Source organism: Nicotiana tomentosiformis, chromosome 1, assembly GCF_000390325.3.
Source record: "Nicotiana tomentosiformis chromosome 1, ASM39032v3, whole genome shotgun sequence".
Taxonomy (NCBI): domain Eukaryota; kingdom Viridiplantae; phylum Streptophyta; class Magnoliopsida; order Solanales; family Solanaceae; genus Nicotiana; species Nicotiana tomentosiformis.
Window position 1 is genome coordinate 112,054,994 of NC_090812.1, and position 144,179 is coordinate 112,199,172.

General features: G+C 37.3%; 6 protein-coding genes and 1 pseudogene across 10 annotated transcripts in view; 3 read left to right on the forward strand and 4 right to left on the reverse strand.

The window, feature by feature from the left end:
- Window positions 1-7,234, reverse strand: part of LOC104119687 (WD repeat-containing protein WDS homolog) — a 10,038-nt gene extending 2,804 nt beyond the window's left edge. Inside the window, exons 1-3 of one of the 2 annotated variants that reach the window (XM_009631260.4) lie at window positions 6,636-7,234; window positions 5,381-6,114; window positions 4,352-4,453 (exon numbers count right to left, since the gene is read on the reverse strand). In XM_009631260.4, coding sequence (XP_009629555.1) covers window positions 4,352-4,453; window positions 5,381-6,028 — 750 coding nt within the window. In that variant the 5' untranslated portion in view covers window positions 6,029-6,114; window positions 6,636-7,234. The remainder of the gene's footprint in view (window positions 1-4,351; window positions 4,454-5,380; window positions 6,115-6,635) is intronic. The other variant, XM_009631259.4, reaches the window with a different exon arrangement.
- A 13,279-nt stretch (window positions 7,235-20,513) lies between these two features.
- On the forward strand, window positions 20,514-30,491 carry LOC104088492 (receptor-like serine/threonine-protein kinase ALE2). Its single transcript, XM_009593164.4, has 9 exons — window positions 20,514-20,934; window positions 21,938-22,021; window positions 22,190-22,303; window positions 22,379-22,480; window positions 26,294-26,662; window positions 26,745-27,017; window positions 27,290-27,679; window positions 28,526-28,766; window positions 29,523-30,491. Exons 1-9 carry the CDS (start codon window positions 20,871-20,873, stop codon window positions 30,241-30,243), a joined length of 2,358 nt encoding a protein of 785 aa, XP_009591459.1. The 5' UTR covers window positions 20,514-20,870; the 3' UTR covers window positions 30,244-30,491.
- Window positions 30,492-31,342: 851 nt separating this feature from the next.
- Window positions 31,343-38,297, forward strand: LOC104088493 (uncharacterized). Of its 4 annotated transcripts, none has more exons than XR_001967755.3 (13): window positions 31,343-31,585; window positions 31,676-31,745; window positions 31,839-31,928; window positions 32,034-32,111; window positions 33,238-33,312; window positions 33,537-33,589; window positions 34,498-34,648; window positions 34,762-34,872; window positions 36,399-36,525; window positions 36,625-36,780; window positions 37,225-37,363; window positions 37,639-37,691; window positions 37,968-38,297. XR_001967755.3 is itself a non-coding variant. In XM_009593166.4 (13 exons), exons 1-13 carry the CDS (start codon window positions 31,464-31,466, stop codon window positions 38,049-38,051), a joined length of 1,242 nt encoding a protein of 413 aa, XP_009591461.1. In that variant the 5' UTR covers window positions 31,349-31,463; the 3' UTR covers window positions 38,052-38,297. The 4 variants fall into 4 exon arrangements, 3 of the variants coding, with proteins under 3 accessions (XP_009591461.1, XP_009591464.1, XP_009591460.1); XM_009593166.4 differs by having other exon boundaries at window positions 31,349-31,585; window positions 31,685-31,745; window positions 36,625-36,722; XM_009593169.4 differs by having other exon boundaries at window positions 31,351-31,585; window positions 31,665-31,745; window positions 36,625-36,722.
- A 2,667-nt stretch (window positions 38,298-40,964) lies between these two features.
- LOC104088494 (multiple C2 domain and transmembrane region protein 10) lies at window positions 40,965-45,066 on the reverse strand. The gene is made up of 2 exons (XM_009593170.4): window positions 44,306-45,066; window positions 40,965-43,622 (listed from the first exon to the last, which is right to left on the reverse strand). Exons 1-2 carry the CDS (start codon window positions 44,861-44,863, stop codon window positions 41,142-41,144), a joined length of 3,039 nt encoding a protein of 1,012 aa, XP_009591465.1. The 5' UTR covers window positions 44,864-45,066; the 3' UTR covers window positions 40,965-41,141.
- A 16,098-nt stretch (window positions 45,067-61,164) lies between these two features.
- Window positions 61,165-64,915, forward strand: LOC138908821 (uncharacterized; annotated as a pseudogene).
- A 23,652-nt stretch (window positions 64,916-88,567) lies between these two features.
- On the reverse strand, window positions 88,568-88,990 carry LOC108946211 (uncharacterized mitochondrial protein AtMg00860-like). The gene has a single exon (XM_018772907.1). It carries the CDS (start codon window positions 88,988-88,990, stop codon window positions 88,568-88,570), a length of 423 nt encoding a protein of 140 aa, XP_018628423.1.
- A 32,420-nt stretch (window positions 88,991-121,410) lies between these two features.
- Window positions 121,411-122,736, reverse strand: LOC138908825 (uncharacterized). Its single transcript, XM_070199447.1, has 3 exons — window positions 122,444-122,736; window positions 121,641-121,671; window positions 121,411-121,545 (listed from the first exon to the last, which is right to left on the reverse strand). Exons 1-3 carry the CDS (start codon window positions 122,734-122,736, stop codon window positions 121,411-121,413), a joined length of 459 nt encoding a protein of 152 aa, XP_070055548.1.
- Window positions 122,737-144,179: the final 21,443 nt, after the last annotated feature.

The window sequence follows — 144,179 nt, forward strand, 5'->3', positions numbered from 1 at the left end:
AGAGAGGTTGTTTCCAATAGACCCTCGGCTCAGGAAGGGTAAGAAAAAGAAGAGGAAAGCAAGGAAGGAAGAAAGAAGGAAGAGAAAAGAAAAAGGGAGAGATAAAGGATAAGTAGAACTACCTCCGGTCCAGTTTATGCGAACCTATTTCCTTTTTGGTCCGTTCCAAAAAGAATGACCCCTTTCTAAATTTGGAAACAATTTTGCTTAAACTTACAATTCTATCCTTAATGAGAAGCTTTTATAACCACACAAATATTCTGGGCCCCTTTTTAAATTGTTTAGGACCACAAATTCCAAAAGTCTTCATTTTTTTCTTAAACTCCGTGCCCAGTCAAACAAGTTCACATAAATTGGAACGGAGGGAGTGCCAAATAATAGCAACAGGGAATACAATACCTGAGGCAAACAAAACCACATAACGTAATAAAAATCTAAGAATATGAAGGGACGTGCGTTTTTTAAGATTATCGGTGAACAACTAAAAACTGCTCACTAACCTTCTACCTTAATCCTCGACCTCCACACCCTCCTATCAAGGGTTATCAAGGGTCATGTCCTCAGTGAGCTGAAGCAACGCCATGTCCTGTCTAATCACCTCTCCCCAGTACTTCTTAGGCCTACCTCGACCTCTTCTCAAACTCTTCATGGCCAACCTCTCACACCTCCTAACAGGAGCATCAATGCTTCTTCTCTTAACATGTCCAAACCATCTCAGCCTCGACTCCCGCATCTTGTCCTCCACGGATGCTACTCCCACTCTAGCTTCATTCTTAATCTTATCTCTCCCGGTACACCCACACATCCATCTCAACATCCTCATCTCTGCTACTTTCATCTTCTGCACGTGGGAGTTCTTGACTGGCCAACATTCAGCCCCATACAGCATAGCCGATCGAACCACCACTCTATAAAACTTACTCTTAAGTATTGGCGGCACATTCTTATCACATAAAACACCGGAAGTGAGCCTTCACTTCATCCATCCCGCTCCGATGCGATGTGCGACATCTTCGTCAATCTCCCCGTTACCTTGGATAATAGACCCGAGATACTTAAAACTCGCTCTCTTGGGGATAACTTGAGCATCAAGCTTTACCTCTACGTCTGCTTCATGGGTCCCGTCACTGAATTTGCACTCCAAGTATTCTGTCTTGGTTCTACTCAGTTTGAAACCTTTAGACTCCAAGGTCCGTCTCCAAACCTCCAACCTGACGTTAACTCCGTTTCGCGTCTCGTCAATCAACACTATATCATCGGCAAATAGCATGCACCAAGGCACCTCCCCTTGGATGTGTCGCGACAGTACATCCATCGCCAAGGCAAATAAAAACGGGCTAAGAGTCGATCCCTGGTGCAACCCCATCACCACAGGGAAATGCTTTGAGTCACCACCCACAGTCTTTACCCGAGTCTTAGCATCATCATACATATCCTTAATCACCCTGATGTACGCTAACGGAACGCCGCTAACCTCCAAACACCTCCACAGGACCTCCCTCGGGACTTTATCGTACGCTTTCTCAAGGTCAATAAACACCATATGCAAATCCCTCTTCCTCTCCATGTACTGCTCCACTAATCTCCTTACCAGATGAATCGCTTCCGTAGTCGAACGCCCCGACATGAATCCAAACTGATTCTCGGAAATAGACACGCACCTCCTCACTCTGGCCTCCACCACCCTCTCCCAAACCTTCATAATGTGACTCAACAGCTTGATACCCCTATAATTGTTGCAATTTTGGATATCACCCTTGTTCTTCTAAAGCGGAACCATCGTACTCTACCTCCATTCTTCGGGCATCTTCTTCGTCTTAAAAATAACATTAAACAGCCCAGTGAGCCACTTCAAACTTGCTCGCCCCGCGCTCTTCCAGAATTCCAAAGAAATTTCGTCTGGCCCCGTCGCTCTGCCCCTGCACATCTTACGCATCGCCCCTTCCACCTCCTCTACCGTAATCCGTCTAAAGTACCCAAAATCTCGCCGACTCTTGGAGTGCTCCAACTCACCCAACACAATGCGTCTATCCCCCTCCTCGTTCAACAGTTTATGGGAAGTATGTCTCTCATCTTCTCCTAATAAGTGCCTCGTCCATCAATACTTTGCCATCCTCGTCTATGAGTGCACCAATGTAGCCCTATTTAGGCAACTTGAGAGCACGAATTTGCTGGAAAAGTTGCACTTTATTGCTTGACAAAATGTTAATTCTGCAACTTAGTTGTCGCAACCCCCCCCCCCCCCCAAAAAAAAAACACAAAAGAATCTTTATCGAAAGAAATAAGTTCTAAGGAGACATACAATTAAAAATTTATTGCCAAGTATCATTTACGTGTTCTCTAAAATATTTCTTCATGAGTATGCTAGCAAAATTTGAAGTCAGACTTTAACATTTAGCTAAGTGGGAAACTAAATTGTGGCAACTACCTTTAGATTGGATTACACTGAACCTATTATCCAACGCAGGATTGAGAACTTCCCCTCTCCCTCCTGAGATTTAGTTATAAAACTATGTGCACCCAAGATTGTGATCTAGCGGTCAATAATGTGGAATATAAACTATAGGGAACCAGGGTCCAAATCCTAGCAGAGGCAAAAAACGCTAGGTATAATATCATTGTTCAGGAGCTAACTCTTCTTTTTGGTGGTTCACCAACATGTAATGTTCAGCACCTACTGGATGCAATTTTAGTGGAATTCCATCTTACCTGATAAAAAAATGCTAGGTATGATTTCTTCTCATATACATAAACCTTGGTAAGTAGAGTACTAGGTACCTGTGTCGGTGGGAGATAGGAGGTAATAGGTGGAATTGTCAAATTATAAGCCTATGTTTGCTGATAACTACCAACTTTGGATTTTCATCCTACTTGATAGTTTTAAGGCTATATCGAAGATACATGATACTCTCATTTTCCGGTGATAACTGCCAAGTAAATGAGTACGTAATCTTTTTCTTTAGTTATACGTATTCAGTCTTCCAACTTCAGTCTCTTTAATTTTGTACTTGGCCATCATAAATCATCATTCAATTTGAAGCTGGGGTATGGAATAACCACTCCAACATATTCACATCCCCGGTCCATTAAGCTACTAAAGAAATAAGGCTTTATTTTCTTTATAAGAAAGTTATAGTTGCAAAATCCTAAATGAACCCCCCCCCCCCACACACACACACACAGAGAGAACTAACTTCTTTTTGATAGATGGTGTTCATTTAGGATTTTGCGGCTATAATTTTTTTTTAAAGAATTATAGCGGAGGACAGGTAAATTCTTCAGCCGAAGCATAAACCTGGAAACCAGTCCTATGTTGCTCGGACTCTCCAAAGATGTTGTCGGGTGCGTGTCGGATCCATCAAAAGTAGTGTATTTTTGGACGATCTGACACAGGTGCAACAGCATTTTGAAAAGTCCGCGCAACCTAGGAAACCACTTCCCTACCTTTCTCCTCAGAAAAAAAATCTTGACTAGATTATTTCCTGCTAGTAACAGTCAAGTGAACCCCCCCCCCCCACACACACACACACATAGAGAGAAAGAGAGAACTAACTTCTTTTTGATAGATGGTGTTCATTTAGGATTTTGCGGCTATAATTCTTTTAAAAAGAATTATAGCGGAGGACAGGTAAATTCTTCAGCCGAAGCATAAACCTGGAAACCAGTCCTATGTTGCTCGGACTCTCCAAAGATGGTGTCGGGTGCGTGTCGGATCCTTCAAAAGTAGTGTATTTTTGGACGATCTGACACGGGTGCGACAGCATCTTGAAAAGTCCGCGCAACCTAGGAAACCACTTCCCTACCTTTCTCCTCAGAAAAAGAATCTTGACTAGATTATTTCCTGCTAGTAACAGTCAAGTGAACAACCTAAATTCACTCAAGAGTACAATTTCTTGATAAAAGATTCAATTGACCAAAGAAAAAAAAGTTTCTTATATAGGCTTTTAAGAATGCATAAAGGACCTGCAACTAAGACATGGATTTCTTGGTAGCATTTATCTAGAAAGCAGAATAAGTAACTTTTTCTGTTTAATTTGGTTTCATTCAATCTTATTACTCTAATTCTAATTCATCTTGCAAAAAGACATGAATAAATTTCTCCTGCTTATTCCATGAAAGCACTTACTCAAACAACGTAAATAGGTTAACTCGACAAATTCCTAGCTTATGGAGTTTCAAAGCTGCAGGGGAGTGATCCTTAACAAGTATACCCTCTATCCATGATTTAGGTTTATTTTTTCAACAGCACAACTAAGCAATTTACAGGAATAACCCAAATTGGCAGTAGGAGTAAACTCCTGGAGTTTTAAGACTAGCATAGCAAACTTAATTGTGATATTATGAAACACACCTTCCATATGATGGCCGTGCAGTCACTTGATGATGATGCCAAGTAGTTTCCATTGTTCGAGAACTGCACATACCAGACTTCATTCCTGTGGTTAGTCAGAATCTGCAACAGTGATAAAGACATTAAACACGTCTCTCCTAGAGAGAAGCTAGACGAACAATGACAACAATTTAGTAATGAGAGAAACTACTCATGATCACGGTGTGATAAGTCCAATCTTCATTAACTCCACACAGATTAAGCGATTCTAGAATAGAAAACCATTCCTTATCAAATAAATTTTTAAAAAAAACTATAATAGAAAACCATTAATAGCATTCGCAATTTCATTGTGACTAGATAATTAGCAAGTCATAAAGCAATATTTGCCACAGAATTGCGAGGCTACTAACATTCTACAAATTTGCCTATATGTCGGAAGTTTATTTGAGACCATGATCCGACATTCACAACAAAAGATAGTAAATTTAATGAAATAAGTAAATGGCCTTTTCAGGATACACAGCACTGCTGGGAATGTGGCTTCTTTAGTCTTGGATCTTTCCAAACTTATCTAAAATAACAAATTATAGCACTGGAAAAAGAACTTCATTACGAGCTAAGTTACATCTTAGATACACTGTGTTAGCCCTCTGTCAAGCCCTTTCAGGTCAACAGAGAAAGGAGCCCAAAAGTAGGGCAAACTAGTTCAAATATCCTAGTGTATCACTTGGGACTTAATGAAATTATCCCATATAACCGTCCTACTTTCCTTTTCAATTTTGGTATTCTGCAAAACAATTTTTCCAAGATTAGCAATAAGGTAGCAGTAGAACCACTTTTGAACTATTGAAGGTTTACTTCCAGGGTTAAAATGGCAAGTAAAAATTAAGCTATTGAACTGTAAGTCAATAAGCATGACAATCTGATATCCTATTGAGCAAAAATATTAATGGATCAAAATGAAAGTAACTTAAGATAACATTATACTTTTAAGATCAGATGCAATCTTCAAAAACTATGGCAATACATGGTCCTCTCAGTGCTCACCTGAGTGGTTTTTGTTGGAAACTGACTTCCATCACAATGGTGATCTTCGTAGAGTGAAACTGCATCAACTGAATTATGATACACACAGTTATCTATCTTCGACCATACAGCCATTTCAACCAAGTACTCTAATCTTCGTTCGGGCAATGTAATGGGTGGCGGCAGTACTTTTTCAAGTTCCATCAGCAAACAATTTCGCAAATTAAAAATAACGTCAAGATCTACCTTACCCAACCCCAACTCCTTCAAGGAGAGAAATCCAAAAGCAAGCTTATGAACCTTCTCTTTCTCCACTTGTAAACCAGATATCTGTTTCTGTAAGATTTCCAAAGCTGAAGAGTCGTCCCCACGATTCAAATACTCTAACAAACACTGTTTGAGAACAAGAAACAAAGCCGACGCTCTTGTCTCATTGGTCAAGCCATTAAGTCTATTAAGGCAGTCAATACACGCATCCCAATTAGCATCAAGAATATGCGACTCGAGGGACTCAAGTTCATCAGATTTGTAGGCAATCCCAGATTCTGATTCCAAAGAAACAGCAGACTTTCTGTAGCCTAAAGAATAGAGACACTGAATAATGATCCTCACAAATTCATGCTTCTTTATTAGGTGTTTTGACCCAAGATTCTCCAATGGATTCTCCATGATTGGAACAGCCTCAACAACCAGTTACATTCTAAAAGACTACCCTATTTTCCACTTGTAACCCACTGAAAACTCGAGAAAATGTGCTGCCACCAATTTAGAAACCCAAATCAGAAATGAACCACTAAAGTTAGCCAGAGATAAATGGAATAAGGTAAACAAAGAATCTTCAACTAAGTATGCCATCAAATTGTTGAATAGCAACTGAGGTTAAGTTCATCCAAGAACAAGAATATATGATCCAGCAATACAAGAAACACTCAGAAGCACTACAAGAAGATGCAGAAAAGCGTAATAAGTAACGGAAAGAACAGAACAAGGTTGATTTACAATTAACTAACACCCAATTTCTAAAGCTACCCTTTTTTCACTTGTAGACCAGCTGCAAACCCATTATGAAAAGAACTTCCGCCCACCATTTTACGAAACCAATTAAAAAATAAAGTAAACGAAGACATTTCCAACTTAGTATGTCTAAGTTGTTGAAATCGAAGAAAATACTGATTTACAAATAATTAACACCGATGAAATGGGCATACTGAAGGGGGCAAAGATTACTTCATCAAAAAAAAAAAAATGAAGCGGGCAAAGAAAATAAAATATGTACCTGATGAAAATTCAAAAACTGCAACTGCTTAACTGGAATCAGTAATGACGTTATTAAGAATTACAGACTAAGAATGGGGAATCTAATCTAGTGAATGTAGAGAGAGGATCGAAAAGATTAAATCGTAATTGTGTTGAAGACAAAACAAGGCAAAGACAAAAGATCACTTAAGCAGGGGAACACGTGGATGGATGGTAGCTACTTCCAGAGTCTGTCAACGACGTCGTTATATACTTTTTGGTTTTACGGGACTCACTGGCCGTCCATTGGACCTCTCAGACATGGGGCCATGCTACTACTTCTTGGACCGACTTCAAGTGGGCCATAAACAAGAAGGTGGAGGGCGAATGCACAAGGGCAAACTTAATTTGTAACCATCCGAGAAAAATTAATGACAATAGGTAGCCACAAAATAAACCATACAATTAACAGCCCAAAACTAATTAAAGGGCTAGCCCAAGACCACTGTCACTCTTCCCCCTCTCTATGGCATCCTCCCCCGCTCTCTCCGTCGTTCCTCCGCCGCTGTCAAAATTCAAATCACACCATTCGTTCATCCTCACCCAACACCACAATCACCACCTCCTCAAAACCCTAACTTCCTTCTCCCTCGGCGATCATACATACTTTCCTCAGCCAAAGAAGCCCATGTCGAACGTCGTTGTCGCAAGCCGCCTCCATATTGAACCACCAATCAACGCCATCTGTCGTGATCCACTCCCGAGGGGACCGCCTTTACCTAACAACCCTCGTTCCCGCCTTTCCGACACCACGTCGGCACTGAGCGGACACCGGCTTAACCTTCACAATCGCCTTCAGTCTATCATTCGCATCGGGGATTTGGAATCCGCAACTGTCGTTGCTCGTCACGTCGTTTTCTCAAACACACGGTCGACTGTATTCACGTGTAATGCTATCATCGGTGCTATGTATAGTGCCGACCGATACAGTGATGCTAGGGCTTTGTTTCAGATTTATCCTAGAACTATGCAAAGTGATTTCAGATTTTGCTCTGGAAATTTAAAAATAGTAACGCACTTAAATTAAATTTGGAATAACAAGTCTATTGTATATAAATTGTATAGTAACAGTCTATTTTATATAATTTTTGTATATATTTTGTAAGTGTGACAGTGGATTTTTTAAGTGTCACTATACAAAATAGACTGTCACTATACATAAATATACTAAATAGACTGCCACTTACAATTTATATACAATAGACTATCACTATACAAAATATATACAAAATAGACTGTCGCTATACAAAATATATACTAAATAGACTGTCGCTATACAAAAATTATACAAAATAAACCGTCACTATACAAAATATATACTAAATAGACTGTCACTATACAAAATATATATTAAATAGATTGTCACTATACAAAAAATATACAAATAGACTGTGAATATATAAAAAATATACAATATATACTATCACTATACAAAAAATATACAAATTAGACTGTCATTATACAAAAAATATATAAAATAGACATTTCGGACTATTAGATATAATATGTTTGGGTCGGCTGGCCATTTCGTGTCAATGGGGGGAAAACATGGGCTATTAAAATTTTGAGGGGCTATAGATGATAGTTTTCTCAATGCACAAATAAACCTTTTTATGGCCCATATTTAAAGATTATAGCAAAAAACATAATTAGGCAAAATTATAGGAAATTTTTCGGTGATGTAGCAGCATTAGGTCTTTTACACACATGGCAGCTAAATATTTATATTCCTAGCCAAAATTCTTTTATCATTGTACCTTAAATCACGCATCAGTCAGAGCTTCAGTTACGCTACTTCTCCTTAATTAAGATAATTAACATCCTTAGTGTCAGACAATCTTCTTATTCGTAACGGTCGTATTCCATATATTTCATATGCCATATATTATTATAAAGAGGTAAAAAGCAACTAATAGGAAGCAAACAACTGAAATATCACGTATATTTCTTCTGCCATGGATGACAGAATCACAATTTTGGTTCAACATAGCGGTGAATGGGATGTTGATCGATATGGATTGGGATTTTAAATCGATTCGTTCGGAGATATCAAAGATACTTGGAGTTTACGCGAACATTTATATGATGGATATTGGATATTCCGTGAAAGAGTATTTTCCATCCATGAAAATATACGACGACTGGAGTTTGAGCTTGTACGTGGAATTGAAAAGGAAAAAAGTATCTTTCACTGATTATTCATTGTGTATAACATTTAAAGAGCAGGGTAACGACGGTACATGCTCAATTTGGTTGTAAACAAGTCAAACTCCAATATTCAGATTTTCCGGTGGTTAACAATATATTACTATCATTCAAGTAGAGCCATAGTTCATCTCTATTATCATGAACAACCTCCCTCAACAGTAGAGAGTGAATCAAACGGGGGTGCATAGCTACAATTGGCAAATCAATGAAGTACCCAAAACAAGTTTCTTTGAACATTGCAAATTGTCTCAAATTCAGATGTTTCATTAATGTTTGAACAATGCAAATATTGTTGTTAGCACCAGTCTTCAATTTAGAATGATCTTGTGGTTTGGAATAAAAATTCCAAACCTGCAATCAATAATAATATTAAAAAATTATTGATTTAATAGTCGTATAACTGTTTTACAACTTAAACAGACATATATTAGAAAAACTATTATACCGAATTAGAGGCAAAACAAACAGATATCCAATATGAAATTCACTAAGATATTTATATATGCTTGTATCCAATGTTTTGGTTTAAATTGGGTTTAGTATGAAGGTTTCCAATATCTGTAGTCATGTGAAATATATGTAACGTTGTTATACCATGTTATTGAGTGTATAATTTATCTCCAGTCATATAAAATGTAGGTAAAGCTGTTATACCATTAAAATAGTCTAATTATTGAGGGTATAATTTTTAGGAAAAAGGTCCAAAATTGCCCCTCTACTATGGTATATGGTTTAAATTTGTCTCCCGCTATACTTTTCGTCCAAATATATCTATACCGTTAACAAAGTTTGCATAATTACCCACAACCCTAACGTCCCTACACTGTGGCACCCAGCCCTTCTAATATTTTATCCATGCCATCGGCCAAGTCAGCAAGTCCCACAAATTAACCCACCCCTTTCTTATTAAAATATTCTCATCTTATTCCCCATCTCTTAAATCTTAACTCACAGACCTACTCACTCCAAAACCTCCAAGTCGAAGTTGGTCGTCGTTCAAGGTGGTTCCGAACACACTTTGCAAAATTATAATCATTTATCTCCATCCCTATGTCAAGAAACATGTGCATACGAAAATACATCTAAGAGAAATATATGTATTACAACCATCGATTTTCCAGCGAAATCGGCCTATGACGACTTCTGGCCAGAATGACCAATGCCAAAAAATGTGTCAAGAATCATAACCCCCTCCTATCAAAGTTTCTAATAATTTTGAATGCCACAATTGGTCGAATCAAGCTTTAAAGAATAAAGCACTGATCCGGCAGCACCACCAGCTCCACAAAGTGAACTACAAAGAAATTTAACAACATTTTGGTCGGCAACTTTAAATTTTAAACCAACAGATGTGAACTTTCGAACACCCAACAACGTAGGTTCCCAAAATTCACTATAGTTGACGAATCCAAATCTCATTTCAGTTAGAACACAAATCGATTCTCAAAAATCAATATGTAATATAGCCATTCAATTTTACCAACCATAATATAAAGTTTGGAACTAACGAACTGAAGTTGCAGGTGCAACTTTGTCGAATTGCTGAATTTTCAGCTCAGAAGTGGCCTAAATCTTCACGAATCAGCTCCAAAATATGGATATGAACTCTACAAAATGTTTTTGATTATTTGGAACAATATCCAATCGAAATAGCTTCAATTTGCGGAAATTCGATTATTGGATTCGGAGCTTCAAGGTTCGTTAATGGTTGTTATGGAGTTTTCGGATTTTAGGTTCTCCCTAAAGCTTCTCAACTTAGTGTGTTGCACAACTCACCAGACAACATTTTGATCCTACGGATGCAACTCAAACAATGATTCATTTAATCGTCAAGCCGGAATTTTTCTACGCCAAATGCGCAAGCATTTTCGGGGTTGCTCTCAATTGTGTTATTATAAGCCGATTGCCCAATTGCTCTAACTTCGATTTCTATAATTTTCTTGTTGATTGTGCCAACCAAAGTTATGTGGTTTGAGGTTTCACAAATTGGGCCTCGGATAATTCGAGATTTCATGAGATTAAGGATATTTATTAAGAGTTTTATGAGAGAATTTCTTATTTTTACATCTTGTCATACGAATGGTTTGGTTGGGGTTGGGGGGTTAATTTGGTGGGGTCGAGAGACTTGACAGCTGGCATGGAAAAAATTAAGGGGGTCAGCTGTCATGGTGTAGATCCATTACGGTTAGGGGCAATTTTTAAAAGTTGATTAACGGTATGGGCTAGATTGGACAAATAGTATAACAGGTGGTAGAAGTAAATAATATAGTATAGTATAGGGGCAATTTGGACCTTTTCCCCTAATTTATATACGTTATACATCACAAATAATTATACATGAAATAAATATATATTATCATACTTATTACTATGTTGGTAGACATAGTAATCACAATTTATCCAATACCATGTACCAGCATATATTTTAGTTGTCAATAAGTGATTACTCTCTATGGTTGGGAACAACATAGAAATACAGCCGATATACAAGCATGCCAAGTGCGAACCTACTAGAAATACATTCGATAAATATACCAAGTATAAATAATGTTTAATCAATTTGTAATACAAACATATAATACTTTCAGATTCGGTGTCTGTTCTTTAACCTCATCAACCTTTCTCCTTTTATTTGTGCCTCACAAACTCAGATTCTATATCCTCAAATTCATCTTCTATATCTTTTTCCCGTTTCTTCTTCTTAAACTTTCTTATCCTTTTATGCTTCCTTGTATCCAATGCAACAACATTCTCTTTTGCAACTTGATTATAATTTCTTAGAGTGAAATATGTAATTCTTTTAGAAAAATCTGTCACGCGCTCCTCCCGTCGCTCAATAATTTTCTCAAATGAACACTCTGTTCTCAGTTGCCTTTGGTTCGCATTCCTTGTAGAAGTTTCATGCAACAACTCAAAACTAGAATGAGTAAGAGGCATGATATCTCCATCATTGTCTGATATAGAATCGGAGTAGGTAACCCTAATAACCTTAACAGCTGGGACATCCAATTTTGAACTACTACCCAAATTGTTCTTCGAATTTGTCTTCGGTTCTTGTTTTAACTTTGCCATTATTGCAGATTCTATGAAAAAACACTTGGATAGCCTAATAGAAATAATTTAAAAACATATATATTTCTACGGATTGTGGATTTAATCATGGACGAAATCTCTGTGAATATTTTTCAAAATTAAGCGAAATCCCAAACAATTAAGCGAAAGGATAAGAAGAGGGGAGCGAAATCTCCGTGAATTTTCGGAATGATTGAGCAAAATCTTCGTGATTGTTTTGAATAATTGAGCGAATTCCAAAAATTCATATGATTTAATATTGTGAAATGACTGAGAGAAATATACATGCCTAATTGATTGCATATTGTGATAGATAGAGTGATTGGAGAAAATAAGATGAGAAAAGGAGACACTACGAAGAGAGGAGAGATCTGATTTCTTTTGACGATGAGAGAAGTGTAAAATGCCAAATATCCCATGATTTGTGCCTTTTTCCATGGTCATTAATTATTTGCTTATCTTTAAGATATGCTCTAAATGTAAATAAATCTTTCATTTATGTAATAAATAAAGATTGCTAATATTTTCTTAAATATTTTTAAAAAAGTGCTCATTCATGTATATTTCTCTTTAAAGAAGAAAGAATAACCGAAAATTTTAAAGTTTGGCTCTGAAGTTCCAATCGTTGGTCTAAATTTTCAAACTTCAGATCTCTGAATGTGAAGTCAGGCTTTGACAGATACTAACTTGCGACCTGAAGTTTGTAGTTTGAATGCAATTCACTTGAAAAAATATTACAGCTTTGCGAGAAAAAATAAATTTTTACTTTAAAAAATGGTAAAAACCACATTTTCAAATTTGAAACGCATCTTTAAAAAATTTTGAAACTCGTCTTAAAAAAATCATATTAAATATATAACCAAACACTAATTTGAAATATCTTTGGGCAGTGGGGACCCGAGTGGTATGTGGACCGCGACCGCAAATTGCATTAGGGAGGTTTGCTAGGGAGGTGTTTTGGGTCTCGAAGGGCCTTTCTGGTGGGTCGCAAAGGGACTGATGGTGGAGCACTAAGGTCCAAGGTAAAGTGGAATCAAGAAAATGGCTTATATGGAGCTTGTGGAAAGCTTAGGCGAGGAGGGGAGGAAGACGAACAAGGAGCGGTACAAGGTGGCTAAAAAGAAAGTAAAGTTAGGAGTTACTGCGGCCAAGACCGCTACATTTGAGCGCTTGTATAAAGAACTTAGAGACAGGGGGACAAAAAGTTGTACATGTTAACAAATGTGCGAGAGAAAAAGTATCGTGACTTGGACCAAGTAAAGTTCATCAAGGATGAGGAAGGTAGAGTGTTGTTGGACCGAGCTCTGATTCGACAGAGATGGCAAACATACTTCCATAAACTCATGAATGATGAGGGTGATAAGAACATTGTGCTGGGTGACTTAGAAAACTCTGAGAGCCATCAGGACTTTGGGTGTTGTAGGTGTATTAAAATTTCGGAAGTAGAGAAGGCTATGCATAAGATGAGTAGGGGGAGAGTGACCGGGTCTGACAAATTTTCGGTGGAATTCTGGAAGAACGTGGGTAGGGCGGGCATGGAATGGCTAACTGGGCTATTCAATGCCATTTTATAACAAAGAAGATGCATGAGAAATTGATATGGAGTATGATGATCCCGTTGTATAAAAACAAGGGGGATATATATTATGAAGGTATGGGAGAGGATGGTGGAGCTGAGAGCGAGGAAGATTGTATCTATATAAGAGAACCAATTCAGATTTATGCTGGAGAATTCGACTACATTAGCTATTCACCTTGTTAGGAGGTTGATAGAGTAGTATAGAGAGAGGAAGATGGATTTATATATGATGTTCATCGACTTATAGAATACTTGCGATAAAGTGTCGAGGGAGGTGCTGTAGAGATGTCTGGAGGCTAGAGGCGTTCCTGTTACATACATTAGGGCTATTAAGGACATATATGAAGGTGTTAAGACTCAGGTGAGGACAGTGGGTAGGTGATGGTGGTGGTGGGGGTGGGGGGGACTTGGAACACCTCCCGGTTGTGATGGGGTTGCATCAGGGGTCATCCCTCAGCCCATTCCTGTTTGCCCTGGCGACCGATGCACTAACTCGTTACATTAAATGGGAGGTGTCGTGGTACATGTTATTTGCAGATGATATTGTACTGATTAACGAGACGCGTTGTGGTGTTAACGAGAGGTTAGAGGTGTGGAGACATACTTTGGAGTCTAAAGGTTACAAGTTGAGCATGACCAAAACATAATACTTGGAGTGCAAGCTCACTCGGCGCGACTCAGGAAGAGGACCGAGACATGAGGCTTGATTCATAAGTCATCCCTAGGAGAGAGAGTTTTAAGTACCTTGGGTCTATTATACAAGGGAATGAGGAGATTGACGAGGATGTCACACACCGTATTGGGGCGGGATGGATAAAATTGAGGCTCGTTTCCTATGTTATATGTGATAAAAATGTGCCACCAAAACTTAAAGGTAAGTTTTATAGACCGCTAGTCAGACTGGCTATGCTGTATGGGACGGAGTGTTGGCCAGTCAAGACATCCTATGTCTAGAAGATGGATGTGGCATAGATGAGGATATTTAGATAGATGTGCGGTCATATGGGGTTAGATAAAATTAAAAATAAAGTTATCCGAGACAAGGTAGGTGTGGCCCTTGTGGATGACAAGATGCGGGATGTGAGACTTAGATGGTTCAGACATGTAAAGAGGAGAGGCACTGATGCTCCGGTGAGGAGGTGTGAGAGGCTGGCACGGGAGGGCCAACGGAGAGGTAGAGGCAGGCCGAAGAAATATTGAGGAAAGGTGATTATGCAAGATATGACGTTGCTCCAACTCATTGAGGACATGACCATGAATAGGAAGGTGGATGTTGAGAATAAAGGTAAATGGTTAGGTGGTCGAGTGTTGTCCTTGTTCGTAGCAGTAGCTTTGATATACCATTTGGTGCCTTCCGTGTTTGTAGTAGTAGTTTGTTTTTCTCTTCTCTTCGTACCCCTAATCTTCTGTTACTACTTGTTGTTGTCTTTTGTTTCGGTTTTTTAATTGCATTATCTATTGCTAGTTTTGAATTTTTGCTTTGGTTGTCAGATCGGTTTACTTGTTATTGCCCCCCTCTTCTCTCCTTTCTGAGCCGATGGTCTACTGAAAACAACCTTACTGCCTTTTCAAGATAGGAGTAAGATTTGTATACACTTTATTCTTCCATACCCTACTTATAGGACTACACTGAGTATGTTGTTGTTGATTTCTCTTAATTCGCCACTGAAAATAGGTCAACGGATAACGGATCCTTCCCAACAAAATAACCAAGCTGAATGAACATGACTGGGATTGGATATAAAGGCAAACACAAACAAGATTATTATTTTAGTCCGATGAAAACAAGCATTATTTGTTGGATGAAACTCTGTCAGGGATTCCCACTAAACTTCTATTGTAAAATGATATTTGCTATGAGGTGCCCTTTTGTATTTGTATGCTTAATTGAATAAAGTTTAAATATTACTTTTTCAATTTCTCAGCTATAATGAAAACAATAATTTTCAGGGTACGAGGAATACACCTCACTTTCAGTCTAAATGCGACACAAATTTATTATTTTAAGATTAAAATTTATACATTCTAACTATTTAAAGTTCTTGAAAATTTGGAAGAAAATAACCTTTTTTAACTCTCCATTAGTAATAGTATCATATTTTTTAAATATATGATATATATTTTTGAACAATGATACTCTACATGATAAAAGCTGTTACTGAGATTGAGATTTATAAATATGTGTATAGTGTAAAACTGTTAATTTTATAGTAAATGTGTGTGAATTACTTTCACGGTAGACATGTAAAATTAAAGCATATGAATATGTAAAAGTTATCCACCCATGCAAATATGAGTGGGATAATACTAGGCATGTTGTTGTATCCACCCATACAATATTTTTTGGCACATGTACACAAATAGTCAATTATGTGTGAAATTTGATAACTACAATAACAATAATAACATGTCACGCCCCAAACTAGGGGAGGCTTGACTGACACTCGATACTGTATTCGATCGAGTTAGCCACTAAACATACTAGCTAACTAGACTGGGGGCCCAACAGATCGGGCATCACAACATCTGAAATACTAAGCCTGGACCGTAAGGTTATGACATGAATAACAATAAGCCATATAAACATAGGTAGACAAGCCAAAATAAAAAATACTAGCTGGCTGACGAGGCCGCGATTGAAGACATACATGCCTACACACCTATATATACATGCCAAGCCTATGGGCTGGAGATTGAAAGCAGCAAAAAGAAACCCATAATATTGTGTCTACAATAGCCTCTAAGAGTGTCATAAGCATTGTCGGGATAAGACCCCAACTATACCCAAACTGTACAACAAAAGTAACCATCTTATGAAAGCTCCAAGAAGAGGTGGAGCTTATCAACTCACAGCTGAACCCCAAAATCCTAGCGGAGGAGTCGATCAGAGTCCCTACCTGGACCTGCACGCACGAAACAAAAATGCAGTGTCCCCGGGCAACGGGACATCAGTACGAATAAAAAAATGTACTGGTATGTAAGGCAGAAAGTATAATCATACATAACTTATGTAAAAAGGTAATAAAGATACCACCTGACACTGAAACTCTGATAGCCTCCATGGCCGACATCCGACCTCATAGTAATAAAATATGCATGGTATGCTCGTGTAATCGTATGTCGTGAATACATATATATTGATGTAAATGCATGACATACCCAACCAAATGCTAGCAATGGCGGTCTCTCCCGGTAGCTAACCGGTATCATATTGCCAACCTGTGGCCATCTGTACAATATATATAGTCTTTCGGGCAAATAGGCCCCTTACCTCCGATTATAGCTCGAAGTCCATGCATAATATGTCATGTATGATATGAACTTTGAATGCACATAATAGGCCATAACAAGAACTTAGCCAACCTTGGCTCATTGGTACTCTTATTCTCATAATCTCATAATCACCTTCGTATCGCATACAAATGTCTCGTGGAACCTCATATCTTTTTTAATAAGTTTGAAAACTTAACTCGACTTTTAGAAAGATAACTTTAACTCTGAATATGTTTATAAAAAGCTTAAGGTGCTTCACTTAGTCCTTATACCTGATTTCTTGATAATTAGTAAAAGACAGTATTTCAAAAAAATCAAATGTTTTAGTAGTTTAAACATAAAATTATATTTGAGAATTTTGAAATCGACGTATCACTTTAGAGATTTTAAAATATACTTTAACAAAGAAGAAGGACTGATCGCAAATACTAAATGCCTTTATTTTTAAGTCACACAACCCAAAGACGAATAAGAATTCATATATATGGACATATATTTAAGAAAGCCGACAAAATGACATATATAGATGTCGAATACCCTTTTTAACCGAACGAGTGGAATATCAACCTAATAGCATCATGAAAATACTTCAGCTACGATACCAATGCCTTTCACAGAAGGTCTTTCTAGCAACAGAATAGTAAAAAATCACATTTGACGTCTTAGGAATTTCCCAAAATTCGTGCTGAAAGGAAGGACAAAGCTTAGCCTTAACATACCTCTCCAACGAACGTCCGAATGCCTTTAGTTCCTTCACGAAAGTTGTTCCTTACGTCCTAAGATTCGAAACTACTATATATATACAGCTTATACGTACCTATAAATAGTTCATAAATGAGTTTAAATCGGCAGATTTGCCATATGACCCTAACTTGACGAAACGCCCGTAGAACTTTGTAAAAACGATCATAAAAGAGTCATAAGATGATTACCTTGGCAAACCAAGTATAAATCCTGAAGAACCAGCAAGAACAACAATTTCATACCTTCCAAAAGTAGCTCCAAACACAGCTAATAGAAGGGGGAAACGATTGCAAAGCATAGAGATTGCGCTTCTAGGCACGCAGACAAACTTTAACGATAGAAATCGTTAAAAACGCACCTTAATCACTCAAGAACGCCATAAAAGCCTCTCTTAAGCTTTCTCACTGTTTTGGGACGAAGATAAAATGTTTTGGGGTCTTAAAAGTCAGATTTTTCGACTTATACCACTTGTTTGACCCGACCCGGTTCGCGACCCGATTTCAGCCCGGACAGTGTGCGGTAAAACAGTCATAACCTTTTACTCCAATGTCAGTTTGATGTGAGATTTCTTTGGTTGCAAAATCTTTATATATCGGGAGAAATGATCTGATATATTTGACCCAAAGTTTAGAAAATTTATTAGAGAAATTTACGATAACTTTTGCCGACCTTTATTTCGCAACTTGCTTGACTCCAAAACTTAACATGTGACCAGTGTGATATTATAACACCTCATAACATATTATTCTTAGCATATTATACACTCTTAGTCTTATCCCACAGGTGCAAGTTAATTTAAACCTTCCGAACGCGCGGGGTGCTACCCGAGCCATTTCTTTAACCATGAACCTTTGTTTAAGGGATTCCTTTGACTTAAAGCTTTAGTTTAGTTCCTTGATATTACCACACATTTTCAGTCTTATTCTCCCAATGTGCTATACCCAATCATATATACCTAATATAACTACGCCACGTTACGTATATTACGTAAGACAAGAGAGAAACACCTGGGGTCTCACATAACATACCTTTGTAAAGGAATTTTGAGGGAATAATGGTTATGCAGATCTTACTCATATCTTTATAAATAAACTATTTCTGATGGACCTTAACTAAAAAAAAAAAAAATGTAATCCCATCAATCATAGAAAGAAAAAAGTTGTGAAACATATTAAATAATAGTATTTTGGAAGAAGTGATAGATTTTAGGGGTCGTTTGGTAGGGTGTATAAGAATAATGCTGAACATGGTGTATTAGTAATACTGATATTAGTTATGCTCACATATTTCTTATCAATTGTTTGGTTTGATGTATTAAAGCATTGCATAATTTTTAAAAGAATTGTTTGTTTACAAAAATACCCACATAACTAGTCCATCACTTTATTTTTTTAAAAAGAAACATATGTTGAGGAATATTTTTATATGAACAAGGTTTTAAAAAAATCATTTGATTTGTCTACCTATATTGTAGTATAGATATTTATTTAATAAAAATAAAATATGCTAAGTATTTATTTATTTACTAGGGATATAATTTTATTTCTCACTTTCTTGGATTAATTCAAACTTGCATTAATATAATAGCATATTTTAATAAAGCATAAATTTTGAAAAATAATTTTGTCTTTAACTAAACTAATGCATGCATTAAAACCCATTGCATTGTTAATACCATGATTTCTTATGCATTAGTTATGCATAAGATAATACCAAATATGGTGTATAACTAATGCATAAGTTCAAAAAATATACCAAATAAGGTATTATGAGTATACAAAATTAATGCATGCATTATTTTATCTAATACATTCTATCAAACGACCCCTTAGGCAATATAAATGGCCTACTATACACGTGTATCTTTTTTTTTCCTTCAAAAAAGTTGTTTGAATTTAATGAACACGGTAAATCTGACTATCAGTTGATTTGGTTGAATCCAAACCCTGCTTTTAATCCAAAATTTATAAATTTTATGTGAAATTGATTACGAAGGATCTTCCACGATTATTTATTAGAGTATTTAATGTCATTTTCCTTTGAACTTCGCATAAAGATTAAAAACTAAATATAATTTATTGGAACAAAATTGTATGACCGTGTGGAAAATATTTGCTGTGAACTAAGCCAATATCTTTTTAAAATAATTTTGAAAATGAATGAAAAGCCAGTTAGAGCTGAAAGAACACGATCACTACTACCCAACAAAATCTATGTAAAGATTTGAAAATTTGATTTGATTGTAATAATAAGTAATTATATGATTTGATTTGCTTGTTTGGCCAAAAAACCAATTAATCAACACCGAATCAATTGTAATTGCAAACTACTACTATTACGTTCTCAAATTCAAAATAATGTGATTTTTCAAATTTAATTATTATTTTTTAAGAACCTACTCTTATTTTGTTTCGACAGTTTTTTATCAGAATTTTATTTTTACGAGGATGATTTATTTGAAAATTTTACCGGTTTAGTTTTTATTTTTTTAAAAAATGGCATCAACATTACAAAAACCACAGATAATTGGTGAAGCGACAAATTATTGACCGAGTCATTCTCTTTGATCATTTAAAAAATAATTAATTTTTTCTTGATTTAATAAAACTACAAACTATTTTTGAGAAATATAAGGACTACATAAACTGAAACAAGTATTTTGACCGGAGTAGTGAGGTAATTACAAAGACGATAATGTTCAGACCAAAATGGACTTGAAAGGGAAAAAGACACATTTTCGCTCGTATTTCCTACGTCAGAGGGACGACAATATTTTGACTCGCCATGGAAATCCTAATTTCACGGTATTGCTTTTTACGCGGGAACATGTAATGTAAATAAAAAAGGAATTGGAAGTAAAAAAGTGTAGGACACGCGCAGAGGTGGGCCGTGGTAACAGACAATCATCAATTAGCGAAAGCAAGTGTGCTGGTGGCTACACCGGCAATAAAAGCCATCCCACTCACTCCCTCACCTTCCACTCTCTCTCTCTCTTTCTTCTCTCTCTATCAGCTGAATTCTTGCCGGAGATCCATTATTTGTCGTTTCTAAGCGCTTACTCCGCTGTACTCTGTGCATAACTGGTAGTACTTTTAGGAGCATTTCCGCATTTCCTGGATCTGTAAAGTACAAGCATTGATTGCAGGACCTGCATTGTCCAGTTTTGAGCTAGGGTTTTTTAGGGTTCTGAAGATATGCAATCTTCGGATTTGAGTAAAGGAAGTTCATGGAAGGTGTTTTCAGCTTGACTACTAGTAGAACCCTAGAGAAGTTAGGAGAATGCTGTTCCAGTTTGGATACTGAGGATGGTGTTTGGGAATTGCGCTTTAGAGAGAGAAGATGCCAGCTGCTCTGATGCTTCTCTTTCTTCTTTCTTTCCTCACTCTGCTTCCTACTCCTTTCGGTAATTTCATGCCCTTACTTCTTTATTTTTTATTTTTTAAAATTATTTCTTGAGATGCTGGTGGTGGCGTGAGATGAATTTAAACGGAGAATCATGGTTAGTGAGTTTTTCTCATATAGCCGACCCAAACTTGTTTGGCACTGAGGTATAGTTGTTGCTGTTGTTGCTTGTGGTGTTCGAGGTCAGTTTATGCATACATTGACTAATCCACTAGGTAGTCTGCTCACGACCACAGGTGTCGGCTACACATGCTCATTGGTGCTGGAAAAGGTGGGCTTACACTTAGGTTGTAGCTGAGATTCGATCATTTTTTCATAGAGTAGTTGGGGTTCAAACAATATGCTTACTTCTTTCTATTTTTCACTTTTTTTTATCAAACATAGGGGGAGGGGATTACAAACTGGGGAATCAAACCCCAGAAACAAGGTGAAAGTTCAGGTAGGAACCAACTGGACTACTATGAAAATTTAGCATAGCTTAGTAGGTGTGAAGGTTGGGATATAATCAAGAGAGAGCCATTGTGTGCAGTTTATTCACGATTCTGGACTGTTGGGTTGTGTAATTTCGTATTAAAATGCACACTTGTCATCGATCAGTAGAAGGCCCTACTTGCCTCCTTTTGCATTTCAAATAAAAGGAAGCCCCTTCTTGTTTGGAAAGAAATAAAATGACTCGGATTAGAGCAGAACAAATATAGAGAGCTCATATAGTTGACTCCAACTGTTATTAGGATTGCCGCATAGTTGATATATAAAGAAAGCCCTTTCCTGTTTGAAAGGAACGGGATAGACAGACATTAGTTAACTGATGCTTGCTGCTTGTAATGTAGGAGTGTTTCCTTTTCAGTTATCCTGTTTTAAGAATTTCTACTGTACGATTCCCCTTTCAGATGTAGACCTGCCATCGGTGAAAATTATGCATTCATGAATTTTTTGGATTGCCTAATTATTTTTCTGTACTTGAAGTTTGGTTACTTATTTGCTTCTATTACTTCTTACTTCAGGGATAACATTGCCGCATATTTACCTGTCTCCTACTCTACTGCCAAGCAAGGGTTACTTTCCAAGCAAACTTTCCTTAGAAGATGGTAAGACTAATACATCAGTCTCAGCTTCTTATGGCTCTATATTGATATCTGTTGACTGATCTGAGAAGCAATTTGTTTGAAGAAGATTAGAGAAGCAATTTGTTATGCCATTTTAGTGATAAATTTGGATTTGGAACATACTTAGTGGTTCTTAACATTGTTTTGCAGTAAGATTATTGTCCAGACGTGCCTCATTTGCACCAATGTCAGCACCCCATAGACACCATTTTAAGCAATATCCGAAACACTCTAGTGCACCTGCTCCTTCCCCTGCATCTCGAGGTACTACAAGTTACTTCTTTACACCATCTTTTAGGACTTCTTGGGATTTTATTGATGTGAACCTCTAATCTTTAGGTCTAGCCCCCAGTCCAATTGCCAGCCGAGTGGCAAGACATCACCGTCATAATAATCATCGGGCAAGAGCTCATGTTTCCCCATCTCCAACTGCGGGCTCAGGTAATGTTGCAGGCGTAATATAGAATATCCTGTTGATACTATGTGTTTTTCCCTCCTGTTCGATGCTTCAACTTTAGGAAAAAATGTGGACCAAAGGAAAAAATTGAAAATGAGAATAGGAAGAATGAAGGCCAAGGGTGCATTGGAGGGCACAAACTAACAGCTTACTATATGTTCACCTTTTTGCGTATTCAATGCATCACTGTATATTCCCTGTCGGTGATGTTGTATATATAGAGCATGTGTCTTGCATATAAATCTGGCATAATTGTCAGCTTATATGTTACAATGGGTATCTGTTAAACTTGTTTCATAAATGTTTAGAATTGGTGAGCCCCCCTCATAGTAACTGGCATTGCAGCTACATAGTTTCTCTACCATTTGTTGTCAAAGTGCAGAACCTCAACGGGTTGTTTGGTTCTCTGATACGTTACACAGGGATTTTAAGATAGAGAGATTGTAATATGGTGATTAATATACTTGAATTCTTGTACTTACTATTGGATGTTCGGTTCCGGTCATAGATATACTATGGATGGTCTAAAACGTATGTTTGGTTTTGAATTGGATAGAGATTTGTTTCCAATAATACTCTTGGCCAACAATAAAACTTTATCCATTCTAGTACTAGTTACTATCATATGTAATTGAGAAAAGCTATATTTGTGATTAAAAATATTTAACGTAATACAGTGAAAAGTCAAATAAAAGATATAATTACTGAGTTTCAATTACCTGAAATGAATAACAACTTTAAGAAGGAAGCGAATGGGCTATACTAAAATATTAGATAAATAAAGAAATAAAAAAAATCTTGAATTTCTCTTTTAGATGGGGAAATTCTTATAGACAAATTTCTTATATTTTAAAATCAATACTACAAGCAGTTTGGAAACATAAGAGAGAGATTAATAAGCGAGAGATGGTTAACTAAACAAGAAATAATTTAAAGTGTATTTTTGTCATTTACGTAATAAGTGTGGTACTCTAAGACTAACTGTGGTATTCTAACATTATATTGCTAATACATTTCATGTTAATTCAGAGATTAATGCATAAATTATGCATGCATTATCTCTACAAGAAACAAATATGGTAGCCAAGCGTCGTATTGACAGTGCATTGTTTTATGGTCAGGTTATTTCTCTTATACCTCGAACCAGATGTGCCGGTGATGTACTACTCTTGTTCCTAAATGTATTACTATCATTACTAAATCGATCTCCTACGATTCTCCTTCGAATAATCCTAAACTATTGTCCACCTTGTTAAAATAGGAAGTCAATGCACTGTGCTTAATACAAGAGTTACATGATATTCACTTTTATTCTCTTGATACCGTTTTATCTATTCCTAAAAAGTAAAAAGTTATATGGTCAATATATCCTCCCCATGTAGAAGTGAGCACCTCATGCTTTTTACTGCTTATAATGTGTTAAACTGTACTAAGACATTCAATATAAGATAGAGAATTTAGATGCTTTGTCGAATTTTTGAAACCAAATTCTTATATCATAACTTATAGGAGGCTGCAAATGGATCTTCTTTTGGCATTGTGATTTTTCTAATAACAAAAAATGGGGTTTTTCCTCTTTTGGGCCCTGATTTACCAGGATTAAGGAAGTAATGTCCCGCCCTATCCATTAGGATGTTGCACATAATATCCTAACTATTGTATATTCTCTCAAACATAGGCTCTTACAAGATTCTTTTTTTTGGGGTAATTCTTAAGCTCTAATAAGCTGAAGTTAGATTTGGATGGTAGGTATATGACCATCAATATTTATATTATCACGTCTTTACTTTCTCCTAGAAAATATAAAAAGATAGGACTCCCTTTTCTCCTAGAACAAAATCTAATTAGATAGTGAACATAATTGTTATCTGGCTTGAGGGTGCTATTCATTTCATGCATCTCTCACCAGGAGTTATTGAAGGGAAACTCATGGTAGTGATGAATTTGTCTAAGTGATGAGTGGATTTGTCAATTGTAAGTAGAAATGAGTCCATCAAATTTGCAGAAGATATAATTAAGTTGCTTAAGAAGTTGAAGTTTCCCACTCTCTATCTTGTGCTCATCCAATTGTACCCAGGTTCCTCTTCATCGAAAGTTAACTCGTATTCTTCTGAGCGAGCTACCAGTCCATTTTCCTTTTCCAACCACATACCAACTTTGGCACAAAATTGGTGACTTGTTCACCAAGATCTCTTATTAAATCAACTTGAGAAGTCTCGTTAAACAGAAGGTTGATCTTCTTGGTAAGTGAAGCTGGACGGAACTTTTTCTGTTCCCTCTAGTTGTCGGTTATCAATCTTCCAATTGGGCAGCTAACCATAGCCAAAATGAGCAAAAGAAAAGGAGAGACGTGGACGACTGATTCAGAGGGGTACTGAGGATGAATGAGAACCTTGTAGCTAGTAGAGAGACTAACATTATTCTTACAAGATCTGGTTAGAACATGAGCACATACACTAAGATACAAAAGATTGTGAGTATTAAAGGAAAACACTACAAGTGGGATATTCAAATTATATCTTGAATTATAGATTTATCAACCGAAGGAAGACAGTAAAATACAAGAAAGGACATGCTTCAATATTCATAACTTCTACCTTAAAGAATAATAACTTTGATCCCTCATAAGCTCTCATATTTCTCTCCCCCCCCACAAAACCCACTTGATGGCTAGAGGGGCAACATTCCACGCCCAACATCTTCTCTTCCTTCTTCTAAATACCCAGATATATATTGTATGCATCATGATATCATTCTATGCATGTCAAACCATCAAAATTTAGTGCTTCTTAATGAACTTGGAATCTTCTGTGGCTTGTTCGTTACAACTGAGAGATTCAAGCAAAACTTGGAACTATAGGATAAGATATGGGTATTAATTTTAAAACATTTGGAGGTGTTGGTTTCAAGTGCTAGAAAAAAGCTGCTGCAGAACCTATTCTGACACGAGTTACAGGAGTGCATATTGCTCCTTTTCTTACTTAAAAAGAAAATGATTCTTGGGTACCAAATGGTGTGGTTTAGGATCAATGAAGTGGGTGAAAACTGATGGGAGATCCGGGTTTAAATCCCAACAGAGATGTTTTCTCATTTGCCTAAGTCATGGGGGACAAAGTATCCTGTACCTGTGTTGGTGGGAGGTAACGAGTACTTGGTGAAATAATTGAGGTACGTGCAAGTAGCCCAGGCATCACCATATTAAAAAGACACAAAACAACAACAACCCAGTATAATCCCACTAGTGGGGTCGGGGAAGGGTAGTGTGTACGCAAACCTTACCCCTACTCTGGGGTAGAGAGGCTGTTTCCGATAGACCCTCGGCTCCTTCCCTCCAAGAACTCCCCACCTTGCTCTTGGGGTGACTCGAACTCACAACCTCTTGGTTGGAAGTGGAGGGTGCTTACCACTAGAGCAACCCAGAGTACCCCTCTTTCATCCTTAATATGCAACTAATGCTACCCCTCTTTCACCTGTTGTTGACCTAATTAATTTTGACAGTTTTCTACACCAAACTCGGAAAGATAATAAAGTATGCAGGAAAGCAGCAGCATTTTATTTTTTTCTTCCTAATCAAGAATTTGCATTTTCTTTGTGTCTTTTTAAGCACAATATAGCCCCTAGGACAGTACAACTTTATTTGGTTATAATTTCCCCCTTCCCTTCCCTTGTATGGGAAATTAATTCAAATTGTCATTGATATGCTTAACATGCTAATCTAAATCCTCTAGATCATTTCTCCTACAGTTAAGTTTCTCGTACACAATATTCTATGTTGAATATTCTTGACAAATTTGCAGGTTGTGGCCAGATCTGTGCTGAGCCATTTGCTTCTGTTCCTTTTGTTACACCCTGTGCTTGTGTGTTTCCAATGAAAGTCAGACTTCTCTTAGACAAGTCGCTTTATTCTATATTTCCTGTGGTTAGAGATCTGGGAATTGAGGTTGCAGAAGGCACCTATCTAGATCCAAGTCAAGTTGTTGTAGTTGGAGCTAGTGCCGATAATCAAAATCAAGAAAGAACAATTGTTGATATTAATTTGGTTCCCCTAGGGGAGAAGTTCGATAACACCACAGCTATGCTGACCTATGAAAGATTTTGGAAAAAGAAGGTGCCTCTCAATAGAACGATGTTTGGGGATTATGAAGTGATGCACATTATCTATCCAGGTATAATATGAAGTGTTTATTATTATTTTCCTTTTAGCTTAATGGAGTTATGGTGAAATATAACCTGAACAAGTTATTCCAGGGCTGCCTTCTTCTCCTCCATCTGGCATTGATTCTGGTAATGGTCCAACTGGAAGTGCTGTCAATCAACAATTCCCTATTACTGCTGATTTTGTAAACAAGAGTCAGAGAATGAGTCCCCGAGTCATTTTTCTCATTGCTTCATCAGCATTAGTACTGTTGGTGGTATGCTGTGGTGCACTAGTTATCCTCTTAAAATGCAGGAGGACTGGCCGACCATCAAATGCTGTTGGTCCAGTGTTTACACCATCTATGCACAAGAGATCTGGTAAAGGTAGGTACTTGTTTCCTTGTTTCAAATTACTCATCAGTGATCTTTGAAGGTGGGATTTACTGTGAAGAAGCAGAGATGTAAATTTTGAAATGTATGTTTAATTTAACCACAGTACTTTTTTTTTATGTTTGTGTAAAAGAAAAAACATGCGATTTTATCATCTTCTGCTATTAGTTATACACTGACCTGTACTATTAAAAACTTTTGACTTCTCTAAGCCTCTCAATTATTTACGTCATGAAGATCGAATGAACGCATATTTTGGTTTGCAGGAATTGGGTCGACAATATCAAGTAGCCCGACTAGTTCAACATCGATTTCCCTCATTTCTGCTATGCCTGCTTCTATCCTTTCTGTCAAAACATTTACGCTTGCGGAGCTTGAGAAGGCAACTGACAAGTTTAGTTTAAAAAGGGTTTTAGGTGAAGGAGGATTTGGACGTGTTTATCATGGTATCTTAGAAGACAGAACAGAAGTTGCCGTGAAAGTACTGACTAGGGATAACCAAAATGGAGATCGTGAATTCATTGCTGAAGTTGAGATGCTAAGCCGATTGCATCACCGTAACCTGGTGAAATTAATTGGTATATGCAGTGAAGAGCGGACTCGCAGCTTGGTATATGAACTTGTTCGGAACGGTAGTGTGGAGTCTCATTTGCATGGTATACTCTCTTTAAATCCTCTACCTTCGTTGTTCAGTTGTTCTCTTACTAGTTTTACTAGTTCTTTTCAGGCTCAAAGTTCCTTTAAATCACTTATATTAATCGTGTATTTCAGAGCACATAATAATCTTAGTCATCCTATGCACAAGAATTATGGAAGTCCATTAGTGCTTTTTGACTACACGTTTCCTTTCTATTGCTAATACCAGTGTCACGTTTCTTGAGACATTTTAGTCGATCTACTCAGCAAATCCTTCTCTATAGGAGGATTGCCGGGGACCACCTAACTTTACTCTTTGAACTACATTCTGCGCAAATTTTTTTGACTTCTGGAAAGGCATTGTATTCACCTTATCCTTGTTTTTCCTTCTTTTAGTTTTAAGCCAGCAGCTCCTTCCTCCTGCCCAGGACCAGTTTCCTTGGCTTTCTTTTCTTCTTTCTCTTGTTTCTTTTGTTTGTGGGGGAGGGGGAGGGGGAAGGGGGAAGGTGCACCTGCAGTTTCTGCTGTGGTCCTGGCTACCATTTTCTTTCCGTTTTTGCATTTCTGTTCTTTCTTTTTGTCTGCTTTGCTGCCCACCCAACAACAATGGCGAAGAACTCCTATCCAAGCTGGTGGGACTTCGTTTCCTCTCGTTCTTCCAGGTTGATTTTCCCTAAGAATAGGTACAGAGAGTAATTTGCCAACATGAACAAGTTAATTGGTCTTATTTTCAATCGAGTATAAAAAATTTCCAAGAAGCTTCACCATTTACCAGCTTGAAGCATAACAATGTCTTTGTGCCTTGGTGCAAGTAGAACCTATTATCATGTGATTCTCCTTAACAGAACTCTACTGCTATATTTCAGGAAGAGACGGGAGAAAAGAGCCACTTGATTGGGATGTGAGGTTGAAAATTGCTCTTGGCGCTGCGAGAGGACTAGCTTACCTTCATGAAGATTCTAATCCTCGTGTAATTCATCGTGATTTTAAAGCCAGCAATGTTTTGTTAGAAGATGACTTCACCCCCAAGGTTGCAGATTTTGGGTTAGCAAGGGAAGCAACCGAAGGAAGTCACCACATATCTACAAGAGTCATGGGAACTTTTGGGTATATATCTCTGAAACATAACTAATTTTGAAGAGGTTGCAATTCACTCAACTAAGAGTGTAATGAACTTGTGGTGTGATAGTGAAGCATACTCGTCAGGAAAAAAGAAGAAAAGAGTGAACGCAAGTATGATACCAAGAATAACTATTATAAGCTCCAATTGGTTCCAAAATGGATCATCTATAGGAAGTTTTTACTAGTACTAACAAAAAACTTTGTTAAATTCTCAGTCAAGTGATGCTTGGCTGTGTTTCTGGAGGTGTAATTCACGAAACTGATGTTGAAATTTGTGCTGTTATAACGTTGTTGGTGTTGGAGAAGGTGATTAGATAGTGTGACACTATTTCCTGTACATTGTCTGAATTGAGTTTTCACAACAAAAGGAAACAAGAAAACCCTCTCCTGAAGCTGCATATGCAGGGACATCTATCCACTGTACCACTTTTGTCATTAAATTCTATCACCCTACTAAGAGGATGGTCGTCTCAGCCCTAGCCAGTAGTTCTCTAGTGCATCAGGCTGTGGTCAATATTCCTAGATATTGTGAAATCATGCTGTTACATTTTTTTTATTAGTTTCTTGGGCGTCATTATTTGTTCGCCACTTATTGTCCTAACAGATATCATGTTTCTCTTTTTCTTTGATTTTTTATTTAAGTTCCTTTGTACAAATAGCCAATTTATACTTGCCCTTATTTGCAACTCTGATTTGTGCTATAAAGCAGTTGCTAACCTTCCCTATTTAATGGGTTTTCAGGTATGTTGCTCCTGAATATGCAATGACGGGACACCTACTTGTTAAAAGTGATGTGTATAGTTATGGAGTTGTATTATTGGAGCTTCTCTCCGGAAGAAAACCTGTGGACATGTCTCAACCTCCTGGAGAAGAAAACCTGGTAACTTGGGCGCGACCTCTTCTGACCACTAGAGAAGGTTTGGAGCAACTAGTGGATCCTTCTTTGGCTGGAAGCTATGACTTTGATGATATGGCAAAGGTGGCTGCCATTGCTTCAATGTGCGTGCACCCGGAGGTGACTCAAAGGCCATTTATGGGAGAAGTGGTGCAAGCTCTCAAACTAATCTATAATGACAATGATGAAACTTGTGCTGATGGATGTAGCCAGAAAGAGTCTTCTCTGCCGGATTCAGATTTCAAAGGTGTCCCTTCCGATAGCAGTTGGTGGAATGCTGGTGGGGTTACACCAAGATTAACATATGGACAAGCCTCCACTTTCATGACCATGGATTACAGTTCTGGTCCACTTGAAGAGTTCGAAAACAGACCTTTTTCAGCTTCAAGTTTTAATCTTGGTGGAGGGGCTGGCTTAACAATAAGCCATGGTAACAGATCTGGTCCTTTGAGGACTGTAAGGAGTAAACCTGCTCTCTATAGGTTAAGGGGCAGTATGAGTGAACATGGTGCACTTCTTCCAAGACATGGTTGGAAGGATGGCACCAATTATGATGCTTCTTTTTAGAGTGTTTTGTCAAATGTACAGTGCCGAAGGCCGTTTCTATTTGGGAAAAAAGATGGTTCTCTGGTGTAGATTAGGAGTTTGAAATTGCCGCTATATCTCTGTGGAGAGAGTGGACTAAGCCTTCTAATTTTGGTAATCTTACATTCATTTTAATACAGACAGGAAAGATAAACAGGGCACTCGTTGTATATGTTGTCAAATTAACTTTTTCGTTAGTCCAATATTGGATCGGACTACTAGTCTTTCTACGTTTTCTTTCATTTCTTTTTTGTTTCTTTTATAATTCATTGAACTTGTTTGGAATTGAGATGTACCCGAACTACATGCTGAGGGGTACTTGCTCACTAACTGGGTAAGTCTTGTTTAGCCTTTCTTTGTCTCTTCGGTTTTCAATAAAGGTTTCGGCCGATGAGCATAACATGGTTTCAAATTTTTGGTGGTGTTCCTTTAAGGCAATGGGTGCCATTCTTAGGTGAACCAAACTGTTAGTTTACTTGTCACAAAAGATGTTAGTAAACTTACACAGTTGTTAATTCTATTCAAATAAATTAGTGACAGAGTCAGAAGTGGAACTCCATGTGAAGAGAATATCGCCCTGAATATTTTGTTTGAACACATTTTGATGTCACGAAAACAGAGATTAATCGGAAGGTTTTGATTCACATTGACCTTGAGAAGTTCTGACTAAAGAAAGACGCTGAGGAGTAAAGAATGCTTAACCAAGCAGTTGTTAATCATGATTTATTCGGTATGAAAAAATATGTTTCGGATAGTGTTTTTCAAAGAATAAATAAATCATTCTGATGTTTGGTTGCTACAAAATATTTCTCAACGGAGGTGGGAAAATAACATTTCTGGAAGTTATTTTCTTAAACCTTTTCCAATTTTACTTCAACCAATATTATTATCCATCTTTAATATTAAAATTTTTGACAAGAAATTATCATATTTTCTAATCTTTAACAACTTTTTTCATAAAATATTTTTGACTTTGCAGTCAAACGTAAAAACATGTTTTTTAAGAATATAAATTATTTCTCAGAAATGCAAATGCTCCCGGGTCCAATCCAATAGATGACTAAAGTCCAAAACCAAGAAAATAGGCCTAAAAATAAGGCCACGCTCTCGCTTCTCATCTACATGACTACATCAGTGGATATGTTATTGGCCGTCATTAGAGACACGCGCGGTTGATCAACGCCACGCGCTTCCGCAGTTTAATGCTTAATATCAGGTCCTCAAAAATGGCGACTTTAGGACAGCTGCTTCCAACTGGCAGTGGCGCAGTGCTAAATTCTAGGACCCTTTTGCCGTCTCCCTTCCCTTCGCTAACTACAACTAGGTATACTGACTTAATTTAAAAATATATTTTTCCTAAAGATTATTTAAAAATACACTGTTTCACCAGAATAAGCTGACAGTTGTAGTGCAGAAATTTCAGAGTGAAAATGTCAATTCCGGCGACTCAAGCTTCGATAGTGCTCCCCGAAAATCGCATCATAGTGGGTCCCTTTTCCTCTGCTTCTTATGGACTTGTAGTTATTATTAGAGTGAGTATACTAACAGATGAATTTTGTTATGTAAATTGAGCACAGTTAGGTTGTGGGTCGGTGGGAGTGGACTTCTTGGCTGCTGTTGCTTCTTATCCTAATCCAGACGATAAGATTCGAAGCACTAGCTTTCAGGTTCTTTTTAAACATTTATACAAAGACTGTTACTGCTCAAGTTTGAGCTCAGTTTTTTTTTTAATTCTTTGCAATAATGAGAAATGATTATTCTGGTAATTACAGGTTCAGGGAGGTGGGAATACTGGGAATGCTTTGACTTGTGCAGCTCGCCTTGGCCTAACTCCTAGAGTTATTTCAAAGGTCTTTCTCTACTATGAAATTCAGCTCTTTATGCATCCTGGACTCGTTTGATTTTCTGTATAAGAAGAAAAAATGTATTTATATGGCGTAGTTTGACTAAATGTACCACAAAAGAAAAAAAAAAGAATCCCATCATAGAACTCTGCATTATTAATGCGACATGATTTCCTGCTTAAAACTAATACATTATTAAGATACCTCCACCAATACAATTTTTTATTTCTATTGGAAAACTATGTATAGTTAATACCTGCATAATTTTTTTATTTTTTTTGATAATATAATACCTTATATAACTTCTGTAACCAAGAAATCCCTTGGTTCGGAATTCTGGGGAGAATGGGCCTAGCCCTCTATAACTTGGGGCAACCCGGTAGGCCGGTACACAAGGCATCCCGCGTTCACACAGGGTCCGGGGAAGGACCACACCCCAATGGGTGTGATATAGACAACCTATTCTAATGCAAGCCCTCTAACTTGCTCCCACTTAAATACCAGCGTCGTGTCGGTGGCAGGGTTCGGAATCATGTCGTTCGCCCTATCCACTCATTCCATGTTATGTTTTTTTGGGTAGGTAATAAAAGATTTTATAATACTTGCACTAAGCGAGTGCGTTAGGCATAATTACAGGTTATGCAATCCCTATTATGTCTAGCATAGCATCTACATCATGTTCAATAACCAGATTGCACCAAAAAGCTAACAAAAAAAATACATCTCTGTTTAAGGCTATGGGTGTTTCTCTTTTTCCTTCAAAAATTCCATGTTCCTTTTTTACCGCTGAACCAAAGCCCTGGGGCCTGTAAGACTAAGACCTATATAACTTATGAGGAAATTGCTGTCTTATTTTATACAGGATGTACGTGTATTAGCATTTTCATGATAGGCTTTGGTAATAACAATCCATTTATTGTAGTCCTTGCATAACTAGTCTCTCAACCTACCAACCCAATGGTAATGCCTTTCATCATGTTGGATTGCTAGAAACAGTCTTCAAGCAGTAGCATCCATCAATCTTTCCTCTGGCTTTATTAATTTCCTTTTCAATTTGTAACTTCTATAACCTTTTGAATTAATGTCCTAAAAATCTTCACCTTTATCTCCTAATTCCTAGTTGTTTTCTTAGGTTTCTAATGACTCTCAAGGAAAGGGGATACTGGAGGAACTAGAAGCTGATGGTGTAGATTCGTCTTTTATCGTGGTGAGCCATCCAGACCTTCAGTGCTTCTAGCGCTAGAAAAATGATAACTAGAAGATCTTTCTGTGTTTTTGTAGTTTGTTTATATAATGGAAATGGTGGTTTTCCTGTACCTTTTTCAACAGTGAAATTGTGGTTCTTCCTTTTTCTGTCGTCAGGTTTATTGCCATATACTCACCTCTAAGAGAAGTATTTAATTACTTATACGATATGTTTTTTAATTCCAGGTGTCTGATGGGGGCAATTCACCATTTACCTACATCATTGTTGACAACCAAACGTGAGTGCCTTTTGTTCTGTTTTCAGCCATTTACAGACTGTTGACAGTGATTAGTTACGATTGCGAAGTAATTTTCCTGACATGAATTTGCAGCGCTGAAGTTTATGTCCAAATGTTAGTTGTGACTTGAGTCCTGTCTAATGTTTTCTTTTAATTTCTATGTCAAAAAAATTCTATGATATACTTTTTGCTGGGTGGCAGCTGCAAATTTTAGCGCTGTGCCATTGAAGAATCAAACTAAATTTCAAGTCTCTGAGTACTTATCAGAAGTCAAACAGCGCCCTAACATGCCCATCTCAACCATAATTCAATAGATAAATAATGAAATATGCTGTGCTCTAACTTGTTCTAACTGCGTTGACTCTGATGTTTAGTTCCCTTAGTCAGTTTCTGGTCAGTAAATCTTCTCTATTGAGAAACTGGGTTGAAATTACATCAAAAGTTTAACATGTTTAAAGATGGAGACTGGCGTGTATTGGATACTGCTTACTGCAGCATCTTTGCAGCTTGTATATCAACCAATCAATGAACTGTTCCTCAATCACGCTTATTGGGCTTGGTTATGAATTTTCCATTCTGCTTCTGCTCTATTTTGACAGATTTAACTTCATTATTGGTTAACAATTTGTTTTTAACGGCAAATTAGGGGTTTTCTAATATTAGATGCTCTCTATATCTCACATTTCCCTCCTATACCGCCATACAAGTCTCTACCCGAACCGAGAACTTCAGGCAAATCACAGACACAGCATCAATGAATCTTAATCCCAACTAGTTTGTATCGCATAGTTGATCATTTTTCTTGGCAGCTGGCATGCTGATTGAATTTTACTGGGGAGGTTCTAGCACTAATTGTAGGAAAACAGGTTGCCTTTCTATTGAAGAACTACTTGTGTTTGATGTTTCAGGAAGACTCGCACTTGCATTCACACCCCTGGATATCCACCCATGATACCTACTGATCTTTCCCAATCAAATTTGTTCTCATCATTGGATGGTGCTAAGCTTGTCTATTTCGACGGGAGATTGCATGAAACTGCTGCTGTTGTAGCAGAGGAGGTATTTTTCTCTCACTTCTCTCTCCATCAAGCTTTCTGAGTTCTCAATACTATTCCTGAATCCAATACATTTAAAATGGAAATGAACTGCATGCTTTTGGATTTCCAGTGCAGGCAAATAGAAGGGGTATACCCATTTTAATTGATGCTGAGAGGAAAAGAGAAGGATTAGATCACCTTTTGAGCTTCGCAAGCTATGTTGTTTGCTCAACCAAATTTCCTCAGGCAAGATATTCACTCTTATAAACTAAATCTGTCTAGTTTTTTGGCTGCAAGCATATGTATGGAAGTCTGTGAACATCTCTTGTCCTGCTTCTAGCCGGTTCCCTGCCTTTGAATGAGTTGGACAATCACTAATCTTCATAGAGAATAATTTTAGATTGGGATAGTTTCCTGTAGTTCCTCGTTACTCTAAGTAGTAGTAGCAATCTATGAATAAAAGGATATTATACTAACACTAATGCTAGCGAATTGAGTAAGACAAAGAGAAACAATCGACTACCTACTAGCCTTCTACCTTAATCTTCGACCTTCACACCCTCCTATCTAGGGCCATGTCCTCGGTCAGCTCTAGCTGCGCCATGTCCCTCCTAATCGCCTCTCCCCAAGACTTCTTAGGCCTACCTCTACCCCTCCTGATACCCACTAAGACTAACCTTTCGCACCTTCTAATTGGGGCTTCTCTGCGTCTCCTCTTAACATGCCCGAACCATCCCAACCTCGCCTCCCGCATCTTATCCTCCTCAAGGGGCCACTCCCACCTTATCCCAAATAGCTTCATTCCTAATCTTACCTAACCTGGTATGCCCACACATCCACCATAACATCCTCAATCTCAGCTACTTTCATCTTCTGGACATGTGAGTTCTTGATAGGCTAACACTCTGCTCCATACATCATAGTTGGTTTAACTACTACCTTGTAGAACTTACTTTTAAGTCTCAGCGGCCCATTCCACACGATTCTTATCACACAAGACTCTGGAAGCGAGCCTCCTTTATGTAGCTTGAGAATGGTCATGCTTTTGTGAAGCTCATATAGGCATAGTTTAAGAAAGTACACGGGAACTCTTAAAGAAAGTATGAAGGAGCTAGAGAAGAAATTCTTGAAAATTAACTGCAAAAACGGTAGGGAAAAGCTCCCTCAAAGGGAAGGGAATTATTCATGTTCTTTATGAAGAGAAGACTTTGATGAATATGGAGATGCCATGTGGGGAAGGGAGTAATTATTAGTGAGCACATTTATGCAAAACGAATGAAGCTGAAAAGGTCTTTGCTTTTTTATGGTAATAATTGCAGTAAGGCTGTGATGAGCTATCTAAGAGATTTCAGCTTGTGACACCTCACTCCATTAGATGCCTCTACTTCCTTTGTGGTTGGAACTTGGTCAAGCATGTCCTCTGTAGTCTGCTCTTGACCAGGGTTTTTAGGCCAGACTGCAGTTAGCCTTAGCTCAACTCTTTCAATATAAAGTCTTTCCAACTTCTGAATGAGATGAGAATTTGGTTCTATGTAGGTGACAAAAATTTAGACTACTGCAACTGCAAGTGTCTCACGGCAACAACCTTTATGTTGGGGGTAGTGTTCACACATTTGGTTTTATGATATAGAAAGGGCCATACTGGCTGAAAATTGTATGTCACACAGCATCTAAACCGTTCTCAATTACAAGCAAGTTTTGAGCTATTTTCATTCACATCAGTTCTTTTTGTGATGCTCTGATAAGGAAACTGTATATTGATTGACTTGCAGGAATGGACTGAGGCTTCTTCTATTCCAAGCGCCCTTCTTTCCATGCTCTTAAGATTGCCAAAAGTTAAATTTGTTATTGTGACATTGGGTGAAGATGGTTGCTTAATGCTACAAAGGACAGAAATGGGTATTTGTGTACTTTTTTTTCCTTCTCTTTTTTATCAACTAAAGACTGCAAATATTTTTATATTTTCTGCATCCTACAGAGACTTCAATGCTTTTGCAGACAATCTTGACCCGGAAGAAAGGGATGTCGACGATTTGTTCGAAAAGCTGAATCAGAAAAAAGACACTAATGCAACATCGCCAGCATGCATTTCCTCGGTATTTACCTGTTCATCGTTTTCTGTAAAACAAGCAGTTATGGAGGAATCATGCAAAAGTAGGCACATGGAACCTTATTTTACAGTTAACTTCTGGCCTCTTGGGCTCATTGATAACCTCTGTTATGATAGTCTTTATTCTAAACCATGGAATTATCTGTATTTCTTCTTGGCTAAAGAAAATATCAGCACTTCTATTTCCTTTTACTTACCTTTCAAACTAGCCTTTTTAACATGTATTAAAGATGCCCCCCTCCTACATTTCTTGTTTGGATTTCTCAAGTTTCAAATATATATAAAATTGTTTATACGCCCTTTAACCCTTAAGACTGTATGCTCTTTGACTTTTCAGTCAACGTTGAATGCAGTCAGGTGCTTCTTGTGCAAATGAAACTGCTAATTAGAATTTTGTTTATCTGCTGGTTTTGCTATTTAAGATTTCACTTGCATGTAGATATGATTATGGTGTATTAGCTTCAGATTATGTGTTTTTATGGCTGCAGAATGTGGCAAAGCTACATGCAAAAGGGATAGGGACAATCAGCGGTAAGTTACTTGTGGGGACAGCTGAAAGTATACCTCAGACAGAACTAGTTGATACAACTGGTGCTGGAGATGCATTCATTGGTGCAGTTCTTTATTGTATGTATTTATCCAACATAATCTATTTCGGTGTTGTCCCTTTTACTATGATCCCATGGCCTTCCTACACGCTGTCTGAAATATTATGAGGGGTTGGATGTCCCTCACTTCTATTGATCTCCTTTCTTCTTGAAGTTAGATTCAATGTGTTAGGGGTTCCTTTAGTGTCTTGTTAAAGATCTCACCATCTTGGTCTCTTTATGTTTGCGCGCATCCATTTCCATTTGCTCTCTTATTGAAGTCTCATCTCATGACTCCTATATTATATCTTGCAGCTATCTGTGCCAACATGCCACCAGAGAAAATGTTGCCATTTGCTGCTCAAGTGGTTAGAAATCTTGTTTCTCTGGACTAGTTTTCTTCCCCTTTTGGTTCCTTTCCTCCATTAGCCTAGGAAGTCACGACTTCAAGCCGTGGAAACAACCTTTTGCAGAAATGCAAGCAAAGGTTGCACACGATAGACCCAATGCGGTCCGGCTCTTCTCCAAACCCCATGGTTAGCCGGAGGCTTCTCTTTTCCTTCCCTTACCCCGAGAGTCTGGAGGTGTAACTGAGGCAGCAAATGTCAGGAAAGACTAACCTTTGATTTGTGGGTGGATTGCAGGCAGCTATTAAATGCAGAGCCTTGGGAGCTAGAGCTGGTCTTCCGCATTACACAGACCCTCGCTTGACACCTTTTTTAGTCTAGAGAGCCCAAGGGATGGCCGCCATGGTTCTACTGTTGTAGAAAATGGAAGCAAAACTGGTCATCGACTTGGGCTTTTTCTTATTGTGTTTTTAACAGGGTTTCTGTGGACTGACATTCTGCTTCTTTTCTTACAGCATCTACCCTGAAATTTTATGGCAAAGGCTAAAATGTCCTTTCTATGTGTATAATTCGATGTTACTAGCTGCTCTAGTTTCTTCAAATGTCTGATGGATTTGTTTGTTCTTGTGAGTCATAGTTCCTCATTTTATCCAATAAATTGCTAAAAGAAATTTCATAGGTGAAAGATCATAAATTGGAGACTAGTTATAAAAGTTTTCTTTATTCTTTAACATAATCGTAAGTTTTACAAATCAATGCACTAGGTAGAAGAATTGAAGGACCAAAAGTATAAAGAAGGTATGACAAAGGAATCCAAACTGTATTTCTAAAAAGTACTTAGAGTCAGAACTATTTTATAACATCTCTATATAACAATCATTTACTATAAAAGTAAATTTTTCTTAGAATCGATTTTTATATTATATTATAATATATCTCATCTATAATAGCATTTTCATTATAATAACAAAAAAATACTACTAGTACTACTATTCTCCATCAACTTTATTTTCAACTATTTAGTTTCTCTTTTCGATTAATGAAATAATATTATTTTTAAGCTTCGTACCCAAATTTACTTTTGATTAATGAATTAATAATACTTTTTTACTATTTCCATATGATGTACTAGTAATGATATGTTAACATTTTAAATTTAGTGTTCAGTCAATCATGTCATATTATCAACAAAAAAAATCGAATTGGTTGGTTTCTTATGAACACTACTTCATAGTTATGGCAAAGCCAGTCTACACATTTAATGAATCTGTAGACATTATCAGAGCAAAACCATAAGAATTGATGAAACACAGTAGCATTAGAGTAAGGAACTAAGGTATCCGAGAGGAGTTTAACTTCTGTGCATTAGCAGTACACATTTTTACTCTATCATGCTAAGATTACCTACAACTACAAGTAATTTTCTATATTGATCGTTAGCTTAGTAATATAAAAATGCAGCAAACGTCATAACCACTATTTTAACACTAGTCTATCTGTACGTGCGTTGCGCGTATTATCCCATAATATAATGTATATATCTTTTAAAAATATGTGTGAGTAAAAAAAATAATTAAAGAAAAAAGTATGTGATCTTGAAAATATTAAATGTTGATCACATTTAACTAAGTTAATAGAAGAATAAACCCATAAAACAAATATAGAAAAACAGCTCAACAAGAATAGAATATTGTATTGATTTATATTCACACTGATTACATTAGTATTTCACCCCTTCAGTATATGGTGTTTACACCTTTTTAGTGAATTTGAAAATGCTAGCTTAAATGTCGCAAGCCTTCATAGCTCTGAGAAGATAGCACAATATTTTTAATATACAAGGAATATCACAATTATGGCATCATGGTATGGTAAATCTAAAATTTCACCAGTTATAGCAACAATAACAAAAATTATATCTATTTCTAATGAATATAAAATATATTATTATTATCTTATGATCATGTATAAAATATATGATCAATTATTATTTATCATTATCTTATGATCAATACATCAAAAATAATACAGATGACCTAGGATCGATCCCCCTCTAGGGCGCCCTCTACCCGCATGTCCTTTCACCCCTAGCTGGATGTGCAGGCCCATTGTGTAATATCCTGCAAATCACACAGGGGATATAAACCGCACTGACAAGCCCTATGCGACAGGCTCGACCTAGAAGGCATTGAGGGAGGATCGATCCCAGGTTATCTGTATGGATGACTACCCACCAAACCAACTAGGCCATCCCCGGGGGGGGGGGGGAGAGATTACCCAATGCGCACAGAGTACTCACCACAGAGTGCTCACCCGAAAGGCAGAGGCTGTAGTGGTTGCGAGTTTTCCTGAGATTCCAAAAAAAATAAAAAAAAAAAAAAAAAAAATTTATATATATATATATATTTTACACTATGGAAAATATCACATATTTACTGATAAGAGCGCATAATTTTTAAGTATGCTTTATGAAGAACAAACTTGAGTTACCATATGATTATTATCTTATTTGGAATAGTATTGTGAGGTTAAAACAAATTTTTAACCACACTACTTTTCAGCAACACAATAATCTTGGTTACTTGTTAAAAATTTCATTGAATTAAATAATAGTTACCTTACCAAATAAACTAATAGTATGTTTATGAAAAGATAAAACAATTGACAATCGAACGGTAATTCATCTAGTTAAATAAACTCATAATGATTCGAAATATAGCTTGCTTTGCGCGAGTCTCTTCGACTGAAAAATAAGTCTCCTCAATTTAATCTTCAGTGTTGGTATTTTCTACCTAGCTTTAGCGTGGGCATGTTTTCCAAGTCCATCGACAAACACTGAGTGCATATAGCAAGATCGGTGACAACCCCATGTAATGCTATATTCGCCTGTCTTCTTAATACTTGAATTAACATCGGTTCATCATATAGTAGTTGGAACAGATATGATTGTTCCAAACTTATAAGTGCTGTAAACTTTTTGATCGTTTGAATTAAATTTTTCAAGTGCTGGAAATTGCATAATAATTTAATATTTATAGGGAATGAAAAAAAATAACTACCACATCTTTTAATGGAAGATGCGTCCTTTAGAAATAGATGACATCTTTTCCAATATTATTTAGTATTTTATTTAATTATTAATGTTATTAGATATAAAACTACATTACTAAAAGAATATCTTAGTCTTTCAACTTTCTAATTTAGAGCTTCCCACTTTTAAATTAGTATAGATAGATAGATATAAATATAGATATAGATATAGATCAGTGTATGTACTACAATGCAACAAAAAGAGAATAGAAAGTACCCCAGATATATTACAATGATAGAACAAACAAACTAGTACAGCAAAAGGTCAGGGCAAGTCTACATCTGAAATCCAAAATAGAAAACCCAAATCCTACTCTTGATAAAATTCTGATCCTACAGTTCATAAAATACATGTCTAACTCCCCACCAATGACTAAGATATTACAACATGCTATCTGCCCTGGTTGGCAGCCTCTTCAAGAAACAAACAGCACTAGATGGCAACCTGTTTCTGAACTTAGGTGGTCTCAAATAATACAAACCCCAAAGAGCCACCACCCATTTGACTGGCACCAAATAGAACCCAAATGCAGCAAAGAAGCAAAATATTACAAACAAGAATGTTGCTCTTGGATCCCTCCAGCTTAACAATGCCTGAAATCTCTCCCCTTGAGTTGCCATATCTCCAACCACAGTTTGAATCCTTCCGGCCACGCTTCTCAGTCTATCGTATCTCATTCGAACGATTTCTGCACTTCTACTTGTCGGGAACGAATCAAATTCCTCGTCTAGTTCATCAGGATAAACGCTCTCTGCATACGAGAGTCGAGTATCCATATGGGGAGGGTGGCGTGGGCGGGACCTATAACGCCATAGTCCTACCGCAGCCAAGGTGAATAAAATACAAGGGATAATGAGCTCGGGCACCAATACGAGAATGATAAACGCAATCAGTACTAATGCTGAGTACACTGGCTTATGCCAATTGCGCGCGGACTCAAGCAACCTGCTCATAATAACAAACCAAGAAACCACATTTGTCAGCCTAAAGAAATTTGCTTTGCTCTTTCTCATGCTCCACATATGAGAGTCATGATCAAGCATGTACTCCACCACTTCTCTCCCCAAAGGCGGCTCAGATCGACTAAGCCTAGCTGCCACCACATTCATAGCCTGGTGCCTCAAGGTGTCTAACTGAATTACAGACAAAGGTTGAACATAATGCATCTTCGGAAGCAATGGCATCGTGTACATATGAAGCACATTTACCATATTAGCACAAGAAAACCTTACAGCCAAATGAAGCTCCCCCATTTTTTTCACCCCAGAAGGATGCAGCATCAAGAGTGGATATGCATGAGTATAAACTTTATCTGATTCAAGAGTTGATAGCCTGATCCTAACCTTTCCAATTCGAGAGTCCCGGTTTCCTGCCATAGTGTTAGCCATATTCTTGTCTACACGAGAATTATCAAACACCCCAATAGTGATGACAGTGCAAGGGTCAAAGACTTCCCAAGTATATTGCTCATTCCACTTGGGAGATAAGCTGTCCACCACAGTCCTTGTTCGGACCCATTTCTGCCCATACTTTGCCACACAATACGCGTCCGTAGAGCCACCCTTGCCTTCTTTCATTTTCATTGGCACAAGATTGGTGGCTCCCAAAACCCCAACCTCAAGAACTCCAATGTGAGGCATCCACAGCTGCTTTGCTGTTGGCCTAACATCACTGCTATACATTGTGGCCTCATCGAGCACATGGTAACCCCCGTCAAGAGAGGCTCGGAGGTGAATCCGCGAGGCAAATCTAACCACAGCTTTGGGATCATTCGGGTTGCCCAAATGAGTGTCAAGATTGAACCACCTTGAAGTCACTGGCTTCTCGTTTAGTCGCCTTTCTAGGCTTGAAACAGGCAATAGAACTCTCCCCACGACTTCCTCTCTGTTGGGAGCAATTCTATCCTCGATCGAAACAAGCAAGAAGTCTTCAAATGGCTCTGCAACCACAAACATTAAGTCCTCATTCCAGAAAGGATTTGAAAGGCTTCTAGTAGCAGCAGGTGGAGAAACTCTAGTCCTCAAAACCTGGTTCCCAACTTGAACTTTGGCGAAAAGCTCAGGGTATCTCATCAATGATGACCCTTTCTCCCCCATAACAATATCTTGAGCCTCAATGACCCCAACTCGTAAATACCAAAGCTTAGGTGACAGATACACTTTGGACTTGATAGAACACAAACCATCAAAATGCACATTTGCTGCTTTAGAATGCCAAGCCTCAGCAAAGGCTTCATCAGCTTGAGTTCCAAACCAAATGGCAACCATAACTTCACCACCTTTAGACTTATCGCCTTTCTTGTCTTCCATTCTATACCACTGTGGAGCCAACTGACTATCCGGAGGAGCTCGTTTAGGGACCTCATTGAGATCAAACCAAACACGGCCCAAGTACTCGTCTTTGTTATTTTCCTTCACAAAAACTTCCACCACAGAGGACTGAACACAATCTTTGGAAAAGGCAAAAACTTGGTCCCATTCAGCATGATTTGAGGTGACCCTTTTAGTAATCCCTCTGTAATTTCCAAGTTTCACCTCTGATACAAGCTCACCACCACCAAAAACAGAAAAATCCCTAGCCTTTACAACTCTAACATACAAATACTGCATTTGTTCCACCAGGTCATATGTTGAGCTAGTCTTGTCCTTATTCAAACCACCACCAAGATGTGGACTTGTTTCTTTGAGAGAAAACTCACCTTGCCCAGAAGTGTACAAACCAACCCCACCACCGCCACCGGTGACATGGCCACCGGACATGGCGGGGATAATGGGGCCAGGGACAGTAGTAATAACAACAGGTTTAATGTCACCAGGCACTGGCTCCACTGGCTTTGAATGGTTCTGGTTTTGAAAATTTACCTGTTAAGACAAAACATAATTAAATAAAAGTTGATACAATAACATCATTAAATAATAAAAATGTGTTCCTTCTAATATATTAAGCTTTTAGATGAGATTTCATGCAAAATCAGCATTGTACCAGGACAGGCAAGAGGTTCTGGGTTGAAATCTCACCCCAATAAACAAAAAATGCAACCAAAAAAAAAGTATTTTCATATGTTTAGTCCAATGAAAGAAAATCAAGCCTATATATAAGGGGTACTTAAGTAAATAAAGTGTATACATAACATCATTAAATAAATAAAAATATTTTCTTTTTTTTATATTATACTTTCAGATGAGATTGCAAATTCCAATATTGTAATAGGATGTCCAAGATGTTTTAGGTTCAAATCTCACCCAATACGCAGAAAATGCAACAAAAAAGGTATTTTTATATGTTTGGTCCATATAAGGGAATCAAGTCCACACACAAGAGGGTAATTAAGTAAATAAATATTTTTCTACTAATAGCTTAAGCTTTTAGACAAATGATCAGAAAAAAATTGAAGATTACCTTATTTTCTTGACCCCAAATAAACAGAAAATGCAACCAAAAAAAAGGTATTTCATATGTTTAGTCCATGAAAGAAAGTCAAGCCTACACATAAGAGGGTAATTAAGTAAATAAAAGTGTACTAAGTACACAAATTCAATATTACCTTATTTTCTTGACCCATTTGGACCATCATGTTTGTAGCATTTGTTTGTTGCTGCAATTTCTTGTTCTTCTTAGAAGAGGAATTAACATTTTGGGTAGCAGAAGAAACCATACCCCCACCACCACCATTACCACTAATAACTTGTTTCACTTCTTCTGTTGTAGACAAATAAAGCTTCAAACTCAACTCACCACGTACATGAGAAAAAAGGCTTCTTTTATCAAGAGTATAAAGCTGTGCCATTTCTTCTCCTTCTCTTGCAATGCTGGAGCCCGAAATCCGAACCCGACCCAGAAAATTTCTGCTTGTGTTTGACCTTTTCTCGTTAAAAACATTAACTTCAATAGTCCGGTAAGGAAGGTCAGCCACGTCATTAACATGAAACACAAGCTTTTCGTTCCAAACAGGGTTTAAATCTCTCATTTTGACTTGAGTTCTTTGTCTTTGGTTCTCAAACTCAACTTCTACAAATGATGATGATGAACCTTCACCATCTTTTGGCATTAAGTTATGTGCTGCTACCACTTCTACTACCAACTTTTCTTTACCGTTGTTCATGGCTAATTTTTCAAGAAATGAAATGAAAACAGAGAGGGTGGCTAGTGAAGAAATGAGACTTGAGGGGGTTAATTATTTGTTTAATAAATACTAACAAGAAATACAGAACAAAGAGAGAAACAGAGAAGGAATGAGATTTTACAACAGTGAAACTGACTAGTTAGAGAGATATATGAGACAGAAGTACAGAATAGAAGAGAGAAGTGTTGGGGGGGGGGGAGGGGGGAGTTCTGTTTAGATTACAGAGAAAGAGACATGGATTTAGTTGCCTTAAATGCCAAAGATGCCTTCTTTGTTATTGGTTCCTTATGGTGGAGCATCAAAAACACTTCTTTTTCAGTCAAAACTATTTAAAATTTTGCTTCTTTTTCTTCTAAAATGTTAAATATGATAATGACTATCCTAATTAGAGGGATCAGACTTTACAACGTCAGAATTATGAAATTACCAAAGTCCTAGTGTCCTCAATATACCAGAACCATTTCCATATTTTGTGGAATTTGGTAATGTAGATGTTGGAAAAATATTTGAAGAAAATTATATATTCACCTGTATCAAAATCTTACGGTAAGGTTGAACTGAAAAGTCAGTTTTAATCTTATTTGGAAATTACATGAATTGAAAGACAAAAGTAAATGGTAACAACCATAGTATAAATCTTTTTGAATTATGTATACCAGTAAGTATATTTTATTAATTATAACAGATAAGTTTTGCCATCGTAGTGAATTAAAGGTACATTTTTCGTCTTCCACATTTTCTTTATCTCAAGTGGTTTTTAAAGACATATTTGGGGTGGTTTGGAACCGGCAAAGCGAGCCACAATTTAAAGCTTTATGAATTTAGAATTTTAATCTTTTTAAATCATTGGATTCTAAGTTAATAATATTATGCATATAATAAATTTTTATTGACAAAATATAAAGTTTAAATTAAAGCTATTGAGTTCGACTAACTTGCTTTATGAATTTATAATTTTAATCTTTTTAAATTATTGAATTCTAAGTTAATAATATTATGCATATAATAAATTTTTATTAACAAAATATAAAGTTTAAATTAAAGCTATTGAGTTCGATTAACTTTGTATTCCACGCGCTAGCTCGAATAGAGAAGGATATTTTATGGGTTGACGTGCTAGCTCGAATAGAGAAAAATATTTTATGGGTTGAAATATCCCATTGGATCAGCTATCCCATATTTTATAAAATAATTAAATCCTATTATTGTAGTACACTAAATGATTCTCCAGACTAATTAATATATATAATCAAATGTGGATAAATAGTTTCGTATTTTATTTCAAGATTGGTATCTCTTATCTTATCAACCAAACGACCCTATAAGGTTATACATTATATATACTGAAAAATTATAATAATTATGTTATTAATGAAATTTAAGCAAAAAATTAGGAGTACTATACAAAGTCAATACACAGCCCCTAAAACTCTTTAAGGAGTCGTCTGATTCGAAGAGAAGTTATAATGAGATTATTTATTTTGATATTATTTTTTATGAATTGTTTGGTATCTTGTATTAATTTTTGAATTGTCATTTTTACTGCTTTATTTTAAAATAACTTATTTGAGATTATTATTTCATTATTTGATAGATATAAATTATTACAGTATTATTTTTAATCCTGAAATAATTTATTTCAAAATTAATAACCAAATAAAAAATAAAATAATATTAAGTTTTTATCACAAAATTATTTTTACTTATCCGTTATACCAAACTAGGAGCTTAAGGGTGGAGGGGCAAAGCCAAAGGTGGCGTGGTGGAAGAAGAGAAGGGACGGGGTCAGCAGTCAGCAGCGTGTGACAAAACCTGCAGACAATTCGATAATTACTTTACTATCTACAACGCAAAAGAAATCTCGTGGTCCGAGGTTTTTTTCAGTGTTTTGTTACAGAGGAGTTTCGTTTTGTTGTTTTTGTCTTTTTTATACTACTCCTTTTTAGTCTTTTTCTCAAACATCTCGTTCACTACCTTAGCTCATACAGTACTATTTTATATTCTTTTCATGCTTTTCAAGAAAAATAATAGGATTCAAAATACAAAAATTTAAGCGCCTAGTTTTTAATATTCAAATATATTACTATTCTTTAAAACTATTTTATTAAAATTAATCAACTTCCGGATAATCGAAGTCATTTGTTTAACCAAATAGAGTACTTCCATGAGAATATTTGAAATTTCAATATCCATAAGCCGATTTCTTTTTATAATATTCAAATTATATCCCAATTCATATAATTTAAAATATTATTTTAATAATATAATTTTAGAAGCATTTTGCTCTTAAATAATAAGGTTGACCGGATAAGGAAAAATAATCATGGCACAAAATTTTGCATAACTAATTCAAGTAACTAATGTAGCATTTGCAGAACTAATACAATGCTTGGTTTTTTATATATATTAAACTCCACATTATTAATAACTTTATAATATTATGCAAAAGTTGTATTTATGTGAAATAAAAATTTTGACCTCAGCAATACACATATAAGGTCTTTAAAATAGACAATTCTTCCACAATCATATACTCCACTATTATTCTTCATATAATAACAATTGATATTACTTAATTTATTACACAACATTCTTAATATTAATAGTTCTTGCAAAATAATTTATGAAAAATACAATATATGTTGGGATATGATAAAATTACTATCATGAGATCATGAGTTCTCATGTTCGAATCGTGAAAATAATCATTCATAAAAATATAGAGTAAAATTTTGTAATCCGACCTTATCCGAACCCTTCGCATAGAGAAAACTTAGTGGACAGAGATGGTCTTTTGCAATATATATTGTGATGTGAATCAATCGGTATCACTATATATCTTTTGGAACAAAAACCTTATAAGTTGGTCAGAATGTTGGGAAATTTTCGCAGTTACGAGGCGCGTGAAATACGTTTCCACTGTGCTGACGGATTATAGCTGTTCAGGTGGGACCATTGGAATTGGAAACAACACTTGTAACTCGTGGGACGAGATAACTCTTTTAACGTTATTTTGCTCATTCTTTTAGGAGCGTGGTGTGGTGTTGGAATTTGGGGGTGAGAAATCCAAGCTTTTGAATCTACGGCCGTTGAATCTTATGCTCCTACTCGTGTACTGTAGGTTTGATATTTTTCCATATGAAGATTAAACCATGTGTTAGGTTATCTCTGACTCTTGCCTCCACTATCTCTTTTAAATTAGAATAAACATTAAAATACAGTAAAATTATTTCTACCATTATTTTATTTTTACTTTAAAAAAATATATTCTATTTTATATTCTTTTCTCACTACAATATTATATTATTATTATTCTTTATTTAAATTTTATTTTCTTATTTTTATTAAATAAATTCTATTTTTTTCTTTTTTACATATTCATCACATATAATTTATATACCTTTCTTATATAACCATTAAATATAAAATTATTTTATACCATATTTTAAATAATATAATTTATAATCAAATATTATAAATTATATATATTATAATTCAAATAAAAGTGAAATCATTGAGATACGAGATAATTAAATACATATTACATTATGGTAAAATTTAGATGAAACACTACATAAATATTCAACTTCCACCTCTAGTATGCTCCCATAAATAATCTATTAATACATTACAAAGTGCAAAATGAACATCTTTGTCCTTAATTCTTTTGTGTCGAGCTAAAAATTATTCAAATCAGTGATTTTCATCTACTACCATTTCCACCGTTGGAGGTGGACATTCCCAATCATCTTGAATTGGTGCATTAAGATCACGCACATCCTCGATTATCATGTTGTGCAGTATAATACATATAGTTATTAGATCATGTAGCACTTCTTTTCTCCAAACAACGTGATGGTCCTGCAATAATTGCAAAACGAGCTTGCATGCACGTTCAACATTTTTGACATAGTTCTTGTTTCATCGCAAAATATTTCTTCTGTGGCGAACGTGGGTCACGAATAGTTTACACAAGGGTTGACCATTTTGGATATATACCGCTAGCTAAATAATAACCCATATCGTATTCTTTTCCTTGCTTAGAATAATGGGCGGGAGGAATAATACCTGCAGCAAGATCGGAAAATAAAAGTATGACTCTAAAACATTAATGTCATTATTGGTGCCGAGCATACCAAAATATGCATGTTCATAATCAGCCACAACTACAAGAATTATTGATGGGGATCTACTACGACCTGCATAATGTCCAACCCATGTTATTGGATAATTTTTCCATCTCCAATGCATACAGTCTAGACTTCCTAACATTCCTGAAAAATCACGTTGTTCACAGATGTGCAGAAACCTTGCAACATCTCAAATACTTCTTGCCAAAAATCTCTACGATAGCTCAGCAAAATCTCTTCATGCTTTCAATTGCAGTCGATTCTTCAATTTTCACATATTCGACAGTGGCATCTGCTGGCACACCGCATGCCAACATTCTAAACACGGCTGTGATTTTTTGAGGCAGGGCCCCACCGTACCCAAAATGACTGAAACACATACTTCAATACCTATCGACTTCTAAACAGCTACTCCAGATCAATGGAGTGCAACCAGCAGCTGAAACGAACACCCTACTGTGGAGGAGCGTCATCGGGTCTATCTGTACCTGTGGACATGATCACAATGCCCAAAGAAAGGGGCAACAGTACGAAAACGATATCGAGTATGTAAGACTAAGAAGGCATGTAATTCAAGGACATCACATAAGAGATATAAAAGTATCATTTCGACCTGAATACCGAAGACAAGCGACCGAGGGCGTAACTGTAAAAACTATAAACTTAAAAGTATGCAGGCTTTATAAAAGGTTAAGCCGCTCAGGAAGACTATCTAGTAAATATAATATAATATTACTCATCCACTCTTTGTGGCATATCATTTCATGTCGTACCCGGCTTCGTAGAGGTCTTAGTAAAGTTTTATTCTTTCATCACATCGTACCCGGCCTGAGGAGATCTCGGTCGTACCCAGCCACACCAAGGATTTGGAGGTTACGTTCACCCCATCTTAAACAAACGTTCGTCCTCGAACGTGCCAAGGACCGTTTTGAGGTCATCAAATCACTGAGTGTACTTACCATACATATTCTCGTGGGTGATTCCATGTCATCCCAATTCACATAAGCCCGACATCACGATCTCGACTGAAGATTATTTCTTCTACCCACACTAATAAACCTTAGAACCAAATTTCTCACCATACGGTCATTACCAAATGACCCAATTCCCATATCAACACACGGTATCAGCCTCAACGAGTTGTAACAACTCATGCCTACACTCACACGGTATAACCACACATCATGCATATGCCCATAACAACGTCACTGATCACAACAACTGCCCATAATTAAATACATCACCGACAATTAGTCTCATCTTAGTTAAAACCTCGTTTCAAACCTTCACAACACTGGCAACAATGTAAGAGACATGGAGACCTCATAACTATTCTCCCGAATTAACAAGTTATGTTTAACGCCACCTGGGCACACACCTCGTAAGCTAAAACCCAATAAGCACAACGCGACTATGACTAAATATGCAAAGAGAAACACATAAGAGAAAACTATCAAACAAGCCCGACATGCACAACTCCCTATCAACAACATACTACGAATTAATTCCACAAGGGCGAATCAATTATATGAACAAATCACTAGAATTTCATCCTAATATAACTTCATCGCGTCCCGCAGCTCGGTTCAAATATATCAAATCATATAAAGGCGCGAGGATCCCATCCCCATCTCCGAATCACAAGTAGAATATATATCATACCATCCGGAGCCTCTCACTTATTCTATTTCCGCTAACAAAGTCACAACTCATCTTGAACTCCCACACCGGTAGAGCATCTAAATCACAAATCGCAACCAACCACCCAAAAATCACATCAAAATCTACCGTAATGGGTAACAAAAGTCATTTCTAGTCTCATAGCTCTCAATAATGAATAAAATAAAATGATAGACACATGCTACCACTATAGGATCTCCCAACAGGGGTAAACACATAAGTAGAGTACAAAATCTCGAGGCTCGCCCATATGTGAAGCATGATAGAAGGACTCACCTCGATAAGCAGTACCGAATCAAAATATGAATAGTGCTTCTTTATAACAAATCGAAACCATAACTGTAACGAAACTATATGGTGTAGCGACCTCGGCCATACTGTAGAAAGCACATCAACGGGCCGAGCCTCCCCCTCTTGGGCACCGTCTAACAGCCTGTCCTTTACCCCTAACTGGCTGTGCAGGTGGAGTAGCAACTGGAACAAAACTCATAGCCTGAATACTCTGCAGTGACATATCTGTCCAAGGTCTGGGATAATATCTCACCATGTGGCTGGTATCTCCATACTCAAAGCAACCTCTCTGCTGACGTGGATGTGGAAGCCGTCCGGTACGGGTACTCTGAGACCCATAGGTATCTGAAACACCGCGCGAAGCCTGAAATGCAAACTGGACTGGCTGACCCACAAAACATCTACCATGGCGTGCCCTACCCCCATAATAGGGACCAGTAGATTCTCCCGGTCTACAAGGCCTCTTAGCCTCATTGTCCTCTCTCCCCTGACACCACATGTCCTCTCTCTCTCCTAGTCCCGCATGCCCTCTATTCGATGAGCGATCTCTACCACCTACCGAAATGGAACGTCTGACACTAACTACCGAGCTATGCTGAACCGGATATCATGACTAAGCCCCTCAATGAACCTGCAGACTTGCTCTCTAACAGTAGAAACCAAAACAGGTGCATGTCTAGACAAATCACTGAATCTAACGGCATACTCTCACACTAACATAGTGCCCTGGTGCAGCTGCTCAAACTCCATGCTCCATGCATCCTGAAGAGCCTGGGGAACAAACTCTCTCAAGAACATCTCTAAGACTGAGTCCATGAAAGTGAAGCTGCATTGGCCGGGCTACCCAACTCTATGCTCGCCACCACTGATATATCGCTCCCTTAAGCTGGAACGTAGTAAATACAACCCCACTCGTCTCCACAATATCCATAGTGTGGAGAATACAGTGGCACTCCTCTAGAAAACCCTGGGAATCCTGTGAAGCCAAACAACTAAAAGTAGGAGGGTGATACTTCTTAAACCTCGCAAGTCGAAGCTGTTTCTCCTCAGATGTTGCTGCCCTAACCACAGGCTGAACTGGAACAACAGGTTGTGCTGGCATGACCCTTGGAACCTGATCGACGTGGACTCGCTGCTCTGGAGTACGAACGGCGGGAGTCTGAGCTCTTTCCCCGATCTCTGAAGTAGCTGGTGCAACCGAAATCAACCCGTCTGAGCCAATGTGTCAAACATGCTCAAGAACTGTGGTAAAGTCTCCTGAAGTCTCGGGGAAGCAACAGGTGCCTCTGGTACCTGTCCCCCAGCTAGAGCTACTGGCGGCTCCTCAACTGTTTCTCTGGCAGGTGCTCTTGCTACGGTACGTGATCCTCCTCGACCTCTGCCTCTGCCTCTGCCTTTGCCCCGGCCCCTAGCAACACCGGATCTGGGGCAGTATCTTCAGTGACTACAGCTCATGTTCTCACTATCTGTGAGAGAATAGAATGACAAAGGCTCAAACTCTAAATCAATAAACTCGCACGATATGAATGAAAGAAGTGAAGTCTTCCTAATAGTTCTGTAGCCTCTCGAAGATAAGTATATATTTCTCCGTACTGATCTACAAAAATTTACTAAACTCGCTTATGACTCATAACACCTATGAACCTAGAGCTCTGATACCAACTTATCACGATCCTAATTTCCCTTCGTAGGATGTCGTGGTGGCACCTAGCCTTAGGGACTAGGTAAGCCTAACACTTACTAAATTAATGAAAAACTCAACCAAAACCTATTAAACATGAACATAAATTTTCTATACAAAGCTTGCAATCCCAAAACCGGTAGTACAAGTCATAAGCTCTACTGAGTTTACTAGAAAGTCTTCTAAGTACATCTGTTTCGGAATAGAAATAAATAATACAAGTAAAATATCAGAAGGTGACTCCGAGGCCTGTGAACATGACGATAGGTATACCTTAAGTCTCCACAGCAAAGTCTGAACATCTAGCTAATGATCAACCAACTCCGTAGTACCTGGATCTGCACAAAAATATGCAGAAAGCGTAGCATGAGTACACCACAGTGGTACCCAGTAAGTATCAAGACTAACCTCGGTGAAGTAGTGACGAGGGACAATTAAGACATCTACTAGATCAAATAATCTGTACAAGTATGAATTTGAAACTAATAGGGAACAATATCAGAATAAAACTAAGCATGATAACAATACCAAACAGTTCTTATAATAGGAAAGTAAGAGCAACAATTAGCAGCAGGGAAACAAATAGGTAATAACGTCGCGGAGAAGCTGAATACAGTTAAAGTCCGGTGAAACCAAGTAGAGGGAGTAAGTAATAATTCAATAGGAGCAACCGCTTCCACATAAGATTTGTTCAAATATTTTCCCAAGGTACTTCACCTCATAGTCACATTTCACGAGTCTCAATTCGTGAACCCTAATCACTTGGCATCTTATGCCCACATTACAATTCATAACCGCAAGGACGACTCACGTGCCAAGAGAGTGACAATATCAAATAACCGCACAGACAACTCACGTGCCAACAATAATAATGATTCATGACCACACAGGCAACTCACGTGCCAATAGAATAACTCTGACACAGAAGGTAAGTAAACGGGATTACATGTAAATGGTTAAAAATATTATGATTCATCTTAAACCGATACGGGTGATTAAGTACGTGTATGCTTGTGCAAGTGTTCTATCTCAATTCAAGTCAACAAGTAAGACTAGAGACAATAAATGGCACATAAGAAACGATCACCACAAAATGTACAAGGTATAACTCACACAAGGTAGGTACACCACTACACAAATATCAACAATAACAATGCCCTCAGGCCATCACAAGTCATCATAAATAATTCCCCGATATAGCCCACCGTGTCTCGCCACGTACGCAATAATAAGGTAAATGCCTGCCTTGTCTCACTGCACGCGTACAATAATATTCCCACCTTGTCTCGCCATATGCGCAAACCCACATATATAGCCTGCCTTGTCACGCCGCATGTGCAAATATCAATAATAATAATAGTACGGACAACTCGCGTGCGAACATCCCGATAATCCTCTCAATAATACCACGTGTTCCAAAATATAACAACACAATAAAATGACTTTCACAACTTGTGCCTATATGCCATAACATTTTCTCAAAACAGTTTCAATACCACAACCACGCATAGCCCTCGGCTCAACAACATTGAGTACAACAACAACAACAACAACGATAACACAAGAGTACGACAAGTAAATCAAGACAAGAACTTCAGAACACAAAGAAATAGAAGAACGAGCTCACAAAGAAAAACAAAACATGGAATAACGGTCTCAACAGGAATAGCTAAACAAGGGAAAGATAATGTGTAACAATGATTCCAAAATAGTGCTATTCAGCGTTAATAGAGATAACATGAATCAATGACCCCAAATAAGAATATGTCAACAATGAAAGGGATAACAAAACTTCAATTAAGGCTAACAAATTATGGAAGAAATAATAATAACTTCAATTAAGGTTAAGCAATTACAGAAGAAATAATAATAACTTCAATTAAGGTTAAGAAATTACGGGAAAGACAACAAGGCAATAAAGAGGCAACAACTTCAATTTAAGGCACATAAGAGTTTAATTGGCAACAAGGGTAGAACATGAATCAATCAATTCCAAGTAAAACACATAAGGGTGAATTTAGTAAATGGAGGATTTAACATGATAAAACAACTTCACATCTAATGAACATAAGAACCTAAGAGCCCTAAACAGCCAAATTTCCGCAAATAAGTCCGAGTACGTACTCGTCACCTCGCGTACACGGCCTTCACTCGACACAATTAGCACAAATGACTCAAATCCTAGGGGTTAGTTCTCCCACACAAATATAGTCAAGATACTTAACTCAAAGATGCTAGACTGATACTCTAAAATGATCTTCTCGAGTGAAACAGAGTGGGGAACAAGTCAGAAAAATTCAGAGAAGTCTTTCCACAATTTGGCAACCCAAAGTCGTTGCACTGAAATGTTAGGATCTTGACAAAAATATCCTATAATGAACTTAGAGGTGATCTAATTGTGTTTGAGAAAGCACACTTAGACAGGCAAGTTCAACAAGAAAAGAAGAGGACAGTTGCATTCAAGGCAACTGTGGCTGAAGAAGAAGAAGAAGAAGAAGAAGAACAAGATGAAAACATAGCTATGCTCTCCAAAGTTGTAACAAGCATGATGAGGAAAAATAGAAATAGCAGAAGAGGTAAATCAAACTTTAGAAATGGAAAGATGAACAATGATAATGATAAAAATGATGGAAGATGCTACGAGTGTGAAAAATAGGGACACATTCAAGCTGAATGCCCTGAACTGAAAAAGAAAGGGTAAAGGGTCATTATTGCCCCTGTACTATTGTAAATAGTATACGTTTGTCCTCTGTTTCACTTTACGTACAAAACCCACCCTACCATTAACAAAGTTGATGTAATTGCCCATAATCCTAACAGATGGTCAGTGTGGCAGCTGACCCACTCCATTATTTCCATGTCAACTACCAAGTTAGCTGCCAAGTCAGCTTTCCATTAAGTTGAAAGCCCCAATTCGACTCCCAAATTAGATTTGACCCAATTTCACTCCCAAAAATTTGACCCGCAACCCAACAGTTTCTTCTTCTCCCCCAAAAGACACTCCATTGCTGAGAACTTAGGGTTCGACTGAAATCTTCCCAAAATTTCTCTTTTCTTCATTCTCATAGTATCTTTGGTTGATAAATGTTGCAAGGTAGCTGTTCATCATAGATTAGGTGTTGCTGTGTCATTATAGCCAACCCCTTCACTTCGTCTACTCCATATAACCCCGAAAGAAAATTCTACAAATGTCTGAGGCCTAAGGTTGTTTAATTTTAGTTTTCTGTTCTTCTTTTTTAAGTTTATTGTAATTATGAAATCTATAAGTTTAGTTTTTTTTAATGATTAGCTAAATGATATTTTTGAATTAAGTTTGACAGCCTAGTTCATGTATGTTTTGGGAATGGGAAGATGAAATCTTCCCGCAAAGTGATTGGACTAATATTAAAGATGTAACATCGTCGATGGATGAGGTTAAAATGGAAAGGGAAAAAATGAAGGAAGAAGTAATTGTCATGAAGGCTATACACCAATATGAAGTGAATAAAGTCATCAAGTTGGAAGATAAACTTGTAAAGACAAGGATGCTTCTTATGATTTCTTGGGGACTGTTTCTTGGTTTTTTTGCAGCCTCGATGATGAAGTGACTTTTTTGCAAAGACAATGTTGCTGAATTTGAGTTATATATGTGTAGCTGAATTTTAGGTCAATTAAGCCATGTTGTAGTAGTATTTGTTGCTATAGTAGTATTTGTTGTTTTCCAGCCATGTTCTGCAGATTTGATGATGTTGGTGTAGTAGTATTTGTTGGTCAGTTTTTTCCCTTAGTGTATGATAATATTGGTGTAGTAGTATTTGTTGGCCAGTTTTTTCCCTTAGTGTATGATGGTGTTAGTGTAGTAGTATTTGTTGTTTTCCCTTACTAGTATATGTTCTGCATATTTGATTGTTCTAAATGGCATGTTGAATAACTAAGTCATTTAATTGCTTTCAATCCAATTCATTTGACATAAAAGACAACAACAAGTGTAAAAATAAAAAACTTATATTCCAGTCGTAAAAATAGATAATTGGATAACGGAAATTGAAAAGGCAACAAAATGGACAACAATGAACTGAAAATTCATCAACAAATATTAACCTTGATTCATAACGTACCAACTATCAACATTCATAAAAGTGCGTTTAATAAGACAACTGGATACCATATTATAACCCCAAAAAGACGTCAACACCTAGTTATAACATGGCATCCAACTGTCACAACCAAAGAACCACAACCAAAATATAAAGTTTACTATCATGGTAGTAATTACAACACTTCAAAAAATTTACATCATAAAAGTTCACTAGAAGCAACTTTCCATCACTACTGCTCTTTACCACTATCCTTTCTTACTTGCAACTTGGTCAACCCTTGTTTGTTCAACTGATTTCCAGTGATGGCAGAATTTCCCATCCATATTATTCCTTTTGCTGAGAAAGTAAGCTTCGATGGCTGACTTACACCGCTTGAATCACCAACAAATCCAATTTGCATGGTTGTAGCTGGTACACTTTGTTGCCTCAGCTCGAGTCTTATCCTTGCTTCTGAGATACTCTTTGGTCTTATAGTTATCAGGCTCAGTTATAGATCTCAAAATATAGACATTCATTGCTAGTTGGAAGCTTCCTTTGAACTGCAGGGGTTGGCATAAACACAAAGTTGCTGGATTAACTAGCTTGACTGTTTTGACTTGGCTGGGGTGGTGATAAATGGAAGTCATCTTTAGTTGGGATATCTGCAGCAGTTGGGGATATAGGTTGTTCATCATCAGGTTCATCAACCAAAGTTCTTTGTTTTTGTTTCTGCTTTCTCCTTGTTTTGCCACCCATTGACTGTTTTCCTTTAGAGTGCTATTATCAATATACACAATTATATGTTAGAACAAGGCAGAATAAAATAGAAGCATAAATTTATTGTTCAAGAGATAGATTACCTTGGCACATCCCCTAGCATTATGTCCAGGTTCTCCACAGTTATTACATGTCATTACTCTCCCTTTCCTGGATTGAGACCATTGCCCTTGCCTATTAAGGGACTCATTTATCTTTCTTGTTCTTTTTACTTTTGGCCTGCCAGCCATTCTTACAAACTCAGGTGGTTCCATATTCTGTGAGGGGTCTATCTTCCAGAACTTTTCTCCTCTCACAGGTTGTAACTTATGAGAATAAGTTTGGATATATGCCTCTTTGGAAAGGTACCGGTGAATCTCACTTAAAGGGTCAACTTTCTTGTACAGCAGGGCACAAATTGCATGAGGACATGAGAGTCCACAAAGGTCCCATGTCCTGCAAGTGTATTATTTTGCCCCCAGATTCACAATGTGCCTATCATTACCTTCTGTCACTTTATAACCTTACTTAGCTTTGCCATTCACATGACACTTTTGTGCAATCGTCATGAATTGGTTATACAAATTTAGAGTCTTGGGACTGTATTCATTTTCCTGCCCCACCACTTCAGCTTCATTATCAGTCAACATGTTCATAACCTTGATTTTGATCTCCTCTAATATCTTTATAATTGGCTTGTGTCTGGCTTGCAATATCCATGCATTGAAGGACTCAGTCAGGTTATTATCAACTGACTGATTCTTGCAGGTAGTATCAAAGAATGCCCTACTCCAGCAAGTAGATGGATACTTTAACAGATCTTCAATAACAGCCTTAACATCATCATCCACTTGGATCACACTCTTTAAATATTATCTTGAAAGTCCTCTTCATAGGTACTCCAAGATGCCCACCAAATATATTTCTTGTATTCCCCTGACCCCCATCCCTTGCACCAGTTTGCTTCTATGTGTCTTACACAAAATCTGTGGTGGGACTCATGAAGAACTCCTAAGATTGAATCAATTAGCCCCTTAATATAAAGTAAAGAATAATTAAAATCTATATATACAGATTGATAAAATAATAAAATAATAAAGTAAAGTGTCCATACCTTCTGTATATCCAAGATAAAAGTGATTCCTTCACCCATCTTAAGGTCCAATGATGTCTGTAGATGACTTAAAAACCAATTTCACGTGACTTTTGTTTCTTTATCCACAATAGTCCGAGCTAATGGATAAAATGATTTACAGAGTCTTGACCAACTGCCACCAAAAGCTGACCCTTAACTTTTCCTTTCAAAAAAGTTCCATCCAACCCTATAAAGGGCGTCAACCAATTCTTAAACCACATCTTCATTGCTTGAAAATATATGTACATCCTTAAGAACCTTCTCTTGCCTTCAGCTAGAGCATCCTTTGATAAGTTAACTATCACATCAGTTCCAGGATTACTAAACTTCAATTCAATAACATATGCCATCAACTTATTATATTCATCAGTAAAACTCCCTTCAAGACTCTCCAAAATCAATCTCTTTGCCCTCTTACACTTTACCTCACTAACATTTACACTAAATGCAGCCTTCAAGCTTGCCCTTATCTCTCAAACCATAATATTTGGATCATCTTGCAACTCTCTCTTGAAGTATGCAGTAATGGTCTTGGAATTAACTCTATAATTCTCATATGCAGGTTCACAAGTGTGCTATGAATTTAAGGCCCTTAATTCAGTCCCACCCCCTGAAGAATTCCTAGATATGTGACATACAAAAGGGCAACCAACTTCACAAATGTACCTAAGCCTAGTTGGGTCACTTTTAAGTTGCTCTAACCCATAACCATTTGCAAGTACATACATATTTATCACTTTCCCACCTTCAGCAATATCTTTGAATGTCATGGACCTATACAACTCTTTATAATTAGTCAATTTATCATTAATGTCTCTCTTCTTTTGTGTAAAAAGTTTCTCTAGTCTATCAGAATCATAATATGAAGAAACAACATATTCATTATCATCACAATTATCACTTTCATCACAATCAGTGGCAACTGCAAGTTCATCAGGTTCATCATGCTCATTGTGATGGATTATATTAGGTACATTAATACTTGGCTCACATTCCTGTACAGAAAATATATTAATAATATTAAACTGGTTGTTAACAAAGTTCAATAAAGTCCTAATGCCATAATCACCTTTTATTTCATAGTATCTACTAGAAGGACCATTAACTATCAGTTGTTGGACTCCAATATACCCCAAGTTAGAAACATATTCATCCACTAATTCATTATAGGAAAGCAAGTCAGAGTCAAAACCTTGTTTGGTGTGCACAAATTTTCTTGAGTATGCCACGAGTGGTTTCTTGACCCACTCTCCACCATGATAAAAAACCAAATCCAGTAGGACTATTGTCAGTAAACTGCAGAATAAAGAATATACATATTTAAGACACACTAAAATCACTTAAGGTAAAAAATATAGAAACAATATAAAATACACACTAAAACCAGACAACATAAATAAACAAAGACTAATGGAAGTCAGAACAAAATAGAATAATAGAAGGTACAGAGATAAAGGCAGATAAAGGCAGAATAAAATAGAAGGTACCACACATTGAAGAAGTCAGTCAACTTTAAATAAAGTATCCCCTGCCCCACCCTCCAATAAATAACATAGAAAAGAACAAATGAAAGCCAATACAAAAAATCTAATTCACCTATTTTCTACCCAAAAAAATCAAAGGAAGTTGGGACCACAAAATATTAAAATTAAAACCCTAAACCACCAGAGGACTTTTTAATACCAAGAAAGCATAAACCAGATATGAGGCACATGCAAACAAAAAGAATAAAATTAGGGTTTAATAATAAAAAATCACATGCAACTTAATACAAACGCAAAACACATACCTACCAGTTTGAAATTATCGATAAAGAAAGGGAGAAGTGAAAATCCTAACCAACCAAGAATAATTCTGAAAACCCTAACTCTAATAAACAACAAATTTGAAACCCTATGACAACTACACTTCGGTTACACACACCTATCAACTTGAAATAATTGATAAAGAAAGGAGGAACTTAAAGCCCTAACCAACCAACAATAAATCTAAAAGGGATTCGAAATCCCAGTAAAACTTCACTTTACTTACATACAAGAAAGAGATAAAACTAACAGAAACATCAAGTTTTTTGGAATAACTTCTTACCTTTTCTTGAAATCAGCACTAGACGCAAGGATTCTACAGATGGGTTTGGTTCTCTCGTTTTCTTTCAAGTACTAGAAGGTTCGACCAAATGAAGGCCTCTACTCATTTTACACGGGTTATTTCTATTTATTTAGTGGGAAAATGGTTACAGGTTACAGGTTAAAATTTTGGGAGTGAAATTGGGTCAATCTAATTTGGGAGTCGAATTGGGGCTTTCAACTTAATGGAAAGCTGACTTGGTAGTTGACGTAGAAAAAATAGAGCGGGTCAACTACCACATTGACCATCCGTTAGGGTTAGGGGCAATTACATCAACTTTGTTAATGGTGGTGTGGGTTTTGGATGTAAAGTAAAATGGAGGACAAACGTGTACTATTTATAATAGTACATGGGCTATAATAGCCTTTTTCTTTGGAGCTTGGAGTGATGAAGAAGAATCTGATCACGAGGAAATTGCCAACATGTGTTTCATGGCTATGAAAGAAGATAGCGATGAGGACTCGGGTGAACTTGGTCTCATGGCAGACGAAGGAACAAGTGAGGTACGTCTTCCTACATCTCATAATTGTCATGAACTCCAAGAATTTATTGATATTTCTCTTGCAGATATTGAGAGAGTTCTAAATGAACTCAGAAAAATCAAAAGAGAAAAGAAAGACTGGGCTTTGAAGTTGGAAGTGTATGAAATTGAGAGAGATATGCTTCAAGATGAAGTTAATGAACTTCAACTTCAACTGAATGGATTAGGAAAATCCACCAGTCATAGTTCAGTTAGATCAAATCAGATTGCTCCTCATATATCTCCGACTAGAACTAGAAATATTTCTGCATATACTCATTATGGAAAAAATGGTCATAACACTAACCAATGCAGGATTAAAATCAGAGGAGAAAAAGGCTTTGAGAATCCCAATAACCCCTCCTGTTTTTATTGCAGAAAATTCGGTCACACCTCTAACCATTGCAGGTTCAAGAACAACAGGAGATGGGTCTGGCGACCCAAACCCTCTAGTCAAGCTAATACTCATAGCTCTAACCATTCAGAACCCAAGCAGGCTTGGGTACCTAAAAACAAGTAATCTCTTTTTTGCAGGAACACCGCAAGAAGAATCGAAAAGGGAAATGGTACCTTGATAGCGCGTGTTCCAGACATATGACTGGTGAAAAACAACTATTTAAAACGGTCACCAAACTAGATGGAGGAACAATCACCTTTGGAGATAAATCAAAATACAATGTAATTAGAGTTGGAAGAGTTCCCCCCAGCTCAACGTGATGTAGACGAAGTGTACCTGGTTGATGAACTTGGTTATAATCTTCTCAGTATCAGTCAACTATCTGACAATGACTATGAGGTTCGTTTCAAAAAATATGGTTGGTTCATTGAAGATGAATTAGGTAAAGTTATTCTTTCACGAAATAGGGACATGAATGTCTATACCATGAGTAACTTAGATAGCCTTAGTAATCAAATTTGTCTAGATTCTATGATTGATGATCCTTGGGTATGTCATAAAAAACTTGGTCATGCCAGCATGCATACTATTAATAAACTTTCCAAAAATGATCTTGTCATTGGTCTACCAAAACTAGATTTTTCAAAAGATCAAATTTGTGATGCATGTCAACTAGGAAAACAAACCAGGTCCTCTTTAAAAATTAAAAACATTGTTTCTACTACAAAGCCTCTTCAACTCCTGCATATGCACCTTTTTGGTCCAACTAGAACTGCTAGTATAGGTGGCAGAAAATATGCCTTTGTTATAGTAGATGATTTTTCTCAATTTACCTGGGTTATCTTTCTAAGTTATAAAGATGAGGCACTAAGGAATTTTGAAGTCTTTTGCAAGAAGGTGCAGGGGGAAAAAGGTTACTACATATCCTCCATAAGAAGTGATCATGGAGGAGAATTTGAAAGCAAAGCATTTGAGAACTTCTGTAATGATCAAGAGATCTCTCACAATGTTTCATCTCCAAGTTCACCACAACAAAATGGAGTGGTAGAACGTAAAAATAGAACCTTGAAAGATATGGCAAGAACTATGATTGTGAAAAATTCTCTTCCACACTACTTCTGGGTAGAAGCTGTAAGCACAACATGTCATATCATCAACAGATGCCTAATTCGAGCTATTCTCAAGAAGACTCCATATGAACTATGGTGAGGAAAAAGACCCAACATTAGTGGTTTTCATCCTTTTGGCTGCAAATGTTTCATACACAACAATGGAAAAGACAATCTTGATAAGTTTGATCCTAAAAGCTATGAAGGTATTTTTATCGGATACTCTCCCTCTAGTAAAGCATATATGGGTTTTAAGAAGCTAGAAGCGTACTCTTTATATTGAAGAATCTATACATGTTATTTTTATGGACATTAACCCTCGCTTAAGGAATGAACAACTTCCTGAAGATGAGAAAATTTTCATAGTTCCAAAGTTTATCAATACAGGTGAGAACACTCTTGGTGAAGTGACTGATCAACAAGATCTGTCGATTAACAGTCCTATAGAAAATCAGGGACCTTCTACAAGTGATCAAACAAATTTTGTTGAAAATGAGCCAATAACAGTTGTTCCAAATGAATGGAAAAGTGAGCCTGAATATCTACATAAGTACATCATTGGAGATCCTCAGGAAGGAATGAAAACTAGAAGATCACTAAACCAGACATCAAATATTGCTCTCATATCCTAGTTCAAGCCAAAAAAGGTGGATGAGGCACTTGGGGACAAAAGATGGATAACTGCAATGAAGGAAGAGCTTGATCAATTTGGAAAAATAAGGTATGTGAACTCATTCCTAAACCACCAAATGCATCCATTGTTGGAACAACATGGGTGTACAGAAATAAGTTGAATGAATCGGGACAAGTTATGCGAAATAAAGCTAGACTGGTCGCACAAGGTTATTCACAACAAGAGGGAATTGATTACGAGGAGACCTTCGCCCCTGTTGCCAGGTTAGAATCAATTCGCATTCTTTTAGCCTATGCTGGTCACAAATGTTTTAGACTATTTCAGATGGATGTGGAAAATGCTTTCTTAAATAGGTTCATCTCTGAGGAAGTATTTGTTAAGTAATCTCCAAGATTTGTAAATGAATCCTTTCCAAATCATGTCTACAAATTGTCCAAAACATTGTATGGTCTAAAGCAAGCTGCTAGAGCTTGGTATGAAAGGCTGAGCTCATTTTTAGTCGAACATGGGTTTGATAGAGATAATATTGGTACTACTCTTTTTATCAAATGATCACCTCTAGGTGATTTAATTGTACAAATCTACATAGATGATATTATTTTTGGCAGCACTAACTCTATTTTGTGCAAGGACCTTTCAAATATCATGAAAGGGGAAATTGAAGAGTATGATGGGGGAACTAATTTTCTTCCTTGGGCTTCAAATCAAGCAAGTACAGAAAGGGATTTTTATTAGTCAAACAAAATACACAAAAGAACTCATCAAAAAATTTGGCATGTCCAACGCAAAGGTCATAGGAATACCTATGAGTCCGTCAACCACCTTGGATGAAGATACAGACGGTAAGAGTTTTGATAAAATAATGTATCGAGGTATGATTGACTCCCTACTCTATCTTACTACTAGTCGACCAGATATTATGCCTAGCGTTTGTAAATGTGCAAGATATCAGTCAACTCCTAAAGAGTCCCACTTGATTAGTGTTAAACGTATTATCAGATATTTGATAAGGATAGTCGACTATGGATTATGCTACGAAAGTTTAGATATCTTTGATCTCAAAGGTTTTTCAGATGCAAATTTTGCAGGAGATAAAATTGACAAGAAAAGAACAAGTGAAATGTGCCAATTACTTGAAAAATCTCTTACATCCTGGCACAACAAGAAACAAAGTTATTTAGCACTATCCACTACTGAAGCGGAATATTCGGTAGTAGTCAATTGTTGCACACAAGTACTATGGATTATGCATCAACTATTAGATTATGATTTACGTCTTAAATGTGTTCCTATTATGTGTGATAATACTAGTATTATTTGTCTATCAAAAAATTCTGTGCATCATTCTAGAGCTAAGCATCATTTTATACGCGATTATATTGCTAAAAGTGATATTGTGTTAGAATTTGTAAATACTGAAAATCAGTTAGCGGATAGTTTTACAAAACCTTTACTTGAAGAAAGATTTTGTTTCCTTCGTAACAAAATTGATATTTGTACAATTCTCGTATAACTGTGCTTAATATTTTCTATAACTGTCTAAGTTTAATTTTTGTCCATATATTTTCTCATAATTTTTGCCCCAAAAATCTTTTAGCACTTGATTAGTTTGTACAAGCATTAATTGTAAACTGACGGTGGGCTTGCAGAAGACAACTTTTCAGTTGCCTTTCACACGTCTCTCAAAGAATCGAGGCATCCTCTCAAACCCTTTTTAACCCCTTCTCCCTCGATCATATCTTCCATTCTATCAAAGAAACTCAATCTCTTTCTCTCTCTCTCTCTCTCTGTTCTCTCCTACTCATGGCCAAAACCAAACCCTCTCCTTTCTCCTCCATACCCAAAAGAAGCCATCGCTTCAAGAAAATCAAAGATGATCATGTTGATGTAGAATCCTCAGAAAGCACATACCATCTACTGATCGAGGAAGATTCCAGTGATTCTCAAGAAGACATTATTATCTCCCAAAAGAGGGAGGGAAAACGTCCAATGGAGTCCATCCCCAAACAATTTTCTGAGAAAAGGGGGAAAACTGAAAGTGTAGAGTTTGGCCCTGAAGACAAGATGAACTTCTATGGCCCTGAAGAGAAGGCTAAGTTTGTTGTTTTCAAAGGAAAGTCGATTGCTTTTGCCTGCACTATAAGTTTAAAATCTATGCAAAACTCTCACTGTGATGTCATGTCTATTTTTTATACTCAGAAACTTATCTCTCTATTTACTATTGTTGGTGATACTGTCTATGAAGAGCATGTGCGTATGTTTTATGCAAATCTGTTTGTGAATGATAAAGATGATCTAGAATATATGGTTTTAGGAACTCGTATTATCCTTGACTAATATCAGTTTGAGAAAATCTTTGCAACAAAGTTTGTTGGGTACATTTTCTTTGTGCAACACTCTTGGCTAGATAATTCTGAAGTGTCGTTTGAGGAAGCCAAAAGTGTGTTGTCTGACAACCCCGTGATGTTGGTCCAAAAATTTGAAATTTGAACACCGTATTCTAGCCCACATTATCTCTACCACTTTGCTACCCCGTACTGGTTCACTTAGTACTCTGTCTCTCCGAGATGTGTTTGTTTTGTATTGTTTGGTAAATGAGAAAGCTATCAACTGGTTTGCCTGGGTACGTCAGTACATGCTTGAAAGCATCAGGGAAGTCTCATCTTCTCCGAACAGTTTGCCATATGGTTTACTAATCTCTCATATCTTGAAAGTTATGAAAGTGAATTTGTCTCTCTATGCTCCTAAAACTATCTCTAGTACCTATGACAAGACTGGCTTTGCCATGATAGGATATACCTTGATTGAGGGAACATGGCTTAAGAAAGACAAAGCACCATAGTTCATCCCTCATCAGAGCACTGGGGGGGATCAAATCTGAAGCCAGCAAATCCTCCTCCTCAGATCAGCTGCTGCTAATGCAGCAAAACATTGCAGGTATCAAGGAATTACTAACCTCTATACAGGAGCGGGTGGACAAAATCAAGCCAGCAACCAAGAAAACTGGAGCAGACGTGGCTAAGCTAAGGATCACTCTCCAAGCCACAAGGAGGCAAGGGATCAGGGCTATGCAGGATGTAACCGAGAAGCTGATCAAAGTCACCAAAGTTATTGATGCTTCTTATGACAGTTTCTGCACTAAACTGATCAATACCCCCAAAGTATTTCCTTGGAAGGAATTAAGTGTTCAGGATGCTTAGACTATCTTTTTATTTTATTTTATGTGGTAGGATAAAGAAGTAGGGGATATAAGGTATCCTTGCCTAATTCCCCTTAATGGGTAGAAAGAAACCGTTCGTCCTCTATTAACCACATAGATGTAGTTACAGCTAATGCAAGATAAAATAAGATTGATCAGCTTAAGAGGAATGTCAAAAAAGGTGAGAGTTTCCCTAATTAATGACCTATTCAGTTTGTCAAAAACTTTCACAAAGATCAATATTTGACATTCTTACCTCTTATTCTTTTAAAGTAGGACATATATGCCTGAACAATGATAGGAACATGAAAGGCTCTTTTATAAGAAAGAAAGTTGGCCTGATTGGGGCTAATGATTGTGGGGAGGATGAGCTTAATCCTATTTACAATGATTTTGGTGATGACTTTGTAAAGTGTGTTGCACCGGCAATGGGTTGCATCTTCTTGTTTGAGAATATTTATATTTTTGTAGTAAGTCATTTGGTTTGTGGAGCAGAAACTTTTATTCCGGATAATATTTTTGATATTTCTTGAATAGTTATATGCAGGTCATCAACGCATGTATACTATAGACATTTATTTGTAATTATATTGTAAATAACTTGCAATTGTTAAATTCGTTTACATAGTCAAAGTTTAAAAGTTAAACGATCTTCAAAGTTATCAGTTTATAGTTCATATTTCGGTTCTAGAAATTTGAATTTTAGTGAAGTTGTATTTTTTAGGAAATTAACATATACTCCATAGTTTAGTGATTTTAGTGATACAGAAAGTAATTTTATGACTGTATTAATACAATCAATAAATGATGATTTTAATGATACCAAAAAAAAATAATTATAACTTTATCTATACGTTGAACAAAATTAAACAACCATACGTGAAACTACCTCTACCGGATATCTTTAAATAATAGTATATCCATTAACATTGACATTTGAATAAACTTGAAGACGTAAGGAAAAAGAAAAGAGATCGGAAGAGGAGGCGAGAAGCTAAACAAAACGAAAGAATGGGGAAAAGAGACTAGTCAACGTGGAGTCTTTTCAATTTTCCATCTCGAACAAATGAGAGAGAAAGAAGGGGTGGGTGGGGTCACTCTCACAGATCATCACTTCAAAACTAAGCTAAAGAGCCTAATAAGGCCATTCTTCTGCGAGAATAAAACAAATGTTATAAATATATTATATTATGGATGTTCATTTAGTACTCCGTTGTAAATAAGTTTTCTGACAAAACTTATTCATATGAGACTCCACTGTAAATATGTTTATCTATTTAGTACTCCATTGGAAATAAGCCTCCTGAAAAAGCTTATCCTTTCGGTACTCCGTTATGGATAAATATTACTCATGATAGAAGATTATCTATATCTGGCACAACAGCTTAGAGTAGCAGCTTACACAGCAGCTTACAAGCAGCTTGCAGTAGCAGCTTACACAACAACTTCATTTCTTCTATAAATAGAGGAGAATTTAGTTCATTATGTGCATAAGTTTGAAGTTTGAATAATATATCAGTTTCTTTCTATACTTGTCTTTATTTTAATGTCTTTATTTTATAACACGTTATCAGCACGAGACTCTGCCATCTCGAGAAAATACTTTGAAAGTATCAGAGGTACGAACTTTCTTTTCCTAAATAATGTCAAATCTTTCTAAACTTGAGTTTGTATCCCTGGATATATCGGGCAAAAGCTACACGTCTTGGGTGCTTGATGCCGAAATTCATCTTGATGCGATGTGTCTGGAAGACACCATCAAAGATAAAAATAAGGCATCAAACCAAGACCGTGCCAAAGCAATGATATTCCTACGCCATCACCTTGATGAGGGCCTGAAAATGGAATATCTTACTGTTAAAGATCCAGTCATACCGTGGAATAATTTGAAAGATAGATATGACCACCTAAAGATGGTCGTTCTTCCACAGGCACGTTATGATTGGACTCATCTAAGGCTACAAGATTTTAAATCTATCATTGAGTATAATTCTGCTATGTTCAGAATTATTTTCCAATTGAAACTATGTGGTGATAATATTACTGATCATGATATGTTGGAGAAAACTTTTACCACTTTTCATGCTCGAATATGCTCATGTAGCAACAATATCGAGAGATGGGATTCAAAAAGTATTCTGAACTTATCTTACATCTTCTTGTAGCCGAGCAACATAATGTGCTATTAATGAAAAATCATGAAAGCCGACCTACTGGTTCTTGTCCATTCCCTGAAGTGAATGAGACGAACTTCCACCAAGCTAAGCGTGGAAGAGGACGTGGCCCCAGTCGTGGTCATGACCGTGGTCGGGGAGGAAACTCTAATCGTGGTAATAACAATGTACCAAAGAACCCTCCTCACTACCAGCAGTGAAAAAGGAAGGAACAAAAGCATGAAGCGGTGCAAGCAGCAAAGCCAGAAAATGCATGCTATAGATGTGGAGAAAAAGGGAACTGGTCACGTACATGTCGTACGCCAAAGCACCTGGTTGAGCTATATCAAGCCTCCCTGAAGAAGACAGAGAAAAATGCTGAAGCAAATTTTATTTCTGAAGATAATTTAGACTTCATGCATTTGGATGTAGCTGATTATTTTGCACTCCCAGAAGGAGAAACAAGTCATGTGATCGGTAGTGAATAAGTAGAAATGTAAATATTTTAATTTTTATTATTTGTAGTAGATAGTATGGTTATATAATTGTTGTACATAAATAAAAGTTATGCTTTGAAAATGATGTTTACTATCATATTTATTTTGTTTATGTCATTTTGAAGAATATGGATAATCCTCAAATTGTGTTTGGATCAAAGACCAATCATGAAAATATTTGTGTAATTAATAGTGGAACAACTCATGCCATATTCAAAGATCAGAAATACTTTTCTTATTTGCATAAGGAAAAAGCAAATGTTTCAACAATTTCTGGTAATATAAGTTTGATTGAAGGCTCCGGGAGAGCTACTGTATTTCTGTCTAAGGAAACAAAACTTGTTATCGACAATGCATTGTTCTCCTCCAAGTCCCGAAGAAACTTGTTGAGTTTTATAGATATCCGTCGAAATGGATATCATGTTGAGACAATGGATGAAATGAACGTGGAATATCTTTGTATTACAAAGAATATTTCTGGCCAGAAATGCATTGTAGAAAAGTTACCAACTTTATCTTCTGGCTTATACTATTCAAAGATTAGTACAGTTGAAGCACATTCTATCGTAAACCAGAAGTTTACTAATTCAAATACTTTTGTGCTTTGGCATGGCCGTTTGGGCCATCCTGGATCAATAATGATGAGACGAATTACTGAAAATTCGAGTGGGCATCCATTAAAGAACCTGAAGATTCTTACAAATGATGAATTTTCTTGTGATGCTTGTTATCAAGGCAAAATGATCACTAGACCATCACCAATGAAGGTTGGCATTGAGTCCCCTGCCTTTTTAGAACGTATACATGGGGATATATGTGGACCTATTCACCCACCAAGTGATTTGTTTTAGATATTTTATGGTCCTAATAGATGCATCTTCAAGATGGTCTCATGTGTGCCTACTATCATCTTGCAACCTGGCGTTTGCAAAGTTATTAGTCCAAATAATTCGATTAAGGGCACAATTCCCAGATTATCCTATAAAGGCTATTCGCCTTGATAATGCTAGAGAATTCTCATCTCAAGCTTTTGATGATTACTGTCTATCAATTGGGATAAAAGTTGAACATCTTGTAGCTTATGTTCATACTCAAAATGGCCTTGTAGAGTCATTTATTAAATGACTGCAATTGATAGCAAGACCACTACTTATGAAAATAAAATTGCCCACTACTGTTTGGGGCCATGTTATATTGCACGCAACATCACTTATCCGTCTCAGACCAACACATTATAATAAATATTTTCCGTCATAATTAGTTTTTGGTCATGAACCAAATATTGCCCATCTACGAATTTTTGGATGTGCTGTATATGTGCTAGTAGCACCACCACATCGCAGTAAGATGGGCCCCCAAAGAAGGTTAGGAATATATATTGGGTTTGAATCACCCTCTATTATTCGCTATCTTGAACCATTGACGGGAGATTTATTTACTGCTCGATTTGCAAATTGTCGATTTGATGAAACAAATTTCCCACAATTAGGGGGAGAGAAAAAGGAAATCAAAAGAAAAATTGTGTGGAAAGTTTCATCATTATCTCACTTTGATCCACGTGCCCCTATATGTAATTAGGAGGTCCAGAAGATTATCCATTTACAGAATATAGCAAGTCAAATGCCAGACGCATTTACTGATTTGAAAAGGATAACTAAGTCGCATATCCCTGCAGAGAATGTGCCTATCCGAATTGATGTCCCAGCAGGACCATCTACTAGCATGAGAGCTAGTGAACCTAAAGCATGCCTGAAGCGTGGTAGACCTGTGGGTTCTAAGGATCGAAATCATAGAAAAAGAAAATCGACAAATGATCAAAATGATATTATGAAGGGATCTCCTGAAGAGACCCAAGATCTAATTAGTTCTGAGATCCCTGAAGAAATCAATGAACCTGAGACTCAAGTGAGTGAGGAACTTTTAATAAGTTCTACTGGTGATGGGATTAATTTAAATCGATCTGAAATAGTGGTGGATAATATTTTCGTATATAATGTTGCACTTAACATTATGCAAGATAGTGAGAATCTTGAACTCCGATCTGTCGAAGAATGTCGATAAAGATCTGATTGGTCAAAATGGCAAGAGTTAATTCAATCGGAATTGAAGTCACTTGCTAAAAGAGAGGTCTTTGGACCAGTAGTCCAAACACTTGCTGGTATAAAGCCAGTTGGTCATAAATAGATTTTTGTGCGAAAAAGGAATGATAAAAATAAAGTTGAAAGATACAAGACTCGCCTTGTTGCACAAGGATTCTCACAACGACCTGGAGTCGATTATGAAGAAACATATTCACCAGTTATGGATGCCATAACATTTCGATATCTCATCAGTTTAGCCTTACGTGAAAGGCTTGAAATACATCTAATGGATGTGGTTACAACTTATCTGTACGGGTCACTTAATAATGAAATTTACATGAAAATCCCTGAAGGATTTAAAATTCCTGAAGCATATTCAAAATCTCAGAAAATATACTCAATCAGATTACAAAGATCTTTGTACGATTTAAAGCAATCTGGGCGCATGTGGTATAATTGTCTCAGTGAATATTTACTGAAAGAGGGTTACATAAATGATGTTATTTGTCCATGTATTTTTATAAAGAAAATGGCTTCAGAATTTGTTATACTTGTTGTTTATGTTGATGACATAAATCTTGTTGGAACTTCATAAGAGCCCCAAAAGGCAATTGAATATCTTAAGAAAGAATTTGAGATGAAAGATCTTGGAAAGACAAAACTTTGTCTTGGTCTGTAAATTGAACATTTAGCAGACGAGATATTTATCCATCAATCTGCCTATACAGAAAGGGTCTTAAAACGCTTTTACATGGACAAAGCGCACCCATTGAGTACACCAATGGTTGTTGGATCACTTAATGTGAATAGAGATTTGTTCCGACCTCCAGAAGAGGATGAGGAACTCCTTGGTCCCGAAGTACCCTATCTTAGTGCAATTGGTGCACTAATGTATCTTGCTAATGCTACAAGGCCTGGCATAACATTTTCTGTTAATTTACTAGCAAGATATAGTTCTTCTCCTACACGAAGACATTGGAACGGGATTAAGCATATATTGCGATATTTAAAGGGAACTCTTGATATGAATTTGTTTTATGCTAACAAAGATAGTACAGATCTTGTTGGTTATGCAGATGCATGTTATTTATCTGATCCCCATAAAAATAGATCTCAAACCGGGTACATTTTTACATGCGGAGGTACTATCATATCATGGCGCTCCACAAAGCAATCTATTGTTGCTACTTCTTCAAATCATGCTGAAATAATAGCTATTCATGAAGCAAGTAGGGAATGCGTATGGTTGAGATCAATAATTCATATTATTCGAGAAAAATGTGGTTTGGAATGTGAGAAAAGACCCACAATTTTATACGAAGACAATGCTGCATGCATAGCCCAATTGAATGGAGGATTTATAAAAGGAGATAGAACTAAGCACATTTCATCAAAATTATTCTATACACACGATCTTCAGAAAAATGGTAACATTGATGTGCAACAAATCCGTTCAAGTGACAATCCGACAGATTTATTCACTAAATCTTTACCAACTTCAACTTTTGAGAAGATGGTATACAAGATTGGAATGCAGAGATTTAAATATTTGAAACAAGGTTTTCATCAGGGGGAGTAAAATACATGATGTACTCTTTTTTCCTTACTAAGGTTTTTTTCCACAGGGTTTTTCTTATAAGGTTTTTAATGAGGCAGCTAGCAATGCGTATTACTAAATATGTGTACTCTTTTTTCTTCACTAGGATTTTTTCCCACAGGATTTTTTCCTAGTAAGGTTTTAATGAGGCACATTATCTTTTAATGAATATTCAAGGGAGAGTGTTATAAATATATTATATTATGTATGTTCATTTAGTACTCCGTTATAAATAAGCTTCCGGAAGAAGCTTATCCATATGAGACTCCGTCGTAAATATGTTTATCTATTTAGTACTCCATTGGAAATAAGCATCCTGAAAAAGCTTATCCTTTCGGTACTCCGTTATGGATAAATATTACCCATGGTAGAAGATTATCTATATCTGGCACAACAGCTTAGAGTAGCAGCTTACACAGCAGCTTGCAGCAGGAACTTACAAGCAGCTTACACAGCAACTTACAAGCAGATTACATAACAGCTTCCTTTCTTCTATAAATAGAGGAGACTTTAGTTCATTATGTACATAAGTTTGAAATTTGAATAATATATCAGTTTCTTTCTATACTTGTCTTTACTTTACTATCTTTATTTTATAACAAAAATATTTTTTTTAAAGTGCTCTTTATTTTAAAGTTGAAGTATTTGAATAGAAGTAGAAGTAATTTTGGAGATGCAGAAAAAAGTTGTTTCTTCCTAAAAGTATTTTAAAAAAAATATATTTAAAAGTACTTTTTAAAAGTTTGGTCAAATACTAATTACTGCTCAAAAATACTTTTCAAATTAATTAACGAAACACAAATCGATTTTCTCAAAAATTACTTTTTTGAAAAACACTTTTGAAAAAAATACTTCTCAAAATAAGCAGATTTTAAAAGTTTGGCCAAACATGCTATAAGCTAAAGAGCCTAATAGCCTAATAATTATAAGCTAAAGAGCCTAATAGCCTGTTTGGCCATTCTTCTTCAAGAATAAAAACTTTTTTTTTTAAAGTTGAAGTGAATGAAAAAAATCGCTTTCGAGTAGAAGTAGAAGTAATTTTTGAGAAACACAAAAAAATAGTTTCTTTCTAAAAATTCTTTAAAAAACGGCAAAGGGCCAAGTATACCCCTCTACTTTCAAAAACAGTCTAAGAATATCGCTCGTTATACTATTGGGTTATTTATACCCCTGCAGTCATACTTTGAGTTCAAATATACCCCTTATTTAAACGGAGGTACACGTGTCATCGTCCCGTTGGCCAATTCTAAATATCTCCTAATTAATTAAAAAAACCCATTACCCATACCCGAAAAATAATTTTTTTTTATAAAAACTGAAAAAACTAATTTCATTTTTTACTAAAAACTGAAAAAAATGAAAATATTTTTTTTTTCCAGTTTTTTTTTTTAAAAATGCTTTAATAAAACTGAAAAATATTTTCAAATATAATATTTTTTTAAAAAGTGAAAACAAAACTGTAAAATAATTTTCTAAAGCAATTTTTTTTGTAAAAACTGGAAAAAACTAAATTTGTTTTTACTAAAAACTGAAAAACAAAAATATATATTTTTTTCCAGATTTTACAAAATATCTGCTTTAAAAAAAGCTGAAAAATATTTTCTAAAAAAATATTTTTGTAAAACCTGAAAAAAAAAAAATTTTCTTCTTTTTTTTCTTTCATTTTTTAGTTAAAAATATTTTAGTTTTTTTCAGTTTTTAATTGCTTTAGAAAATTGCTTTTCGATTTTTTTTTTCTAGTTTTTACAAAAATATTATTTTAGAAAATACTTTTCAATTTTTTTAAAGCAGGTTTTTTTGTAAAAACTGGAAAAAAATATTTTTGTTTTTTTTCGGTTTTTAGTAAAAAAATAAAGCAGTTTTTTTCTAGTTTTTACAAAAAAAATAAAAATAAAAATTTCGGGTATAAGTAATGTGTCTTTTTAATTTATTACGAGATATTTAGAATTGACCAACATGACGATGACACGTGTTCCTCCGTTTAAATGAGGGGTATATTTAAACCCAAAGTATGACTGTAGGGGTATAGATGACCCAATAGTATAACCAGAGATATTCTTAGATCATTTTCGAAAGTAGAGAGGTATATTTGGTCCTTTGCCGTTTAAAAAAAATACATTGAAAAATATTTTTTAAAAATTTGATCAAACACTAATTACTGTTTAAAAATACTTTTCAAATTAATTAGCCAAATATAAACTATTTTTTTACCAAAAATCCTTTTGAAAAAGGCAATTTTAAAAAAAAGGCTATAAAAGGAGAGCAACCGGTGTTTTGTTGAGGGGTCCCTTCCCATTCTCTGAAACCATTCTCTTTCGCCTTTCACCCTTTCTGTCAGCTCTTTTTTCTAGCTTACACCCATTATTACCAAAAGCAGGTCTCTGCCTTATCTACTGTAGAATTATGGATTTAGCTTCCTCTTTCAAGTCACCTCTCTCACTCGCCTACTCCATAGCCCAATTTGTGTACTCTCTCTGCGGTATTTTATATTAATACGAAATTCAAAGTATTTAAAAATGATCATCCTTATATATAACAATTAAAGTCAAAGATTTAAGTGCTTGGAATTTAAATAGTCGCAAAAATAAAGGCCGAGGTGTTAAGATCTCTAATCAAGTGAAAAATGGGTGGGATGTAATTGAGAAATAATCGTTTTTATGTGGGAAGAAAATTAGGCACAAATACATCTAGCTAAAACATAAAAAATATGTTGGAGCTCGAACTAGTAAAAGTTCAATATCATGAAGTTTGAACTGCTTATAAATGTCTACTACAATAAATGTTCATGAAGTTTTTTCATATTTTACTTACTAGGAGTATTTTTATCAAAAATTTATCTGTTGTAAAGTGGCTAAGTATTAGAAACCCTGGCTATAACTTAATTAGATACTATTTAAATAGTGACTATTTGCTAAGTTTTTCAAAATTTTCTGATAGGATATATTTTCTCCTTTAATGGCTCTATATAATGAGAATCTAAATTAGCGTTACCAGTAGGAATGGAATATCCTATGGTTAAAAAATATTATGCTAAAAATAAAAGAATATTACTCCTAGTATATGTTAATATAGTATCTCTGTCCACGTCTTGCGTACGGAAAAAATAAAAGAAGGGCAGAGAGGAGTTGCTTTCATGTCCATGTGGTTGGAAGCTTTGTTTCAGCATAGCCAACTAAAGAAGTTTTTTATTTGTCCGACCCATTGGAGACATATACACCTGATCAGCTAAAAGGCAGCAGTAAGCATGCATGCTATTACCTTTCATAGGCGACACCTTCAGGAACACACAGTCTCTCTAAGCGAATTCCAAATCTTGGTGTCTGATGTCCGAGTAAAACTTTTGCCTGCTTTGAGCGATCAATAATCGATTTTGAATTGTTTTCACCTTTTCTACTGCCCGTTGCACCAGCTCAGGACCAATAACTTTGTTTCACTAACTTTGAACCAACCGATAGGGGATCCCCCTAATCAGCTAAAAGATAGCAGTAAGCATGCATGCTATTACCTTTCATAGGCGACACCTTCATTAACACTCAGTCTCCCTTAGCGAATTCCAAATCTCGATGCCGGTTGTTCGAGGAAAACTTTTGCCCGCTTTAGGCGGTCAATAATTGATTTTGAATTGTTTTCACTTTTTCAACTGCATGTTGCACTAACTCAGGACCCAATAACTTTACTTCACTAACTTCGAACCAACCGATAGGGGATCTGCACTTCCGTCCATATAGGGCTTCATATGGTGTCATTTGAATACTAGAATGGTAGTTGTTTTTGTAAGAAAATCCAATTAGTAGTAGATAGTGACGAACCCAGAATTTTGTGTAAGCAGGTTCAATCTTAGAAGTACATAACTTTACTCGTAAAATAGTAGTTATCAAGTGGCTTTAAATAAAATATTTATACAAAATTTACACAACTTTAATCCTAATTTATACATATACACAATATTATTTTTTGGTGAAGCGGGTTCAGTTGAACCCGCTAGCCACCATGTGGGTCCGCCACTGGTAGTAGATGATCCTCCCAATTTCCTTTGAGGTCTAAAACACAGGTTCGTAACATGTCTTCGAGCGATTGAATAGTGTGCTCGGTTTGGTCGTCTGTTTGGGGATGAAATATTGGGCTAAGGTTGATCCTTGTACCCAATCCTTTTAAAAATAACCTCCAAAAGTTAGCCATAAATTGGGCACCTCTGTCCGATATGATAGAAATCGGAACCCAATGAAATCGAACGATTTCCCTAATATATAACTCAGCATAATCTTCAGCCGAGAAGGTGGTCTTAACTAGTAGAAAGTGAGCTGACTTAGTGAATCGATCCACGATAACCCATATAGAGTCAAACCTTCGACGTGATCGTGGTAATCCAGTAACGAAATCCATGTTGATCACTTCCCATTTCCAAGTCGGAATGTCCATGTTTTGCATAAATCCTCCAGGTTTCAGAGGTTCAACATTAACTTGTTGGCAATTGGGACACCGAGCGATGTATTCAGCAACATCCCTCTTCATGTCATTTCACCAATATAGTTGTCGAAGATCGTGATACATCTTGGTTGACCCCGAATGAACAGAATATTGGGGCCTATGAATCTCTACCATGATCTGCTCTCAAAGTCTCCCAATATCGGATACACACAACCGGTCCTTGTATCTGAGGACTTCGTCCTCGGATAACCCGAACACCTGCTTCCTTTGAGAGGAAATGCTTTTTCTTATTTTCATTAAAGCTGGATCTTCAAATTATCGTGCCTTTACTTCAGTTACTAACGAGGATTCGGCAGCATTTCAGACTGTGACTCCTCCGGTATCGGTATCGATCAATTGTATTCTTAAGTTGGTCAATTGGTACAAGTCCTTGGCCATCTCTAATTTATGCTTTTCCATATACCGCAAACTGCCCATAGATTTCCAATTTAATGCATCGACCAGCGTTTTCCTTCCCGGAGTGGTATAGGATATCAACATCGTAATCCTTTAATAATTCTAACCACCTTCACTGCCTTAAATTCAACTCTTTTTGTTTGATGATTTACTGCAAGCTTTTGTGATTAGTGAATATATCAACATGGACTCCATACAGGTAGTGGCGTTATATCTTCAAGACAAATATGACAACTGCCAGTTCAGAGTCGTGAGTTGGGTAATTCTGCTCGTGTTTCCTTAGTTTTCTCGAGGCATACACAATAACTTTCCCATGTTGCATTAGCACACTTCCCAAGCATACTCTAGATGCATCACAATATATAACGTACCCCTCGGTTCCTTCAGGAAGGGTCAGAGCCGGTGTCGAGGTTAACATGTCCTTTAACTCTTGGAAGCTCTTCTCATAAACATCGGTCCATCAGAATTTTGCTTCCTTATGCGTCAACTTCGTTAATGGAGCAGCTATAAATGAGAAATTTTCCACAAATTTGCGATAGTAACCAGCTAAGACCAAGAAGATGCGTACTTCGATAGGATTTGTGGGCCTTGGCCAATTTTTATTTGCTTTGATCGTTTGACTATAAACTTTGATGCCTTTACCTGAAACTACTTGCCCAAGAAAAGCCATCAAGTTTAACCAGAACTCGCATTTGGAAAATTTGGCGTACAACTTGTGATTTCGGAGGGTGCGTAAAGTCATTTGCAAATGCTCTGCATGTTCTTCCTCTGATCGAGAATACATCAATATATCGTCAATGAACACAATTACAAAGACATCCAAAAAGGCATGAATACTCGATTCATCAGATCCATAAAGGGTGTTGGTGCGTTGGTTAAGGCCAAAGGACATAACAAGAAATTTATAATGGCCATATCTGGTCCGAAATGGTGTATTTGGAATATCTTTTTCCTTGATCCTCAACTAGTGGTATCTGGATCTTAGATCCATCTTTGAAAAATACCTAGCGCCTTACAATTGATCAAGCAAATCGTCGATCCTTGGTAGCAGGTACTTCTTCTTAATGGTTACCCTATTCATTTGTCGATAATCAATACACATCCTTAACGAACCATCTTTCTTTCAAAAAAATAGGACTGGGGATCCCCACGGGGAAGTACTAGTCGAATGAATCCTTTATCTAAAATGTCCTTCAATTGAGCTTTCAACTCAGCCGAAGCCATCCTGTACGGAGGAATAGATATCGGTTGTGTATCGGGTGGCCCGTTGATGGAAAAATTGATGTCTCCCTTGGGTGGGATACCCAGGAGCTCATCAGGAACACATCGAAAAATTCCCTAACAACCAGAACCGACTGAAGGGTGGGAGGATTCGCCTCCGCATCTTGCACCTGCACCAAATGGTAAAAACATCCTTTTGTGATCATCTTTCGAACCTTAAGGTAAGAAATAAACTTCCCTTTTGGTGTTGCGACATCGCCCTTCCATTCGTTAACGGGCTCTCCCGGAAAGTTAAAACGAACACCATTTTTCCAACAGTCCATTGTAGCATAACAAGAGGCCCAGCCAATCCATTCTCATAATAACATCAAACTCCATCTTTTCCAATTCATTCAAATCAGCAAAGGTATAATGATCATGAATTATCATGTCACAACTTCGATGTGCCCGCCTAACTACCACAGGTGTGGATACTTCAATCGGTTGTCGTAACAATTCAGGTACTTTACCACACTTACCAGCTACAAATAAAGTGATATATGACAGGGTAGAACTTGGATCTATCAAAGCATACGCGTTAATGGAAGTGTCACCAATGCCAGATACACGTATACGCGTTAGCCAAGAAGATATTAAGAGCAAAATATTTATGGATGACTATGAAAATGGACTGTATCACGTATGTTCATAAGTGTCACCAATACCAGATACATGCTGACATGATATGGGTACCACCAAACAAACTTAATGCAACAAGTTCGTGTTGGCCCTTCTCCGCTTGGGGTATGGATGTCATCGGACCAATCAAACACATTGCTTCAAACATACATAGGTTCATTATAGTGGCCATAGATTGCTTCATAAAATGGGTTGAAGTCGCATCTTATAAAGCCGTAACTAAGAATGTTGTAGCAGGTTTTGTTTGGGACCGCATCGTTTGTCGATTTAGAGTACTAGAGTCAATCATTACTGACAATACCGCTAATCTCAGTAGTGATTTGATGAAATCCATGTGTGAAACATTCAATATTAAGCATAGGAACTCTACAACATACATTCCACAAATGAACGGAGCCGTAGAAACCGCCAACAAAAATATCAAGAAGATATTGAGGAAAATGGTGGACAATTACAAACAATGGCACGTGAAGCTACTATTTGCTTTACTTGGGGTATCGTACCACAGTTCACACATCAATTGGGGCAACTCCCTACCTACTAGTTTATTGTACTGAAGCCGTTATTCCTGCCGAAGTGGAAATCCCTTCCTTAAGGATTATACAAGAAGCCGAGCTCAGTGATGCGGAATGGGTACGAAGCCGGTATGAACAACTAGCCCTTATTTATGAAAACAATAATGAACGTGGTATGTCACGGCCAACTCTACCAAAAAAGAATGGCAAGAGATTTCAACAAAAAGGTTAGGTTGAGGCAATTCACGTCGGGGAAATTGGTGTTGAAACGAATCTTCCCACATCAGGATGAAGTAAATGGAAAATTCTCACCCAATTGGCAGGGCGCTCACATGGTTCACCAAGTGTTAATAGGAGGAGCACTTATACTTGCAGAGATGGATTGAGAAATTTGGCCAAAACCTATCAATTCGGACACAATCAAGAGATACTATGTTTAAGATTATGTTTGCGCTTTCTATCTGATGTAACAGAACTACGCTTGACCCGATTCCTATTTAAGAGGGAATGCGTAAGAATACCTGTGGGTTCGGTCATATCATAATAAAATCTTCATTTTTCCTATGGTTAGAAACTAGGACAAGATATCGAGTTTTCCCGATCTCACCACGTTTGGAATTGCTAAGGAATGTGTTTCCAGAAGTATGCATTTAAACTGGGGAAGAATTTTGAGGAGGACCCTCAAAATTCCGAAGCAAGGATGTTGCCACGTCTCAAAATGTGTCACAGTCACCAGTTCATCTAAATTATTTGATCTTGCGCATTATCACATATTTCAAATAACTACATTTTAAAAAATAATTTGTCAAATACATGCATGTTTTTCGAAAATTATGTTTCTATGGCAGCCAAATTACCGAGGGTGACTCAAGTAGGCCTCAAGACAAGAGTAAAGGCGAGGAATCAAGAGCACTAACCAACCATCCCCCCCAAACTCATGATTTTTCTTTGGATGCAGGCACAATGAACGTAACAGGAACATCCACAAATACATATACATAACAGAATCGCTATTTTCATAATGACAAAAGTTGCCAAACGCAAGCACATCAAGCTAAGAAAATGTTTTACCCTCTCGCATTTAGTCATTACTTTCCCTGCATAGGGCAAAGCACTACCCTCACCTTGCATAAGGCTAAGCACTTCCTTCCTTTGCATGAGACTAAACATTGTGTTTACTCCTTGCATAGGGCTAAACACTACCCTCATTATTGCATAAGGCTAAGCAGTCCCTTCCTTTGCCTGAGACTAAACATTGTCTCTACTACTTGCATAGGTGAAGACGTCCAAATCCACTACTAAAAAGTAAATGGACACGGTCGCATGCAATATAATTTACCCAACTATGAGTCGGGGTCGAATCCCATAGAGAACAATATGTAGGCGATTAGGCGTGTAAGGGAATTATCACTTATTATGCTAAGCCAAACACTTAGAATGGTTTTGAGAAAATATTTTTAGCTAATTACGAAATGTAAACTAACCTAGAAAGCAAGTAAAATGATCAGTGACTACAAGTATGGATGCACGGGGAATTACACTCAAGTAACGATCCAATATATTTTACGATTTTACAAATATGAGCGAGGTTATGTTAATTAGCCTCGGGTAATAATTCTATATTAGCTTCTTCCAAAGACTAACAAGACTTCCTAATTGAATTATCCCTAAAATAATTAAGAGATTAAGCACACCGAATATGGCTACAAGTAGTTCAATCCTATCCCTAGATAGAATCTATAAGTGAGGGTTAAAGCCTTCAGTTCTTGTTAATTAATCTTTCCCAACCCCAAATTATCTTTTCCAAAATTAATTCGAAATAAATGGGCGAGTCCTAGGGTTAGATAATCCCTTTGGAAACATTAAAGAACAAGAATAATTAAAGAAACAATAGCTCACTTCAATATAACTAAAAATCGTTCAATACATAAGCACAACAAGATATTTAATCCATACTTTAAATATGAATATTCCCATAAACAAGATTCAAGTGTTGGAAAAAAAATACTACACACTTAAATATACAATATAAATTAAGGAAATGAAGAAATGAGCATAAATGAGTAAGAAATTCTCAACCAAAAGCTTCAAATCTTCAAGACCCAAGTGTGTGTGCAAGAACCCTAGCTTCCAAAACTTGTATTCTCTCTCAAGATATGTTCGAAGCTGCCCAAGATATGCCAAATATCTGTTTCCAATAAGCTAGGTCGTGATTTATGGGTTTGGAATTGAGAAAATGTAAAATGCCAAACCTGTCCATAGTTGAAGCCCGTTGACCGCACCTGTGGGAGCATCAACGCAAGTGCGGCTCCGCAAATGCGGATACACACTCGCAAAAGCATTTTTTTTGAACAATGTTTACTTCCGTAGAAGCGGACCTCCCTGCGCAGATGCGGACATAAAGTGCAGAAGCGCGACCGCTGATGTGGTATGCCAATCACAGATAGGATTTCTGCTAGCCAGGTCTTCTTCTGCAGATGCAAGTCTTATATCGCAGATGCGAGATCGCATAAGCGACATGTCTTCCGCATATGCAAAATAACTGAAGGATTTTGCATTGTTTCAAGTCTCTTTTGCTTAATTTCACTTCATTTGATTTCAATTCTCTTCAAGACTTCATTTCCCTGAAAATCTAGAAATACTCACCATAAACAACCTCATATTATAATTAACGAACGCAAAATCGAGTAAATGTTTGTAATGTGGTAGCCAAATAAAAGGTTGAAGGATCAACATGGGGTAACTAGGATAATATATGTACCAGGGAGGTCAATTTGGTTAAAAATTAGTTAGCAATCACAAAGAGAGCCTAAGATCATTTCAACACCCAATAATTAATATGAGAATTGCATTAAAAGACCAACCGGGCAAGTTCTAGACATCACAAGTTAAGCACATGCATTATTTATACAAATCTCACTCACTCACAATGCATGCACTATTTGACTCGGCATAATTTCAACCCTCAAGTGAATACAAGGCAACTCAAAGCTTCATCACATGATATTTGAGATTCTAAGAAAGCACAAAGTCAAAGAGCGAGCCTCAATTTCACAATATTGACTAACTGTTTATTTAAGAATTTAGAAAGGTGCAATTTATTCAATAAAAACTTATCACATGCTTGAAGCTAGAACAAAAATACCAAACAAGTCAAAACGTTTTGTGCTACCGCCATGGTTCTGCTATTACACCCTTGGAAAAGAACCCAATAAAAAAAACCAAGGGGAATTTATTGTTATATACAAATCTACACTATTAAGGTAAAGAGTTTATATACAAGTTTCAAACAAAAATATGAGTACCCCACCACCAACCAAAGAGCATTCATTGTCCCCAATGCATTGAGAAAGTAAGAACAAAGTTTATGGGCTTCCTAGGGCACACTAGGCGCTTGGAAGGGCTGGAACATCCGAGGCAGCTGTGGGGTCGGATGCTGACACTGTGGAGGCAGCGGGTAGAACATATGACTTGGGAACTACTAGCCTCACCTAGTGATGGTTGTGTGGTCATGGGAGTGGCTTTGGCGACCATGTATGCAATGGAATGTACAATGGATGTCTACACATTGGCTTCTTCCTCACCCGGTGTATCTGTAGAAACAACAATTTGTTTGCCTATGTTGTCCCACTGATCATCATCCTTATCAAGAAATCCCTCCTCATCAGTTTCCTCTTCATCAATTTTCCCCTCATAAGTATCCCCCTCAGAATATCCGAATTCCTCTTCTGAATGAGTATCAATGTTCACAATAGAGTCCGAAGCTTGTTAAGCTTTAGTACCATGGGCCACCGGAGCTGTCATGAGGTTTGTGAAATCAAGGTCAAGGCTCACAATGTGGGAGGTACCAGTGCCCTGCTCCCCTTCCTCCGGAAGAAGGGAGGTCAATTCAAACTCCAGATTCTACATCTTGTGCAGCTCTGACTCCATCTCAGCTACATCCTTTTGGAGTTAAGGCATGTCTCCAGCTTCACCCCGCTCGACCCTCTCAAGGTGCACTTCAAAGTTCTTGAGTTGATCTTCATGTGATTGATGCTGTTTTTGAAGAACACTCACTGAAATTTGGATAGGGTCCAATGCTTGCTGGATGAGAGCTGGAAGTTCTTTCGTCAATCTGTCTACTTTGGCATTAGCATGTTGTGCCAGAAGAACAAGGTTTGAGAGTGCAGGTGAGGAAGCAGGTGGTTGTGTAGTGGTTGGTCTGGAAGTAGATGTAGAGGTGGCTAGTGTGGAAGGAGTGTCAGGCACTGATGGAGCAACAGGTCATGCTGAGTCTGGAGGAGGAGTGAGTGAGGGCTTTGGTGTATTTTCTATCACTTTTTCTGCAACTTCATTGATCCGGGTGATGTCAATATCTTGAAAAGCTTTTTCGATACGGTCATGTTTGGGGATAAGAAGAACTTCCCCAGTTTTACACAAAGCATTGATCAAGCATGGGAAGGGGAGCGATGTTTCTTTATGATTTGCTCGGATCCCAAGCTCACAAAATATAATCTCTCCCATATCAACTTTGATACCCTTCATGATACATGCAATAAGGATTGCCTTCTCGATACTTATGTCAGTTTCATTTCTAGAAGGCATTAGACGAGAGCAGACCAAACTGAGCCAATACTGACCTTCTTGGGTGAGATCCCTCTTGAGAATCTTTTGGCGCGGAGCGATCCAGGATGGAGTTCCATTGGCTATGACGGAGGTAACCCAAGCACGCTCGGATTCCTTAATATCAATTTTTGCATCATATTTAGCCGTGCCTGGATCCCAATCCTCAAAATATATATCATTGATCGACGAGGTATCACAAAGTAATTGAACCCTTTGAACTCGGAAATATTGCAAGAATCTACGATTTCACATCTGCTCAGCGTTCCTGGAGGCAACATATGCAACATATAATTCCCTAACGAGCGTCTCGTTGTACTCCCCTGGAAACTGAGTGAATAACTCCCATTTCCTATCTTTAATATTTTCGAGCACATGAGGGTAATGTTCTTTTAAGCCGTCAAGTCTAGCTGCTTCTCTTCAAGGATTTTTCTCTTTGCTAAGCCATCTCTGTACATGTTCCAAGAGCCGGAAACCCCAAACCTGTGATGTTCACCTATTTTCCAGCGTGCTTTAACATGAAGGTCAACATATGGCATAAGATCAGTCTGTGCTTCCTCCTTTTCAGACTGGGAGGAATGCTCATATGCACTTCTGGTTGTGTCCGACCATGGGCGTTTGGATTGATGTTCTTGTTGGCTCAGAGCAGCAACCCGTTTCTTTCTTCGAGTGGGAGGTGGTTGCGATGCGAGGGATATCTTTGGTGCCATTCCTGTCAATTAATCAATGAGTTAGTATTTGATATAGCGAGGGAAACATATTGAGAGGAAATAAAAGAGTCATGTGGTATCTATGATCATGTATCCAATCGCATAACAACTCTACGAGCTGCAAACCTATTACATAATACACCCCTTGGAAGCAAAGTAGGATATGCGGTCCGCAGAAGTGGCCGCAAAACAACTTATGTGACCACAGATTGGTCGCATTTTGTTCTTCAAATTTGGCAAATTAACTGCCTCAGTGTGCGGCACTTTTGTGGTCCACGAAACATTAATGCGGTCGTGAATCCAACCACACAAGTCCCTTTTAGAAACCTACCTAGGGCAAAAAATGCGATGACTTTGCGGACCGCAAACCAGTTATGCGGACCGCAAAGATCATCGTGTTCAGTCAAGAAAAGTCTTCCTACCCAGTCTCAGATACAGAGTTCTCTAATAGCAACACTCAGTCATGGAACAAAATTTCCCAACCCCTATTCTTCTACTCCTACTCTGTAGTTTTAAATCCCTAAATTCCAATTCGCCCACATCATAAATTCTTCCCCTAAACAATGATTCTCAATTCAATCATGCACATATGAATACCCACATCAAGGGATTGAGAAGAAGGGGGAATGGGAATGAAAGCATATGTTATTCTTCAATTTGATCAAGCAAGAGTAAGGGTGGAATTTTACATACCAGATAGCAGATGATTTGAAGATTTTGTCCTGAAGCATGAAACATGTCACCCCTTCCTTTTCAATTCCTTTTTCTTTTTGTGATTTTGTGTTGTTGTTTCAATGTATTTGGTCTTTTTTTTCTTTTTAATTTTATCTTTGCTTTTGTGTTATGCAGTGCTTATGTGTGTGAGACTGTGAATGAGTGACTGAAATGCAGAGTGATTTAGGGTTTTAATACCTGGGAGGTCCGCGGTGAGAAACTGCATCGCATAGCACATTATGCGGTCGCATATGTGTTATGCGATGAGTTAGTGACTGCATGAGGCAAACCAGTTTTGCGATCGATTCTGTGGTCGCATAATCGTTATGCGAGCCGCAGAAAGAAAAATCTCATATAATTTTTAAGGCCCAAATTGCATCTTCTTATGAGTGTGTCTGCGACCACTATGCGGTCCACAAAGCCATTGTGCGACCGCATATGTTGCTGCAGACCACATGTCTTACTTTCCTTCATTTTCCTCTTCCCTTGCATCATGTTTCATTGTATTTTGGGTTACATGCATTCTAATACACACGCCAAACTACTCAACACTAACAACTAAACCTACAGAAATTAAAATCTAACCAAAAAGTGTTACCACGCATGGGTTGCCTCCCAAGAAGAGCTTGATTTAACATCGCGACATGACGATGTTGTCCCCATTTTGGCTAATCGGTGGTGAGGGTTGGTGTAGGACTATCCTTGAGTGTGTATTGTTTTACCAAGTGCCTTTCTTCTGTGGTTCCGATGTAATGCTTGACCCGTTGGCCATTTACTTTGAAAGTTCGAGTCCCGTCCTCAGACTCCAATTTAATAGCACCATAGGGAGACACATTCACAACTTTGAACGGGCCAGACCCTTTGGATTTGAATTTTCCCGGAAATAACTTGAGTCTTGAGTTGAAGAGTAATACCAAGTCACCAAATTTGAATTCCCACTTCAAAATCTTCTTGTCATGAAAAAACTTCATTCTCTCCTTATACATGGCTGCACTATCATAGGCATGAAGATGAAATTCTTCCATCTCGTTGAGTTTTGTCATTCGTAGATTAGCAACTTTGGCCCAGTCAAGATTCAACTTTTTCTGTGCCCACATAGCTTTGTGTTCAAGATCCACTAGCAAGTGACATGCCTTACCAAAAACCAACCGGTATGGCGAGGTGCCAATGAGAGTCTTAAATGATGTGCGATATGCCCACAATGCGTCATCTAGCTTCCTTGACCAGTCAGTCCTGTTTGCGTTAATAATTTTTGCTAGGATATTTTTGATTTCCCTGTTGGAAACTTCAACCTGGCCGCTCGACCGAGGATAATAAATGATGACCACCTTGTTCTTGACTCCATATTGTTCGAGCAGCCCGGTGAAAGTCTTGTTGCAAAAGTGAGAACCACCATCACTGAGGATGGCCCTTGGGGTTCCAAACCGCATAAATATGCTCTTCTTCAAATAAGCGGTTACACTCCTGGCCTCATTGTTGGGCAATGAGATTGCCTTGACCCATTTGGAGACATAATCTACTGCTACCAAGATATATGTCATGCCGTAAGAGCTTACAAAGGGACCCATGAAGTCTATTCCCCACACATCAAAGATCTCGACCTCCATCACAAAGTTCATAGGCATCTCATGTCTTCTAGAAATTGACTCTTATTTTTGACATTGATCATATGCCTTGACCATTTGATTTGTGTCTTGGTAGATCGATGGCCAATAATAGCCATATTCAAGCACTTTTGTCGCAGTACGGTTTCCACCATGATGGCCCCTAAGTAGGGAGTCATGACATGCTTTGAGAATTTTCATTACCTCATCTTTCGGAACACAACGCTGACTGATGTTGTCAGTGCAAACTTCGGAGCAGAAAAGGGTCCTCCCAATAGTATTGCCTACACTCCCGCATGAACATTTTCTTTTGATAAGCTTCCAATCCGTCGGGGATAAGGTCACTAACCAAGAAGTTAGCGTTGTCGGCATACCAAGGAGTGAAGGTTCTAGACAATGCCAATATGTGCTCATCTGGAAAGGCATCATTTATTTCAAGATCTTCTTTTTGTCTCCCTGCCTATTCAAGCCTAGATAAGTGGTCTGCAACTTGATTCTCTGTTCCTTTCTGATCTTTGACTTCGAAGTCAAACTTTTGTAACAAAAGAACCCACCTAATCAATCTTGGTTTAGCATCCTTCTTTGCCATAAGATAGCGGAGAGCAACATGATCGGGTAAACTATCACTTTGGACCGCATCAAATAGGCCCAGAATTTTTTGAAAGCATAGAAAATGGAAGCAGTTTTTGATCTGTCACCATGTAATTCATTTATGCGCCATTGAGTATCTTGCTTGCATAGTAGACATGATGAAGGATATTGTTATACCGTTGACCAAGTATCGCTCCTATATCTATACCACTAGCTTCACACATGGGTTCAAATGGAAGAGACCAATCAGGTGTGACAATAATAGGTGCCGTGGTGAGCCTCGCTTTCAATTCCTCAAAAGCTTTGAGACACTTATCATCGAATTCAAACTTTGCATCTTTTTCAAGGAGCTTGCACATGGGACTTGCAATTTTTGAGAATTCCTTGATAAAACGCCTATAAATACCGGCATGCCCCAAAAAGCTCCGAACACCATTTTTCGAAGTGGGAGGAGGAAGCTTGGAAATGATCTCGATCTTTGCCTGTTCAACATCTATGCCTTGCTTGGAAACTTTGTGGCCCAGAACAATACCCTCGTCCATCATGAAGTGGAACGTCTCCCAATTTAGCACAAGGTTGGTTTCCTCACATCTTTTGAGAACTTACCTAAGGTTGTCAAGGCAATGCTCAAAAGAGTCACCAACTACATAAAAGTCATCCATAAACACCTCTAAGAAATCCTCTACCATGTCCGAGAAGATTGACATCATGCACCGTTGAAAGGTAGCCGGGGCATTGGATAGCCCAAATGGCATACGGCTAAAGGCAAAGGCCCCATACAAGCATGTGAATGTTGTCTTCTCTTGATCTTCTAAGGTGATGTTGATTTGGTTATAGCCAGAATAACCATGCAAGAAGTAATAAAATGACCTTCCCGCTAGCCGATCAAGCATTTGATCAATAAAAGGCATAAGGAAATGGTCCTTCCAAGTAGCATTATCGAGCTTCCGGTAGTCCATGCAAACTCTCCACCCGGTCACCGTCCTCGTTGGGATGAGCTCATTCTTGGCATTTTGAATCATGGTCATGCCTCCTTTCTTTGGCACATATTACACCGGACTCACCCAAGGACTATCGGCAATGGGTTAGACACCCTCGACATCCAACCATTTTATGATTTATTTCTTCACCACCTCTTCCATGAAAGGATTTAACCTTTTCGATGCTCCATGCTAGGTTTGCTCTCTTGCACCAATTGTATTTGTGCTCACAAATTCCATCGGGAATTCCTCCAATATCTGCTATTGTCCACCTAATGGCATGTCTGTGCTCCCTCAAGGTATCCAACAAGTATTCAACCTACACATCATTCAACAAGGAAAAAACAATTACATGTCGAGTTTCATTACAGCCAAGAAATTTATACCTTAAGTGCGGTGGAAGTGGCTTGAGCTCAAGTTGTGGCGGATCGATAATTAAAGGCTTAGCGGGAGGAGTGACTCTATTCTCTAAGTAAAGAAAAAGTTTCTTTGGTGCATAAGTGTAGGACCCAAGCCCTTCTAATGCATTTAACGGTTCCATGTATCCTTCCATGTCTTCACAATCAAAATTTACCAAAATAGCCGCCAATGCCTCACCAAGGCATTATTCTTCCATCTTCAACTCGATTGCCTTCTCTACCTCATCAACAATATCAATGATGAGATGCTTTCGTATGCATGTGGAAATTTCATACCCTTACTCTTTTGAAAGGTAACCTCTTCGTCATTAACTCGGAACTTTATCTCATTTCGTTCTGAATCCATGAGTGCTCTTACGGTATCAAGGAATGGTCTCCACAAGATGATAGGGATTTCTTTATCAACAACACAGCCAAGGATAACAAAGTCGGCAGGGAGGAGGAACTTCCCCACTTTCACAAGAACATCATCAACAATTCCCACCGGTCTCTTTATTGAACGGTTGGCCGTTTGCAACCTCATACTTGTAGGCCTAGGCATACCTAAGACCTCTTTCTTGTAAATATCAAGAGGCATTAAGATGATGCTATCCCCATTATCACAAAGAGCTCGTGCAAAATTGTGCTACCCGATAGTGCATGGAATGGTAAAAGTTCACGGGTCCTCTTTCTTTTGAACGGTGGTTATTACAATGATAGAACTAAATCGGTGAGGCACATTCACAACTTCATTCTTGGTGGTTTTCTTCTTTGTGATCAAGTCCTTCAAGTACTTAGCAAAACCCTACATCTCTTGAAATGCTTCCACAAATGGAATGTTCACCGATAATTTCTTGAGAATATCATAGAAATTCTCAAGTTTGCTATCATCAACCCTCCTAGCATGTCTTTGAGGGAAAGGAGGAGGAGGTATATGAACTGGTTCTAGAACTTTTGGTGTCTCTTTTACCTTTTCCTTAACCTCTTCACGGTTCACTTCTTGAATTTTCACTTCCTTTGGGCTTAAACAACAATTGGCACCTCAACTTGTGTCTCAACCTCTTGTTCAGGATCTTCCACTTCGACTATTTATTCATTCTCTCCTTGAAGTATTTTCCCACTTCGAGTTGTGATTGCCATACAATGAGAAGCGGTACCACTCCCATTACCTTTTGGGTTTTCTATTCTGTCACTCGGGAGTGTGCCCTTCTGGTTCAGATTTTGCTCTCTTGATAGATCTCTCATTTGCATTTCTAACTTTTGTATGGATGCGGTGTGAGAACTCACAAGCTCGGTCATGTTCTTCATTGAAGTGTTAGATCTTTCTTGATTTTGTAATATTCTTTCAAACATGTTTTCCAATTTGTACTCACTTGAAGAACTTTCCTTCCAATGCGGAGAGTTAAAATATTTTCCCTTTGGTGGAACATAGGGGTTTGAACTCCGATTTGAATAGTTGTTGTTGTTGTTACTCCAATTACCTTTATTTGAACTACCTTTATCATTTCGCCACTGTTGATGGCCTTGCCCTTGCGGGTTAGGCCTCCATTAGTTTTGTTGTCTTGAACCTTGGTAGGGTTGTCTTTGGTAACCACCTTGGGAGTTGTTGACATAATTTGCTTCTTCGTAATCCTCATTTGGCAAGGGTTGCACATCTTCCACAACATTCACCCTTTTTGTTTGGCCTTTAGTGAACATCTTAGTCAACTCATTAATGTTGGTTGCAAACATGATAATTACTTGATCTCTTTCTTGGTTCTCCTTAATCATGTTAGTCAAGGATGGTGTACCATATGCAATTCCACTCGTGGTGTCTTCCGAGTGCCAAGCTTGGTTATGTTCTTCCATCTTGTCAAGGATTTGTGTGACCCTTGCAAATGTTTTATCCATAAAGGATCCATAAGCTGCATTTTTGGCTATGGATTGATTCATAGGATCCAAGCCCATATAAAACTTCTCCAACAAGATGTTGTCCGGAAAACCATGATTCGGTGACCTCACTAGATATAGCTTAAATTGATCCCATGCCTCATGCAGATGCTCTCCCGGTAGTTGCTTGAAGAAGAAAATTTTATCCCGAAGCTCGGACTTCTTGCTTTGCGGGAACCATTGAGCTAGGACAGCTCGGAAAAGTTGGGGCCAAGTATGAATGGAATTAGGTGGCATATTTTGGATCCATTCTCTTGCCTCTCCAAATAGAGAGTAATTGAACACCCTCAGCCTTATGGCATCATCTGAAATGTGATTTTGCTTGTGCATCGCACACACACCCAAGAAGTTTCTGAGATGTTGTGTAGGATCATCATGTATGGAATTTCTAACAAACCCCTATTCCTTGATCATTAGGATTAGACTGTATTCCACCTTGAAGGTGGCAGCATCAACTCTTAAAGGGACAATGGCATTTGTATCCTCAATATACTCATCTATATCCGCAAAAATGTTTTCTTCTTCTGACTCGCCCATGTTTTCCCAGTGACAGCAAGCAAAGCAATCAAAGTGTGATGGAATAGAAGAAGACGTAAAGTAAAGCACACACTAAATAGTAATTTTAAAACCGTATTCCCCGACAACGGCGAATAAATGAGTAAGACATTATCAACCAAAAGCTTCAAATCTTCAATACCAAAATATGTGTGAAATAACTCTAGCTTCCAAAACTTGTATTCTCTCTCAAGATATGTTCAAAGCTAGGTCGTGTATTTGTGGGTTTGGAATTTGAGAAAGTGTGAAATTCCAAGCCTGTCCATAGCTGATGCCCGTTGACCGCATACGCGGAAGCATCAACACAGGTGCGGCTCCGCAGATGCGGATACACTCTCGTAGAAGTGGCTTTTTTGAACAATGTTTACTTCCGCAGAAGCGAACCTCCATGTGTAGAAGCGCGTCCGAAAATGCAGACATAAAGCACAGAAGTGCGACCGGTGATGCGATATACCAATCACACATGCCATTTCTTCCATCCATGTCTTCTTCCGCAGAGGCGGGTCTTGTCTCGCAGAGATCGCATAAGCGAATTGTCTTCTACAGAGGCGAAATAACTGAAGCATTTTGCATTGTTTCAAATCTCTTTTACTTAATTTCACTTCATTTGATTTTAATTCTCTTCAAGACTGCATTTCCCTGAAAATCTATCAATACACACCATAAACAACCTCATATTATAATTAACGGACGCAAAATCTAAAGAAAAGAGACTAAAATAAATGGTAAAATCACCACTCATCAATAGGGCTAGACATTGCCCTCACCTAGCATGAGGCTAAGCATTGCCTCCATTATTGCATAAGGCTAAACATTGCCTTTCCTTGCATAAGGTTAAGCACTGCCTTCCATTACATGAGACTAAACATTATCTCTACTCCTTGCATAGGGATAAACACTGCCCTCATTATTGTATAACGCTAAGCACTGCCTTCCTTTGCATGAGACTAAACATTGTATTTACTCCTTGCATAGGGCTAGACACTGCCCTCACCTCGAATGGGGCTAAGTACTGCCTCCATCATTGCATAAGGTTAAGCATTGTCTTTCCTTGGATAAGGTTAAGCACTTCCTTTCTTTACATAAGACTAAACATTGTGTCTACTCCTTGCATAACACTAAGCATTGCCTCTAATCCTTGCATAAGGCTAAACACTGCCCCCACCATTGTATAGGGCCAAACATTGCCTCTCCTCACATTAGACTAAGCACTCTCCCCTTTCTTTGCATAGGGTTAAACACTGCCCTCATCTCATGCAAGACTAAGCCTTGTCTTGTCTTGTCCTCGCAAATAACTAATCATAATTTGTTTCATTTATCAAGCGATCGATATTACCACATACTTGCATTTCATGGGCTGAAACATCGCCATACTATCTGAAGGCGTTATAGTCCAAAGGCACCATCCTCATAGCATGTAAACACCATGCCATGGCCTGGGGATCTCTCGAAATTACATATCATTATTCGAAGGCATCATAGTCCAAAGGCATCATCCTTATAGACCAAATACACCATTCCATGGCCTATGAATCCCTTACCATACTCTTCATGGCCCAGGACATCATGGTCTAAGGGCATCATCCTCATCGTCCGAAGACAACCTTCATGGTCCAAAGGGAATCTGCATCATGTTAAATTTTTTACAATAACCCATATATATTCGCATGCACCGCATTTTAAGTTTTGCAGGTAACTCGGGAGGAAGCTGTCCTACAAACAGGAGTAATTTTCGCTCCGGTTTCTGTTCACAATGTTCACATCTCTCAATCACCTCAAAAGTAACCAATGATCATCAATTGATTTCCTTTTTTCTATAACCATTCAAATATCTACCTCGTACATCGATAACGTTCATTCACATTCATGACTCCATCTAAAATTATCCGTTACTTACAACACCATCCTTCCCAAAAGAACCTTTTTGAAACATACAATCGCCCTTATAACAACTCTGTCGGTTTCGTTAGTCATTGGATCTAGAACTACACACAACCTGATTTTCGTAACAGTAGGGATATGCAGGCAACTCAAGAACCAGGGTTCGACCCCCAGTTTTTCAAAATACATCATTCCTCACTCAATTCGGACAAAATTGATCATCATTTTCTTTACCCGACAACTCTTTCATCATTCTCGGGTAAAGAGGGGCAGTTGTTGATACCCAATTTTGCCCTCATATTTTTTCAAATAGTGTATATACTTTCAAAATATCATTTCTGCATCATTATTTAATTTACAACAGTTATACAAGTATTTCATGTAATATTCCATAATTTTTAGAGCTTTAAAATTGATTTCCTTGCATTTAAATTACTTTATTATTTATTAATTATCCTTTCAAATTATTTTGTGATGACTTAATTATATAAACTTATTATTTTTATCTACATATAGGTTTTATAATTATATAGAGTTATATCTGTATTTTTAGGCTATTTATATAATTTTGCAATAATAGCCTATATGCTATGCATAATTATATTTTTTCACATCATTTGCTCCAAATAACATCTTTATATTTTTATAACGTTAAACTATTACTTTAAATCATTTTATTACATAAATAATATTTTATTATTTTGTTAATTACTTCTTATAAATTATTTTGATAAATGTCATATATTTAAATTATGGTTTAGCTTTAATATGAATTTCAGGCCAAAAGCAGGCCCAAAACATTTGGCCCACTTTATTTTGCCTTCAGCAGCCCAAACCAAAGACCTTTTTACTCCAACACAGATGCGACCTGACTGACCCGACCCATCTCTCTCTTTAAAATCACATCCGTTGATCTCTCAAGATCAACGACTCACAACACCCTCCCCTTCTCTCCTTATAACCACACAACCCCAAACCCTAACCTATATTTTCAAAACCGGCTGCCCTTATACTGTCTCAAAGCCTCCCCTCACCTCACAAACCCTAGCCGCCACCCAAATTCTTCTCTAAATCCAACTCATCCATGGATATTTACCATGATTTACTTACCTTTTCCGGATTATACCGCTATTACCTGTGTATTTATGCTGTTACTTAGTTTTCCATTCTCAGTTTCTGAATCAAAGGAGATCGACTTTATTCTCCAATATTTGGACGATATTTCAACTGTATATGTTCATATCAAGGCTATGAGTATTTGATTCACCAAGATTTCTGGCCAATATCTGATCCTAGTTAAACAAGGGTTTACCCGGTTTCTTCTCCTAATCAGATTTTAAATTGATTTTTGCATGTTTTTCTTTCCTTGTTTATGCTCGATTGACTGTATTTCCTTATTTATGTATTGATTTTTATTACTATATAAACCCATATTTCCAACTCCTCCAGGATGGACTCTAATTGCTAAAAATTGTTGTTGTCCTCTTATTCTTTCTTGTCTTATACTATTCCAAGACTCAATCTTTTGGCCGGCTGAAAGTCAAGGCTACCAGAATTCATCTCTCAAACTTTTCTTAGTGTGAGCACTGCTCAGGGTTCATTCGAAACCCATAAAAACTCTTATGCACTGAGATTCCTAGGTTCCATTGTTCGTTTTCCTATTAACACTGAAGTGTTGCTGAAATTACTCCTCTTGATTACTTGTTCTTCTTTAACTGGTAATGTGTCTATAACTTTTGCAAATTCATTTCTTTCCATTTGTATTCATGCTCTGCATATCTATGTCTCTAAGGATTTGTATGAATCAATATGCCATTATATGTTTTGAAGCTTTTCTTGAGGCTTTAAGCCGTCTAGTAGTTCAACTTGCCTATTTGTTACCTCGATTCTGCCTTCTTAAGCTTGCCTGCTAATGTATGTGCTCGAATGCTTATTATTGTTGCTTATTCTGAGTTTGTTTTCTAACCTTGTGTTGCACTATTATGAGTAACCAACCCATACCTAAAATGTGTTCTAATCCATGTTGAGACATTCATGCCCAATCTGTTATCGTTTTGGAGTTCTAGTGTCAGCTATGACATGTTCCCATGCTATTTATATCTCTATTGCTTTTTTGACTTGCTTAATCCAGTGTTCCTCAGTATTAGTTGAGACCTTTAGAGTAAATATCATAACTAGAATTTTATACTATATGTGGACAACTAGGGTAATGTTTAATGTTTTTCTGTCCTGTTGATGTGAAGTTGATATGTTTTTGTTTACTATAAGTTTTTATGATATTGAAATTTATACTTAGCATGTTAAAGTTTTCCTCATTCTTAACTAGGTGATTGCTCGATCATGAATCCGTTCTGTTATGTTATCTTTACTAAGACTTCATGTTAAAACTTTCATGCGAAGGCTATACTCTATTTGTTCTTGTCTATGACTCTATTAGATTTTCATGTTTAAATCTTGTGTCTAAAGTTCTTTAGGCTAATTCTGAATCAGTTTGCTTTTGAAACTCTTTTGGAATAGTTCATTATCCTTTGATGCTCAATCCCATTACTTTAGCTTTGTTTATGAAAATACAAGCATGAATTTACCAAGTGAACTTATTTGTATTTCATGTATTCTTGTCTATGTATTTTGGCTAGAATTGTTTTTAGTTACAGCTTTAGGGGTTAAGTGTGAAAAGTTGCTAATCAATTCTATGAGTGGTTTGTCACCTGTTTGGTTAAGTTTGGCATCCGTTTAGCCAAGTAAGTTATTCGTTGGGCCTGATGTTGGGCTATATGTGTTGTTGGACCTAGGAAGATTCTGCTGCCATGGTGAGCCTGAGATTTGGGTTTGTTGGTTGATGAGGTTGCTGAAGGCCCAGAAATTCACTGGGTTATTTTGTAACGGGCCAATATAGTTTGATAGGGCATATATTTGTTTCAGTTTGTATTTATATCACCTTTGAGTTCGTATCACTTCATTTAGGTCCTGTAACTTGTAATAATGAATAACTGGGGTGCTAGTGAAATTGGTACATTCTAATATTTGCATAAAAGGGTAGAAAACATTCCTATATGATCTATGTGGTCTATTTGCTATTTGTTCAACATGCCTTATATACCATTTAGTTTCATGTGTAGAAGGCATTCCTATAGGAATCAAGCCTACTTAATTTGTATATTGTTCAAACATGTTAGCCTAAGTATCTGCCATGCCCACTTCTATGAGAAGTGGTGACTAGGGGTCGACATCGATACTTACTAGTGGTCCAAAAAATCAAATACAGTAGGAAGTAAACAGATGTGAGGCAGAGTAAATAAATGAAATAAACAAGTATAAATATGTGGTACAATCCTTCTCTCAACAATAAACTCAAGCTCTCAATTAGCAGTTACCTCCTCAACTGGAATAATTATATAAAGGACCTCACCAGATATGTCATAATTATTCAAATAAGGAAAAACTCACAAATACATTGGCTTCTTGCCAAATGTTACGCACGATTCCATAGAAGTATTTATAGAAATACCGAGGCGTATAACCCGATTCCATCATAATATATGTGCACTGTCGAGGGTCGAACGACACGAACCATAGATGCATCTATTATACTGACGAGGCTAACGGTCCACTCCAATGAGAGTGAGGTACATAATCCTGCTGAGGCGAACAACCCGATCTAGTCATAATGTGCGCACTGTTGAGGGTCGAACGGATGAACCATAGATGTATCTATATACTATCGAGGCTAACGACCAGATCCTATTAGAATAAGAAGCTTTAATGGGTCTTTGACCCCACTCATGAATAAACGTGTGAGTTATGATCTTTAAGGAAGCTTTTCGATGAAAACGAACAACGCAAGAAGAATTCGTAAGGGGAGCACAATTATTCCACGGATAAATCAAGTAGCGCGTCATATCTCTACAATAGTGAGTCTATAACTCTATGCAAGTCTATTCTCAGGTCGTAACATGTAATCAAGTAAATAAGCAAGCAATATTAACTAAATCCGTGCAAATAAAGCATGGTGTGAATCCTAATCTACTCGGACATACTCAAAAATTCTAGCATGCGCATGGACAATTGTTACCTCATACATGCGCAACTCCCACAACATGTAACATCTAACAAGAATAACACATACGTGGAAATTTCCCCCTCACAGGGTTAGACAGGAGACTTACTTCGCTCCGAAGTTCCATAACTGGCTCCAACACCACTCTAACACCTCAAATCGATGACCGTCACTCCAAAACTAGTCAAACAATGTGCAAACCAATAAAAATATACTCTAATACTCATAATAAATCAATTCATAAAATTCCCAACTCCGCTCAAAAAGTCAGTAAAGTCAACCCTCTAGTCCACGTGCCCGGATTTCGAAAATGTTCAAAGATAAACTTTACCCATAACACCACGAACTCAAATATATAATGTATTCCTAATTACATGTCCAATTTCGTGGTAAAAGTTTAAAAATATCAATTTCTAGGTTTCATTCAAAATCTCATATTTTCTACTAATTTCCGCGGTTATATCCGTGTAGAATACATGTAGTTATCTAATAATATGCGGGTATTACTTACCTTGCAATAGATGATGAAAATCTCCCCATGAAGCTCCACAAAAATCGCTCAAATCAAGAGAGAAATGAGTGAAATGAGCAAAATCCCGATTTAAAACAAGCTGCCTAGGTTCGCATTTGCGGACAAAAACTTAGCATTTGCGAATGAATAGTAAATGCCAATGAAAAGTGTTCGCAATTGCGAATGAACATGCCTCACCAGAAACCAGCAAACTCAAACTTCTCCAAAATGATCCGAAATCACCCCGAAACTCATCCGGAACCTCCCAGACACAAATCATATATGAATTTCAATCATAAAACACGCTACAGACCTGCTTGCCCACTCAAAACACTGAAAAGAGGTCGTCTTGACCCGATATTGACCATCGTCATAGTCCAAATTTCTTAACTTTACTAGTCTCTTAACCAATGATCCAAAATACACTCAAGCCCCTCGGGACCCCGTCAAATCATACCAACAAGTCCCAAAACATGATATGAACTTATTCGATGCCTCAAATCACATCAAACAACTCCTAAACAATGAATCACGCTTCGAATCGAATTATGAGTTATAAAATTGCCAAATTCTATAATTTGCGCCGAAGCGTATCAAATCAATCCGAAATGACTTCAATTTTACACACAAGTCATAAATGACATAATGGACATATTCCAATTTCCGGAATCAAAATCCGAGCTCGATATCAATCAAGTCAACTTCCGGTCAAATTTATGAATATTCCAAAACTTCAACTTTCTAACTTTTCGCCAAAATGCGCCGAATTGTCCTACGGACTTTCAAATCCAAATTCGGACATACGCCTAATTCTGAAATCGCCATATGAAGCTATTGAATTCATAAAAATTCCATTCCTGAGTCGTTTGCTCAAAAGTCAAACCTTGGTCAACTCTCCCAACTTAAGGCTTCCTAGTTGAGAATGTTCCTTCCGAAACAACTCCAAACTTCTTGAAATTCAATTCCGAATACACGTACAAGTTATAAAACATGAAGTGAAGCTACTCGAGGCCTCAAACCGCTGAACGGCGTGTTAGAGCTTAAAACGACCAGTCGGGTCGTTACATTCTTCCCCACTAAAATATATGTTCATCCTCGAACGTGCTAAGAACTACCTTGGTGTTGACCCAAAATCACTGTTGCACACCTTGTGCACCTACCCGTGCTACCACAACCCAGTTGAGCACATTAGTTTCACGACCCAAACCGATGGACCATGACAAGTGCCCGAGTCCTACCTGTTGAATACCCCTAAACGTGCGTGTAAGATATAAACATGAATTAAGGGTTGGTCATGAATAACATCTGTTAATAAACTGATGAATCATATGAATAACATATGTGAGGAAAACATGTCCAAAAGACATATAAACATATACATGCGGAATATGGCAGGGCGAGCCGACAAGGTTGCTATAGACAATTATATATCCAAAACTAGAATTCGACAAGGCCACATACTATCCAACTATACATGAATGTGTACTGACCTATAATAGAGTGTACAACTGTATAAAAGATAGGGCTGGGCCCCTTCGTACCAATATCTACATACAAAAATAGCGTACCAAAACTAATAACAGCTCCGGATCAAGTGGAGCACACCAAGTCTCGCTGAGCAAGTATCCTAAGATGGGGGACCGTCAGCCTGTCTACCTGCACCCGCAGGCATGAACCGCAGACCCCAAGAAATAGGGGTGTCAGTACGAATAATGTACCAAGTATGTAAGGCATGAAATGATGTACATAAAAGACATAAAAGAAACATGGAGTAAAGGAATTTGCATGTAAGTCTAAATAACTTTGTGAAACATGAAATATTTATAAAGTCATGCATGTGCATATAAATGTCATATCATGCATAGGTATATGTGTACATAACACCATCAAGACTCTAAGGGCATCCCTTCATATCATCTCGGTCTCTGTGGGCGAAATCATCAACGTATAACAACTGATCAGGTGGTGGTGCGTATATAATGCCATAACCTTTCCCCATGCCCCATATATATATAATATCCGCATATATAACGCCATCTGGTCATGGGTCAATGTACATGTATAAATAAATGTAATGCATAAGAAGTAAGTCAATAAGATCTCTCGGAATGTCGTAAGATCAATATGCCTTCGGATAAACTTTGTCAACTACGTATTTTTCTGAGACCCATGAACAGAAGATATAATAATAAGGCACATGGGGAATCAAGAACATAGGCAACCCTAGTGCTTCTATGAATAGAGGTATTTATGAAAGCTGTACGTTTGCTCGTTTCGTTGCATCGTATGAATCATGCAAAAAGGAAAGAAGGGATAGCCTTAACATACCTGAGCCGATTCGCTCCCTCTATCACATGTCATTCGTGACAAAACACGTAATGGCAAGATCGAAGTAGGGAAAAATCCGTATTATATTCTTGAGAAAGGTTATACCGGGCTCCCTTAGAATTGCAAATCCCGTTGCTATTACGTTATGTAATATCATATGGATTTTGTTGTAGCTTCATCCATTACTTTGTAGATATAAGCATATTCATTTTGTGAATTAGAGAGGTCTTTTATCAATGTGGTTGTGGGCCCCACTTGATAAGGATTACCTTGCCAACCTTCCCTAAATATGCCTGCTAGACATCTAAGCCAAGGAGTCATTGTTTGATCTTAACAAATAGAATCCTTGCTGCCACGTTGGGGGTGATGTTCCCACCCAATAATTATCCACCAATTTCTTAATTAACTTATTAATCTCTCACTAAACCAATAATTAACCAATTACCCACATAATTAAGAATTATCTCAAATTATTTAAAATACAAAGCACTTCTAACATACTTTATACACCTTACTATCATGGTCATGTGGTACCTTGTATGGAACTAGTCCATAAATACGGGGTATTATAGCTTGGACCGTATTTTATCCCAAATTTACAACCTTCAACGAAACTCATTTTTTTTGATATATTTACCCTTTAATCTTCAAGGTACTTACTTATCACATGTTATAAATAACATAAATACTTATAACCTCAAAAATAATTTCATCCTCGAGCCTACGTCGATTAACTTACGACGAAACTTTAACCTACGAAAATGTGAAATGTAACAATTAGCTCGAGCCAGACTGAAGATCCTCCCTTTTATTTAGTCAATAAGCCTTAGAACCAAATTCCAACCTTCGAATTTCTCTACAAGACCCGATTCTAACATACGAACACCGTATCAATCCCCCCCACGCTGAACCCACACAAGATCATGCACCCTTGTTGACCTCACACAATGCACCACATAACTCATTTGCCCATGGTAACCTCCTCCAAGCACTACAACTGCAAATTCACTGACCAGATGCCTGTAGTATACCTCATAACACATATAAGCCTGGTCTCAATCCTCACAATTCTGCAACAATGAAAGGGATGCGCAAAAACTCATAATCACCCATCAGATCAATAACTCACGGAGTCCTCCGCTCAACAAGAACTTTTGCCTCATTCTGAACTGAATAGTGACATTTTCCCTCTAATATACCTTATATAAATCTGATTGCACTGATTTCAGGTCCAATAATCACGTCTCACCCAGTACAAGCTTCTCGGGCAATAAGCTAACTTAAACACCACCGAAAATCTCATATGACGCCATCAATGCGCCAACAAGCTACAAACTCGAATGTGATACCTAAGGAAAATCGAACTCTGGAAAAAACCTACTCGACCCGCATAAAAAATAAAACGGTTGAACAAATGCTATGATACCGTTACGGCGTGCAACCCGATCTAAACATGACACCGTTGCGGCGTGCAACCCGATTCAAGCAACATACCTGTGGCGGCGTGCCACCCGATCTACATATAACCATAAATAAGGAAATACCCATCAACACATAATGCTTATACCTATGAAATACCTGAATATCAACTACAAGCCCACCAAGTACATAATACAACCCTGGGGAGACGGATAGCGCTATACCTTACAAAACCCAAGCACGACTAATGTGCAATAAATGACCTGCATATCGAGAGCCATCCTACTCTTATAACACCACAAGCTACAATGGACCATAACACATGTATGAATAATCAAGTCGTCTCACAACCCACATGGCACAATAGAGTATTACATGGAATAGCTGACGACGAGAATGACATCCAATGACCAACAACTCTCCCGTAAGCAGTGCTATGCCGAATGAACACATTCGACCTAACGTAGAGCACACATTCACATTAGACCCACCAACAGACCCCAAGCTGATTTCGATCATCCCATACTGGATCTACAACCTTTCAAAGATCCACAGTGGCCCTCTTTATGACACATATGGACACCCGTTCAATCCGTAACATACTCCCACAGTCCATAACCAACTGAATAGAGCGCCTTTCAGGCATAAACTCCCACATTAGAGACAATACCAAAATCTTTATACTTGGTTTCAATCCTTAATAATCAAGTGACTAACATGTCAAACTTATACAATCTTCCCGCTGGTTATACTCCCACAACCTTCCGCACCAGGTAGAAAAGTCTACACATCCACACCTCCAACTGTGCAAATTCTATAATAAAAATCAAGAATCCGCAAATCGATACACAATGCCACTTCCACAGAATACTATTCTTAGGCTACACTAGATAATGTCGGTTTGCTCTGAACATCTGAATTCTTCCCTACTCATCCGAGCTCATGACATTCTTATCAACACCGAGCCGCAACCTTGATTCTAAACTTCCAATTCCCATGCCGCCCACTGCTCCTATCACGCTGCAACACGAGAGTACAAGAATTCATCATAACCCCTGAACTACTAGTAGAATAGCACTTCATCGGCTAGAAACTTTTCACTTAACTCATTTAAGAAGAACCATTGCAACACGCAACTGAATTCCCAAAACCGCTGACAATACAAACCTCAAGTCATGATCTAAATCACCATAACTCTTACGAAATCCATTTACACAACAAGGCCATTTGAATCAAACACCTACTAATTCACATGCTGAAGGAACTGATCATTGCTAGAATCATGCTGATTCGACCATTACTAACCGAACCAACTTCTTCCAATTTACTCTTGACTTACCTTAGAAATATTAATAGCTCCATTAAAAAACATAACAAAATTAATCCACACTCATCCCGAGTGACCCGTATCACCAGACCACATCCTCTCAATACTCATGAACCATCTCATGCCCTCCTCAAACGCAGAATATCATCTTCAACTGGTACACCCATTATGCAAGACCTTTCACGAATACGAAGTTATTTCTCCCTTCCCTCCAGTACTGCACCGCAAACTCGATGATAACATAGAACACTCCAAGTCCCTTTCATAATCCACTATAAAAATCGGATCCTTAACCACATAACAGACCCGAAATCCTTAGGCATTGCACTTTAATTCTTGATCTCACTAAGACTGTTGTTGAGAGTCACATACTCTAACGTGGCCCCGAATATGACCAAACTTCAACACCCTGGTAGCATATGAATACCCCTTCAAAGAAGCAACCAAACTAACTCTTTTCCTTCTGCATCATATCCACAAGAAGTATAAACTCTGAGTCCTCCTGAAACCTGCACCTAAATCGATAACGCAAAATATAGCACACATTTATCGAGTCCTTTACTCGAATTACCCTTGATGTTTTCTTTTCTTAGCCACAAATAATCCACTAATGCACCAATAATCAGAACCCATACAAGTAAACCAGCACGCGACCCAATCATAGACGGTGGGCTCACAAAGATTCCTCCTTCTCAATTACCATGATCTCGCACCGTTAACCCGCCAGATTTCTCAAAATTTCTTGTTAAACTCTTCATGAACAATCAGAATTATCAATCACAATTGCATATCCGACCTCATGCCAGGTAGTAAGTAGAACTCTTCATAGAAACTTAATCAAAAGCACGCAACCGCTAACCTACTCACATGAGATAACCCACCGGTGGAATTCCATGCCGACATCTTCCAACGAGGTTGCACTAGGTACAACTACCACGAAATCAGTAAACTCTCCTGAGCCCTTTCTCGTCCACCATTGGTACAAGTCTATTCACTCCCCACTGACGTCGACTGAAAATCTGACAATACATTCCAAACTCGAAGTCACGTTGCATCCAAAATCGATAATCAATTCTTCACACCCCTCTTCATTTCAAGAAATGCTACTCAATATCCCTCAGTACAATATCCTCCATCCCAAATAAAATCCGTAGACCTAGTCACCATCCACCATGATTCCCCAAATTGATCTAAACATTTCTCAAGGCATGCGGCTATCCTATCACCGAATCCATATGGTACTTCCCCACTCCCACTTCGGTTAAACCATTTTCCTTAAGAAACTCCTCGACTTCTGCTTTTCATACTTGACCTGCTAGTAATTCAACCACCGTGAGACACCTCCCACATATACTTCTTCATCCTTCGCTGCTCAATTGCTGCCTCAAATCAAAGTCCATATGTGTAGCACTTGAACAAATAATTTGCTACCAACCCTAAACCTCCTCGAATTGCATCTTTCTCGAGCCATCAGCATTAGAAACACCGATTTGATTCTGTAACCGCTACATACAGCCATTGCAGACATCTATTTCTTAAACACTATTTCACAACACCCTGCCCCGAAGGCAAATCAAATAGGACCATAACACCGGCGAACCTTAATGCGTTCAAACAAGGACGACGACGACACCACATCACAAATGCAAATTCCACCACGCTCGAAAATTTCAAGTCTCGTTACTCCATCAGCCAAAGATTGGACATCCATAGTCTGATTGCTTTTCCTCCGTCGGAATTTAATGCCAAACCTCTAAACCATACACTGAAAAATTCTCTTTTCGAGTCATCCACTGCCCCGACACATAAACAAGAACCCTACCATCACACCAACACTATGCGATAATAACGCATGAATATCATAATAATCTATGCATAGCCTCGAAATCATAGGAAATGCAAATAATGAGCTGAAACGACAGAACACCGTTCCGCAAGGCGACGATAATAGCCTGCCTGAATATGCCGGGAGAGACATCCTGCGCCATATCTGATGTACCACTATAACTCCTCAATTCCCAATTAATAACAAGTGCTCCACGTCGCATAAGATTGAGTGGGAATGAAATGAAGGCATAAGCTCAAATGGAATCAAGCCGCACAGAGAGGAATCAAGAAGAGAAGTGCTCCTAACATCCCTGTAGCCTCTCGAAGATAAGTACAGACGTTTTCGTACCGATCCGCAAGACTCTACTAGATTTGCTCATGACTAGTGAGACCTAAGTGAACCTAACGCTCTGATACCAAGTTGTTACGACCCAAAATTCACTATAGGTCGTGATGGCGCCTAACGTTTCCGTCAGGCAAGCCAACGGTGAATTATCATATTAGTCATTCATTTTATTACTTTCGAAATTATGAATCTTATTAGATAAAGAAATCAATGCTTTAAAAATCGTGGAAACTTACAATTTAAATAGAATAAATAATTAAAGGGTGTAATAGCTAGGTAAAACCCCAAACAATTTACAGAATTTCCCGAAATCTGGTATCACAAGTGCATGAGTATCAACTAGAAAATATAATAAAATACGACATATGTCTGGAATACAAGTTAGACAAGAGAATATAAAAAACTCCGATGGAGACTCTCTATGCTGTGGATCGTAACATGAAATGTAGCTCATGGTAAAGTCCCTGCAATAGACGCGCCTTTGCGCCCAAAAGACCACCCGACATATATGTACCTGCATAATAAGTGCAGCAAGTATAACATGAGTACGTAAATCAACACATACCCAGTAAGTATCTAGCCTAACCCCGAAGAAGTAGTGACGAGGGGCTGACATCGACACTTACTAGTAGTCCAATAAATCAAATACAGTAGGAAGTAAACAGATGTGAGGTCGAGTAAATAAACGAAATAAACAAGTATAAATATGTGGTACAATCCTTCTCTCAACAATAAACTCAATCTCTCAATTAGCAGTTACCTCCTCAACCAGAGTAATTATATAAAGGACCTCACCAGATAGGTCATCATAATTCAAATCAGGAAAACATCACAGATATACTAGCTTCTTGCCCAATTTTACGCATGATTCCATAGAAGTATTTATAGAAATGTCGAGGCGTACGACTTGATCCCATCATAATATGTGTGCACTGCCGAGGGTCGAACGACACGAACCATAGATACATCTATTATACTGCCTAGGTGAATGACCCGCTCCCATGAGAGTGTGGTACATAATTTTGCCGAGGCGAATGATCCGATTTCATCATACTATGCGCACTGCCGAAGGTCGAACGACACGAACCATAGATGTATCTATATACTGCCGAGGTGAATGACCTGATCCCATTAGAATAAGAAGCTTTAATGGGTCTTTGAACCCACTCACGAATAAACGTATGAGTTATGAACTGTAAGGAAGATTTTCGATGAAAACACACAACGCGGGAGGAATTCGTAAGGGGAGCACAATTATTCCACGGCTAAATCAAGTAGCGCGTCACATCTCTACAATAACGAGTCTATAACTCTATGCAATTCTAGTCTCAAGTCGTAATATATAATCAAGTAACTAAGCAGGCAATATTAACTCAATCTGTACAAATAAAGCATGGTGTGAATCCTAATCTACCCAAACATACTTAGAAATTCTAGCATGCGCACGGACACTCGTCACCTCATACGTGCGTAACTCCCGCAACATATAGCATATAACAAGAATATTACCTACGGGGAAATTTCCCTCTCACAGGGTTAGACAAGAGACTTACCTCGCTCCGAAGTTTCATAACCGGCTCCAATGACACTCTAACACCTCAAATCAATGTTCGTCGCTCCAAAACTAGTCAAACACTATGCAAACCAATAAAAATATACTCTAATACTCATAAAATATCAATTTATAATAATTTCCAACTCCGCTTGAAAGGTCAGTAAAGTCAACCCTCAGGCCCACATGCCCGGATTCCAAATATTTTTAAAGATAAACTTTACCCATAATACCACGAACTCAAATATATAATGTATGCCTAATTCCATGTCCAATTTCGTGGTAACAGTCCAAAAATACCATTTTCTAGGTTTCTTTCAAAATCTCACAATTTCTACTAATTTCCGAGGTTAAATCCTTGTAGATCCATGTAGTTAGCTAATAATATGCGGAAATTACTTTCCTTGCAATATATGATAAAAATCTCCCCTTGAAGCTCTCCAAAAATCACCCAAACCAATAGAAAAATGAGTAAAATGAGCAAAATCCCAATTTAAAATAAGCAGCCCAGGTTCGCATTTGCGGACAAAAACTTTGAATTTGCGAATGAACAGTAAACTCCAATGAACAGTGTTCGCAATTGCGATGAACAATGTTCACAATTGTGAATGAACCGTATTCGCAATTGCGAAAGAATAGTGCCTCACCAGAAACCAACAAACTCAAACTTCTCCGAAATGGTCCGAAACCACTCCGAAACTCATCCAGAACCTCCCGGACACAAACCATATATGAATTTCAATCATAAAACATGCTATGAACCTGCTCGCGCACTCATACACTGAAAATAGTTCGTCTTGACCCGATATTGACCTTGGTCAAACTCCAAATTTCTTAACTTTACTAGTTTCTCAACCAATGATTCAAAATATACCCAAGCTCCTCGGGACCCCGTCAAATTATACCAACAAGTCTCAAAATATGATACGAACTTAGTAGAGGCCTCAAATCACATCAAACAACGCCAAAACTACGAATTACGCCTCGAATCGAATTATGAGTTATGAAATTTCCAAATTCTATAATTTGCGCTGAAGCGTATCAAATCAATTCGGAATGACTTCAAATTTTGCACACAAGTCATAATAACATAATGGACCCATTTCAATTTTCGTAATCGAAATTCATGCTCTATATCAACCAAGTCAACTTCCGGTCAAATTTATAAATATTTTAAAACTTCAACTTTCCAACTTTTCGCCAAAATACGCCGAATTGTCCTACGGACTTTCAAATCCAAATTCGGACATACGCCTAAGTCCGAAATTGCCATACGAAGCTATTGAAATCATAAAAATTCTATTTCAGAGTCGTTTGCTCAAAAGTCAAAACTTGGTAAACACTCCCAACTTAAGGTTTCCTAATTGAGAATTTTCCTTCCGAAACAACTCCGAACTTCCCGAAATTCAATTCCGATCACACGAACAAGTCATAAAATAAGAAGTGAAGCTACTCGAGGCCTCAAACCACCGAACGACGTTCTAGAGCTCAACACGACCGGTCGGGTCGTTACAGCACTTACAAGTCATAATACATGAAGTGGAGCTACTCAAGGCCTCAAATCGCCGAGCGAAGCGTTAGAGCTCAAAATGACAGGTCAGATCGTTACAATTGTGTTTTCCTTGCTTCTTTGACCATATACTCTGCGTTCCTGAACCTTTGAGTGTTGCTGCTCAATCCTGTGTAATCAACCAGTTGGATCGTGGTTACATTTCTCTTCGGCCTGTCCCTCCCCGTTGCTGGCCAACGTACATTAGCACATGCACTCTATCGTGCGCTGAGAGAGAAGAGAGAGAAGTTTGGTCGAGTTGATAGGAGTTATTTTTGCTTATAACTATATATAAAAATTTAGTTATTAATTTCAATAAGGACAAATAAGAAAATGGTATAAATCACTTCTAATACCGTATGAATCCTACCGAATGGTGTTCCAGGAATTAAGTGTGGTTTCAACTAAGGAAGGAATTATTAAGTAAAATTTAGTTGAATTCAAAATCTTAAATATTGAAAATATTAGGTTTCCTACATAATTTAAATAAAGAAAGAAAATTTTAATTTATTTCAATGTCCTAAAATTTAGGGAAATTATTTAATTATGATTTTATTCAATGTGGAACCTACATTTAAATGATAAAAAAGGCAAATGATATTTTGCTAAGGAATTTCGTGCTTTTAATAAAGTTCACTTAAAAATAAAATTATGTATTTACTTTATTAATCTCAAAATGGTGCACTAATAAATCTGACATTTTAATATATTTTTTTCACCATCAAAATTTGTCATTTTCTTTTTATTATTTTTCTTCTTCAATTGTCATCTATTCTACCAAAAATACCCTCATATTTTTCTTCCTTCATCACCCTTGCTTTTGATTTGTGAGATATTATCCATAGAAATATTTGTAATTCTCTTTTGGAAATTCTTAATATTTAGGCGATTTAATATTGAATTTAAAATATGAGTTATTTATTATATATTTTTATTTAGGTACTTCAAAGATTTATCAAATAACACAAATTGAAAGTTGAACCTCTCTAGAGATTTAGGAATGAAGAGGTTGGTTTTATTGGTCTAAATAAAAAAGGATTAAATAGATAAAGTATAAAATAATTAATGTTTGAGTCATTATGCTCCACCAAATAACTTAATATATATAAAAGAACTATAGGAAGTCATTTGTTGGAATGAATAGTAATTGAAAAAACAAATTGAAAGAAAAATATTAATGATAACTTATTTAGAATACACTCAGTTTTTTTCCATCCTTATTTCTTCAATTTTTATTTTAACCAATTTGACTTTAATTATTACACTAATAGATTTTGCTGTAATTTTTTTTATTTATTTCACTTCCAATGCTATGGAAATAAATCGTGTCCTAGAGTTTTGTCAACGTAAGATATGATAAGTTTGAAATTTAAATAGACTGGATTCTTTTGCTAATTAGTAAATTCAATTAAATTAATTAATCCATCGCAACATTAAAGGAATTGATATAGTGTTTGTTGACTCAAATTCTTAATATTAGCTCATCCTAGATTTTAAATATTTAATTGTAACTATAATTTATCTAATAAAAAAATTATTTTCAAAGGATAAGAAAACTATCAACTTTTCACGTTTAAATTTAAATTGATGATTAATTTAAGAGCCTGTTACCTTATTTTCCAACTATAGTGAGATGTATATTTATGTCTTTCATTATTTTGCCATCTTTTTTCTCTAGCATTTATTTTCGAATATTGGCTGTTAAAATTATTTATAGTACTCATAATTTTTAGATGGTCGGAATGGATTAGACTAATAGGTAGCCAAAACATGGACTATACTTTAGGATTAAACTATATTTTTCAGAAAAATAGTTATATAAATTTACGTGTATGCAATGGTTTAAATAATTAATTTGGGAGAAAAGCGTAATAAAACTTTGATGGGGTATTTATGCATTATCTTTTTGGAGGTGAGTTTTTTGGCGACATAATTATCCAAACAACTCTAATTAATTTGTTTGTAAACTTTGTGAGTTTATTAATTAGGAAAATTCAGTAGTAGCACATTCATAATTGAGTCGTACATCATCATTTACAATTAACCAAATATTTATTTGGTTGGAGTTCATTTTATTAAAATAATTAATAATATATATCACTAATAAATTTACCATCTTTGTACCTGTCAAAAGGCTCTTAATTAATAGGTAGAAATTAAATCCCTCGTATTTGTCATATATTGGCCTTTTTTTAACCTCAATTCTTCATCTAGCTTCACTTAGAAAATCAATAATAGTAGTAGTTCTTTTCGTCAAATAAAGAACAATAGTATAGTAGTTCTTCAATTTTTTCCTTTAATAGCTTTGAATCCAAATTTAATGGTTAGTGGCGAGATATGAAAGTATTTCAACGTCAAATTTAGTTCTTATTTTTTTTATTTTTGGTCCTAAATATTAGGACTTTAATTTATACAAGGATTTGTTTCTGGATAATTTAATGGCCAAAAGTTTAAGACTTCTTACATAATATTTCAATATGAATGTTTTAATAAATAAGATTTAGTTGATTTTAAATTCCTAAATATTAGAAAAAAATTAAATGATAATTTTGTCTAATGTGAAATATTTTATTTAAAGATCCTAAATGTTAGGAAAAAAGGCATAAAATTACGATTTTATCTAATATAAAATCTATTTTAAGGGGTAAAAAAGCCGAATGACATTTCGATAAGGGCATTCATTCGTTTAATATAATACTAGTTTAAGTCTATGCGCTTTGCGCGTGATTAAAACATGTACCTCATTTGACAACAAACATTACAAAAAAGATATGGACTTAGTTACGAACTTCGTCATTAATTTAATATCTAAGTAAATAACACATGAATTTTTTGTCGATTATGGAATCTTTTAATGAATCGAAAAAGTTCAATCAACATTTCTAGGACCTTATCATTTTTACTTTTTATATTATTTTATTGTGCATTGAATCTATAATATGCATTCTACAAAAAAAATATAATTTTTTTTATTGGATTGGTTTTATTTCTAAAACTTTTGCAAACGAATTGCATTAAACTTTATCACTGGCAACTTTATAGTAAAAACTCCTATTATTAATTATTTGTGTGATATTGTTTCGTATCTTCTTAATTAAAGATATTTTTGAATCGTGACACTAACAACTTGTTTGGATGGTCGTTATGTATCGTTTCATAATGTATATATAGTATTGTATTGCATTGTATTGTATCGTTTTGATGTATATAATATTTGGATATATTGTATTATTTATCGTCGTTTTATGATATCATGCACTAACAATATAAAGAATATATTTGTAATATTATAAAGAAAAAGTAAGGTTTGAGGTAGAATTATAATATAAAAAGGTTGGGTAAAGGATAAAATAGAATTATTTAATAATAAGGAAGGGAAAGATGAGAAAAAAAATAAGGTAACGACATGACCACACCATATCGGTCATTCCATAAAATGGCATTTTTCGTCGTTACATAAGTCGCTTTGATGATACGATTCAATAAAATTTTGAGTAACAATACAATACAATACAATAGGTAACAACCATCCAAAACAAGTTGTAAATGACATATTTATTTAGACTTCTATTTTTAGCATATTCTTACCAAAATAGCTTATATATTTTTGTATAAGTGTCACGACCCATTCCGTACTAGGTCGAGATTGTACCTAACGTCGCCGTTAGGCAAGCCCACAAGTGAAACTACTATTTATTTATCCCTTTTAACATATTTTTAGTTACACTAAATTTCATGCAACTATGATAAGTCTTTTTAAATAAAATATTAACATAATAAGTGCATACTATGCGGTGATGGAAATGACAAGTACAACAATACATAAGTATTACAAATCCCTAAAATTCGGCGTCACAAGTACATGAGCAATCTAGAGATTATACAAAACCACTAGAACTATAGTCCGAAAGTGATAGAGAGGAATAATAAACAAGATAGAAGGAGACTCCGGTGTTGCGGATCGTCGCAAGGCAAGAAGCTCACCACTAAGTCTCCGTAGATGATCGACTACGCGCCCGCGTAACCACTGGTGGAACTTGACTCAGTACCTGCACATCAGTCAGAAATGTAGCGTGAGTACGGAGAAAAATGCGTACCCAATAAGTATCTAGTCTAACATCGAAAAAGTAGCGACGATGGGTTGACTTGACACTTACTAGAGGTCAATAATAATAATAAAAGTGCTTAAAGTAGACATGGTGAGCATATAACATATATCAATGAGACAAATAAAAGCAACTACAATAAATACAACAGAAGTGCGTAAAACATCACCAACGTCTTATAACTGGCCGTGAAGGAAATAACTCAATAATAACCAAGCTGGAATTGTTTCTATTGTTAAGCTTGCCGAGGTGAACGACCGCCCCGATCTCATATGAATAGTGGTACTCAGTACTGCCGAGGCGAACAAACCGATCTCATAATAATAGTATTACCATCATACCGTCGAGGCGAACGGTCTAATCTCATAAGAGTGGTGTTATGATACTGCCAAGGCGAACAACTCGATCCTATTAGAGTAGAGAAGTTTACCTCGCTCGCGGAGTACTTGCGAGATGAGAAGACATGAATTTTTTTATAGTCATTAAGTATTCCTCAATTTTCGAAATAAGAAGGCTAAGTCGATAATTGTAACTTTAAATCACTAGTCTCAGCTCTATTCAAGACAACTAATACGCATGATAAGCACACTAGTACAATTAAAAGCCTGAAGTGGATCTAAGTCTACCCGGACATATCATGGAATATAGCTATGCACGGACTCTCGTCACCTCGTGCGCACGTAGCTCTCCACACAAGTAATACACAACAAGATACACCTAAGAGGATGAGTTCCCTCTTACAAGGTTAGACAAGAGACTTACCTCGTTCGCAAGCTCACCTCCGGTTCACTAATACACTCTAAAATCCCCAAGTTGATGCCTTCGAAACTAGTCAAATTATATAATTCAACCAATATACACTCAAAAGTTCATAATTTAGCTATTAGAGTAATTACCCAATCCAAATTGAAAGATTCCTAAAATTCACCCCAGGAATACATGCCCGGATTTTGGAAATTTTAGAAGATAAATATTACCCATAGCCTCACGAACTCAAATATATAATTTTTACTTAATTCAATAACCAATTTCGTAGTCAAATCTCATTTTTATCAAAACCTATAATTTTCAACTAAACCCATAATTTCTACAATTTGCATGTTAAGAATCTATCCAAAATTCGTGTATTAAACTCACATTAAGTAGTAATTACTTACCCCATAATGATGGGTGAAAAACCTCTCTCCAAGAGCTCCACGATCGACCATCCCAAATGCAAATGAGAGAAAAAGAACCTAAGTTTGATTTAAAAATACCCTCACAGCTCCCAGCGATTTCGCACATGCGGAAGCATCGCCCCTGCTGCATAAACCCCCCTGCAGTCGATTGTCAGCATCTGCGGAACACGCATGACCCAAGACTGATCGCACCTACGAGCGCACTTTTGCGGCTCGCCTCGCGCACCTACGACCCTGGCCATACTGATTCCCTATGCATCTGCGGTCCTTCCATTGCAGAAGCGAGTCCGCTTATGCGGGAAAAGCTTCTCTTCTGCAGACACTGGCCAGCCTACTCCCAGCCGCTTCTGCGATCATTGGATCACTTTTGCGAGCTCGCACTTGCGGCTAAATCTGAATCTTAGTGTAATTTCAATACATTGTGCATCCGGGCTCCGAGACCCCACCAAATTGCACTCACACATCTAACAACATAATATGAATTCGCTCGCGTGGTCGCATACCAAAATAACATCTCAAAATACGAATCGGACGCTAAAATGCATGAATTCGACCTGAAATTGAAAAACTTCTAAAATCACTCCGCCCATCTGATTCCTATCAAATCAACTTGGAATGACGCCAAATTTTGCATGCAAGTCTTAAACCACAATACTATTCCCAGGCTCGGAATCCTAAATGGACCTCGATAGCACAAAAGTCTACTCCGAACCAAACTTAAAGAACTTGAAAACCTTCATTGCGCCAACTTTCAATATTAAGCGTTGAAACGCTCCCGGGTCATCCGAAACTAAAGGTGCTTAACGAGTGGGCCGATCCGGTCCAGGTTGAGAAAAAATGTGACCGGCTGGTCACCAATCCGGGCCGGTTATCGGGGTTTTCAAACCAGGCTTAACGGGTCCTGACACATCCGTATAATATCTGAACCGGAACAGTTAAGAGTCCAAGGGGCCAGGCCGGGCCGGGTTTTGTTATTTTGTTTTTGTATTTTCTATAACTATTGTAATTTATATTAATGTAAAATAAAAATATAAAATAAAAAAATAATCTTATAAAAAGAGTGTTTGAATAAAGGATGCAAAGGCTTTAAAATCCTTATATTTAAATTTTTGAATATTTTATTAAGAATTTAAAATAATAGAATACAATGATGATGGAAAACAAAATTCACTTATAATTTTCAAGTGCTTTTTTTATTTCAAACTTACAAATTAAAGTTTACGTTTATTAACTAAATTAACGAAAAAGAGTAAATTCAAAGGTTTTGCATTGCCTTAGTAAGTTCTTTATAATCAATATGAACTCATTGGCCATCTTCTGGAGTGTTAAATTTAGATGGGTTACCATGTGTTAATATATCTTCAAGTTCCTCGTCTTTTGGTTTATCAACATCTCCGCGTCGCTGATTTCATCGTTCCGATCTAATCCAATCTCTGAAACATACTAAAACTTCCAAAGCATTGCTTCCCAATGAGTGACGGGTGTCTCCTGGTTGTTGTCTTGCTTGACTAAATGCACTCTCTGATGCAACAGTTGAAATTGCCACATTCAGTACGTCCCGAGCCATTGCGAAAGGAACAGGAAATTACTTTTCATTCTCATGCCACCATCCCAACGGTGAAAATTTCTTTGTGCGAGGCTCTTTTTGCTTTTGCAAGTAGAATTGAAGTTCATCAATGTTCCCGCTACTGATTTGAGTGGTAGAAAATGTAGGCTAAATATTAAAACCGCCAAGGCCTTCATCATCATCCATAGTAGTAGATGCAATAGAAGTGGTACACTGCATAGTGGGATTAACATTGCCTACATTAAGAGAAACATCATCAACTATATTCGCATAATAATTATATAATTATTGTAAATAATCATTTAGCTTGTTCATAGAACAATATATATCCAGGGTTTCAGTTGGTCCAATCTCCATATAAGTATATAAAATATTGATTAAGTGATGACAATCAGACATCTTAATAGAAGGATTTAAAACAGCACCAATTAAGTAAATCAGAGGAATTTGAAAGAAATATTTTTTGAATTTTGCTTGTATTTTTTTAACATCCTTATATTTTTGGTTTTTCTTAAATTCAGAGAGTAGAAAAGAAATTTCAGCAATATGTACTAAAGCCATAGTAATAGTAGGGTAATATGCTCCAGAAAACTCAACAGTAGCTGTATAAAATTTATGTAAAAATTTAACATCATTAATGGCCTCCCAAGTAGTAGTTGTTAACATACAATTTGGATCAGTACAATGCGCATTAGCAACTTCAGTTATTGGCAATATATATTTGTAGAAACATTTTAAAAGTAAGTATGTATAATTCCATATAGTAACAATTTCGCCTCACATAAATCTGGGGTTAAGGTTATGCTCGATACACTTATTCTTAAATTCCCTAATTCTAGATTGTCCATTATTTCCTTGAATAATACCAACTTCTCTTCTAACATGAGTAATCTCAGTTAAAAATAAATCAAGACCACTTTTAACAATTAAATTATAAACATGACATGCACACCTGACATAAAAAATTTCGTCAAGTTGTGGTTGCAAATGCAGTCTTAATATTGAAACTGCGACATTATTGTTAGAAGCATTATCAAAAGACATACACAATACTTTTTTCTTAAGATTATAAAATTCAACAACTTCACAAATAGTAGTACTTATAAACATAGCAGTATGACTTTGATCTTCCTCATATTTAAAAGCGATAATACGTTTTTGCATACAATAATTATTATCTATCCAATGACATGTAATTTTCAAATAATCATTTCCATTAACAACATGGCCAATACCAGAAGTTAGAGAAACTCTACAAGGAAGGTGGTCAAACAAATAACGTATGTATGTCTGATATTGTCCATGAAGTCTAAAGATATCAGATCTACAAGTACTTCTAGGGATACCTTTAAATAAATAATTTGAATATACATAATAAGATATGATGAAGAAGCAAAAGAAAAAGGTAGACAACCCAAAGCAATCATTTTTGCTAACTTCTCACGATCCTTCATTTTATCATATTTCATAAGTCCTCCAGTACTAGGGTTTAGAGTTCCTTGATTTTCATCTAAATCAGAGCCCCATTCTATAGGATGAGTAATTCTCATATGTCTGCTAAGTGTCCCAGCCCCCCTAAACTTCCTCCAGTCTTATGTTTAAAATCATCTTTACAAATTTTGTATCTAACTCTATCAGAATTCTCTATTTCGTTAAAAAAAATTCAAACCTTACTTCTTTTTCTTTGATTAGTAGTCGGGGCCACAGGTGGTCTACTACTACCGCCACGACCACCACCTCTTCTACCAACTCCAACACTAATAGGTGTAAGTGGTGTCTCATCTTCAATTTCTAATTTATTATCTTCTATACTGAAATCTTCATGTAATTATTTATAATCTATATTATTATCAGGTGATGTTTTAGAAATGTGTAGAATCATTTAAATTACTACCAGATGTTGAAGTAATACCTTTTTTTCTATTTTCCCGATTACCTCGATTATCAACCTTATTACAAACTCTTTTTGCAGCATTAAACATATTATGAAAATTTAACTACTGGCAAAAATTAAATATGCAAATAAAATAGTAAATAAGAGAAAGAGTTGGAGGGAGTGCATCGAATTTCGCAATAAATTGAACACTTGATGATTTTCGCAACTCCAATGTTACCACGAACAAATGTGAAGAATGAGATATGAGTGAAGAATGAGAGAATGATAATTGATAATTTTAGTTTGAAAAATGAGATATGAGTGAAGAAATGAAGGGGGGAGTATATTTATAGTTTTTTTTAAACGGCTAAATTAGTAATTATTAAAAGTGTTATTTTTTAAAATAAATTGCCCCAAAAGGGCTATTCTTGCAATAAACCCGTTGGGCAACATCCAAATTTGAAGCTGACCGTTGCCAACAGTCATATCCCTTTAAAAAGAAAAATTCAAAACATAGTCGTTGAACCGGTCCGGTCAAAGAATTCATATAGAAATAATAACATAGCACAATTTCTCTCTAGAGAGGCGATAAACAACATTAGTAACACCACTCACAAAATGGTCATTGCGCCATCGTCTGGTGGTGAAAAGCCACCGGACCATATCCAACAGTCGCATATCAACTCTGCGCACAAACCCCATGTGGGCGCTCTCACTGATTCTTCCCCATTTGCTGCAAGTGTCAACAATGGCGGATCTATAAACATGCCAAAAAAAAAACTGGAGACAACTGCAACGTAATGCACTGTTTTTGAACCAAATCAACTGATTCAAAACCAGGCAGATTACTCAACACCTCAATTACAATCGATACAAAAAGTTTCAGACAACAGCAACACACGAAACAACGACGCTACATAGATGTACAACAACAACAATCAACTGTTGATTGCACATAGGGTGACAAATATTCAAAATGGTCAAAACCAATGCCAATATAATCCATTTAATCTGGATACTGATCCCAACTCCTCAAACAACAACCACGATGAACAACTTGATCCAACATGGCAGAATACAATACACACAGAATCACACCTACCATATGTTCGACGAAATGCGAGGGTTAGTTTTAATGTTAATGTTGATGAATATATGAATGATTTTGCTTCACAAATTCATGTTGAGATTAGTCGTCAAGAGAAGTTGCAAGAAAACACAACAAATGAGGATGATAAAAGGCAGTCACCTACAACAACAAATTTGGCATCATTAGGTAATATTTCTGCAACTCATGTGTCTAACACAACAAATACTGATTTACCTAGGAATGTCAATGCTCAAACTAACCCCCAACTCAATCAAATATCAATGCCAACAATTTTTTCTAAGATCTCCACCAACTTTGACAAAGCACTTGCTTTCCAGAATAAAAATAATACTAAGACTAAGCATCATCACACTAATGCTCATATGTTAACACCAAAATAAAATACACAACATACCAAACACCATAGTCAAACAATCAGTACATCTGCTGCAAACACGCATCCAAGCATCTTAACCAACTTTTATATACCAAAGCACACACACTTGGTACAACCATATGCAAATGTCCACCAAAGTACCCAGTTTTAATCAACAAAATCAGCAACCTAACTAAACCAAACAGAAGCTACTGCCCAACCACCTAAACCAACTAGCTATCATGACCCATCACCTCCTACCATTAATCATTCACCTTCTACAAAATTAAGAGCAAGGCGGGCAGCATAAATAGCCCCAATAGAGTTCACACCCCCAAAAATAACTACCAAACAAGGCGGATCGACTGTCATATTTACTAGGAAGAACTACATGATCACACTTGCATCCAGATGACAATATACAATTGTAGGAAAATTCCTTAACACAATGCCTCGAATGTAGGTGATCGGGAGAAGCTTCATAGCACAAACAGAACTAAGAGGAGGAGTTAAAATAGCCCATTTCAATGCTCGCACAGTCTACATTGATTAGTCCTCAGCAGAACAATTACTGTTGTTCAGTGTCTGGTCTATCATTAACTGCCAGTTAGAGTTGCTATATGGGAATGACTTTAAGATAACTAACAAGAGGATCACAAGCCAGCACCAACAATAGCCTTTCCTCACCATTCGCCACTTAGTCATCTTCAAAATTCTCAACACACACAGAATCCTGGGAGCACAATACTACATCCTAACTTGATTAATTTATTTTGCAGGTTCAATATACAGGTTAAGATTGCTTTGGCAAGTATATAGAGGGGTGTAGACATTACAAATAATCAGTAGAACACTAGTTCTACACAACATATGTTAGTTGCTCATCTAAAGAGTCTTACTGCCTATTTGTGCTAGTATCAACTCCCAGAGGATAGCAAGATCAGAAAACTAAGGCAAAGACTAGTCTCATACAGATACCAAAGGATGCTATTTCTACTTGGTTATAGCTGCTCTCTCTCGTTCACTCTACTGGACTTACATATAGCAGACTTGAAGGGTGTAGATGCCTGAGTAATGGTGACTATAATATGCTTGGATGCAGCACCAGTTATGCTCTCAAAAATTATAAAAGGGCTATGTGGGAATGACTTGAAGATAACCAACAAGGGAATCACAATCTAGCACCAACAACAACCCTCGTCTCTCACCACCCAATCAACATCAAAGGTCTCAGTACACACAGAACCTGAGAGCATAACATTGCATCTTAACTTAGTTGCTTCATTTTGCAGGGATCAATAACAGGATTAGAAAACTGAAGCAAAGACTAGTTCCAGATGGATGCCAGAGGATTTTCCACCTCTACTCGGTTTACAGTATATGCTCAATCTGTATTCAATGTCTAGTCTATCATTAACTGCCTATTGGAGTTGCCAATGCTTCTTGCTATGTGAGAATGACTTGAAGATAACCAACATGAGAATCACAAGCCAGTACCAACAATAACCATTCCTCACAACTCACCACTTAGTCATCTTCAAAGTTCTCAACACACACAGAAACCTGGGAGCACAATACTACATCCTAACTTCATTACTGTATTTTGCAGGTTTCATAGACAGGTTAAGATTAGTTTGGCAAGTATACAGAGGGGAGTAGACATTACAAATAATCAGTAGAACACTGGTTCTACACAACATATGTTTGCTGCTCCTCTAAGGAGTCTTACTGCCTATTTGTGCTAGTATCAACTCCCATAAGTATTAGACTACATGGCCTGAGCTTGACTACAGTGTAATACTTGTGTGGTGATTAGACTATTTCTCAGTGGTATTAGCATGTTATCATGCTCATTTTGGGGGTGGTTTAACACCATACAGAATTATAGAGTCAAGAAACCATCTCATAGATACGACTTATACTAAATGTGATTGCATTTATACACAGTGTATGGCTGCATATGAATAGCCTCTTGGTGTATGATGTATATCAAACAGAGTGTCATCTCATTATCCAGTGGTACTAGTGTGCATGCATGCTCAATATGGAGATGAGAAGACACTATATTGTCCTCATGTATCAGGCAGGTAGCTCTGTCGCTATTATGGTTTCATCCCAAAGTCATGTTCAATATATCAACAATGATGCTAGAATTTTCAGCCTCAAGATCATAATGTCCAAAATACTTTGCTATACAACTATTGGATTTAAACACACCTAATCCTTGGATTGCAACAAATGGCGTCTGGTGAGAGTTTTGTAGGTGCTACAATAAATTATTGGCAACTAGTGTGTACATTCACAGTCGTAGACAACATTTGGATGATAAAAATTACTAACCTTGTATTTTTCATCTTTCATTAAGCTACTCCTACATTTTTTGTTTGTAGGTTACTTAAACATTCTGTAATTTTACCCAGTTTGGAATTTATTATATATAATAGCTACTAGGGTAGTAACCTAGTAGTATATTTGCTGAAAAACAAATTGGTTCGGTTCGGTCCGAGCCGGTTAACCGATTCAATTGTATTTTTCATTGAACGGGTTTGACCGGTCCGGTTAACCGTATTTCTTTTTTTTATATGGACCACCTCCCTAACCCCCTTAACCCAGCCCACCCGGCTACCTAACTACCGGCCCGGGTTGGGTCAACCTGGACCGTTAAATAGGTTTATCTGAAACCTGATCCGAACACATCCCCAAGTCCAAAATAATCATACAAACCTTTTAGGACCGTCAAATCCCATTTCCGTTGTTGTTTACTCAAAATGTTGACTCAAGTCAAACTTAACTATTACAAGTTACTATTAAGGAACTACGTATTTCGATTTCAATCCGAACCCTTCCAAACCTAAACCAACCATCCCCACAGGTCATAAAATAGTTAAAGCACATACACAGAGTCTTAATTAGGGGAACAAGGATCTAGAAAGCAAAACGACCGGTCAGATCATTACATTCTCCATCTCTTAAACAAACGTTCGTCCTCGAACGAGTCTAGAATCATACCTAGAGTTCTGAAAAGATGCAGATATCTGCTCCTCATGTCCTCCTCGGCCTCCCAAGTTGCTTCCTCGACTGGTTGACCCGTTTACTAGACCTTCACCGCAACAATATTCTTGGACCTCAACTGGCGAACCTACCTGTCAACAATGGCAATTGGCTTCTCTTCGTAACCCAAACTCTCATCTAGCTGAACCGCGCTGTAATCTAGCATGTGCGGCCTATCGGCATGATACCTTCGAAGCATAGACACATGAAAGAACGGATGAACTCCAGATAGACTGGGAGGCAAAGCAAGCTCATAAGAAACCTCCCCAACTCGCCTCAACACCTTAAATGGGCCAATAAACCTTGGGCTCAGCTTGCCCTTTTTTTCGAGCCTCATAATTCCCTTCATCGGCAAAACTTTCAAGAGAACCTTCTCGCCCACCATAAATGATAAATCGCGCGCCTTCTGCTTCTCGTAACTCTTCTGTCTGAACTGTGCTATGCGAAGTCGCTCCTGAATCAACTTTACCTTTTTCAAGGCATCCTTCACCAAATCAGTATATAACTTAGCCTTGCCGGGCTCGAACCATCCGATGGGCGAATGATATCGCTGACCATATAAAGCCTCAAATGGAGCCATCGCGATGCTGGGCTGATAACTATTATTATAAGCAAACTAGGCCAAGAGAAAGAATCTAACCCACTAACCCCCGAAGTTAATGACACTTGCTCTGAGCATATCCTCCAGAATCTGAACTACCCGCTATGACTACCCGTCGGTCTGTGGATGGAATAGTGTTACCAGCATACTGCTGAGGTGAATGCCCTGATTCTATAAGAGTGGTGTTATCATATTTCCAAGGCGAACGACCCAATCCCATTAGAGTAGAGAAGTTTACCTCGCTTGTGGAAGTACTTGCGATATGAGAAGACATGGATTTTTTAAATATTTATTAAGTATTCCTCAATTTCCGAAATAAGAAGGCTAAGTTGATACATGATAAGCACAATAGTACGATTAAAAGCATGATATGGATCCAAGTCTACCCGGACATATTATGGAATATAGATACGTACGTACTCTCGTCACCTTGTGTGTACGTAGCTCCTCATACAAGTAATACACAACAAGATACACCTAATGGGATGAGTTCCCTCTTAAAGGTTAGGTAAGAGACTTACCTCGTTCCCAAGCTCACTTTCGGTACACTAATCCGCTCTAAAAGCCCCAAGTCAATGCCGAACAATCCAAAACTAGTCAAATGTTATGTAATTCAATCAATATACACTCAAAAGTTCATAATTTAGCTATTAGAGTAATTACCCAACCCAAATTGAAAGATTCCAAAAATTCAGCCCCAGGCCCACATGCCCGGATTCTGGAAATTTTTTAAGATAAATATTACCCATAGTCTCACGAACTCAAATATATAATTTTACTTAATTCCATAACCAATTTCGTAATCAAATCCCATTTTTATCAAAACTCAATTTTTTCAACTAAACCCATAATTTCTACAATTTGCATATTAAGAATTACCTAAAATCAATGTATTAAACTTACATTAAGTAGTAATTACTTACCTCACGTTGATGAGTGAAAAATCCTTATCCAAGAGCTCCATAATCGACCACCCCAAGTGAAAATGAGAGAAAAAGAACCTAAGTCCGATTTAAAAGCATCCTTACTGCCCCCAGCGATTTCGCACATGCAGAAACATCGCCGCTTCTGTGGAAGCACTTCTGCGGTCGATTGTCCGCATCTGCGGAACATGCATGACCCAGAAGTGATCGCTCCTACAAGCCAGCTTGTGCATCTCGCCTCATGCACTCCGCTTCTGCAGAAAAAGCTTCGCTTCTGCGGACACTGGCCATCCCACTCACAACCGCTTCTGCCATCGTTGGCTCGCTTCTACGAGCTCGCATCTGTGGCGTATTCCACGCAGGTGTGAAAACACCAGACCCGAAGCCACCAACAGACACTTAAGTCCAAATCCGAGTCCGATTCCAATCTATTTCGTATCCGAGGACCCCGGGACCCCATCTAATTATACTTACACATACAAAAATATAATACGGACTCGCTCGCACGATCAAAAAACCAAAATAACATCTCAAAATATGTATCAGATTCCAAAACGCATGAATTCGACATGCAACTCAAAAACTTCTAAAAATACTTCCGCGCGTTCGATTCCTATCAAATCAACTCGGAATAACGTCAAATTTTGCATTCAAGTCTTAAATCACTATACTGAACTATTTCCGAGCTCGGAATATCAAACAGACCTTGATAACACCAAACTCTACTCTGAACCAAACTTAAAGAACTTGAAAACCTTCAATCCGCCAACTTTCAACATTAAGCTCTGAAATACTCTCGGGTCTTCCGCAACCCGATCTGAGCACACGCCCAAATTCAAAATTATTATACGGACATTTCGAAACCGTCAAATCCCGATTCCGAGGTCGTTTACTCAAAATATTGACTCAAGTCAAACTTAACCATTATAGGCTACTATTAAGGAACTAAGTGTTCTGATTTCAACCCGAACATTTCCAACGCTAAACCAATCATCCCCACAGGTTACAAAACAGTAAAAGCACATACGGGGAATCTTAATTAGGGGAACGAGGATCTAGAAAGTAAAACGACTGATCGGGTCGTTACAATAAGATTATAATTATTTAATATTTAAGAAAATAACTAATGACTTTTTTGTCGACTATGGAAATTTTTAGTGAATCATAAAAAGTTAAGTCAACATTTCTAAGGACCTTATAATTTTTTTAATATTATTTATTTGTGCATTGAATTTATAACATGTATCATGCAAAAAAAATATAAAATAAATAAATTTGACTGGTTATTCTAAAACATTTGTAAACGAATATTACTGAAGACTTTTCTAAACATAAGTTGCTAATTTGTTTTCTTCTAGTTACAGTTAGTGAAGGACTCCTTCCTATTATTATGAGACAAACATAGGTTTATGTATTTTGGACTCCTTCCTATTATTATGAGACAAACATAGGTTTATGTTTCTTTATATTTGCTAGAATAAGTTAATTCTAACCCATCTTTTTGGGAGAATCGCATGTGCAATTTAATTCCATTTGAAAAACCAAATAAGCAATCCGAAGTTCCGAACAACTATTGTAAATAAACAAAGAAAATTCTCTTCTTTAATTCAATATATTTCAGAGTATTAATGATGCATAGTTATCATGGGAGATAAAACATTTTCCTAAATAGTAGTGTATATATAAGGTAAAATACTAAATAATAACTTGAGAAAAATAGTAAATGATAATTTTATCTAGTTTTAGTGTACGTGCGTTGCACATGTACATCGCGCCAAACAATATAAAAGAATAAATTATTGGAAAACTAGCAATTGATGTCGAACAAAATATTTCAGGACCCTTTCTGTAAATTAAATATAACAATTCTAAGTTGCAAATTAGTACATATTAGGTTACAATTTTAACTGTTTAGAGTTAAGCTATTTATGTTTCACAACCTATAATTTTTTTGCAGTTTTAATGTAGTTGTTATCTCAAAAATATATATAGACGAACTATCACGACCAAAAAGTATAGGCCGTGATGGCGCCCAACGTCGCCGTTAGACAAGCCAACAGAAAACTACCAACTTAATTATGAACTTTATTATTCTTGAAATCGTGAATTTTATTAGATAAAGAAATCAACGCATTAAAATCATGGAAACTTAAATTTTTTAACATAGTAGATAATAAAAGTGTGTAGATGCTAAGCAAAATCACAAACAACTTCTAGAACATCCCAAAATCCGGTGTCACAAGTGCATGAGCATTTACTAAGGAGTACAATAATAATACAACATCTATCTGGAATGTAAATACGATAAGATAGAGTAAATGGTACGATGGAGACTCTGTGGGCTGCGATACGTAGCCTGGAATGCAACTCACCATAAAGTCTTCTCAACAGTTGCGCCTACGCGCCAAGATGACCACCAATTAAACCAGTTAGATCCTACACATTTAGTGCAGAAGTGTAGCATGAGTACATAAATCAACGCACACCTAGTAATTATCTAGCCTAATCCCGGAGAAGTAGTGACGAGGGGTCGACATCGACACTTACTAGAGGTCCAATAAAGCAATATAATAAATTGTAGCAGATATGAGGCACACATCAATAATGTGGTAAATTTGTAGGTTACATAATCTTCCAAAAATTTCTTTTAAAGGGTATGATTTTCTCACGAGTCACGACTAAGTCTAGTAGAGACTTGCGGATCAGTACGGAGACGTCTGCACTTATCTTCGAGAGGCTATAGGATTGTTAGGAGCACTTCCCTTTTTTGTTTTCTCATCGTGCGATTTGATTCCTTTGAGGCTTATGCCTTTATTTCCTTCCTACTCATTCTTATACGATGTTGAGCGCTCGTGTCGATGGGGCATCGAGGAGTTGTAGTGGTACTACAGACGTGGAGCAGGATGTTTCTCCCAGCGCATTCAAGCAAGTTATTATCTGCTTCTTACAGAAGGATGTTCTGTCATTTCAGCTCAGTAGTTGTATTTCTGATGGTTTTGAGGCCATGCACAGGTTGCTATGATGTTCATGAGTTGTTATCGCACAATATGGATGTAATGGTGGGGTGCTCGTTTATGTGTCAATGCAGTGAATGACTTGAAAGGAGGTTTTTCTTAGTGCATGATTAAGATGTTCAGCATTTAATTCCAGCGGAGGAAAAGCAAACAGACTATAAATGTCCAGGTTTGGTTGACGAAGAGACGAGACTTGGTATTTTCGGGTGTGATGGAATTCTCAATTATGATGTGGTATCGTCATCTTTGTTGAAATCATTAATGTTTGTTGGTGTTATGGTCTTCTTCGATTCTCCTTTAAGGCAGGGTTTTGTGAAATAGTGTCGGGGGAGCGGTTGTCAGAGATAGCGGAGTATAGCGGTTTCGGAATCAAATTGGAATTTCTATTGTTGATGGATTAAGAAAGATGGTTTTCTAGGAGTCTCAGAGTTGGTAACAATTTATTAGTTCAGGTGATATAGAGATGGATTTTGATTTGAGGCAGCATTTGGGTAGCAGATGATGAAGAAAGATATGGTGGGAGGTGTATCGTGGTGGTTGAATTACTAGTAGGTCAAGTATAAAAAGCAGAGGTCTAGCAGTTACTTAAAGAAGATGGTTTAACCGAAGTGGGAGTGACAGTGTAGCATTTGGATTCTGTGGTAAGAAGCCACTTGTTTGAAGAAATTTTAGAGCGATTTGGGAATCATGGTGGAAAAGTGACTAGACCTACGGATTATATTTGGGATGATGGCTATTGTACTGAGGAACATTGAATATGGAAGAAAAGAGTTTGCTTGAAATGAAGGGAGGTGTGAAAAACTTGATTATTGTTGGGATGCAACATGAGTTCGAGTTTGGAATGTATTGTTGGACTTTTAGTTGATGTTAATGGGGAAGTGACAGACTTTTACAGCTGGTGGACGAGCATGGGCTCAAGAGGGGTTTACTGATTTTGTGATAGTTGTACTTATGCAACATCGTTGGGAGATGTCGGTAGGGAATTCCACAGGTAGGCTATCTCATGTGAGAATGTTGGCGGTTGCGTGATTTTGATGAAGTTTCTACGAAGAGTTCTACTTACTATCCAACGGGAGGTCAAACATGAGATTATGGTTTATAGTTCAAAATGTTAATGAAAAGTTTAATAAGAAACTACAAGAAATTTTGCAGGTTAATTGTGCGAGATCATGGTAATTGGGAAAGAGGAATCTTGATGGGTTCCAGGGTTGCGTAATTGTAGTTTAAAGCTAAGTAGGGGAGCCCCACCGTCTACAATTGGATCGTGTGGTTGTCTGCTTGTGCGGTTTCTAGTTATCGGTGTATTGGTGGGTTATTATGACTAAGGAAAGAAAACATTAGTGGTAATTTGAGCAAAGGAGAAGAATGTGTGCTGTATTTGGCCTTATCAATTCATGTTCAGGTTTTGGGAAGACTCTGAGTTTATGCTTCTTGTGAGTGTAATGTACAAGGGAAAAGCATTCAGTTGGCTGCTTCTTTGATAGGATGTTCATGTGCTAGTAGCGCACTAGAGTTTGGCTTATATTCAAGACCGAGTCAGAGTGGGTGACTCTCAATAGTGGTCCTAGTGGGTTCAAGAATTTAAGTGGAGTGCCTAAGGACTTGGAATGTCCTATGTTATCATTGGGTATGCAGTGTAGTATTGGAGGAAAGAATGAAATAACTTCGGGTTCGCTGAAGGTTTTGCAGAATGGGTGTACCAGTTGGATATGATATTGTGCGCATAGGGAGAATATGAGATTATTCATGAGTAATAAGACGATGTGGTCTCGTGATGCGGGTCACTCGGGACGAGTGCGGATTTGGTCCGTTATGTTTTTTTGAATGGATCTATTATTATTTAGAAGGCAAGTTGAGAATAAATTGGAAGAAGTTAGGTTGGTTAGCAATAGTTGAATCAGCATGATTGTGGCAGTTATCAGTTCCTTCAACGTGAAGTTATATATGTGGTTTGTGGTTGTACGCGTGGGCTTGAGCTCCACCACAACTTGACTGATTTGGGAGGAATTTGATTCAAATGGACTTGTGGTGTAAATGGATTCCGGAAGAGTCGTGGCGGTTTAGTTCGCAACTTGAGGTTTGTAGTTTTCCGCGGTTTGGGAATTTAGTTGCGTGTTGCATTGGTTATTCTGAAATGAGCTAAGTGAAAGGTTTCTAGCCAATGACGTGTTTATTCCACTAGTAGTTCAAGAGTTATGGTGAATATGTGTATTATCGCGTAGCGGCATGATAGGTGCAGTGAGCGGCATATGAACTGGAAGTTGAAGGTCAAGGTCAAGGTTACGGTTCGGTGTTGATAGAATGTCACGAGCTCGGATGAGTAACGGTAAATTCCGATGTTCAGAGTAAGCTGGCATTTTCTTTAGTGTCACCTGAGAATGGTGTTCTGTGGAAGAGGCTTTATGTATTGACTTGCGGAATTTTAATTCGCTTTACAGAATTAGAATGATTGGTGGTATGGATGTGCGGACTTTGCTACCTCATCAGAAGGTCGTGGGAGCGTACCCCACGGGGGGTTTATATAAGTGCGACATAATAGTCACTTGATTGTTAAGGATTGAAACGAAGTATGGAGGTCATGGTAATATCGCAAATGCGAGAGTTTATGCTTGAGAGGCGTTCTATTCCTTGGGTTGTGGACCGTGTGAGTTTGTTCCGGATTTGACGGTTGTTCTTATGCGTCATAAATAGGTCATTGTGGATCCTTGAAAGGTTATTAGCCCAATATGGTATGATCAAAATCGGCTTGAGGTCCGTTGATGGGACTAAATTTGGATGTGTGTCTACACCAGGCCGGGTGTGTTCATTCAGCATAGCATATCTTATGGATGAGTATTCGAGCACTGGATGTTATTTTCGTTGTCAGCTATTTCATGTAATACTCTATTGTGCCATGTGGGTTGTGAGACAACTTGATTATTTGCACATGTGTTGAGGTCCTGCGTAGCTGTGGCGTTATGTGAGTAGGATGGATCTCGAGATGCTGATCATATATCGCATGTTAGGTGTGCTTGGGTTTCGTAGCGTATGGCTCTATCCATCTCCCTAGGATTAGTATTATGCACTTGGCGTGCTTGTGGCGATATTCGGGCATTTCGTGAGTATAAGTGTTACGACTTGATATGTGTTTTCTTCTTGATTGTTATGTGTTGATCTAGTGGCACGTCGCCACGGGTATATTGTTTGGATCGGGTGGCACACTGCCAGGGGTATGTTGTGTGGATCGGGTTGTACGCCGCAACAGTGTCGCAATGGATCGGGTTGCATGCCGCAACAGTGAGATTTTGAGCATAGTTCCTTACACTCATTTTGTGTGCCTTGTTTTCATCCCTGAGGTAGGTTCATAGCACCTATTCGGCCGTTTTATTCGAAATGCAGGCTGGGTAATTCGCTATTAGAGTTCATTCTTCCTTATGAATTATATTCGAGTTTGTAGCTTGTTGGCGCATTATTGGTGGTATATGAGATTTTGGCAGTGTTTGAGATTGCTTATTGTCTGAGCATCTTGTACTAGGTGAGACGAGGTTATTAGACCTGGGATCAGTACGATCGGAGTCATGAAGGGTATATTAAAGAGAAAATATCGGTATTCAATTTAGAATGAAATAATGGTCCTTGTCAGGAAGAGAGGCTTCATGATTTGTTGATTCGGTAGGTGGTTATTAGTTTCTATGCATCTCTTCCATCGTGGCAATATTGCGAGAGTTAGAACATGACTTATATGCGTTATGAGGTGTGTTGTGGGCATCTGATTCATGGAATTGCAGTTATTATTGTCAGAGGATGTTATTAAGGTAATGTGAATTATGCGGTGCATGGTGTGAATTTAGCAAAGGCATACGATCATATTTTGGTATAGTGTGTAGTGATTGATACGGTGTTCGTATGTTCGAATCAAGTCTTGTAGAGAAATTTAGAGGTTGGAATTTGGAATTTGGTTCTAAGGCTTATTGACTAAATAAAAAGGGAGAATCTTCAGTCTGGCTCAAGATAATATACTCAAATGGGTTGTGGTAGCACGGGTAGGTGCACGAGGTGTTAAACAATAATTTTGGACAACTCCGGAACAGTTCGTAGCACGTTCGAGGACGAACGTATGTTTAAGTGGGGAAGAATGTAAGGACCCGACCGGTTGTTTTGAGATCTGGTGCGTCGTTAAGTGGTTTGAGGCCTTAAGTAGCTTCACTTCAGGTATTATGACCTGTGCATGTGGTTGGAATTGAATTTCGGGAAGTTTGGAATTTATCTGAGAAGAAAATTATAATTTCGGAAGCTTTAAGTTGGAAGAATTGAATAGGGTTTGACTTTTGAGTAGACGATCTTAGGATCTAGATTTGAAGGTTCCACTAGATTCATATGATGATTTCGGACTTGGGCGTATGATCGAGTGGAGTATCGGATCACTTGGACGAATTTCGGTGCTTATTATGGAAAGTTGGCATTTTTAAAGGTTTAAGAATTTTATAAGTATGATGCGAAGCGGATTTTGATGTTATCGATGTCCGTTTGGGATTCCGAGCCTTGTAATAGCCTCGTTGTGTCATTTAGGACTCGTATGCAAAATTTGAGGTCATTCCAGATTGATGTGATATGTTCCGGCACAAGATATAGAATTGGGAAATTTAAAAATTTATAAGTTGATTCGAAGCACGATTTGTGATGACTCGATAGGTTATCTTATAATGTAAAACTAAACATTGTGTTCCGAGGACTTAAAAACCTTATTTTATCCCTCCTCGATTTGCGTGCGTAGTCCGGGCATATTTCCAAAAAGTTTTTGTGTTGAAAGTTGATAAAAATAAGGATTTTTGATTAAAAACTTCATTTGAGTTGACTTCGGTCAACATTTTTGGTAAACGGGCCTGGATTCATGCTTTGATAGTCCCGGTGGATCCATATCAAAATATGGGACCTGGGCGTATGCCCGAAATCGGATTCGGAGGTCCCTAGCCCGAATTATAAATTTTTGTTAAAAATTAAAATATGAAAAATCATTAGTTTTAAAGAAAAGTATTGATGTTTGATCTTGTTGGTATCGGGTCCGTATTTTGGTTTCGGAGCCCGGTACATATTCAATATAATATTTAAGACGTGTATGTGAAATTTGATGAGTAGCGGTGTCGGTTTGACGTGATTCGGACGTGCGGTTGTGAAAATAGGAATTTCAAAGTGTTCTTGAGAATTTCATTTGATTTGGTGCTAAATTCATGATTTTGATCACACGAGCAAGTTCGTATGAAATTTTTAGACTTGTTTGCATGTTTGGTTTGGAGCCAGAAGGCTCGAGTGAGTTTGAGATAGTCTATAGAGTGATTTGAACTTGGAAAACATTTGCTGGTGTAACTGAGGTTGCTGCAGGCCTCTGATCTCGCAATTGCGAGATTAGGCGTCACAATTGCGACCTCTGAGGGGTTGGCATTTTCAAGCTTCTCATCGCAAATGAGAAGAGAAGATGGGCCATACAGTCTTCGCAATTGCGAAGAATTCTACGCATTTGCGAAGTAAAGCTGGGAGGGGCAGTGATCGCAAATGCGATCATTTTGTCGCATTTGCAGAGATTCAGGTTCACAATTGCGAACTTATCTTCGCAATTGCGAAGGCAGTAGAGACGTGAAAGACCTCGCATTTGCGATGGTCTCTTCGCATTTGCGATCTTCGGAATTTCGAAGCTCAGGTCGCAAATGCAACATCTGCAGCTGATGAAAAGGGACTTAGACGGGAGTTTTCATTCATTCTTCAAATTTTCAAAGCCTAAAACACAAGAGGCGATTTTCCAAAGACCATTTTTTCCCCAAAACATTGGTAGGTGATTCTAACTCATTTTCTTTTAATCTTTCATTACATTTCACAAATCTTCAACCTAAAATCTAAAGTTTTCATGGTAGAATTGGGGATTTTTGGGTAGAAATTAGGGATTTGATAAATTGGGGGTTATGACCTCAAGTTGAGTTCAGATTCCAAAATCAATTACATATCTGGGATCGAGGGTGAATGGGTAATCGGGTTTTGGTCTGAATTTCGGGTTTTGACCAAGCAGGCTCGGGTGTTGGCTTTTGTTGACTTTTTCAATAATGGCCTAAATTGAATTCTTATCGATCGTGGGTGATTCCTAGGGCTTATTTTGAAATGTATGGTTTGTACTTTGCTAGATATTGTTAGTTCGGAGGCGTGTTTGAAAGACAAAGTTGTGATTGAGATTTGAGTGGCTTTTGGAACGAGGTAAGTGTTATGTCTAACCTTGACTTAAGAGAATTAGGAACCCTCAGACTTTGTGTTATGTGAATTCTATGTGAACGACATATATGTAAGGTGACGAGTGCTTATACGCCACCGGATTATCTGTTTTCCCTGACTTATATCTTTTCCTTAATTGTTTTCGCTCCTATCTTAATTGTTACATGCTCTAAATGCTTTCCATGCTTAAGTGCTACGTGGTAATCAATATTTTATTTTGTTAACCATGTTAACTCTTTTCATAGTTCCCCTAATCCCTAGTATTTGCTTAATTTGACTTGTTTGTACCTTCTAACTGTAAATTGCTGGTTTGGTATCGTTGTGCAGTATTATTTGTGTAGATTCTATACTGAACAGGGTTCCTTTTCTTGGTTCAGTTTGGTATTTATTTATCGTAAAGGTCTTGTGATTTAGCCTGTTGATTTGACTATGTACATTGACTGTTTAGCACTAATATGGTGGGATCGGGTTGCACGCCGCAATAAGTATAATAAGGGAGGATTCATATAGTGGGAAAATAGTGAATATGTATGTACGGTGGGATCGGGTTGCATGACGCAATAGGTGGAATAAGGGTGGATTGATATGGTGAAATAAAGGTGAAATATGATATTGATATTGATATATGGTGGGATCGGGTTACGCGCCGCAACAAACATATATATTATTTACTGTTATTGATATTGTTATGGTGGAATAAGGGAGGATTATATATTGTCTGGTGGGATCGGGTTGCGCGTCGCAACAACCTATATGTTTCTACTTCTTGAGCTGCGTTGTTTTCTGGTATTTTTATTTGAGCTGGTAGATATTGGTAATTTTGGATGACACTGGTTTATTTTCGAGGTTGTGGTTATCATTTCTTGCTGGCTGTTTAATTCTGTACCGTACTTCAATTATTCTGTCATTATTATAAACTGCGTACAGGTTTAGCGTAGGTGACCCGCCTTAGCCTCGTCACTACTTCGTCGAGGTTAGGCTCGGCACTTACCAGTACATGTGGTCGGTTGTACTGATATTGCACACTGCACACTGTGCAGATTTTGGAGACGGTCCCAACGGGGTTACTAGCGAGCTCGGATCGGACATTTGCGGAGACTTGAGGTATGACTGTTCAGCGCCCGTAGCTCTTAGAGTCCCCATCCTCTTTCCTTTTAGTTGTACAACTTCATTCAGACAACTTTGTACTTATTTCAAACCTTTATGTGTATTACTTTATAAGTTCGTGCACTTGTGACGCTAGGTTTAGGGAATTATAATAGACGTTGGCTGTTTAGCTTCCGCGTTTGTACTTAGAACATATTTGTTATTTCAGTTCATTATTATTGTTATCGTTTAAGCTGCTAAAAAAAGTAAATTGTTCTAACGTTGGCTTGCCTAGCAAGTGAAATGTTAGGCGCCATCACGATCCCGACGGTGAGAATTCTGGGTCGTGACAGAGATTCATGATTTTGATCTTGTTTGACGTAGTTTAAGGATTGGACTAAGTTCGTATCGTATTTTAGGACGTGTTGGTATATTTGGTTAAGGTCCCGAGGACCTCGGGTGGATTCCGGATGGTTAACAGATCGATTTCTGTATTAAGGGAATGCTGAGGCAACTAGTATCTGATGTAACCGCACCTGCGAGGTTTTGGCCATAGGTGCGGAGCCGCAGGAACGACTAAGAGGGTCGCAGAAGCGGTTCTGGGCCAACTGGGCAGTGACGCAGGTAGGAGTCCATTTTCGCATCTGTGAGGGCGCAAATGCGGCATCCTTGAGCGCATAAGCAAAATTGTTGGGAAGGCTGGGACCGCAGATGCGGTAGTGTTCCGTAAAAGCGGAACCGCACCTACGCATAAGGAGCCGTAAATGCGGTTGGCGACCTGGCCTGGGTTCTCGCAGGTGCGAGATTGAAGCCGCAGAAGCGACCTGGGGACATCAGGTGTGAAAGGTCGATGGGCGGTGTTGTTTTAAGAATGGGATTTGGCCCATTTTTCTTTGATTTTCACTTGGTTAGGGTAATTTTGGAGAGCTTTAAGGGGAGATTTTTATCAAGCAACACAACGTAAGTGATTCTCACCTATTACAAGTTAAATATATGGTTTGTATATGGATTTAAACATGAGAATTAGTAGAAATTGGGAAATTTTTGAAAGAAACCTAGAATTTGGTATTTTGGATTTTTGACTATGAAATTGGAAATGGAATTAGGAATAAATTATATATTTGAGTTCGTAGTGTTATGGTAATGATTATCTTCGAACATTTTCTGAATCCGGGTATGTGGGCCTGAGGGTGACTTTATCGACTTTTCGAATGGAGTTGAAAATTATTAGAAATTGATTTATTATGAGTATTAGAGTATATATTTATGGATTTGCACATTGATTGACCAGATTTGGAGCTAGGGGCATCACTTTGGGGTGTTAGAGTGGCGTTGGAGCCGGTTATGGAACTTCACAGCAAGGTAAGTCTCTTGTCTAACCGTGTGAGGGAGAAACTACCCCTAGGTGATATTTATTGTTATGTGCAACTGGATGTGGGTGCTACGTACGCACGAGGTGACGAGAGTCCGTCCGTAGCTAAAGCATGTTTATCCCCGGGTAAACTTAGGATCTTATCATGTGATATTTGAATTATCTGAACTCATTTCGCTGGCTTAATTAATTGAAGTTATAACTGAATTTAGTTTAGAAATAAATATATGTATAATAGACCGAGCCTTATCACTTTGAGTTGTGGGTGAGTTATTTGAAAAACGGTAAAGATTATAATTATATTGTGCTCATGTATTGTATTGTAAGCACGTGTCTCATAATTCGGTAACTTCCTTCCTTTTTTTGTAGAGAGGGCCGAACGCCTTAGCAGTATATTGAGGCATCTATGGTTTGTGCCGTACGACCCTCAGCACTGTACATGTTATTCTGGATCGGGCCGAAGGACCTCGACGGTATCGTGCATATATCGCTAGTAGTCTGAATATTCACGAGCTAATCTTTCCACTTATTCCCGACTCTTTTTATGGTATTCTTTATTTATTTGATATTGGCACTTGATATTTATGAAATGTGTAGAATACGAGATTTAGAAATTCATGCTCTAAAGAAAATATTTGGAAGATTATGTAACTTACAAATTTACCACATCCTTGTCGTATGCTTCATATCTGCTTACGTTTTATTATATTTCTTTATTGGACCTTTAGTAAGTGTCGATGTCGACCCCTCGTCACTACTCCTCCGGGGTTAGGCTAGATACTTACTGTGTACGCATTGATTTACGTATTCATCTGCACTTCTACACTAAATATGCAGGATCTGACAGGTCATTTGGTGATCATCTTGGCACGTAAGCGCACCTGCTGAGGAGACTTTATGTGAGCTGCATTCCAGGATACACACCGCAGTCCACCGAGTCTCTATTGTATAGTTTATTTTATTCTATCTTATTACATTCGGGACAAATATTGTGTTATTATTGTACTCCTTAGAAAAATTTCCATGCACTTATGACACCGAGTTTTAGGAGTTCCTACTGGTTGTTTGTTATCGTAGATAACGTAATTATCATCATTTACCCTGTAAATTCTATTTTATACTGTTAATTATTGGCAATTAGTAATTTCAAAGTAATAAAATGGGTAATCTAATCGACAAATCAACGTTGGCTTGCTTGACGGCGGTGTTGGGCGCCATCATGAACTATAGTGGGATTTCGGGAGGTGACAAATATAATAAATCACAACAGATATGAAGCACACATAAATAATGGGGTAAATATGTAAGTTACATAATCTTTCAAAATTTACTTTTAAAGGGTATGATTTTCTCAGTCTTGTATTCTACCTCAACAACTTAGATATATCAAGTGCAAGTATCAAACGGATAAGGAATACCATATAAAAGGCCAGGCATCAGTGGAAGGATAATCTCGTGAACATTCGGACTGCCAGCGATATAACGCACGATTATGTCGAGGTCGTTCGGCCCGATATAGAATAATGTGTATACTGTCGAGGGTCGAGCTACATGACCTATAGATGCATCTATTATACTACCGAGGTATCCGGCCCGCTCCACAAGAAAGGAAGAAACTTATCGAATTATGAGTCACATGCTTACGACACAAATACATGTGCATAATAATAAATATACCCATTTACGCTTATCAAATATCTTGGCAACAACTCAAGGTGATAAAGCTCTGTATAATATATTTATATGTTTCTAAATCAATTTCAGTTATAATTTCAATTAATTAAACTAGCAAAATGAGTCCAAATAATTCAAATATTACATGATAAAGTCCTAAGTTTACCCAGACATAAACATGCTTTAGCTACATACAGACTCTCATCACCTCGTGCGCACGTAGCACCCACAACTAGTAGCACATAATAATCACATCACCTAGGGGTAGTTTCCCCCTCACAAGGTTAGACAAGAGACTTACCTCTCTCCAAAGTTCCATAACCGGCTCTCGCGCCTCTCTAACACTTCAAATAAAAGCCCATAAATCTGAAACTAGTCAAACAATGTGCAAACCAATAAAAATACACTCTAATACTCATAATTAATCAATTCATAACAATGTCCAACTTTGCTTGAAAAGTCAAGAAAGGCAACCCTTGGGCACATTATCACGCCCCGTTTTCTCGCGAAAGCGGGCTGTGACGCGTGCCAACTCTTTTAAGGAAGGTATTAAAAGAGAAGAGTTGCCACCTAACGATTTTGAGGTGTGTTAAGGCACCTATTTGCTGATGACTCTGTTTGATTAGTCTACGTCACCAAAGATCGGGTAAGGGCTCAAATTACATCAAAGAGAAGGTGTTAGGCACTCTTCGAGGTCCACTACTGTGGGTCCCGACCTAAATTTGAACTATGCGGATTATGTAATTAGGCTAGGTGATCAAATAAATAAAGAGAGATTAGAAGTTGAAAGGTCTTATTATAACATGTAAGAATCGGTACAAATCTTAATGACTACAAGGATACAAATACATTGGTCTATATTAGACGATTAAGTGTAGATAACAAGTATATAAAAGGAAAGAGTGGGTCCTAATTGTTTTAGCCTAAAGCATCACCATGTGCAAGATAAATAATACTTCGCAACTCCCTTGGGGTAGAGGGTTGCTCATATTATTTAGCAAGCACATATTATCATCTCATGCTACCCAATTATTATGTTGAATTTGTTTACTTAAAGGCATTCTAATTCAATTCTAAGTCGTGCCCTATGTGTGCATTACCTGCCCCTTGCCTATGGTCCAGGAGGCTTTTGACCTACTATTTAGGTGGTTCTAGACTTTACTTAGGATGCTCAAAATGATAAAACTAGGCAACATTCAAAACATGTAGGACTGCACATAATAACAATGAAAGTCTCAAGTTAACTCCCACACATAAGCACAAAAGCACGTGGTCAGTCACAGATTTTCAGATTAGGCAATAGAAAATTTCAGAATTAAGGGGTATTATAGTCGTTAAATCCTATAGGCATGGCTTGTAGATGATTCTGTTTTTCAGCGTTGTGCATGCATCATTGCAGCTTTAAGCTAACAGATTTGTATATTAAAGGAGTTAAAGGTCCTATATATGTAATCTTTACTTGTTCGTATGAAGAGGCAGTAAGACGATTTGAAAACTCAGAGTTTACGACATTGATTTTATAAACATGTTGTCCAAGATGAGTAACGGTGTCCTATAGACAGGATTTCTAACAGTTGACAATTTGAAACTGGTTTTATAATACTTTATCCTTATAGGCATGTTTTCTAGGCGGGTGATAGTATCATATAGACAGGATTTCTAATAATGAAGCAGTACAAAAATGGCACGAAATAGTTGGTTAATTAATTAAGAACCTATAGTCATGGTATCTAAATTGTAGTACATTGAAGTAATAGAAGTAATTGACCAATTGATTATTTGAAGTTCTATAAGCATGGTATCTTGTCAATAAGAAGGTTGGCCAAGAAGGCCTGGGCTGCAGAAGCGGGGCTGGTCACACAGGTGCGTGAGTGCAAAAGCGCTTGTGTTCCGCAGAAGCGAAAGTGCAGATGCGCTACTTAGGGCGCAGAAGCTAGGGATTCTGATTTGAGTTGGAGCCGCACTTGCGTTGAATTTTCCGCAGGTGCGGAGCCGCAGAAGCGACTAGTTGACCGTAGGTGCGAAGGTCGCTGGGCAGTGGGGTGCTTCTAATCCGAAGACTTAGCTCATTTCTCTCACATTTTCATTTGGTTGGGCGAAATTTAGAGCTCTTGGAGAGAAGATTTTCATCATCCATGTCAAGGTAAGTAATTCTCGCATATTTTGAGTTAAATACATAGTTTATATATGGATTTAAACATAAAAATTAGTATAAAATTGGGTTGGTAGAAAACTTAGAATTTGGTATTTTTGGATTTTTACTACGAAATTGGACGTAGGATTTGGGATAAATCATATATTTGAGTTCGTAACTTTATGGGTAATATGAATCTTCAAGAATTTTCGAAATCCGGGCATGTGGGCCCGAGGTTTTGACTTTGTTGACTTTTCGAGCGAAGTTCAGAATCATTGACTTTGACTAGTGTCAGATCGTTTGGCTTTGAATTGGAGAGTTAGAGAGGCATTGGAGCCGGTTATGGAACTTCAGCGTGAGGTAAGTCTTTTGTCTATCCTTGTGAGGGGGAAACTACCCCCTATGTGATATAATTGTTATGTGTTACTAGTTGTGGGTGCTATATACGCACGAGGTAACGAGAGTCCATACGTAGCTAAAGCATGTTTATGTCCGGGTAGACTTAGGACTTTATCATGTATATATTTGGACTCATTTTGATATCTTAATTAATTGAATTTATAATTGAAATTGATGTGTGTATATATATATATATATATATATATATATATATATATATATAGGCCGAGCCTTATCACCTTGAGTTGTTGGAAAATTGTTTGAGAAATGGTAAAGGCTATATTCACTTTGAGCTCATGTACTGTATTGTAAGAATGTGTCTCGTAATTTGATGACTTCCTTCCTTTCTTGTGGAGCGGGCCGAATGCCTAGGCAATATAATAGATGCATCTTCGGTTCGTGCTGATCGACCCTCGCCAGTGTACATATTTTTCTGGATTGGGTCGAACGACCTCAGCATAATTGTGTGTTATTTTGCTGGAAGACCGAATATTCACGAGATTATCCTTCCACTGATGTCTGGCATTTTTAAATGGTATTTATTATCCGCTTTATACTAGCACTTGATACATCTGAGATGTTGAGGTAGAATACAAGACTGAGGAATTCATACCTTTAAAAGAATTTTTTGGAAGATTATGTAACTTACAAATTTACCCTATTGTTGATGTGTGCTACATATCTGCTTATGATTTATTATATTGCTTTATTGGACCTTTAGTAAGTGTCAATGTCGACACCTCGTCACTACTTCTTTAGGGTTAGGCTAGATAATTACTGGGTACGCGTTGATTTATGTACTCATGCTACACGTCTGCACTAAATGTGCAGGACCTCACAGGTTCAATTAGTGGTTATATTAGCGCGTAGGCGCAGCTGCTGAGGAGACTTTATGGTGAGCTGCATTCCAGGCTACGTATCGCAACCCACAGAGTCTCTTTGGTTAGGCTAGGTTGTATTATTATCGTACTCTTTGGTTAATGTTCATGCACTTGTGACACCGGGTTTTGGGATATTCTAGATGCTGCTTGTCATTTTACTTAGCATATACACACTTTTATTATCTATTATATTTAAAGTGTAAGTTTCCATGATTGAAAGGCCTATAGTATGATTTGGGTTGGGTCGTGACACCAATGGAACAGTGGCCGCCATTGTCATCCACAAAGGAGGGTATGATAACTCCTTCTTATAAAGTAATTAATAGTGAGAAAGTAGCTTCTGGAGCTCCGACGAAACACGCAAACCCTAGCTGTAGTAAAACTGAGACAATTGAAAGGAATTCTATAGAGATTAATGGAGAATTTGGTGCAATTGGGGATACAGGGGTGCAGATTAAACCTCAAGGGAAATTGCCAACTGCTGATGTCGGGACAGGTCAAAAGAAATAGGCAAATCTATTCATGGGAAACCGAATTGCAGCAAAAGGAATGGATCTGAGCTTTATTGCTCCAACTCTAGAAAGTGGTGAGGTAATTATTGAACTCTGCAAGGAAGAAGTTAAGGAGGAAACTCAGAAGTGGAAGCAAGCTCTAATTCTGTATGTTGTTGGATGAACTCCAACTATAGGAGCCATGGAACGATTCATTGCTTCAACTTGGAACTTTGCAATAAAACCAAAAGTGTATATCCATAATGATGGATACTTTGTGGTAAGATTCAATTCCAATGATGACAGAGATGCAGTGGTGTACTCAGGACCTCACATGTTGAACAATAAACCTATTATTATGAAAGTGTGGTCTGTCGATTTTGATTTTAACAAAGTTTTACATACCATTCCAGTGTGGGCCAAGTACCCTTACCTTCCTCTTAATTGATGAGGAAATAAGTCACCGAGCAGGATTATTAGTGGCTTGGGAATTCCTCTATATGTTGATGTTTTCACTACTCAACTAGAACGAATATCCTGTGCTAGAGTGTTGGTTGAGATGGATATTACGAAAGAACTACCTAAATCCATTAAGGTGACTAATCCTAATGGGAGGGAGTTCATGCAGAAGGTAGTTTATGATTGGGTTCCTGAATCCTGCCATAAATGTATGCAAGTAGGCCACAAGTGCAGAACAGATGACCAGCTAGGATAAAAACCTAAGCCTAAGAATCAGAAGCAGAAGCAGGAATGGCAGCCTAAACATGTGCTTAAAGTGCAGGAAACACCTATAGCTGATAAAGGTCAACAAAAGATGGCACATCCTAGTGCTGGAGAAAATGCTAGTACTAGTGCAGGATCAACTAAAGGAGACGGGGACCAAGCGTGGCAGACAGTTATAGGGAAATCAGCAGCCAGAAGCAGAGAGAGAGACAAGCAGTTGATACAGTCAATGTGATTAATGGCTTTAATCTTCTTACAGAGTCTAGACTACAGTTAACAGTACCAAGGCAAGTGAAGGAAGGAACAAGTAGACAGAGAGGCAATACAGGGCAGGATGGGCCTACACAATCCCTCTTTATACCTATATGAAGCTAGTCACCTAGAATATAAGGGGACTAAACAAGACCCCTAGACAAAAAGAGGTCAAATTGTTCATTAGAAGTAATAAAGTTCATATGATTGTACTATTAGAGCATAAAATAAAAGAGCAGAAGGCCATGCAAATAATAAGTAAAATCACTCCAGGATGGGCATGGCTAGTTATGACGTCCAAATCTACTATTAAAAAGTAAATTGACACGGTCTCATGCAATATAATTTATCAAACTATGAGTCGGGATCAAATCCCACAGAGGACAATATGTAGGAAATTAGGCGTGTAAGATAATTATCACTTATTATGCTAAGCCAAACACTTAGAAAGGTTTTAAGAAAATATTTATAACTAATTACAAAAATGTAAACTAACCTAGAAAGCAAGTAAAATAATAAATGGCTACAGGCATGGATACACGGGGAATTACACTCAAGTAACGATCTAATGTATTTCACGATTTATAAATATGAGCGAGTTTATGTTAATTAACCTCGGGTAATAATTCTATATTAATTTCTTCCGAAGACTAACAAGACTTCCTAATTGAATTATTCCCAAAATAATTAAGAGATTAAGCACACTCGATTATGGCTACAAGTAGTTCAATCCTATCCCTGGGTAGAATCTATAAAATGAGGGTTAAAGCCTCAAGTTCTTGTTAATTAATCCTTCCCAACCCCGAATTATCTTTTCAAAATTAATTCGAAGTAAATGGGTAAGTCCTAGGGTTAGCTAATCCCTTTGAAAACATTAAAGAACAAGAATAATTAAAGAAATAATAACTCACTTCATAATAAATAAAAATTATTCAATACATAAGCACAACAAGATATTAATCTACACTTTAAATATGAATATTCCCATAAACAAGATTCAAGTGTTGGAAAAAATACTACAAACTTAGATATACAATACAAAGCAAGAAAATGAAGAAATAAACATAAATGGGTAAGAAATTCTCAACCAAAAGCTTCAAATCTTCAAGGCCCAAGTGTGTATGCAAGAACCCTAGCTTCCATACTTGTCTTCTCTAGTCCAAAGACTGAAAATTAAGCCAAAGATGTTTTATAAATGAGCTAGGTCGTGTATTAAATGGTTATGGGATCAAAAACGTGAAATGCCAAAATTGACCCAGATTTGCGAATCGTATTCGCAAAACCAGGGCTACGATCGCGAAGAGTAATGCTGCAAAGCATTGCGATTGCAAATCAAATCACGCATTCGCGTAGAGAACCTGAGAGAAGCTGACCAGCTTCTTCTTCGAGTTCGCAAAATCGCCTTGCGTTCGCGTTGTATAGTTTCATGGCGTTCTGCGATCGTATGTCGATGTTCACGATCGCGAAGAGCATTATCTGACAGCATACGTTTTTCCTCAATTTAACAGATTTTGACTTGGTTTCTTCCGTATCTTCTCTAAATCATTTGATACTTGAAATATGCCAATAAACCTCAATAAATACCTTAGTTTCTTAACAAAATCATACAAAAGCCTAAGTATCAAGAAGAGATAAGTTGGTAAAATACCAACTTATCAGACCCCCAAACTTAAACTATTGGTTGTCATAAGCAATTCAAAAACTAAGAACATCCTTCAATAAAATCATCAATTAAGCTCAATGGCATACCAAATATTATTTCAAGTCAAAAAGGTTCAAATTTGAATACAATCTAGTGACTTTGGTTGTTACTGACAATTAATCCAAAGCATATGAATCATCAACTTTTCACAAATTTCATTTCAATTCAAGTGCTCAAACACCACATTAATCAAAATAGCAACCAAGTCATGACACTAAAGCTTCAAAATCTGCCTCATTATCACAAACAATTTTCTTTTGTTCATTCCTCCCAATTGGATATTGGATTAAGTTCACAACTAAAAATTTCATGTGCCCTCACACTTAAGAGAGAATCCCAACT

What these genes read in the sequence shown, in the direction of transcription:
- LOC104088492 (XM_009593164.4), top strand. Translation starts at nt 20,871, where the DNA reads ATGCCAGCTGCTCTGATGCTTCTCTTTCTTCTTTCTTTCCTCACTCTG. An exon ending in TGTGGAGTCTCATTTGCATG is followed by an intron (nt 27,680 to 28,525) that starts GTATACTCTCTT and finishes GCTATATTTCAG; the next exon opens with GAAGAGACGGGAGAAAAGAG. An exon ending in AGAGTCATGGGAACTTTTGG is followed by an intron (nt 28,767 to 29,522) that starts GTATATATCTCT and finishes ATGGGTTTTCAG; the next exon opens with GTATGTTGCTCCTGAATATG.
- LOC104088493 (XM_009593165.4), top strand. Translation starts at nt 31,464, where the DNA reads ATGCTTAATATCAGGTCCTCAAAAATGGCGACTTTAGGACAGCTGCTT. An exon ending in CTGCTGTTGTAGCAGAGGAG is followed by an intron (nt 34,649 to 34,761) that starts GTATTTTTCTCT and finishes TTTCCAGTGCAG; the next exon opens with GCAAATAGAAGGGGTATACC. An exon ending in GCTCAACCAAATTTCCTCAG is followed by an intron (nt 34,873 to 36,398) that starts GCAAGATATTCA and finishes ATTGACTTGCAG; the next exon opens with GAATGGACTGAGGCTTCTTC.
- LOC138908825 (XM_070199447.1), bottom strand. Translation starts at nt 122,736, where the DNA reads ATGGTGGGCGAGAAGGTTCTCTTGAAAGTTTTGCCGATGAAGGGAATT. An exon ending in CCAATTGCCATTGTTGACAG is followed by an intron (nt 121,672 to 122,443) that starts GTAGGTTCGCCA and finishes CAAAAAATGTAG; the next exon opens with GAGTAGCTTAATGAAAGATG. An exon ending in TGAAAGATGAAAAATACAAG is followed by an intron (nt 121,546 to 121,640) that starts GTTAGTAATTTT and finishes AACTCTCACCAG; the next exon opens with ACGCCATTTGTTGCAATCCA.
- LOC104088494 (XM_009593170.4), bottom strand. Translation starts at nt 44,863, where the DNA reads ATGAACAACGGTAAAGAAAAGTTGGTAGTAGAAGTGGTAGCAGCACAT. An exon ending in AAATGGGTCAAGAAAATAAG is followed by an intron (nt 43,623 to 44,305) that starts GTAATATTGAAT and finishes TTGTCTTAACAG; the next exon opens with GTAAATTTTCAAAACCAGAA.
- LOC108946211 (XM_018772907.1), bottom strand. Translation starts at nt 88,990, where the DNA reads ATGGACGAGGGTATTGTTCTGGGCCACAAAGTTTCCAAGCAAGGCATA.